At 37.8% G+C, this 139,441-nt stretch overlaps 5 protein-coding genes and 1 non-coding gene across 8 annotated transcripts; 2 read left to right on the top strand and 4 right to left on the bottom strand.

Moving 5' to 3' along the window:
• Positions 1-10,345: 10,345 nt before the first annotated feature.
• Positions 10,346-10,418, top strand: TRNAR-UCU (transfer RNA arginine (anticodon UCU)). Its single transcript has one exon. It is a non-coding gene; the product is annotated as a tRNA-Arg (tRNA).
• Positions 10,419-19,328: 8,910 nt separating this feature from the next.
• On the bottom strand, positions 19,329-22,077 carry PUR2 (Glycinamide ribonucleotide (GAR) synthetase). The gene is made up of 4 exons (XM_079009653.1): positions 21,872-22,077; positions 20,749-21,363; positions 19,942-20,472; positions 19,329-19,827 (listed from the first exon to the last, which is right to left on the bottom strand). Exons 2-4 carry the CDS (start codon positions 21,340-21,342, stop codon positions 19,414-19,416), a joined length of 1,539 nt encoding a protein of 512 aa, XP_078865779.1. The 5' UTR covers positions 21,343-21,363; positions 21,872-22,077; the 3' UTR covers positions 19,329-19,413.
• Positions 22,078-23,188: 1,111 nt separating this feature from the next.
• Positions 23,189-27,353, bottom strand: LOC145061584 (FAD/NAD(P)-binding oxidoreductase family protein). Of its 2 annotated transcripts, none has more exons than XM_079009111.1 (9): positions 27,016-27,353; positions 26,599-26,822; positions 26,324-26,434; positions 26,104-26,157; positions 25,675-25,962; positions 25,270-25,461; positions 25,040-25,198; positions 24,501-24,737; positions 23,189-23,741 (listed from the first exon to the last, which is right to left on the bottom strand). In XM_079009111.1, exons 1-9 carry the CDS (start codon positions 27,203-27,205, stop codon positions 23,427-23,429), a joined length of 1,770 nt encoding a protein of 589 aa, XP_078865237.1. In that variant the 5' UTR covers positions 27,206-27,353; the 3' UTR covers positions 23,189-23,426. The 2 variants fall into 2 exon arrangements, with proteins under 2 accessions (XP_078865237.1, XP_078865238.1); XM_079009112.1 differs by having other exon boundaries at positions 26,625-26,822; positions 27,016-27,154.
• A 1,016-nt stretch (positions 27,354-28,369) lies between these two features.
• On the bottom strand, positions 28,370-33,158 carry LOC145061854 (regulator of nonsense transcripts UPF3-like). 2 transcript variants are annotated; one of them, XM_079009431.1, is made up of 13 exons: positions 32,623-33,158; positions 31,727-31,833; positions 31,532-31,627; positions 31,350-31,448; positions 31,165-31,244; positions 30,964-31,083; positions 30,761-30,881; positions 30,544-30,617; positions 30,161-30,476; positions 29,963-30,034; positions 29,404-29,519; positions 29,273-29,324; positions 28,370-29,042 (listed from the first exon to the last, which is right to left on the bottom strand). In XM_079009431.1, exons 1-12 carry the CDS (start codon positions 32,760-32,762, stop codon positions 29,286-29,288), a joined length of 1,380 nt encoding a protein of 459 aa, XP_078865557.1. In that variant the 5' UTR covers positions 32,763-33,158; the 3' UTR covers positions 28,370-29,042; positions 29,273-29,285. The 2 variants fall into 2 exon arrangements, with proteins under 2 accessions (XP_078865557.1, XP_078865558.1); XM_079009432.1 differs by having other exon boundaries at positions 29,404-29,507.
• Positions 33,159-63,554: 30,396 nt separating this feature from the next.
• Positions 63,555-64,456, top strand: LOC145064365 (uncharacterized). Its single transcript, XM_079011830.1, has 4 exons — positions 63,555-63,864; positions 63,928-63,964; positions 64,030-64,141; positions 64,313-64,456. The coding sequence occupies exons 1-4, from the start codon at positions 63,555-63,557 to the stop codon at positions 64,454-64,456; spliced, it is 603 nt and encodes a 200-aa protein (XP_078867956.1).
• Positions 64,457-72,910: 8,454 nt separating this feature from the next.
• LOC145063673 (uncharacterized) lies at positions 72,911-74,613 on the bottom strand. Its single transcript, XM_079011266.1, has 3 exons — positions 74,406-74,613; positions 73,666-73,929; positions 72,911-73,225 (listed from the first exon to the last, which is right to left on the bottom strand). The coding sequence occupies exons 1-2, from the start codon at positions 74,479-74,481 to the stop codon at positions 73,685-73,687; spliced, it is 321 nt and encodes a 106-aa protein (XP_078867392.1). The 5' UTR covers positions 74,482-74,613; the 3' UTR covers positions 72,911-73,225; positions 73,666-73,684.
• Between the last annotated feature and the right edge of the window lie 64,828 nt (positions 74,614-139,441).

Genomic DNA, 139,441 nt, shown 5'->3' with positions numbered 1-139,441 from the left:
AAAATAACTTATAATAACAATAGTTAAAAGAACTCTATATAAATGATTACACTGTTACCTTTAAAATCAAAAAACAATGTCTGATGTTTTAAATAATTATAATGATAGAAATTAAAACGTTAAGAAAATAAATTTTAAAAAAAAAATAATTAACAATAACAAAAACTATAAATAACATTAAGTCATATATCATATTTAATTTTGTTCATGAGTAACTCGCGGGTAGAAGTCATTCAAACGGTTGAGATTATACAGTTATAATAGATGTATATATTATCATATAATTCAAAATAATCAATATATTATATCAATTTAGTATACGAATTGTTATATCAAATTTAACAACAACGTTATTGGTATATTTAAAAAAAACATATATTTTTAAAGATTTCAACTATATAAGTGTTTCTCCGCGACGCGCGGGCATTCGCCTAGTATATATATATATATATATATATATATATATATATATATATATATAATCAAATGAGAACTCCTAAAGGTTAACAACCATCTAAGAACCCTTTTCATTAAGGGTATTTTGGTCAACATACATTTTTCTTATATTTAACATTAGATTACAAAATCATATCTGAACATTCTTACAAGACATCATACTCATAATCTCTCACACTAATTTTGAAATCCTTTCAACTTTCAAAGACTCTTTTCTTCTACAACCACCACTACCTACCTCCGGCGACTGTACAACACCGTCACCGCCTACCTCCAACGACTATCCACCTCCGTCGGCCGCTTAACCTTAGTTGGAATGTCGAGCCGGTCTTGTTTTTTTGCTTCAGATTTGGAACCACAACAAAAAACGACATCACCGAGATGTTTCCGTTTCAGATCCACCGTCGACCTCCACACCAACGCCTGTCATCTCCGACGGCATAAATCTGACAACTTTTCTTTGTGTTTTTTTACTCAGATCTAACCAGATCTGAATGATTCTAGTGATTTTTCTCATATTCTATTGTGTTCCTAGTCTAGATCTTTCGAGATGTGGTCAGATCTAGAACCTCCACCTTCGGATCTAACACTTTTTGTCACCGAAACACTAGATCTGCCACCGAATCTTCCATACCGTTGTTTAGATCTGCAAGTTCCGGTCAAGATCTAAGATTTTCGCCACCACCGATGTTCAGATCTATGAGGTCCGACAAGATTGAAAGAGCTTCGACGAGATCTGGTGTCATGTTCTTCAAGTTGCACATCTAGTTTTGTGTTCTTCATCTCAGACCTCTGAAAATTGTTTATTGTTTTTACTCTGAAGATTCGGATCTATTCTTGTCGTCAAACCTTGCCGGAGAAACAAACATCATCTGACTTTAGAGATGATGAAAATCTTATATATTTGGCCGGATCTGATGTTTTATGGTGATTATGGATATGATATATGTGGTGCACACAAAGTGTTTGATTAAATGCCTCAACGAAATTTGGTAAGTCATTAAGCTGTGAATATGTGTTTTTTATGTATTAATTTGTCTAAGTTATTAAACTGTGGATGTGTATTTTTTTTTTTTTTTTGATGTATTAAGTGGTGAATTAGTGTCTAAAATGTTGAATTAAGCTGTGAAATAGTGTTTGAAATTTAGTATTAAACTATAAATTCTAATGTTGCATCCATATCTGATTTTTTAGGGAAGGATATTGGTTGTGTTGGCACCGGTGGTTGGTGGTGGCATATGGTAGTTTGTGGTGTTGATACTAGTGGTGGTGTTAGAGTAATGATATGTTTTATTTCTCACTCATCTTCTTCGTTGTTTTCATATAAGTTATTATCTTTTATCATTCATGTATATGTTTTTCTTTTGATATTTGCTTCAGAAATATGATATAAATTATGTATGTATTAAATTGTGAGTGAGTTGTTTAATACACTGAAATATGAGATTATACTTGTAAATGAGTTGTAAATATATTGTATAAAACTATGAATCTTGTGTATTACCTTGTGAATTTTATTGCTTGATATATTAAATTCACAATTTAATATATAGAAATGTCTCTATATATTAACATATAAATGTAAATTTTAATTTGAAAATACGGTTGTGAATATATAATTTGTTGTCTTAAATTGTGAATTTATTGTATTAAACTGTGAATCCTCCCTAATAAATAAAGATCTTTTTGTCACGTGTCACGCTCTCATTTATTTTGCCACATGTAATTTTGTGGTTATTTTAAATTAATTTTTATTCCACATGTTATTTTATGATTTTTTTTTTCATTTTATTAAATTCTAGATAGTATTTAAATGCAATAGTAAATACATATCAATTTCATTAATGAACTTTCTTTCTAATTTCAAAATTACTAAATTAAGATTCATTAATTTTTTTTATTTATTTATCTAAATTATTTATTTAAATTTAAAAAAAAACACTTTAATTTTTATAACTTAATATTTTCTCATTTTTCTTATAAATTCAAACTTCTCAAATGTTTAGAATTTTGTATTTAGTTTTTCTTTTAAATAAACTCATATAATACATGAGTCTCACACCTAGTTTTGTGTATTAAACTGTGAATTGACTGTATTAAGAGTTTCAAATTGATAATATGGTTTTGAATTTATATTTTTTGTATTAAACTGTAAATTTATTGTAATAAGCTATGATTTTTGTGTTTTAAACTTTGAATTAACTGCATTAAGCTGTGAATTTTTTTATTTAAATTGTGAATTGATTATATTAAATTTTGAATTTCTTGTATTAAACTGTGATTGTTGTGTTTAAAAATGTAAATTGACAGCATTAAACTATCAATTTTCTGTTTAAATTGTGAACTGACTGCATTTTGCAGTGAATTTTTTATAATTATATTGGAATTATTGTTACTAGAATTGTCATTACCATTTACAATGTAATTATCAAAACAGCTTTGGGACTGAAGATAACTATCAATGCAACTATTAATGTGATTATTCCAAGTATATTGAGTATCATCCATGTAACGATCGTGGTCGGGATTCTTACTCTTAGATCCATTATTCAGATCACTAGAATTCCGATAAAAAGAACTTTCTAGTTCACTACAAAAGGATGATCATTGGCAATCTCAAAAATATGATTTTCAATATCAAAATATATAGAATAATTGTCCCCATTACTATCTTTTACTAAAAAAGTATCATCAGAGAAAAAATTTCGAATGTCCTTGACGCCAAAAAAAAAACATCAACATTACTGTAATTGTCATGACCACCCCAACAGAGTGAATCGGTCCCTAAGGAACCCCCGAAAGGGTTTACGGTTTAGGGCTGCCGTCCGGTGGGTACACGAAAGTGACAAAGTTGAAAATATGAATGATTTGTATAAATTTTTGTGTTAATTTTCTTAGGAATATATTTATTTTTTATGTTTCATAAATTTGTAAGAATCCACTAGTTTTTATAATTGTATTGCATTAAATTCAAAACGAGTGAATTAATAGATTTTATTAGACTCTGAATGTAATATTTAAGTTGTTAATGCATGACTTTGTTTACAGATCTGATTTGGAAGAAATGATGGTTACGATGCTGATACAGATGGTTGGTGGATTTAGGTAGATACCATAGTATGTTCCTGTTATCCATGCTACTTGATTTATACTTGGATTTAGATAAATATAATATTCGGATCGGTATATTAGGTTGCATAATGCAATTATATCAAATGAAAGGAAAATGAGCTATAAGTTTAGCCGCTAACCCTTGTTAGATTAATAATTTACTTGTTTTAATACTATGTCAATAGATCTTATGGTTATAACATTATTATGAATGAATAATACGATAATTTATTGAAAGGGGCGGATTTATGGGGTTTTCAGGTGGCTGGTGTAACCTTTCAAAAAAATTTGCAGCACAGTGTTAATTTTTTGAGAAATTAATGTAAACTTTCCGATACACAACCTCTAAAATCATGTGTGTTACCCCTGATATTTTGTTCCGTATCCGCCAATGCTTACTAGTATATGAAAGATATGACATACCAAATCAATTAATATAAAAAACCGAACACATAGCATCTAAACCATGATTATGTCATTTTTAACAAATTTAAATAATTGGTTTTGAAAAGTTACTTCTTCATATACCCTCCACTCACCACTCCTAAAGAGAAAAGAACAACAACAAAGGAAGAATGAAAGGGTATTCAAAGATGCAGCTGATCGACGACAGTCCCACAAGCACCAGATCCACACCCCCAACAAGTTCAAATTCCCAATACGACGACTATAACAATCATCATGAACTGCAGCAAAAAGAAGAAGATAAGAGCTTCCCCAATGCAACAAGTTCTATTCCTGATACCAGGTTTAATCGAGAGAAAAAGATCAGTAGTAACCTGCAAACAACAGTGAAAAAGGCTTTCTCCATGAGAAGATCTTCATCTATTTCTGAAAAGTATTGCAGGATCCATGATCATTCTTTGAATCTTCAATCTGAATGCGAAGATGAAGAAGAATCGCAGGTAAAGGGATCTACAAACAAGAAGGGAAGTGTTGTTCTAAAAGCCTGTAAGCGCATTTTTCGAATTTGATTTCAGAGATCAAACAAATTAATAAATAATAACTTTGCATGTTAAAAATTACTTTTAAACACCAAACCTTCTAAAACTACATGTTTTAAATACATGACATGCCATTTTATTTTTGCAATGAAACTAATTAAAGCTTGTTATTATTGGAAGAGAATTCCAGCTAAGTTTTAAATGAATCACAATAAAAGTTTTATGTTATCATACAGTTTTTTATTCTATGCTGTAGTGATTATAAATTGTAAACTTTTTTTTGGGCTAAATGTAATGCTTCAGTTACCCGTATGCTAATTTCATTTCTGCTTCCCATGTTCATTTTGTAAATTCGAATGATTAATAGTTGATTGATCATCCATGAATATTATACATTGTAATTGTAAAGTTTTATACAATCATAGTGTTTTCATGTCTTTATTAAAATGAGTGGTGGAAACAAAATTGAATAAAATGACGCACATAAGTTTTTTACAATTGTATTAGATATTTAGAACCATATAATTGATAGATCAATAACTTGGATTAATAATTAAAAACAGTTATTACAATATTAAGTAAACAATAGTCAATTATCTTGTTTACAACGTTATTTGAACCTATGACAAAAGAAATGATTCAAACAACAAAAGAGAATGCTACAAAAGTCAAATTTGTTTCTTTCAACTACTTTTTCTGGCTTTAATTCAAACAAGAAGAATTAAAAATTAGTAATATATTTCAATTAAAACATATTTTAATTCAAACCAATCTGAATTAACTAAACTTTTTTTTCTTTCAATTAAACCACAAATTGAAATCAATAATAACCTTGTAAACGTAAATTAATATGTTAACTTATGATCATACTAGGCGAATTCCAGTCTTGATTCTTTTATCGGGTAGTCGGTGGTTAGAAATTGGTATCACCAAGTTAGTAAAATTCATCAACGTCCAGATTACTGGAGACCTCCGAGTTAAAATACAAAGTCTCTATCAAGTGGGTTGGTCCCATATTGATGTTTAATTAAGGATAGAGAACTTTTAACTCATTGGTAAAAATAAATGATTGAATTAAGTTAGTGACTATGGTAGTGTTTGTTTTTTATCTGCAGATCTGCGTGGCCTCTTCTGTCTGCGCCGCACAGACCACGCGCAGACATTAGCATTCGCAGACTGTTTGTTTTTTTGAAAATCGCAGACCTAAAAATGTATGTGTGCCCTCTTCTTGGCGCAGATACGAACTAAAGTCTTCTAACATCTTCAGACATCTTCTAGCCAAAAAAAACATATATAAACAATTTGAAAAAAAAAATTACAAAACTTAAAAAAAACGTTCGACGATACAAACATGATATTTTTATTTTTATACAATAATACATAAAAGTTAATCTAGATTCGTTAATTATTTATAACAAAGTCATAAAAGTATTAAAAAATCATTTTGAAGTTTAAAAAAAATCAGTTTATTTTAGTAGCCCGTAGATGTTACAAAAACAAACAGTCTTCTTTTTTCAGAGTGCAGACGTTTGGTCCACCTCTTCTACTAAAGAGGTCTACAGATGTGGTCCGCAGAGTCCAGACATTTTGCTTCAGAAAAAACAAACAGCACCTATGTGTGGTTAAGTAGTCGAAAGTTTAAGAGTTTGTGTAACTTTCAAATGAATTATGCATTAAGATAACATTTATTATAAAATAAAAACCTAATATTGGTGAATAATTGAAAAAACAAATATTCATTTTAACAATCTTGGTATTGATATTTCTTCTTAGGTGCTTGTTTTATAGTTTCGACATTTATTATCATTTTTATTATTAATTATTAACAATTTTTTATAGGTTTAAGTTGTGCAGGTAAGTTGTTCGAGTTGTGTGTTTCATCATAAAAGCTCAATTATTGTTTTATTGCAACTCATGTGTTTAATTCTTTTTTGTTAGTGTTTCTTTATTTGTTTGTGTTGATTTAAGAAAATCGTTGCATTCATAACTTTCAAGAATATGAAACGTGTAAATGAACAACAACAATAGAATCAAAAACCAAAAGATCCTAAAATGTAAAGTTTCTGGCATCATCTTTAAAAAAACGTCAACACATTTGAATATTTCATTAAAACGTCTTAGAATATATAATAAAAAACTTTCAATTTCCTCAAAAGACGATAAGCTCATCAGCTCATTAAAGTGAATTTCTACATCTCAATATGAATGTCGTCACAAAAACTTGCATATAATTCAAAAATGTGAGGTAATATTCAACCTAAATATTCATTCAATCTCAAAGTATTTATAAATCAGTTCAATGATTATACATATCGTATTTCAAATAGAGCTAGAATCGTAAAGCTTGAAGTTAAATCCTCACCCTTGATTGCTCCATTAACAAATTCAATTTTACCATTAATAATAAAAACTTATAAGAAATAGATGGTCTAGAGCTTTGTCTTTCAAAAAAATTGCTAGTACCTATATGCTCAATAAAACATTGCATGTGTTAATTTTTAAAATAGATACTAGCAAGTTCTCTACGTTTATTCATCATTATATATATATATATATATATATATATATATATATATATATATATATATATATATATATATATATATATATATATATAGGGTTAGGTTATTTTGTTTCTAGTAACTATTGTGTGCCAGAATGCACAGATCTGGACCATCGGATGGAATATAATCAAAGGTCATGATCTGAGGGTCTATAATAGTATAATAGAATAGCATGTACCATATAATCACACAAATTTGAGCATAAGGGCATTTTAGCCAATTAACCTATATTAAAAAAGGAAACTTTTGGATTTTTAGGGATAATTAATTCCTTTATTTTTAAAAATCTGAATATTTAAAATTAATTTAAAATTAAAAATCCGATTTTATTCTGTCAGAATGATAGAATTTTAACCATAAACCAGTAAATATATTTTTCGATTTTATTCTGTCAGAATGACAGAATGTCAACCATAAACTAGTAAATATATTCTGAAAGAATATACAAAATCGATTCTTGAACTAATAATATACCAAATAATTACATTGTATGATTGTGATTCATTGAATAATAACAAACATTCTAAAAGAATAACAAGTATAATTCTTAAAAAATAACAACATTCTTAAACAATGAGTGTGATCATTCTTTAATTCATTCTTCAAGCTTTTCCTATCAGGTCTTCAAGCCTTTCCCTGCCTTTTTTGGTTGTCTAGGTCTGATCAATTTGCAGGATTATATGTGAAGAATATTCCCCTTCTTCATTCTGAAAGTTCTTCATTCTGAAAGAATAGTAGCATTCTTCAAACTAAAGCCCTTTTTATTCTAAAAGAATATTGCCCTCATTCTGAAAGAATTTTTAGGTTAACATTCATTTGGTAAATCAAACAAGTTATATTCCTGTAGGTGAAAATCAAAAATTATAAAGTTTGAAACCATTTAAAGCTAATGTTTGCAAACCTTTAAGTATTACTTAATTAACTAAAATATTAAAAAAAAAAAAAAAAAAAAAAAGAGAGAGAGAGAGAGAGAGAGAGAGAGAGAGAGAGAAAAGAGAAAAAATAAGACAGCATGGAAGGGATTTGCTGCCATATCAGCCAAGCTAATGATGATATTTACATGCAAACAAACAATAAATCATCACAAATCAAGGAATGTAAATGGAATGGAATGGAAACATGGAATGTAGTCAGTCATTACCTTGAGAAGGTGCAGTAACATAATAAGCAAGACCACCAACTGGAACAGATTGCTCAGAGTATTAAGATTCCTTCCATTTTCCCAACATATTAACCAAGAAATCCCCACTGTACTTTCTGTGCAACAACTGAAAAGGAACAACAACAACAACAACAACAATATAAGTAATTATTCAATTCAACAATACAAGCAACATTCAAAAGAACTGATATCAGAAAAAAAAAATTGATTCATTTGGATATAAATCAGAACACTTTCATCCACAAGGAAAAAAAATAAACAGGTGTATATGACATACCTGTAATCATCAATAACTAGGATAAAATGATGAGGGCGAATAAGACCTTCAGTATTACATAAAATATGATTAATTTGTCTACACATTGTTCATCCATGGAAGCTATTTCAGACACCCTATTCATGTTATCGCTACTTTGGAGTAGAATCAATCAAAAGGGAAAATCCTAACAAGTTGAGTCGATGGTGGTATAGAGCTCGACCCCTAAATTTAAAACCTTAGGAAACCTAAAACAAAAGAAACTATTATAACGGCGTATTGTATCGATTGAGGAGCAATTGATTTGAGATTATGATCGATTTTGCTACAAACCAAAAAACAAACAGAAACTATTACCTGGACCATAACAAGGGTAGTCACCGGTTATTGGGTTGCACACGAAAATTTCTTAAGCCGCCAACATTGCTTAAAATACATGCTTACCTGGTGTTTATGGGAATATACCAAACTTCAATCGGTAGTTTACGGTGGCAAATTCGAAGTTTCGACATGTGATTGCCTTAATTTAGGGTTCGACGGAGGAGCGCTGGTGTTTCACAATGACAAAAACAAGAACGATCAGGGTGAAATCAAGCAGTCGACGGTGTGTGTTTGTTTGTACCGGTGGTGAGGAACAAAGTTGCAGACCTAGCCCCTTCTCATCTTCATCGCCATCGAGACTGAAAAAAAAAGTGAAGGATTACCAGAGAATATTGATTCAATGGTTACGTGTGTGTTTTTTTGTGTGTGTGAAGACCATTGATAAATATACGGTCTTTTTTTACCTTAAATTTAGGGTATATATTAATTGAATTATGATTTTACCATAATTAAATATACTAAGTTTACCATTATACCCTTTTTTAATTTATTTAATGATTTATTATTTCCTGAATTCTTATTGGTGCATACATGCACACAATAGTTGTTATAAACATTTGAACCTATATATATATATATATATATATATATATATATATATATATATATATATATATATATATATGAACAAACCAATAAAGAAACCAATCGTTTTGGTAAATATACATTAAAAAGTTTGGTTCTGTCCATTTTCAAAATCAAGTAATAAATTAGATAAAAATGCACATCGTGCTTTTTATAGATTATTGAACTTCAATATTATATTGATAATTGATGACTTGCATTTACATCCAAGAGCAAAAGACAATTAATTAGGCAAAAAAAATGATTTTCTTTTGGTTTAGGATATGGGTTGTTATAGGCTAACTATACTTGTTGAAGGGGAATTTTAAAAGCCAAATTAAATTGTATAAATTGAATAGTCTTGAAAGTTTAAAATGCATAAGGTTTAAGAAAAAAATGTTTGCTTTATAAGATATATAGATATAGGTGTTATAATTCTTTAAACATCTTTTTAGTCTAAGAGGAGTTGTGCACACCAATGAACTTCATCTCAACCTTCTCTACATCCACCTCATTTTGCTTAGGGAATTTCCCAAGCAGCTAGAGTAAGAGACAACAAACAAGAAGGAAAAAAGAAGAATAAATGATAAGAAAGAGTATGGGTGAGAGATTTGTGAGACTCGACATCAGCATTTCGAGATCTCGCATTTCCGAAACGAATGGTCGGTGTTTGCCGAGGTAAGTAAGCAATATTAAGCTCTTGCTAAAGTCACTCCCTGCAACCTTATGGCTCATGAACTTGTGTAAACGTATAATCTTTTATATATGTACCAATTTTATTAAATGAAATAATTTCATTTGGCTCTATTAAAATTGTTTTGCAAAAACAAGACGCAAAAAGCTTAATATATCTGTGAATTGAGTAAAGATAAGTTATATAAATATACTGGAGGAGAAAGAACAACAAGCGCCCATGGCCTAATGGATAAGGCGTCTGACTTCTAATCAGGCGATTGTGGGTTCGAGTCCCACTGGGCGTGCTACGTTTTCTTTTTCTCAAAAATAATTTTTCTTTTTTTTTAAAATAAATTATAAGACACCCAAAAAAAAAAAAAAAAAAAAAAAAACAGTTAATTGCGGCAACTCACCGGAGGCCATTTTGTATATATGAACAGTTATGAACTTATGAATCGTGAGTTCAAAATTCATACAACAACTACATGAACTTCGAAATCCAAGAACATCACTTCCGAATCTCTCATTTTTTTTGTGGATTTCACATTAATACCTTGAAATTATACAAAAATGTCGATCACAAACGTTAATGTCGAATCAGTATCGAGTTGCAGAGCGGGATCGGCGCCGGAGACTCCAAAAAACCGGGTGAAGTTTATGTGCAGTCATGGCGGCAAGTTCCTCCCTCGCCCCGCCGACGGCCGTATCAAGTACGTCGGCGGTGAAACCCGCCTCATCTGCGTTCCTCGCGACATTACGTTCCCCGGTACTATTTTCTTGAACCCTAACATTACAGAAACTCTATACATTTTAACGATCAAATTAGGGTTTCAGTTTTTCGTTGTTGCAGTTTGTAAGAACAGTTTATCATATCAATCGCTCGTACTCATATGTTTGTGAAACAAGTAGGAGATCATGAGATATCAACAGATGATCTGTAATTCTTTCCAATTCATCTAACGTCTAACTTTGAATTCAAATTGTAGAACTCATGAAGAAGCTTACTACCATGTTCAATGGTGATCGAATGATCTTCAAGTACCAGTTCATCCCAGAAGATCTTGATGTCTTGATAACAGTAAAATCCGATGAAGATATCCGCCACATGATTGAAGAATGTGATAAATTCTCATCACCAAGACTCCGAGCCTTCCTTTTCTCATCAAACCCCAACAAGATCCAATCCATGGATCACAACTCCTTTGAACGAAGCTACATAAATTCCATCAATGGCATCATCATCCACCCATCACCAACATACAATACTTACAACACCTTCAAACCACTCCCGGTTTACACAACCCACACAACCGTCACCATCTCCACCACCTGCTCCTCCTCAAGAGCACCACCGGAGACCACCGTCACCTGTTCCACCACTCACCCTGAAGTTACTGTTTACCATGGTAAACTTAGTGAACTGCCCAGAAACCATAGCTCCCCTAGCTTGTGTGATCTAAGCAACCATCAGAATCCGGTGAACCACCACCACCATCCCCGCCAACCTCCAAAACCGCCGCTTAATCGTCACCCTCATATGGCTTCTACCTCTGAGAATCTTGGTAGGATGAGGTCGGGATCGTCGAGCTTGGGACATTTGTGAAAACAAGATTTATGAACACAAAAATGGTTAGATATGTAAGCCTTGGTGTGAATACTATTGTTAGAAATTACGTACAAATGTAGATAGAATATATTGGTAACTATTTGTTGATATTTTTGTACTTAATTCGTTCGAAATCATGTGTGGTCCTTGTTGTGGGAAAAAAAATACTATAATATTACCAATTTTTGGAAAGAATATAAACAACCCATATACATCCTAGTTTGAAAGTCAAACTATTTTTTCTTAAAAAACACCCTATTTAATAGTTGTATTGGTACATAAAAAGCTCAAACATAAAAAGTTGTGTCTCACGTCTTGTAAATTGTATTTACGTCATGTAAATTGTATTTATTATAAAGAGATTACCTTAATATCAATTTACCTAATAACAACTTATGTTTTATTATAAAAAAGATAAGTTAACATTAATCTAACCATCTAATACAATTTAGGTAAAATTTTTAATTTTGTTTATTATTTCAGGATTTAAAATATTATTTTGGTTGTTAAAGTCCAACCACCGTCATCATCGCCGACGGCTAGCAGCACCGCCGCCGGAAAAATGTAAAACATCGAAAGAGAGAGAGAGAGATGGAGAAACAGAGACAGATCGATGGAGAAACAACACCGCTGCCGTGAACGAGTTATTGTAATCATGACCGACGGTAAGCATCACTGCCGCCGGAGGCATCGTCTCGATCTCCGGTGCCGGAAAAGAGAAAACGTGGAAAGAGACAGATCGATGGAGAAACAGATAGGGAGAGGTTCATGGTGGTGACGATGCTCTGGTTGCATGGACTCTTCGTTCGGAGGTCTGATGTCGGCGATTCTCCGGTGGCATCGAGTCGTCGGCGGCTGCTATGCTCCGGCAGATGGGGGACAGCGGGAACGACTGTTGCTCTTTCACAGCACTTAAAATATGTGGTTTTAGGGTTTTGTATTTTAATTGTAAAATGGGCTAAATGGGCTGAGCATCGGATAATTGGCCTAAAACATTCTAAGTGGGCTAACCTTTAAGTGGTTTGACCATTTAAAATATGATAAATCATTTTTTAAAATAAATCAGTTTTTTTTTATTTTTTAAATATCAGCTTTTTTTAAAAAAAAATATCCGTTTTTTAAACTAAATGGATTGTTGCTTTTTGTTTTTTTAAAATAAATTAGTTATTTAGACAAGTAGACATTAGACATTGCCGTTGATTTTGATTTTTAAAAGTTAATCAACTTTTAAAAACATATATGTTTATTTTTAATTAGTTATTTTATATTATTTTAGTTTTTTAACAATTTTTTTTGTTATGTTCATAGCTTTATTGAAAAGATGACGAATTTTTACGGGGAAAACTCAAATGAAGGCAACGAGTTTTTTATGGGGATGTCACCATTTTTTACCGAACGGGTATAATACTTATCATGATATTAATTTTTTAAATCATTGTAAAGTTCACTAGTTATTAACATATATTATTTGAATTTTAGGTGTTCGATTCTCTAAATGAGTTGATGGGATGGGTACAAAACAAAGCATTTTCTCTTGGTTATGTTATCGTTAGAAGAAGCTCAAAGAAAAATGAAAATGGTGTGGTGTCTTATGTCACACTTATTTGTGATTGTGGTGGTGAATACAAAATTAAAGCAACAAGTAAAAATCCCGGCACCAAAAAAATCAATTGTCCATTTAAATTGGTTGGTTCGTATATAAAACAATTTGATGGTTGGACATTAAGGGTGAAATGTGATCAACATAACCATCCACCTGCACAACATATGGAAGGACATGCTTATGCTAGGCGGTTGAAAGAAAACGAAAAAAAGTTGGTGACTGACTTGACAAGTCAGAATGTTGAACCACGCAACATACTCTCGATACTAAAAGAGCATGATGAGAATAATGTTTCTATACTCAAAACCATATACAATGCACAGTACAAGCTTCGCTCGTCCCAAAATGATGGAAAAACTCCGATGCAGGTATAATATTTCAACAAGTATATTTTACATATAATTTATATACCGAATTTTTATTAATTAACAATATATGTTTGTCTTGGGTATGGCGAGAATGATTGACTCTATGTTCGACGTCAACTACTAGACGAGTTATTGACTTCGTACGATGCATATGCTAGAGTTTTCACTGATGGAATCGGTAAACTATATACTTCGTTGAATTTCTTACAATCGCCGGCACCTAAAAGATACTGGTTACTTATGCATGAAACAGGTATCCTCATTGCCAACAGATTTGGTGTAGTCCTTACTTTTTTAACCAACAGATTTGGCTCTCTCACTTTCTTTCCTCTTTGGAAAGGCCCAGAAGAATTTTTGTACCATCGCGTTATTACGATTTCACTTGTATATGGTAATCATTATGTAATGGTACAATTAGGAGGAGATAGCCTGTTGCCTACTATTTCAGCTTTTTGGATCCGCCACAGAGCCCCATGTGCAGCTGGATGGGAAACTATGTTCATGTCACGTCTAGAACTCTATAGACAACTGAAACCTTACAATCCCGAAACACCTTTTATAACTATAGAGGATTGTTAGAGGGTATTAATTTTCTCTTGAATTATACATTTATGTATTCATGAAGGATTGCTAATGCTATTGTTTTTTGCATCATATTTTTGTTTTATGTATTCATTTATATTTAATTATTAAATAATATACAAATATATATACGTTATTAATCTATATTAATTAAAAATAAATAATTAATCATTTATAATTAAAAATAAATAATTAATCATTTATATATATATATATATATATATATATATATATATATTAATTACTCCAAAAAAATATTAATATTCAAGCATACAATGAAAAAGAAAATAAATAAAAAGTAAAGAAATTAAAGAAAAACAAAAAGTTGGGTATACAAACTTCAATGTAAAAAAGCATTGTTGACTTTTTTTTATTAGGGTGTTTTTTTAGTATATAGTAAATGGGGGTGTTTATTTAGCCATTCTCATTCAAATATGAGATAATCGGAATTTGACACGTTTTGATAGGCTAAAAAGGTAAAAATGGAATTGAATTCCTTCTACTACCTATAGGCTATAGGAACAGTGAAATCCGTCAAATGTGAAGGAATTCCGTTGTAATAAATTCCGTCTATAGGGAAGCAAACATGTGAAAAAATGGAATTGAATTCCTTCTACTACCTATAGGCTATAGGAACAGTGAAATCCGTCAAATGTGAAGGAATTCCGTTGTAATAAATTCCGTCTATAGGGAAGCAAACATGTGAATACGTGATGGAATGGAATCATCAATTTTAATTATGTCGAATTCCCACCGGAATTAACAAACCAGAAAAGTCGATGTTACACATATTAGTTTTGGTGAAGTCATAAATCAATGGCATTAGCGTTGTTGTAAACTTTTTTTCAACCGTTTATTTTTTTCAAAGAATATCAATAAACATTTCCCAATTCAAGAATTATGACTAAAGAAACATGAAAAAATATATAGTAATCAAAAGTAATTAAGATTAATCTATGATTACGTTTTTGCCCCCTTCAGGTATTAACTAATCATTTGATCACATCCACAAGATTAATTAATATATATAGCATGCTCAATAGATTTATTTCTTACATTGTATGTTCGTTGAGGCTATTCAACATGTAGATTCAAAACCTCATAAATTAAAAATATTGTTAATGCTTTATGATTTACCTTTCGTATATTTCTACTCGTAATGTGGCTAGATAAACAGGATAATCATGAACATGGTACAATATGGGGCTTTATATCACGAGATTACCATTTTTTTTCAAAAAGGATCAGTAAATAATCATTTATTTTGGAAAGTGATATTTGCATATTCCATTTACTTTTGTAAATTATTTTTCTGACCATAACAAAAACATTATCCATAATTTTTCATAATCACCTTTTGGATTTATATTTATTTCAAATTGATCCAAATTAGTGGTGGCAAATCGGGTCATCGTGTTGTGTTTTTATCTGACACGACACGACAAAGTTTATGTAACACGAACACGACACGATCTCGGGTTTTTGTTTAACTAACACGAAAATGAACCGATTAAAAAACAAGAAACACGATACGACGCGACAAAAATAACATGAAATAACAATTAATGCATTTAATTAATATTTATTCATACATAACACGAAAAACACAACAAAAAAATGTTAAATCGTGTCAAATTTTGAACACGGACACGACACAACGTCGTATTTTTTACACTTGACACGAACACGACACAACCACGAATTCGAATTTTAGTTTCGTTTCGTGTCGTGTATTTTTGCCGTGTCTTGTCATTAATTGTCACCCTGATCCAAATCATGCTTAAATGTTTTGAAATCACTTTTTTTAATTTATATTTTTCTGATTTTTTTTTCAAAGTCATTGGTTTCCAAATAAATTTATATCGGAAAATCACTCTTTGGCAAACTTATTTATATTTTCCAGGAAAGTTGCTCATATTTTGTAGAAATACGTGTTAATTTGCGAAATAATTAGCAAATGAAATGTTTTTCTTAGTAATGTCCATTCATAAAGAATTAAAGAAATTCTACAAAACAAAAACAAAAAAGAAAAAATTGTAAATACATAGTTATTTTATATGAGTCTCCCAAAAAATGGTTAAAAATGGTTATTTCGTTGTAGAGTTTGATAAACCCCAGATAGAATATTGCAAACGGCACTTTATTCATGAAATAAGAAAAGTAACAAAGTAAAATTCAAAATAAAACACCTAATCCTGACCAAAGTCCTACCCGTTTGAAAAGCCCGTTTTAGGCCTGCCTTGTTTTTCCGTCGTGGTGATTGCTAAAGGTGTGCACGATACGATTTAGTACGGTTTACAGTTAAACTTCCAAACACACTGTATGTACGGTTTGAGATTTTCAGAAACCACACTACAAAACTTCTAAATTGCATTATGTGGTGCGGTGCAGACGTTTTGGGTGCGGTTTTATAAACAACTAAAAATATTGTTTATCCTTGTAACGAAAAACAAGATTAGTCAAATATGTTTTACTTAATATTTAAAAAACAAATTATTTTTAATAGAAAATAACAGTAAAAGTTGTCTAGGGATTTGTAACGGGGTTGGGTAAGAATGCAAATGAGTATATGTGTCATGTGTGAGTGTGTTGGGTGTGGTTGGGTTTAGGGTGTGTTGGGTGTGGTTACATGGGGTACCGGATGGGTGTTAGATTGTGTATTTTAGAAACTTTTTGAATTGAGCAAACTAGATAATTATCAATTTTACAAGTTTTTTTTGTAATTCTAGAAAATCACCTTTTTCGTTTTTTCCAAATTATTTAGAAAAAATGTTGAACTAATGTTTTTTAAAATTTTTATTTTTCTAGAAAAAATTTCTGGAAACAAGCCATTTTCCATAAGACAAAATTGCAAGAATGGTCTTTGCGTTATGTCAAAACTAGTAACTTTGGTTCAAAATGGGTTTGGTTTGCAAGGATGGTCCAATAGTTTCATTTTGTTGCGAGTTTAGTCCAAAAATTTTAAAACTTTTTATAATAACGGATTTGTCCTTGGTATTTTCCCTTTTTCAATTTTTTTATTACAGAAATCAAAAAAAGAAAAAATCTCTCTCTCTCTCTCTCTCTCTCTCTCTCTCTCTCTCTCTCTCTCTCTCTCTCTCTCTCTCTCTCTCTCTCTCTCTCTCTCTCTCTCCCCCCCCCCCCCCCCTCGACCTCCCTTTCATCTCTAACTCGTCTATCTCCCTCGTTTCTCACTTCTCCGGCGAAGAGAGTCACCACAGTCGACTGTGGCAGCTCCTCCGCCTCCCCCTATCATGACCCACCACCATCCAACATCCCAAATCCAAATCCACAATGGGTGTTCTTCGTTCTTGACTTTAGATCTGAAATGAAACAAAAAGAAATTTAACATATGTCTGGAAGTGGATTTGCAAAACGAAGAACCTTCACTTTTATCGATTTTGTTCAATTTATTAGATTAAGTTTACAAATGCTCCAGACTCAAAACACACACATTCACAGTTACACATACATCAAGATTAATTTGATTTAAACAAGAGAAACAAAGCTCAATCTCATTAGTTGTGAAGTCGATTAGAACTAAAAACATACACACACAAATATGAATATGATCTCAAGAACACTCATTTTTCCTGAGTTCAAGAACAAGAACATCACATTCACAAACTCATAAATCATTCACAACCCCATAAATCATTTTTCCTGATCTGATGAACTGCCCTTCACCACCACCTGAATCGACATCAAGAAATATTTCAAACAAACCCAACAACTACAATCTAGATAGAAGAAGAAGAAGGAAAGAAACATAACAAACATAGCAATAACAAATCTCAACCCTAGATCACGATTTCAGTTGTTTTCTGCGGCACATTCACTCAAGATAGCCACTGGACGAACAAAGTTGGGGATTTCAGACCCTCTTAGAACGAGAAAGCTTAGGAGAGAGATGAACAGACAATGAAATCCATAAGGACAGTTATGGCTCTAGAAATCGCCGCCTGAAGCATAACCACCACCACCTGAAGTCGGTAGAGGGATTTGAAGAGACACAAGAGAAGACGAAAAGAGACAGAAACGTAGATCGGATATCGGAGCTACAACCCTTCATAAACGTAGATCGAACAAATATGGCACCATCAGAAAACCCTTCGTCGGAGAAGGCAGAGGGACGTCTCTAGTGGTGGACAGCGCCATCGTCTTCGTCGGATGAACAAATCTGGATTTCACCTTGATCGTTTAGGAAAGCTTCGATAAAGATGACAAATTTGAGGGTAATGAGTGTTTGGTGGTCAACTGAGAAGACGGAGATGGTAGATTTGAGGGTAAGAGACCTGTCTCCGGTGGATGTGCAATTTTTCGGTGAATAAAGATTGAGCACATCTGAAAGAAAACGGAAGTGTGGGAAGAAGATGAATAGGTCGATTCTTGGAGAGAGAGAGAGAGAGAGAGAGTGTGTGTGTGGTATTTTATTTTTGTTATATTTTTAATTGTTTTTTAATTACATGTAATAAAACAAAATTGAAAAATTAAACAATAAGGGCAAAATCGTTTTTACAAAAAAATTCAAACCAAATTGGACCAAACTTGCAAGGAAATGAAACTATTGGACCATCCTTACGAGCCAAACTTATTTTGGACCAAAATTGCTAGTTTTGACATACCACATGGACCATTCTTGCAATTTTGTCTTTCCATAACTAAACACCTCGGCATTTTTCTACTTTTAATTTTTAGAAAAATGCTTCTCAGACATCAAAAGGGGTGAAGACAGGTCTTGAGGTTACACCTCCAAAATTTTGTATGAACAAACTTAAGAAATAATGGATGGAAACAACAATTTTACACAAAATTTTGTATCAAAATCAGTTTTTTGCAAGCGTATTTATTTTTTAGCTTGTTCCAGAATCCAGACAATATTCAGGGAGGAGTGCTAGAAATGGGATACGATCCATTTCCAACTTATTTGTATTTTTCTGTTTGGTTTGTAATTTTGTTGAAGAGATTGAATAATACATACATACATACCACAAAATTTAAATAATATATATTTCAAATTTAATAATAAATTAACCTTCTACTTGTGGAACTTCACTAACGAGAAAAATCATAGGAATTAAATTCAAAGGGTTTCAGGAAGCAATGTTGAAACAAATCATCCATAAAAATACTTTCAAAACTTATTTTGAAGAAAGTTGTTTCAAAGGAAGTGCTCTCCACCCAATATCTTTTCTATAAAACCCTCCTTCCCATTTAATCTCTTCAACAGCTCGATAAGCTCTCTCTCTTGCTTCTTCAAGATCTTTCCCTTTCGCAGTCACACCCAAAACCCTGCCACCTGTCGCCACGTAATCCCCCTCCGCATCGACACCTGTCCCCGCATGAAATATCTTAACGCCAGGAGCCGCCACCTCAGCATCTTCAAGATTCTGAATCTTGGTCCCCTTCACATAGCTTCCAGGGTATCCATTGCTGGCCATCACCACCACCATGGCTGACCCGTGGGCCCACTCCAAACTCACTGTGTTTAGTTCCCCTTTACACGCTGCCAGCAAAACTTGCGCTAAATCCGACTCCAAACGAACCATCAACACCTGCCAACATGTACATTAAAAAAAAAAAGTTTATATTCAAGATACAGTCTGATAGTTGTTGATTGAGTCAGATCAGGTCAGGGTAATATCAAACAGTCTGAATCTGAATCTGACCTGGCATTCAGGATCTCCAAATCGGACATTATACTCGATCAATTTCGGTAATCCGGATTTTTTTTCAATCATGAGTCCCGCATAAAGAACACCAACAAACTTACAACCTTCTTTTGACATCCCTTTAACAGTAGGAAGAATGATGGAGTCCATAACCAAAGATTGGAGTTCTTGAGTCAAAACGGGTGCAGGACAATACGCGCCCATGCCACCCGTGTTTGGACCCGTGTCCGCATCACCAACCCGTTTATGATCTTGGGCGGATTCTAAAGGTAAGGCGTTTTCACCATCAACAATGGCAAAAAAAGAAGCTTCCTCACCTTCTAGAAACTCTTCCACAATTATGGAAGAACCAGCTTCCCCAAATGAACCTGAAACAAGAATGGAGTCCACTGCTTCAAATGCTTCGTGTAGTGTCATGGCTACAATCACTCCTTTCCCTGCTGCTAGCCCATCTGCTTTCACTACAATTGGAGCTCCTTGTTCTTTTATGTATGTTTTTGCAGCTACTGGGTCCTTAAATGTTGCATACTGCAATATCATCAATAAACAATGATTAGATAATTCTAAAATGGTTTATTCGTAATGGAAACCAAACAGATTCAGGGTTCAAGGTTCAAGGCCCCTAAATCCTAAATAATCCTAAATTGTGAAACCCTAAAACCCTGAACTTTGAAACCCTAAATCCTAAAAATAACCCTAAACCCTAAATTGTGAAACCCTAAAACCTTAAACCCTACACTCTTTAACCCAAAAACTCTGAACCCCTAAACCCTAAACTCTAAGAAAAGAATGAAAAGTAGAAACCTTGGCAGTTGGAATTTCGTATTTATCACATAAAGTCTTCATGAAATTTTTGGAGCCTTCCAAAGCAGCGGCTTCTGATGAAGGGCCAAAAGCGTGTATGCCAGCTTTAAGAAGGTCATTGGTAAGACCTGCAACTAAAGGAGCTTCGGGACCCACTACCACAAGTCCAACACCCCATTTTCTACAAAAAGCTATTACAGCTTCACTATCGAAGATATCAAGATCTTCAATACACGTGGCATCCCCTGAGTTTGAAATGCCAGCGTTTCCAGGAGCACAGAAGACAGCATCACAGGATTGAGAGCGTTTCAAGGCGTAACAAAGTGAGTGTTCTCTTCCTCCACCACCAATCACCAATACAGTCACTCTTTCTTGTAGATGATCTGAAGAAATGCTGTTGAAAATGGTGGTGTAGGATTTGAAGCGGTTTAAACGGTGGGAATTGTTTTGGGATTTAAAAGTTTTTGAAGATTTCAAATTGTTGGTTTGTAGGAAGAAGAGTTGGGAAATTTTGTTTGGAAACTGTCTTTGATTTGATACAGGAAGATGACCTAACTTCATTGAAGCTCCGAGATTATGTGAAATGCAGGCCATTTTTAGTGTTGCAAGGAGAATCTGTAGCAAAAAATGAAAAATATTAGTGTCAAACATAAAAGGACAGATTGTGTTACAAAGTAACAAGCTTTACTATTTCTTTACCAAAATAGGGAATACACTTACTCCAGACGTTATTTATACGTAGAGGCCTTTGTTCATTCAGCACTTAACCAGAAAATAAAAAGGAATCTTTTAATTTTTCGTTTGAGAAGTAGTAAGTTTGCAATCAGAATTCAGATTAGTGCTTTTTGTATGTAATATGAAATAAAACTGAAACAGTTTTACAGCAAAATGTGTTACAGACCCAAACTTATAAAGCAAAACCTTGGATCTTTTTGAGGATGTAAACATGTTTAACAGCAAACACATGGTATGAACTAACAAGCACTCGACTATAACAATTAAAAACACATGGTAGCATTTTGCCACAAGATAAACATCTAAATTTTCATTTGGGCAAATCATCGAACACTTGGCATGCGATACGAAACAATTATAACTTAATAACAAAAAGAGATTTTTTTACCTTATTAGCAGCAAAGTTCTTCAATGGAATTGAAATTGTGTTGCATTCGAAGAGGAAGCGCTTGTAGTATAGACGAAATCTTGATCTTCGAGAGAATGCACAGTTATATATATCTATCTATGGGCCAGCCCACCGGAGAGAGATGATACCATGTCCTGACTCGTATTCGCACTCACCGAGGTTATGGTAAAGATTGTACGTTGTGCTTATATGTTAGTATTTTAGCAGTAGATTCGATTTTGAAGGCCTAGGGGAAGACAAACGTTTGCAAAGTACTCCTTTTAGTTTCTATAAATTTCTGAAGTTTTAATATTTACAATTTCAGTCCTTTATATGAAATATTGTAACATTATCATATTTTATCTTTCAAAATAATGCTTTTAGGTGTAATTCCAAGAAATATTATACTTATAATCTTATTTAACAACCTTCTTCAAATTTTGCAACTGTAATGTTTTTTAAGTAAACATGTTATATATGGTTTTCTTTTTTGGGTATTCAACTTTAATGGTCTTTTGTATAAGAAATCTCATGTTAAACATCATATTTTGTGTTAATATTTATTTTAGAATTTTTTTTTTTATAAATCAATGATTAATGACTTATGTAATGAAACTATGATTAGTAAAAATATCATAATAGATTAATAGCGAAAGCCAAATCATATTTTAGATAAATAAATCTTTTCTTTATTATAACTTATAACATTTATCTTGTTAATTTTGAAAGTACTTATTACAAATGTTTCACAAAATTCAAACACGATACTTACAAAATAGAAGTAAAAACAAGGGGGAAAACGTAAAATCAATTTGGATATTTTGTGGTTTAACCAGTAGTAAAACTCAAGTTTGACAATTTTTGTAAATTTTAGATACTTTTATTAACAAAATAAACTAACAAAACTAAATATAAATATATAATGGCCACAAAATTATAAAAATATATGCGCATATCTTGCCCTAAAACACATGCTTTGGCTATTATTTTTCTGGGATACCGTTTCTTTTTTAGATATCTTATGTTTCATATAATATATAGTTGATAAAACTGTATTTATTTATCAGGTATTAATGTGTTTCCTTAGTATATACATATGAAACAACCATATAATAGACGCCATAGTTAATGTCATAATTTTTTTTATAATTAATACTAATGCATAGATAATATTACCATGAAAAGCCTTTGAAATATTCTACAAAAATTGTTACGTTTATTTTTAACTAGTTGAGATAATATTTGGACATTGAGAACTTGAGATCATATTTGTAAATTTGTATTTAAATACTATCTATTCTACTTAAAAGTCTAAAATTTATGCAATTTATTCTGAATTTCTTCACATAACACTACACCAAACGAAGGATAAAATTCAATAGTGACAGTATTTGATTCTATACAGAATTTGATATACATTTTGTTCGCTATAAATGTCAAACTCCATACATGACACGGAATGGAATCTCAAATTCCAATTCCGCCATGGAATGGAATCTCCAATTCCAATTCCATTCAAGAAGAATCCCAAGTGAGATAAGTCGCCTTAGTCCTACTATATCCCTACAGCATCAAGAAGTTGGGAGTGTTGAGAAACAGAAACTAGTGAATTAGCAACAATGGCACCACTAGCAGCAACAGCAGGGACTCCGATTCCAGGGAATGTGGAATCCCCACAGCAATAAAGCTGCGGAATCGGAGTCGGGTGTCCAGGGAAAGAGTCTTTCCCAGCTTCTATTGCTGGCCCATATGTTCCTCTGTTCCTTCTAAGAAATCTTTGGTGTGTTAATGGAGTTCCAACTAACTTCACCTCACATTTATCCCTACTAAAACCTGGACCAAGTGACCGCTCCACAGCTTTCCACATTACCTGCCATCAAAATTCCAATATTGCCCTTTTAATATATTTCACTTAAACCTCAATAATATTGTTAAATGTCTTTGGAATGGATGAAATCTACCAAAGGAATTGTAATCCGTCACGCATTTGGTTGGCAGGAAATGGCATGGAATTCGATTACATTTATTTGCTTGGTTTATATGGGGGGTATTTTGGTCTTTTAACAGATAAGAGAAGGAATGAAATATTATTTCTTTCGATCCACCCCTAGGAACGATGAAATCCATCAAACATGGAATTCAAAGGAATCTGAAGAAATTGAATTCCGTCCATTTGGCAACCAAACACAACATGGAACGGAATCTCGAATTCCACTTCTAGAGGATTCCGTATACCAAAAACACACCCTAAGGGGAGTGTTTGGTTTGCGGATTCCAACGGAATCTGACGGAATTGAAATTCGCGATTCCATTCCATGGTATGTTTGGTTGTCAAACGGACGGAATTCCATATCTTCATATTCCTTTGAATTCCACGTTTGATGTATTTTACCATTTCTAGTGGCTCATGAAAGAAACTCCATTCCATTCTTCCTTCTTTATTAAAAGACCATAATACCCTCATGACACATATTGAAATAGTGAAAAATTACTAGATTACTCAATTTTTATTATTGAATTGTATTCCATTTCCTGCCAACCAAACGCGTGAAAATTTCCAATTCCTTAGACAGATTCCATTCATCCGCTTATCATTTTATGATAATAGAGTCGGAATTAGTGATTCCACCTCGGATCGCTCGGCTTTAAGTTGCTTGTATTCGTTGCTTCTACGGTCAAGACCTTCCCAAAGTTGAAACGGTTCGGTTCCCGGGGTGTAGGCATGTAAAACATGCTTTCCTTGAGGGGCTAAATCCGGACTAAGTACACTTGGCACAGATATCAACACCACATTTTGATCCGCATCAACTCCACGATTCCAATCATTCACAACTATATGATGAATTCCTAAATCTTCCCGTATTCCCTAATATTTATAATATAATTATGTAAATACACCCTTTTAGATATCAAAAAAGGACTATAGTCTATAGCATACTACCTACATAAACATACATTTCTATCTAGTTTCTACTACAACATTATACTTTGAAAAATCTAAAAATTGTTGTATATTTCTATGTTGTTGTTATAATTGGATAGAATTTTCAAAGTAGAATGTCATAATAGGAAGAAATGCAAGCATGTGTGAAAGAGCATTGATATGTCTTGCATATAATCCTAGAAAGAATTAAATATAAACTGGAATTGCCCATGTTAAATGCTCACCTCTGCATCAAATCCCAAATGAAGATGCATAAACGACTCACATTGCTTTGTATTTTGAATCCTTTCTTCATATGATTTTGGAACTGCTTCTTTAGGTAATAACTTTATGGTGTCCCACATGGATGCATTGCTTACAACAGCCTTCTTTGCACGCACAAACTATAAAAAATTGCAAAAATAATTTATTATAAGTAAACCATATGGATAAAGTATGAGTCCCTTTGACTCACTTGACCACTTCTTAGCTTGACACCTATAGCTCGACCATTTTCAATGACTATATTCTCCACATGGCTTCTTAGAGAGATTCTTCCACCAAATTTCTCTAATCCTCTAACAAGAGCCTCAACAAGTGCTCCAGTTCCACCAACAGGGTATTCTAAACTACAACCTGGTTTATACCATTCTGCAAACATGTAAATCTGCAAATATGTGGATATATATACAGGCAAAAGATTAGACATTTAGAGAACTATAAAATATGAAGGAATAGAATGGATTCTGTTTGGTTGGAATGGAATGGATGAGGACATGTGGTAATGGAATAGCCCATTCCATTCCTCCCTCAATTCCATCATACCAAAAAGTAAAACTACCTTAAAAGAAACTTTTTAATGTATGATATGATTATGTACCATTTCTGCTGAAAGAACACCATCGGATTTCACTCCAGCAAGTAAGAAAGACAAAAGATCCACCCAATTTCTAATGAAAGGATCTTTGAGTCCCAATGAATCAACTATTTCTGAAAAAGGGCGTAAAAGCTTTGTGGCACCAAGAACACCTTGAGGTCCCATTTTTGCAAATGATTTTAGGAGTGGATATGCATATCTAACTCCAGCAGTAGAAACAACTCCCAAATCACCTCGAATAGATAAAGGTGGCAAAGCCATGGCAGCTGCAGATAATGGAAGTATTGCATCCTGTTTAAAAGGAAGTATTACTATTACCTTTCCATTTTTGGTTATTTTTGTGATTAGTCCTTTTTTAACCACTCAAGCAAAGTATAATGGTTTAATCCCTTCAAAAGAATGTATAAAGAAAAGAAAGTGAATGTCACTCACAAGAAGCTTTCTCCATTCCAAAACAGCATTTGGACCAGCATATGTCTCTAAGTCCTGAAATGGATTCCAAAAAGGAGTTTCTTGAATAAGAACATGTTTCCCACTATTCATACTACACTTGAGTAACATAATTGTAAAGATACTAAAGTTAGTTTATCTGAAGTCTTTTTGTTGTGTGAAAATTACAGTGTTACAACAACATGAACAAATACTAGTTTACCTTGAAAAATTCTGTAGGACCAATGCGTGATAGAAATTCTCCTTCGGGTACATAAACCATCCATGAGTCATATTTGACACAGGGAATGGACTCTCCCAAAGCATCCAAAACCTGTAAAACCATCAACAGCTTTAAAAAAAAACAAAAACAAACATTGCTACAAATACATATCATATCATGAATCATGAGTAGTATCATTTGTTGCATAAAGAAGATCTGTGCATGTTTTGTGGTTTTGGAGATGGTATGAAGAGTATGAAAGATATAATAAATACTTGTGCAAGAGGATTCGCCTGGAGACCTCTAGATTGAAATCCGGAAAACAGAGAAGGCCCGGAATCGAATTTGTAATCTTTGATTTCAAACGAATGTGCAGCACCACCTGGTTGATCATGGCTTTCGAGAACTATAACATCTTTCCCGTATCTAGCTAGAAGTCCTGCACAGCATAGTCCACCAAGACCACTCCCTATAACAACAACATCTGCTTCTGGCTTCCCTGCATAGATCATACTCATATCATATGATTTCTGATTGTTTTTACATCTGTTGCATACCAGTAGCTATGGCGGAAGGTAAATTATTCAATTTGGTAAAACGACTCGTTAAAATTAAGGATTCATGTACTGTTACGAACAGAAAGATTGCCCCCAAATAGAAATTAGAAATGTAGAATGTTAATTCAGTCGGACCTGGGAAGGGTTTCGGTTGTGTAATTGTAGAAGAGGAGGAAGATGAAGCCGCCTCATCAGTAACATTGGAAGATGTTCGCGCGAAAATGGTTGAACTACGGTGTTTGGTGTTGTATACGAATTTGGGTTTGTTGAAAGAAGGAGATGGTTTGTTGTAGATGGTTCCTAAAGTAGCTGTCAAAGCCGCCATTAACAGAAAGAAAAGATTAGCACAGAGATGAAGATGAAAAGGGTCTTGGAGATTATTGAATTGATGGAGCTCATTTTCAATCCACTGTGGGTGATTTTTTGTAGTTTGAAAAAGGACACGAAGCACTCACTACAGTCTGCACCTGTAGCCACTCAACTGTCAAGTTCCACTGAGGTTTACATTTTTAGAACTAGGGGATGTTTAGCAAAATAATAATAATAATAATAATACTAATAATAATATAATAATAAATAAATAAATAAATAAATAAAATAAAATAAAATAAAAAATTGTTGTTTTATTAGTTTTATTAGCTTATAAGCTAATAAATAAGTGTGAAATAACTTATGAAAAAATGACTTATTAAAATTTTTCCATCAAAATAAATTATTTTTCATCCAAACATTTTTTTATTATAACGGATGAACCTCTCGTAAACTAAACTAATAAGTTGTTTTAACAAACTTAGTCAAACACCTTTTAAATTGAAAAGTGTTTCACTTTAGGAAAACAAAAAATAAACTTTTTCATACATTTATTTATGGATCCTTCTAAACAGATTAAATACTATTATAATTATAAAAAGTATGAATAAGTCAGTAAGGTCCGGTTCAACTGAACAGAAACACATTTTAGTTTTCCCCTTTAAGGGTTTCTTTCTGGAAAATGATTCCCCGGTTCAACTGAACAGGAACACACTTTAGTTTTCCAAAGGGGTTTCTTTCTAGTAAAATGATAACGAGTTTTATCCGTATCCAAAGCAATAAAATCTCTTAATGGAAAACTAGGTTGCTAAAGAACGTTGTTATCCCTTCGGAGATATGGCATATAAGCAAATTAAAACGTTTTGAGGCGAAAAATCTCGCATAGCAATTTTTTATACTTTTACAAACTTATTTCATCCAAAACTCATATTATGTATGCTCTAAATGTTGCATTATACTTGTATAAATCACAAACATAAATTATATTACAAAAAAATGACTTTTTTACATGTGTTGAAGTTGTGGATGATGAAGAAACCGTTAAGTCTTTATTATTACCAATACACCACATCTGACCGATTTAAAGCCACCCTAATCTCTCAATGGAACCATTACGATTACAATGTGAACAAGAAAAAGCCACTAATGATGTAATAGAATTATAGCATAAGCAAAGTACTACACAAACCCATTTATATTACCAAATCATGATTATCAAATAAAGATCAAACAGAACACAGACATCATTTCCTTTGATGAAACAAAACCAAAACCAAAACCAAACCCAAACCAGAAAGGCTTGTTGGCATCATGGCCTAATCACAAACCAGAGTTACAAGAACACCAGAATAAAATCATGCTCATATCTCCCCATCACCATCTCTCTATTTGCAAATGCAACATAACATAACATAACATATCACACCCACCATTTTGAGGTTAGTATTTACAAACAATCAGCCTTCAATTTCATTTCACCTATTTTATATTAAAGGTAAACCACCCAACCCAACATCTCTTATATTTTAGGATAATCATAACCATAATCATAAGAATCCCCCTTACTCACTCACTCACTCACCTTTTTTTTTGTTTTTTGTTCAACAAAAAAACACATCCCGTTCCTCTTTCCTTTTTCCTTTTTTCCTTTTTCATGTTTCCATTTGTAACTTGTAAGTAGGGGGGGTAGAATCGTAATCTCACCCGTTCACAGGGTCCCACAGAAAAAAAGCCTTCTTTGCTTAACCATCTTTTTTTGCTTCCTAGCAAAAAACAAAACTTTCTTGGATGCAATCAATCACGTTTATGCTCCCAACTCCCAATACTGTAAAAAATCCAATCTCTCAACTCAACTGCAATAAATAAAAAAACTGGGTTGGAGAAGTTGACAAGATAAGGGCAAAATGGTCCTTTTCATAAATTTAACAGCATGATTGATAACCCAACTTCCAAGAGCATTAATGAAACAGTGACTAATATTATTTTTTGGACCTAACTTAAGACTACCAAAGTCAAACATTGCATTTGCATCAAATATTATAAAAAAAATAATAATAATAAAAAGAATGAGAGAAAATGTTACCTTACTAACAAGACTAAGAACCAGAGCTTGACTTCTGAACCCAGACCTGTTTCTGCATATTAACATCACATATTAATGTTAATATTAATATTAATAAATTAATAATGATAATCTAGAAATTAATTTTATACCTCATGAGAACCATAGCCACTAGAAACTCCTTTTTTTGAACCATCTGCATCCTTAGTGTTGTTATATGATGATGGCCCACGCCTTCCACCATGTTTATGGGAGCCTGCATATTTATCTACATAAAGTAATTCCTTTCTCATTTTCCTTGTCATAATTCATAAACTAAAATTAATTAATTAATTAAGGTCATATATATATAAAGGAATGGAATGAGCTATGAGCCATTACAATCCATGATCATGTTTGGTTTGAATATAGAAATAGAAATATCTATACATTATAACTAACCAAAACAAAAAGATTAAACATACTAAAAACTCATCAAATCTCAAATATGTTATTATAACAAATAATATTTTTTTGGGAAAAAAGCGGTTTCAATAATAAAAATACATGATGGAATGGAACAAAAACACGTCCTAATGAAGGAATGAAAATCAACAAACAGGGTTTTTTTCATTCCATTCCTGATTCCATCACATTTATACTATGCACACATGTGTGTATCATAAAATGAAATAGCATTTTAAATTTTCACCAAAAAAAAAAAAAACTAACCATTATCAGGTGAGAAATGACCACCACGTCCACTTCCACCCCTCGTGTCATACTTTCCCTCCCCATGAGTTCCTATGAAACCATGTCTATTTTCAGCACAATTATATGGTAAAAGCCAAATGTATATATAGATATAGATATAAATAACATTAGGAGTCTTTTTGGTTGGATGGAATGGAATGAAGCATTCCATGATACCTTCTGAAGAATCTGGTTTGGATTGAGAAAGTGAAGATGAAAGAGATTCATCATCAGAATGCCTAAGTGGGGTCCACACACCACGATCAGGTCTATCCTTGTTCCTAGTACTACGTTTCTCCATGTCATCTTGCAAGCCATTATATGGTGGAGGAGGTCTAGGGGGTTTTCTGTCAATTTCCCGATTTATATTTTGTTGTGAATCTTTGTTAATAAGTATGCTTCTAATCACCCTTCCACTACTACCCTGACCCTCCCTTTGTTTTGGAGCACCAGACCCATGGGATATTTTCACAGATGACAAACCACTGCTTATCTGAAAAATCGTAGTTATTACTATTCTTTTTTTCTTTTTTTAATTAATAAAAAAATTCAAAACTTACAAGGGGTATTTCCTTTTCTTTTCCCTTCAACAGCAGAATTTTCTTTTTCCCAATATCAGGAGTTCCAGAAGAACCTTCACAAATTTATAAATATGTTAACAAATTAATTTTGGAAGAAAAAAAAAAGAAAGAGTGATGAGTAATAATTAATATATATATATATATATATATATATATATATATATATATATATATATATATATATATATATATATACCCCGTCCTTCCTCCAGTACAACGCTTCCAGAAACAGGCTGTTGATCATTAGGTTTATGGACCTGAACATATGTTGACTTTTCTTTACCACTTCTACCCTTCCCAGTATCCCTTGGGACATACTGTTTTAATAACAAAAAGACATTAATACCCATTGAAAGATGTTAGATTTTTAATCTTTATTATGTAAAAAGATTCAGATACCATGGTCGTTGAAGTCCTTCTTCTTTCAGAACCACGTTTTAATGCAGGAGAATTTGATGTTGAAGATGATGATGATGCACCACTACCCCTTCTCATTAACTTCCCATTAGGCAATGACCTCTGGAGTTATTAAAATATAAATTGAGATTTGAGAATATATATATATTTTATTCTGAAGGGGTATAAGTGTAAATATCCTACCCGAGATCCACCCTTGGCTGCTCTTTTTTGGCGAATAAAATCCATTAATGGAGTAACTATAGGTGCCTCCTTAGCATTACCTTCAAAATCAAAGTTTTAACTCAAATTAAATGTTAATTTAAATCTTATTATTATTATTATTATTATTATTATTTATTATTATTATTTCAAGATTTAAAACTAACCAGCTCGTTCGGCTTCCTTTCTTTCCAATTGTATCTCTGCACTAGGAAGATTCTCGACAGGCTTTGAAATTAACTCGAGGAATTCAAGATATTCAGGATCTATATGTTCATTAAAAAGTTAATTATAAATTTATAATTATAAAAAATAGAAAAGGGTAAGTGGGGAATCATCTTAATAATACCTTTGTCTATGGTGCCTTCACGTCCATCTTTCTTAGACCATTGTTTTGGAACGCGTTGTGAAGGTGCATACTCGACAATAGTTTTGAATTGGGTGCCTGAAAATTGGAAAAAAAGAAATCCCTAATTTTCAATTTGGGAATCCAATTTGAAACCCTAGAATTGCCTATATGTAGATTTTCAATTTTAATTATTACCCTTTTCATTAACAAACACGTGTCCATCAAAGAACTCTGCAAACTCAATGACATCATCTGGATGCTTAAAGTCAATGTAGGCTCTGGAATAGGATTGACACTTCAGACTGAAAACACATTCAATGGAAATTGTTACAACAACTACAAGTATGTCAAAAAGAAGCGATTTCAATTTCAACACATGTAAGCACCAAATTTACCACTTTTTCTACATTTTTAGATAAGAGTCTCTAAACATCAGTTCCAATCAAGTTCCATAAACAATTATGATAAGTTTGATTACAAGTGAAATCACTTTAAGATCTAAGGATTGACTTTTAACTATGCCGTTTGACATCATTTTACCAAAAATGAACACCAAGATAATTAACAGACACTAATTTCACAGTTAAGTGCTATGAATCCATTTTTCACCACCAGTCAAATGCCCAAATAGTAGCAAATAATAAACAGGAAGCAAAACACATATAAAAGAACAGAATGATGAGTTCTTATGTCACAAACTAACAAGCCACCTTGCTTAATGTTTGTCAACTGTGATTAATACTACATCTACCATTCTTTCTGACTATTGTCTAGCATGTCTTTAGTTCTCTACATAAGCTTCTTTGGATTCCTTCTGACAGCAACAAAACGTTGTCTTACTTCAATTCTAATCTCAGCTAAAAACCAAAATACCCTGAAACCTCCAAGGTTTATAAAGGCGTGAAAGGCAAGCAATTCGAACAAAAAGAATCTACATGGTCCAAAAACCAAACTCTAAACGCCTAGAACTTACTTTTTTCTTTCAAAATATGTGAGTAGATTATAACCCAAACCCCAAAATCACTTAAAAATTAACTTCAAGGTAGTAGCACTAAGCTGAAGCTCAAAGAAAAGGCACGTAAAACCCTAACCTGTTCTTCCCGGAACGGAAACAGAACCAGTTGTAACGACCGGAAAAACGGGCATCAATTTGCTCCATGAGCGCTGACTGAGAAATGTTGTGTGGCAAGTGCCGAAGCACAACCTTCGTTCGATCCAACGAACCCTTCATTCGCGCTTAGAACTTTTTTTCCACAAATAGAAAAGACAAACACTATAAAAAATATATTTTACCGGCGAGCTTGGAACCCCAGAAAAATGTTATTCGTCGAATATTTCTTGAATTACATCTTCCCCGAGGCTTCGATCGAAGATTGTTTTGTGCCCTAATTTTTCAATTTTTAGCCGAAACAAGTGCCATGGAGGGCATGCAAATAAACACCAGGAAAGAGAAAGTCAGAAAGCAGAGAGGGATTGAAGGAAATACAGGTTTTGGGTGTGGATTGTGAATATGGAGATGAAGTCTGTATGAGTGTTTCGTATGGTTTTGGGGTGCATATTGAATATTGATTGTATTTGCAGAAACGAAAATTCCCAAATACGACTTGAAACCTTTTAATAGGTTTTGTTTGGGTGTTCAAGATTGGGGGTTAATCACATAAAAACAAGGTTAGACAAAGACAGCCAATGTATTTTGTTTTCCTTTTTTTGTGTTAATAAGATACCTTGTTGATTTGTAACGTTTTTATATATTTTTCATTATTTATTATTTATATGTGATGATAACCATGACATATCTTGCTAATGTGGTAAAATTTGATTTAAAGATCTTTGTTATATAAAACATTTTGAGATTTCACTTTTCTTATAAAGGATTTTTTTTCCCTTTTAGAGTTTTGTTTCCTTAAACCGGTTATGTCAAAAAAAAATTCAAGAATGTGACGATACAATAAAAATTCAACGACAATGATGCTTGTTGCCTAAGACCATCTGTTATGGTCTTCACGACCACCACCGTCTTCCACCTCCATGTCACCACCACAACTATTCATCAATCTAACGGGATGGTCACTTCCTCGTGATTTGCAAGAAAGAAGATAGGAAGAGAGAAGAAGAGAGGAGAAGAGACCTGATTGGTCGTCCGCCTCCGTCGTCCCCAACACGAACCGCCACGACCACGAGCCACCACGAGGCAGTGCGATGGTGTGCACGAACGTGGTTCGTGGCCAGCTAGACCACGGAGGCCTTCGTTCCGGGTATACCGGTAAGGTACGAGGAAGTGAGAAGTGGTCAGTTTTGAAAATAATGATTTCAAAACAATTATGTAATCATATATATAACGGAAGCAACTTAGTCATAGATTGGTTAGAATAAAAAAATCAACTATAAATAACCATAAGAGGTTTAAAAATTATCACAATAGTTGTTGGTGTTCATTAATGTTGGAAAACAATTGCAAATAGTAAGTAATCTCTACAAATGTCAATCGAACATAGGAACAACATTATTAGACAAGACATATCAAAACTAGTCTCTCTTGTATTTTCATTGGTTTTGAGGTCGATAGGAGAGATGGCAAGTGTTGGAATCTTTCACGTGTAAAGAAATGATCAAACGAAGATTTTGACTATTTAATATTTTTGTGCAACTATAACATAAACAACTCTCTTAAATATTTATAGGGAAAATGACTTGAAAGGGTAAGTTATTTTTTGAAATGTACACATTTCGTCCTTATTCTTTTTTTTCTTTTTTGTAAATTAAGCCCTTATATTTTATTAATATGTACACAATAGATCCTTTTGACCGGCTTATATCGGTTTTGCTGATGTGGAAGCACACGTGGCCCTAACAACAACCGAATAAAAATTAATTAGCTTAGTCACTCCTTATAAACGAATGTTAACATCCAAATTCAGGAAGCTTCAAACTCGAACACATAGAAGTGGGGATTTTGTAGAAGAAGAAAGAAGATGTCAAGTGGCTCAAGAATCTCCACAGGTTCAAGCAATCAGAGAGTAGATAAGGACGTCCTCTGTGATTGTGAACTCCCTTCAAGAATTCGTACCTCCAAGACCAAAGATAACCCTGGAAAGAAATTCCGAGTGTGCCCTAACTCATTGGTAAATACCTAAATTGATTTTATTTGTCAAATCGAATCAATTTGCTTCTTCTTTCCTGCTATGTTGTTGATTTTATTACTACAGAAACCAGGGAAAAAGTGTAAATTTTGGGAATGGATTGATGAAGAACCTGAGAATATGAAGGCCATTGCAGAAGATACTCTTTCAGATTTTGCAGATTATCTTAAACAAGTTTTAGAGGATGTGGCATCTGTTAGAGAAGAAGTGAAACAGTTGAAGGTTATGATTCAGATACTGATTTTGCTGGTCATTGTTAAGGTTATGTTTTGGGGTTGAAGATATGCTTCTGGTGGTTTTTATGGGATTTTGATGTAATAGACTTGTTGTGTAATTCTTGTTTATGTAATGGATGTTGATGTACTTTATGTTTATGTGATGGTTGTTGATGTACTTTATGTTTATGTAATGGTAAAGTTTATTGTTATTATATATAGATGTTGATGTAATTAACTCAGTCAAATGGAGGTAAAATGTAACATCCCAAAATTCAAGACTACAAATTTTCTTTTAATAAAACATTACTTAAAGCAAAATCATCAATCCAAATATAATCAGAGTATTAATTTCCAAAACACATGTTCATTATCAGAGTAAAACATTCCCAGACTGTCTAATCTATGGTGTGTGCCATGCGATCACCCCGAGCTCTTCCCTCCGCTACCGGAAGTACCTGAAACCAAAACTGAAAACCGTAAGCACGAAGCTTAGTGATTTCCCCACCCTACCACATACCATGCATAACCACATACTGAACATATTGGGCCACGCCCACTAACATGGGCCTCGCCCGCTACAATGGCCCCGCCGCTCCAGGCCCCGCCTGGCTTCGAGCCCCACTCGGATACAGATCTGTTTCACTTAGGCCTCGCCTGTCACAGGGCCTCGTCCACTAACATATAATAGCACGTAAACATATCACATCACATCACATAAGCTAAACACATACTAACGGATCTTGTCCTAAGGCCTCGCCTATCTCTGGGCCCCACCCTTGTCCTGCTACTGATGAGTCATGGAACCCCGTCCATACTCCTGCTGATAATGAGGTACGGGCCCATCCCACCCTCACTCCTTCCCTAACTTGGGCCTCGCCCCTGATCTGCTGCTACTGAGATGTGGAACACCATCCACACTCTGCTATTGGTGAGATACGGGACCTCGCCCACACTCACCTCCCTACCAGGCACATACAAGTATCACACAGACAACAAGTATAAACTGTAACATAAACCATTCCTTGGGCACCCGCCCTCTATCATTGGACCTCGTCCCAAATATCATACTAGCATACTGTGCCTAGGGCTAACCCCCGGGTCTTCTACTCAATACTACATGGGCCGACATTGTGGTCGTAGACCCATCCATACAAAGGGAAACTCACCTGCACTGGCTGAACTGGCTGATGAACCCACTAGCTGCTGCCCGGCAACTCTCTGAACTTCTGCTCCACTCGCTCCCCTAGCTACCAATATCAATGCAACACTGAGTCTAACTGACCCCCGAAAAACAACCAAGTCAACTCGGGTCAAAGTCAACCTTCCAGGTCAACCCTACTCGCCGAGTCACCCTAGTGACTCGCCGAGTTCATATGTTCAGAGTCCTTCTCTTTGCGACTCGACTCGCCGAGTCAGTCCATGACTCGCCGAGTCTACCGATTTCCGAGTCCTGACCTGTCCAACTCACCGAGTCTCCACTCGACTCACTGATTCGAGTCTCAACTCGAAGGGTTTGGGGTTTCGCGACCTGACTCGCCGAGTCCAAGAACAGACTCGCCGAGTCCAAGGCAATCTTCAACCAACTCGTCGAGTTCCAGCCCAACTTCATCCGACTCGACGAGCTGTTCATCCCACTCGTCGAGTTCCTCCTAACCTTCATGCTACTCGCCGAGTCCACTCAAAGGACTCGCCGAGTCCATTCAGATCTACATACATGCAGAGGACTTTTGAGTCATGCATGGACTCCAAACTGTAGATCTACCCTTCCCAAGCCTATTCCTCACGTAAAGTTGCAAACTTTACGTGTAGAGAAGGAGATCTAGGCAAAATACACCATAAACTAGGGTTTAAGGCAAAGAGGCTCCATAATCAACCCAATGGCTGAAACTTTATGCTTTCCAAGACCAAAATATACTTAGATCTGAAGTAGCAACTCCAGATCCGGCTTCTAACTCAAATGGATCACTACTCATGGCTAAAAGCCCCAAAACTCACAACCAAAATAGATCTAAAGGAAGGGAAACGACTTAATACCTTCAGATGTTCAGAAATATCTTCCCAATATCAGATCTATAGCCCCCTCCTTGCACCTTCAAGGTCCTTCTTCCTTGTCTAAGCTTTAATGCACTCCTCAAGACAACAATTGGCTCAATCAATGGATATGGCGGCTAGGGTTTGGCATTCTGGGTTAAAGAGGCAGTAAAGGAACCCTAGGGAAGAGAATGAGGCGCTTAAATAGGCCCCAAGTCCCGAATTTAGGGTTTTCCTCGAACAGACCTGACTCGCCGAGTCTCCTTGGCCGACTCGTCGAGTCGGTCACTTACTCCTCGACCCGGATCCCGCTTGGACTCGTCGAGTTCCTCCTTGGACTCGCCGAGTCCCCCCTTAAAGTTAGGGTTTTATTTCCTTTCTTGGCCTTCAAAACTTTGGGTGTTACAACTCTCCCCCACTTAAACTAAACTTCATCCTCGAAGTTTGCTATGGCCCACCGCCTGCGATCTGCCTCCAATATCCCACCAATTATTCCAACACCAACTGCCTACCTTCGCTGTCCTTCCGACTAACACTAATCCTTGCAGATAATAGACCCGGGTCACCCTGACCCTGAATATCCTGGAAACACAACTTACTCATCGACAATCCTTCTGGTACTCACCGAGTACTACACTGAACCTATAGGGGTTCACCCCTTCTTTCCTTGCGCAAATTCCTTGCCTTCCCAAGGCAAAGCTCCATAACCAACTATTTCCTATGTCACTGTGAAGGTCCTATCCATCACCAACTCCATCACCCCCGCTATTTCCAGTACGGGTCATCACCGCCAGTAACCACTGACACTCCTCTCTGTCAAAAATTGGTGTCGAGCACCCCTCGATTCAACTAACTGAATTCCACCATACACTGCTTACCCGCAATACTACTGACTAAAATTTCTGCTATTCCTTGTCTGCCTTCCGGATGAACTGAGACCACCCTGGTCCCTACCAACCTATCAATGTCTGGATTACCGGCTCCCCATGGTAGCTAGTCCCAACACCACCACTAGTCGCTCCCAGCGACTTCCGAAGAAACTTCGACCACCTATAACTGCTCAATCTATTCTGCCATTCAGGCACTACAAACCTGGGATCCCAGATCCCCTAGCTTGACACTAAGGTCCCTACCAGGTCCCACCTGCGCTGCTAAAATTCATGGGCCTCGCCCATGGGTCCCACCCGCCTCTATCTTTCTAGTCCCACTAGTCTAATCACTCTCGCTCGGGCCTCGCCCACGGGTCTCACCCAACCATACTATTGAGCCACCCCGCTCTCAGGTCTCATCTACACTGCTAATCTCATACAGGCCTCGTCCACGGGTCTCACCCAACTATATCCTGGAGCGGCCTCTCCCAAGGTCTCACCTCTCTAGGGCTATATAGGCAAACTCCCTATCATTCTCATCCACTACCCATTCCTGATCCCCGACCGATCACTAGGCGGTAAGGGCCTCGCCCCAACTCCGCTATCGAAGCTACTAAGGAATGCTACGACTTACCCATAATCTTACATCACCATCCATTGTTGACTGCTAGTGAATGCTACGGATGCCCCGTAGTCTTGCAACACTTCCACCACTAACTGCTAATGAATGTTACGGCTACCCCGTAGTCTCACATCACTTTCTACCACTGACTGCTAATGCGAAGGCACCCATGTGCCATTAGCTCTCAAGATCCTCATTTCGACTCCCTCGAGTCCTACGGGCGATCCACAACCTGAATTCCCAACCACGTACTAACCATTACCATCACACTCACTAGCTGATGGGGAGTTTCTCAAACTCCCAACCCTGAAATCCTCAATCCATCAAACGTTGAACCACTTTTTTTCCTTCTCGGAGGTCGGACACTCATTCTGGATCTGCGTGCTCCTACCTTTGCACACTCGGAGGATTCTCCCCCACTTCGATCCTGCTTACCCCTTGTTGCTCAATACTCAAAAGAAATCCTTGCTACCATTCGAATATCCAAGGTATGCAGATGGCATATAAATCGATCACAATCAACCGCTCAAAAAAAATACTCATACCGATAATGATGCAGAACCATAACAATATAATCATGCACAAATAAAAGAACTGAAAACAGAAATCGCATACCTGCAACGTACGGTGTTGATCGCGCCTCTAAGGTAGTCATCTGAAGAGCTCTGCTTCCTACTGCAGGCGTCTCTGCACAGCCCTGACGGCCGTCTGTGATCCTCAAAGTTGCAGGGGCAGGTGCCATCACCCGTCCTGCTGAAAACAAACTGGGACATTGGGCCTTCTTGTGGCCCCGCTGATTGCAGTGAAAATATAACAAGTCTGATCCCTGCGAGGTGGTAACAGTACAATCCCTGCTGAAATGACCAGTCCGACCGCACTTGAAACAGCCAGACTCACCACCGTTACCACTCTTGCACGCGCCCCCGTGCGCCCTGCCACACTTCCCGCACCGACTGCAGTCCTGATAATCCCTCGATCTCGAATCCGATCCCTTGGGCCTTTTGCCTGAACCTGCAGCTACCTGAACCTCATCCGGCTTCCTCTTCCGGATCTGCTCCAAATCAATTTCCCTCTCTCTAGCCCGAGAAATCATATCTTCCAGCGTCTTACAGCTGGATCTGCTCACGAACTCCCTGATGTCATCCCTCAACATCTCATGGTATTGGGCCTTCTTCATCTCCTCATCCGTGACATACTGCGGTACAAGAAGAGCCCTCTCCTTGAACCTGGCGGTGATCTTCTCCACAGTCTCAGTGGTCTGCGTCAAATCCTGAAACTCCCGTGCCAACTGCTGCACCTCAATAATCAGCGAAAACTCCTCCCTGAACCTGGCGAGAAATCGCTCCAAGTCATCGCGTCCAACGCGGCATCATCCCCCAAAGCATGACCAATCTCCTCCCACCAATCCCTCGCTCTGTCCTTCAGAATACAGGAAGCGAGTCTGACCTTGTCCCCCTCAGGACACCGGCTCGTACGAAATGCGTTGGCAACATCAGCCAACCATCTGCTGCTAGCGATGAGATCCCTAGCCCCATGATAATCTGGTGCCCCGCAAGCCCTGAACTCTCGAAATGTCAAGGTATGTGCTCCCATCAATGCCATTATCTCAATACGGAAGGCGCCCAACCTCTCATCTAAAATCTCCAATATACCCTCCTTGACTGTGCCAAAGATCACAGGAGTCCGATCTAGAATACTGCGCGTAACCTCGGCGGATATCAACTCCCTCATTCGCTCCTCGAGCTGCTCGGCCCCTGCACCCGAGCCTGATCCCTCCCTGGCACCTGATCCACCCGTTGGTCTCTCTCTCAATGTCACCATGCTGAAAATATACCACAACCACTATCAGAATACTCATCACTGATGCGAGACCAAACACACCCTACCAGGTTCCCGGTCTTGTCTCGGCCTTTCCCGAATCGAGTACGGATCCTCTGCTTTCAGTAGTACGGGCCCATACTACCTTCCACATCTATCCGTACTTTCCTCAGGAATTGCTTTGACTCCACCAGGTCCCTTATCCACTACTACTGCTCCCAGCACTATCTCATCCTAGGCTTACCCTGGGAAAACCTCTGACTCAACTCAAACTAGTCCTCAGCTGCTGAAGGCCTCCTTGTGATGCCAATTAGCCATCACCTGGATACCATCACATGTGATGAGGCTCAGATAATCCTTCAAGTAAAAGACTCGTCCCTACAACGGTTGGACTCAAACGAGAGCTGCAAAATAGGGCCAAATCCAGCACTCTGAGATTATTCAACCCTGATCACATGTGACGTGACGTATCCACCTAATGGCTAACTCCCATCACTCGGAATCCCATATTGCACAAAGCAAGCAGCATTCAGACAAGGGGAAAATCTAACCACAACATACGCAAGCTATCATATCCAAATAGCAAGAATCTAAACTAGCATGCAACACAAACTCATAGACCCACACAAACTCATAAACTCAGGCATAACCTAAACAGGCTATCCTACTACTGTCTAATCAGCACTATCATGCAGCTCAAAACACATATAATAGGCACATAAGGCATCATCCCTAGATCCTTTGTCCTAATCTAGCATGCTGTTCTATCAACTGATAATCATAACATAAACTTGTATGGGTATTTTGGGGTACTTACTTGAGATCGGTTGATTGCATGCACCACACCCTTTTTCTCTTTTCAAAGTTCTTTTCTTTCTGAATTATTTTTGCTTTTCTAAAACTGTTTTCTTTCCCAAAACTCTCTTTTTACAAAACTGTCTTTTCATTTTGAAATCTTCCATACCAATTCCTCAGTTTGAGTTCAAACACACCCGAGAGCATGTCCGAATCCCTCAAACCATGGCTCTGATACCAACTTGTAACATCCCAAAATTCAAGACTAAAAATTTTCTTTTAATAAAACATTACTTAAAGCAAAATCATCAATCCAAATATAATCAGATTATTAATTTCCAAAACACATGTTCATTATCAGAGTAAAACATTCCTAGGCTGTCTAATCTATGGTGTGTGCCATGCGATCACCCCGAGCTCTTCCCTCCGCTACCGGAAGTACCTGAAACCAAAACTGAAAACCGTAAGCACGAAGCTTAGTGATTTCCCCACCCTACCACATACCATGCATAACCACATACTGAACATATTGGGCCACGCCCACTAACATGGGCCTCGCCCGCTACAATGGCCCCGCCGCTCCAGGCCCCGCCTGGCTTCGAGCCCCACTCGGATACAGATCTGTTTCACTTAGGCCTCGCCTGTCACAGGGCCTCGTCCACTAACATATAATAGCACGTAAACATATCACATCACATCACATAAGCTAAACACATACTAACGGATCTTGTCCTAAGGCCTCGCCTATCTCTGGGCCCCACCCTTGTCCTGCTACTGATGAGTCATGGAACCCCGTCCATACTCCTGCTGATAATGAGGTACGGGCCCATCCCACCCTCACTCCTTCCCTAACTTGGGCCTCGCCCCTGATCTGCTGCTACTGAGATGTGGAACACCATCCACACTCTGCTATTGGTGAGATACGGGACCTCGCCCACACTCACCTCCCTACCAGGCACATACAAGTATCACACAGACAACAAGTATAAACTGTAACATAAACCATTCCTTGGGCACCCGCCCTCTATCATTGGACCTCGTCCCAAATATCATACTAGCATACTGTGCCTAGGGCTAACCCCCGGGTCTTCTACTCAATACTACATGGGCCGACATTGTGGTCGTAGACCCATCCATACAAAGGGAAACTCACCTGCACTGGCTGAACTGGCTGATGAACCCACTAGCTGCTGCCCGGCAACTCTCTGAACTTCTGCTCCACTCGCTCCCCTAGCTACCAATATCAATGCAACACTGAGTCTAACTGACCCCCGAAAAACAACCAAGTCAACTCGGGTCAAAGTCAACCTTCCAGGTCAACCCTACTCGCCGAGTCACCCTAGTGACTCGCCGAGTTCATATGTTCAGAGTCCTTCTCTTTGCGACTCGACTCGCCGAGTCAGTCCATGACTCGCCGAGTCTACCGATTTCCGAGTCCTGACCTGTCCAACTCACCGAGTCTCCACTCGACTCACTGATTCGAGTCTCAACTCGAAGGGTTTGGGGTTTCGCGACCTGAATCGCCGAGTCCAAGAACAGACTCGCCGAGTCCAAGGCAATCTTCAACCAACTCGTCGAGTTCCAGCCCAACTTCATCCGACTCGACGAGCTGTTCATCCCACTCGTCGAGTTCCTCCTAACCTTCATGCTACTCGCCGAGTCCACTCAAAGGACTCGCCGAGTCCATTCAGATCTACATACATGCAGAGGACTTTTGAGTCATGCATGGACTCCAAACTGTAGATCTACCCTTCCCAAGCCTATTCCTCACGTAAAGTTGCAAACTTTACGTGTAGAGAAGGAGATCTAGGCAAAATACACCATAAACTAGGGTTTAAGGCAAAGAGGCTCCATAATCAACCCAATGGCTGAAACTTTATGCTTTCCAAGACCAAAATATACTTAGATCTGAAGTAGCAACTCCAGATCCGGCTTCTAACTCAAATGGATCACTACTCATGGCTAAGAGCCCCAAAACTCACAACCAAAATAGATCTAAAGGAAGGGAAACGACTTAATACCTTCAGATGTTCAGAAATATCTTCCCAATATCAGATCTATAGCCCCCTCCTTGCACCTTCAAGGTCCTTCTTCCTTGTCTAAGCTTTAATGCACTCCTCAAGACAACAATTGGCTCAATCAATGGATATGGCGGCTAGGGTTTGGCATTCTGGGTTAAAGAGGCAGTAAAGGAACCCTAGGGAAGAGAATGAGGCGCTTAAATAGGCCCCAAGTCCCGAATTTAGGGTTTTCCTCGAACAGACCTGACTCGCCGAGTCTCCTTGGCCGACTCGCCGAGTCGGTCACTTACTCCTCGACCCGGATCCCGCTTGGACTCGCCGAGTCCCCCCTTAAAGTTAGGGTTTTCTTTCCTTTCTTGGCCTTCAAAACTTTGGGTGTTACATAAAACCAAGACAAATTACAGGAAAGATTCTTTTATAGAGAATTGGATGTAAAGACAAATAAAAGTGGATGACAAAAGGCATCAAGCCATTTAATAATTACAAAAGATAAGCCCACCAGCAGGGGTAATACAGTAATTTAGTTCAAAAGATTTGACAAGTACATCAAAAGTAAACAACTAGTAGGGGTAATATAGTAATTAAGTTCAAAAGATTACCCCACACTACATCAAAATATATATGTCACATGCATTACCCCACTACATCAAAACCTAATTACTCTAAGGTCACAGGTTTGTCTTGGCTGCATCCAGTTCCATCCTTGACTTTAACATTTTTTTGAATACCAATTTCTGTGATTCTTCCTGAAAACTTTCTCACCCTACCAGCATCATTCAAAGGAACCTTCTTCATAGGACTTCTCTTCACAGGACCCTTCTTCACAAGAACCTTCTTCATAGGAGCCTTCTTCACATGAACCTTCTTCACAGGAGCCTTCTTCACATGACTTGGCCCTGTTGTGCTTGAATCTGGAGTTGAATGACTTGGACATGATGTGGTTGGAGCTGGAGTTGGCTTACTTGGGCATGTGGCTTTGTTGTGGCCAGTTTGGTGGCAAATGGTACATCTTAGAGGAATGCCTGCCCTTGACACAGTATGCCTTGTGTGCCCACTTAGCTCTCTTTCTGCCTGATCTTTTTTCCTTTTGACACATGGCCTGCCAGGTAACCTCCTCTTTAATGGAGGCAAAATAGTATGAAGTCCTTCAACATGTGGCCACTCATAACTGTCATTGAGTGGATGGATGTTATACTCATAGCTACTAAGGAAAGAGGCTTTAGTATAAGAGTTGGATACAAAGCCTCCACATCTAGGTTCAATGATGAAATTGCTGATATGGCATGTACACATGGAATGCCTGTGAGTTGCCAGCTTCTGCATCCACATGCCTTCTGATTCAGATCAACAACATACCTCTCATTTCCTGAGAACACTTCAAATTCTTTGTAGCCACTCACGTAAGGTACCCAAAATCTGTCAATATACAAGAAGATAGTCAGTTACCATTATAAAACCTATGTATAAATAATGAAATAGTTACTAACCTTTGCAATTCTTTCAAATCCTCTATTTCCCCTCTGATACTTGGGCATATGTCCAAATCCCAACTCAAACCATTTTGCTTCTGCATCCATAACCTCTGCATTGCCCAACATCTTATGTCCTCCAACATTGTTATCAATGGTTTCCTTCTAGCATCAAGTACAACAGAATTGAAACTTTCAGAAACTCCATTCTCTATTGCATCACAATCCATACCCTCTCTAAAAAAAGCCTTTGACCAACACCTTGGATCCCTTTCTATGAGATAGTCATAAGCCCTACTTTCCAAGGACTTAATCTCATTTATTGCTGCTTCAAACTTAGGTACAGTTGTTGCATTCACAGCCCTCCAAAATGGTTTAAAGTATTGTTCTCCTTTAAATTTTTTGTGGAAATTAGCTAGAATATGTCTAACACATAATCTATGCTCCACATCAGGAAGTCTTTCCTTCACAGCTTCAAATAATCCCTGATTCAAACAATAAAATGATTAGTTAATTAAATGACCAAAACAATTAAAGTTAATTGAACAAAATAGAATGATTACCTTGTGGCCATTTGAGAGGATTGTAATGCCATGACCATTCCCCCCTCCAATGTCTTCCATCAGGTTGTCCAAAAACCATTTCCATGTCCTTTTGTTCTCAACATTGACTACTGCCCAAGCTAAGGGATAGATGTTATTATTAGCATCTCTACCCACTGCTGATAGGAGCTCCCCTCTACAAACACCCTTAAGAAAGCAACCATCAACCCCAATTACCTTTCTGCATCCATCTAACCACCCATCTACAACACCTTTAAAGCTAACATAAAACCTATCAAACACCACAGTATTATCAGGTTGTGGCTCCAAGAACACCTCAACATGTGAACCTGGATTAGCCCTTTTGATTTCAGCTGCATAATCCCATAATTTGGCATAATGTTCTTTCAAAATTCCCTCAACTTCAGACAATGCTAACTTTTTTGCATTCCTACACTGCCCAACACTCACATTAATGTTGTATCTCTTAGATACCAGTGCTTTCATTTTCCTCAAACTTAGTTTAGGACTCTCCAAAACATCATTCACAAATTGTTTTCCTATCCACTTATATGTTACAATTGAACCAAGTTTGAATGCCCTGGAACACTTGTGCTCTGTTATAAGAGACTTAATCTAAAAAGTGTGTTCCTCTTTCATCCAGGAAGCATACAATCTAAAAGGGCATGTGGGATGCTTTCCTTTACAACACCTAACTAGCAACCTAGTCTTGTCATTTTTTTCATACCACAGATCATAACCATTTGCTACTGCATAGCAACTAAGAGAGTATTTAAGTTCAGCAGTAGAAGAGTATTTCATACCTAATCGAGGCTTCATCTGATTCCATTCTTGAGTATGATCATGTCTTGGGTAAATAGGTCGTATTGCATTATGATCTTCTTCAACCAAGTCATCATTCTGTATTGGACAAAGTTTGTTGAGGAATGGATCATTGAAATTTCTTTTGAGAGATATAACTTCATCGTCCTCTACATGTTGAGCTTTCAGACCATCTTCTAAAATGGAGTCGACATCATCAATAGAAACCAAATCTTCATCTTCAAGTTCTGCTTCTTCCTCCTGAATCCAATCAAACAAAGGTTCATGATGATGATCCACATACACATCTAATCTCTTCTTTTCATTCATATCTTCAAGAAACTCGTTAAAATCGCAGTCATTCTGAATAGCATGTAATCCCTCTGACAACCTCACTTCATGTGGACAGTAATACACATCTCTACATCTACCGTTAGTAAGCTTTTCAAGAAAGGGGATGAAATCACCGAAGTTCATCTTCTTCACAACCGTCTGAGGTACCGAGGCTTTTACTCCATCAAAATAAATCAATGGGGTAGGTGTAAATAGCCCTTGATAGTGTACATCAACGATCGTATCCGCATCTTCTGCCATTGTTGATTTTAATTGTGAATCAAGAACTTTGAGGGATTATCGACTGAGTGAATGGAGGAATGACTTATTAAATGAGCCCTAATTGTCGTTTTACCACGTATGATGACACATATTCAATTCATTTCAAGAAAACAAAATCAAAATGTTATATGACCGGTATACCGGCTATACCAGGTCAAAAGGATTGAACAATTACAAAAAAATTGAATATAAGGGCTTAATTTAAAAAAAAAATAATAATAATGACGAAATATGTACATTTCAAAAAGTAACTTACCCTCTCAAGTCATTTTCCCATATTTATACGGTGGATTTGCCAAGCCTTTTACTTACCTTCCGAATAAAAACTCAAACTCGCAGTTAGTTAATTTGGAGAAAATGATATAAAATCCTTAACATTTATGTATTTTCATGGTTTTATCCTAACATCAAAAATTTTACTGTTAAAACCCAAAACTTGTTATGCCTTTTTTTTTTTCAAATATGACATTTTGCATGTTACATCTTTTATACAATTAAAGCTCAAAACTTTTTATAGTGGTTTGGTTCTATACTAAGCGTTTAACCCATTTTGATGGGAAACTCGTTGTTGGTTCATCCATTTAAAACTATGAAGTCACTGAAGCTATACTCAAAACTATATATGTACAGTTTTTGGAAACTCAAAATTTTTAAACTCCCTTATAATAAAATATATTGATCAATACGCAAAGCACTTAAACGCTTAAATAAAGTAATAATCTTTGATGAATTTACATCATCAAGATATAAATTGAACCAAGTAACTAGAGTACGGTAAAACTCTCTTGATCAAAGATACATGAACTTGAGCCAAAACCATATGGCTCGGTTGACCAACTCAATCAACATAGTATGTAATGTCTCTTCGGCAGGGAAAATTACAAAATCATTTTTTTCATATTTTTGGTTGTTTTTACATGAAAATGGTTATTTTTAACTTACAAAACAAGATATTTGTTTAAATAACAACTCAAAATAAATTGACCTAATTTTTATAAACCCTTTTATTTTAAAGAAATAAGTTTCAGTTCTTTAAAATGATATTTTTGAAACATAAAATATTTTTGAAAGAATATTATTACATTTATTATTATATTTTTAAGAATTCAATTTTCAAAATGTCTTAGGATAAATTAGACATTTTGTGTATTTTTATTTTAGGAAACAAAATAATGAATTCCATATTGTTAGCAAAGGAATTTAATATTTTTATTTACATTAAAGAAAATTTAATTTTACAAGAATCATTTTGTAATAATATAAAAATTAAAATTGTAAATTTATGAATCTTGTGAAAATGTAAACATTCTTTGAAGAAGTAATTACAATTCCAAATCTATAACTATTATTAGAATGGTTATTAAATACATATACAAATCTATAATTCTTTTAAGAATCAATTAATTATAATTCTTTTAAGAATCAATTAATTATAAGAGAAAATTAATAGAGTGCAATCACAATTCTAACATTCTCATGATAATGAAAAAATTCTAACAATGAAGAATCTATAAATTCTAATTATTTCACTACTATGCCACAAAGTCCTCTTTTATCATATATTCCTTTTTGCATTGTAATGTATCCATTTCTCCCGATTATACTCTTAACTAGAACTTGGTTAGAATGACATTTATAGAGTAAGGATAAATTTATTAGTTTATTATATGATTAATAAATTATAATAAACATCTAATAAATTAACAAAACATATATTTCTAATTAATATATTAATCATATAATATATTAACAATCATTTATTATAATTTATTAATCATTGTATATTGACATTCCAATATTTGGTTCTATCTAGAGTTGTCTCGTATCCCATGGCTACCACCCTTTGATTCAAATTTGTTCCATACTTTCCAATAAAAACTCCTTGTTACACCACAAAAAAAAAATTACTTTTAATTTTAAGTTTATTAGTTGATTTATGGATAAATTTTTGAATTAAAAGCAAAGTTTTTTTGGGGTTGTCTTCATAACTAGAACTTGGTTAGAATGACATTTATAGAGTGAGGATAAATTTATTAGTTTATTATATGATTAATAAATTATAATAAATGATTGTTAATATATTATATGATTAATATATTAATTAGAAATAGATGTTTTGTTAATTTATTAGATGTTTTGTTAATTTATTATGTGATTAGTAAATTAATATAAGATCAATTGTCAAATAATTGATTTGGTAATTTATATTATTAATAAATTAATGTGAAATCAATAAGAATTGACTATTATTATTAATCAGAATTAATTTGGAATTAATTCATGATTAATTGGAATTAATTAAAGGTGTAATAACTGAGTTATAGTTGTTTAATAGTTGAACAAATGAGAGGATTTGTAACATCCCAAAATTTTCAACAAATTTAAACATTTCAAAACAACTCATTTACTAATAAAAGTGTTTACAAAATCATTGTTTCCAAAACATTATTTAAAATCAAAGTCCCCTAAGATCCAATCAGTAGTAAAACCAAGGATGTGTACGGTCATGCCTTCGCCTCGCCACGGTCCTCTGAATAACCTAAAACTGTAAGCATGAAGCTTAGCGAGTTCTCCCAAAGTACCAACACACAAATAGATAGCATATACGAATAACAACATGTCGGGTCCAATCAACCATCGTGTTAGAATACCCCAAGCCCAATCAACTATCAGGTTGGAATGTCAATATACAATGAGTTCAGTCAACCATCGGGTTAGAATACCAATATACTATGGGTTCAGTCAACCATCAGGTTGGAATACCAATATACTATGGGTCCAGTCAATCATCAGATTGGAATACCAATATACATATTTATAGGTGTTACACGAATTGAATCATGAAATAACATATTGTCAAGGCAAATGTGAGTACATAGATTTCTTAGCACACATCCCTAATTAAAACTATGTTGTTTTATGTGTATAATATTCTATTATATGTGGTGTCTACATGATTATGTGATTCCATACATAGTGTTGTATTATTGTGTCTTGTTTATTATTCGAATCAGGAGTATAAATGTAAAAAGAGGAAACAAGGGTAACCGGTGTGATGAATCTTGAGCGGTCTAGACCATACAAGTGTTAGGTGTCAAGTATAATAGGAGTATACATGTTGTTAGGCGTGATCTTTTAAACATTCTTTCGATTATTACTCATGCTAGCAACATGTTGTGATGGGAAAAGCTTTGTACTTGGACCCGTACATGATATTAGAGATATGTTATGTACTTGGACCCATATAAGATACATTTAGGGACACGTTTTGTACTTACAACCTGTCACACCACCGAACCAGACGGCGGAAACGTCAGGGGGCGGGAGACTTCATCTTGTAATATCATCACAGTGAATATAAATGAATCAAAGACAACATCATCATCAGACATTCAATAATATAACATACAAGGTTTACATCATTGTATTTTTTTACAAATTACATTCCAAAATATTAAATGTATGATGAAACAAAAATACAGCAAAAGTCCACATTTTCCTGATGACCGACCTGTTTATCGTGTCCCTAAGAATACAAGTTATTTTGAAAATGTCAACATATATAACGTTGGTGAGTTAATAAGCATGTTTGTATGAAAAAATTTGTAACATTTTGTAAACACCAGAGAATCCGATATTTTCTGTAGAAATGTTTTGAGAGTTTTGTTTCAAATCTTGTATTAAAGCATGTGTGTTTCGATTTTGACAGTGTATGAAAAGAGAGTTCCAGAAAATCCTATATTTTCTGTTGTTTGTAACTGCGGTGTATAGAATGTGGTTTCTAGAAAATCCGATATTTTCTGTTTGTAAAAGGGTTGTAGTCTTAAACCATAAGGACCGAATAATATAGTAAATGTATAGTTCGTACAATGTATCAATAGTATAGTATGTGTATTCCGTAAATTTATTGTGATGTTAATATCTATGTGAGTCGTTATAACCATGTTTGATGTGACTGATATGCCTGTCATGACGTTCTTCAGGCGTCGCTTGTTTAAGGTAAGATATTTGTCACCCTAGACTGGCCTAGTCTAACTGTAGCGAACAACTCAAGTGTAGGGTGTCAACCTCGTATAGATCTATACACAAACTCTCGCTCTCCCTCCAGGAGACTCTGGTTATAACTACATGACTTACGATGTACACTAGGTAGGTTCAAATGAAAGAACGTCTCACAAGAGCCTTAACTAAACTTACGTGAACAGTGTATCACATTATTTAATATTTTAAATAATGCTTCGAGTATGTATCTGAAACGACCCAAAAAATCACGACTAAAAATTTCTTTTAAAACATTACTAAAACCATATTTACAAAACTGTATCATAAGTCATAACATAATTTTTAGAGTATTAATTCAAAACATAATCTCATTATCAGAGTCAAACATCCCCAGGCTAAGTGACTATGGTGTGTGCACTGAAATCTTCCCGAGCTCCTCTTTTGAAAACCGAGTACCTGAAACCAAAACTGAAAACCGTAAGCACGAAGCTTACTGAGCTCCCTCAATCTACCACATACCCCACAATAACATATAAAGCACATACTGGGCCTTGCCCACTGCATCGGACCGAAGTCCGGGCTAACTGGGGCCTTGCCCCCTGCATCAGACCGAAGTCCGGACTAACTGGGACCTTGTCCCCTACATCGGACCGAAGTCCGAAGCTGACTGGGACCCCCGTCCCCTACATTGGACCGAAGTCTGAAGCTGACTGGGACCCCCGTCCCCTACATCGGACCGAAGTCCGAAGCTGACTGGGACCCCCGTCCCCTACATCGGACTGAAGTCCGAAGATGACTGAACATAGCATAAACATATCCACTAGCATGAACACACATATACTACATCAAGCCGAAGCCCGGATCACATAACACATAAATCCTGTCTGAGCCACGAAGGCATCAAACATGCTAACTACTGCATCGGATCAAATCTGGAAACTACTACTAGCTAAACGGGCCGGCATTGTGGCCTTAGACCCGTTTCTACTAGAAGGAAACTCACCTGAGACTGCTGAACTGATGCTGCTAATCCTTTGACTGCTACTTGACCTCTGACTCCGAACTGCTGCTCCACTAGCTCCTCGAGCTACCAATGCCAAAATAACACTTAGTCCAACTGACCTCCAAAGGTCAACTAGGTCAACTCTAGTCAAGGTCAAAATCCTGGTCAAAGTCAACCTTCCAGGTCAACCCTACTCGCCGAGTTCATATGCTCAGGGTCCTTCTATTCGCGACTCGACTCGCCGAGTCAGTCCATGACTCGCCGAGTCAACTATTCCTGAGTCCTGACCTGTCCAACTCATTGAGTCCTTGCTCGACTCGCCGACTCGAGTCTTAACTCGAAGGGTTTGGGACTACGCGACCTGACTCGCCGAGTCTAAGAACAGACTCGCCGAGCACAAGGCAATCTTCAACCAACTCGCCGAGTTGTTCATCCAACTCGTCGAGTTCATGCCCATCTTCAACCGACTCGACGAGCTGTTCATCCCACTCGTCGAGTTCCTCCTCATCTTCAAGCTACTCGCCGAGTCCACTCGAAGGACTCGCCGAGTCTATTCAGATCTTCATACATGCAGAGGACTTTTGAGTCATGCATGGACTCCATACTGCAGATCTACCCTTCCCAAGCCTATTCCCCACGTAAAGTTGCAAACTTTACGTGTAGAGAAGGAGATCTAGGCACCATACACCATAAACTAGGGTTTAAGACCAAGGGGCTACAAAATCCACTCAATGGCTGATACTTTACGGGGTTCTAAACCAAAACAAGCATGGATCTGAGGTAGCAACCCCAGATCTGGACCTCAAGCTCGAGATTGATTTTAGACATGGCTTAAAAGCCCCAAAACTCATAACCAAAGAAGATCTAAAGGAGAGAAACGACTTAATACCTTCAAATTCTTAGAAATGTTCCCCAAACCTCGGATCCAAGGCCACACCTTGATGCTTCAAAGATTCCCACTTCTTCTTCTTCCTTTAAATCACTCAAGGAAATGGCCAAAAGCTTGAATGAGCACAATGGAGGCTTAGGGTTTCCGGTTCTGGACTATAGGGCCGCAAATGAGCCCTAGGGAAGAGATTAAGATGCTTAAATAGGGTACCAAGTCCCGAAATTAGGGTTTCCCAACCCAGACCTGACTCGCCGAGTCCGCTTGCCGACTCGCCGAGTCGGTCACTCACTTTACACCCGGATCCCACTCCGACTCGCCGAGTTCCTCCCTGGACTCGACGAGTCAACCCTCTTTAACTTAGGGTTTTTCCTTTCCTTTCTTGACCTTTCTAATTTCGGGTGTTACAACTCTCCCCCACTTAAACTAAACTTCGTCCTCGAAGTTTGCTATGGCCAACTGTCCTGCAAACTGCCTCCAACTCTCTGCCTGGAAAAACTAACACCCTTTTGTCCATCACTCTAGCCACTCACAGAGCTGGTCACTACCGTTGGTACATACTGAATCCTTCTCTTTTCCATAATTTCCTCAATGTTACTTCCTCCGACTGAAAATCCTGTTGCCCCTCATTCGCCTACCGGAGGCACTGAGACCTCCCTGGTCCAACTATTCTGCCAATATCTGAGTTACCGGACTCCCACCGGTCACTACACTCCATCGCAATCTCCTAGTCGCTCTCAGCGACTCCGGAAGATACTTCGACCATCTATAACTGTTCAATTCATTCTGCCATCCATACTGAATCGATGCGGCTGGAACCAGCCTGCTTATCTCTCACCTGATTACTCAACTCCTACTAACTCGAGCCTTTCATCCCGAAAGAAAAGATACCTACCTAGCTATCCTTACATATCACTTATACTTGGCAGAAGGGCTCAACTGATCCTGCTGAGAGGGATTTGTCGTTTCCAAACCAACCAACTATACCGTCAGCACTTGCATTCCAACACAAATACTAACACTGTCCAAAACTCTGAAACTATCCAAACACTGAACTGCCTGCAATACTGAACATGCCTGAAACTCTGAACTAACTGAAACACTGAGCTGCCTGAATCACCGAACTGACTGAAACACTGAGCTGCCTGAATCATTGAACTGACTGAATCACTGAGCTGCCTGAAACACTGAACTGCCTGAAACACTGAACTGACTGAAACACTGAGTTCCAACTCAACTGTGGAGTCAAAGGACTCCTCACTTAGTCGCTCCCACGACTTCTGGACGAAATCTTTCTCTGGAACTAGTTTCCACTAGTTATCCTGTCACTGTGGCTCTAACAACCTTCCGATCCAACCGATCGGGTCCATACGTCACATCCTGACATCATCAATTCCACGATTAACAACACGATGGCTCCCAGACTAACGGTAGCCCTTAACATACCCGAACCCCAACGATCCACTGCTACTCTGATCTCATAACTGATGTGACGATCTATAGCCAAATTGCTGACTTAGCCATAACTGAACCATTTGGGAAATCCGAAATCTAACCCGTGGATTCCCATATCCCCACTGCTGCACCCGAACGGGTGGGAACTACTGCTTTCCCGCGTCCAACAACGCGCTCATGCTGCCTACCAATCTGATAAAGGCCACGGCTACACCCGCGGACTTACAACTCTCTAATACTATCTGGCTGCTAGTGAATGCTACGGCTACCCCCGCAGACTTACAACACCACTACTACTACCTGACTGCTAGTGAATGCTACGGCTACCCCCGCAGACTTACAACACTACTACTACTATCTGACTGCTAGTGAATGCTACGGCTACCCCTGCAGACTTACAACACTACTACTACTATCTGACTGCTAGTGAATGCTACGGCTACCCCCGCAGACTTACAACACTACTACTACTATCTGACTGCTAGTGAATGCTACGGCTACCCCCGCAGACTTACAACACTACTACTACTATCCCGAGGATATCCTGACTATCCCTAGTCTCGCTAGTGATTCCTCATCCTGATTTCTCAAAACCAGCCCTCAGTCTTTGAATACTGCATCATCTTCGACATCTTATATCCTTGATATGCTTAGCGCTTCGTCGAGGAACTCTTCGGCTTGGTTCCCAAACCAACCGTCTACTAATCCGGATACAAGAAGCTATTGTTGGGAAGTTTCCAAACTCCCAACTCCTGAATCTACACAATCCTGCATGCTGGCTTTGACACTGGCTACTAATACGAAAACATCTCTTGCTAACCGTTCTCAGAATCCTCATTCCGATTCACTTGAGCCCCTTCAGGTGGTCCTCCAATCCTAGATTCTCAACCAGCTCCTATCCATCTCGATTACATGAACTAACTGCTGGGAAGGTCCTCGAACTCCCAGTTCTGAACTCCTCGATCCATCGATCACTGTGCTACTATCATTTCCTCTCAGAGGCCGCGCACTCATTCTGAGTCTACGTGGCTCTTATCCTTGTGTATTCGGAGGGTTCTCCCCCACTTGGATTCGGCTAATTCCTTACTGCTCACAGGTCGAAAGGATTCCCCACCTTCCTTCCATTAAAAGGGCGATATGCTATCTGCCAACGTTTACCCTTGCCAGCGCTCCAACTAACTCTTACTAGATCCGCACCCTTCGATCCTTAACTGCATTTGCTTTAGGGACTATATCCCGAGAACCTGCGTTTGGGGTGCACCTCCCCAACCCACTTCCTTACTGACCGCTAGCTACTCCACTAAAAACTCTGGGTTATCACTACTGAAAATATAACTGATCATTACCCGACTAATGCCTTCCGCAAGTAGTAAGGCACTACTGCATCTTACACATACATGCTACAGTTACTGTATCCAAAGTAACCTGATCTAGAGGGGACGACCTCCAATTCACCATTCAATTCCAAGGTATGCAGATGGCATAAAACTCAACCACAAGCAGGTAATACAATACCCCAACACTTAAGCTTATTGATAACAATGCAGCAACATAACAATAATATCACAATAATAGATGACAGAAAAGAAAAAGATACATACCTCCATCACTCAGTGCTGCTCGAATCCCTGCTGAAATCTACCAGAAAACTCGGCTCCGAGCCGAAGGCGCCCTTGCCCGGCCCTGATGTCCGTTGGCGGCTCTCGAAGTCCCAGGGGCAGGAGCTGGCACCTGCCCTGTTGAATACAAACTCGGACAGTGGGCCTTCTTGTGGCCCCTCTAACTGCAATGGAAACATAACGGATCAAGTCCCTAGGTGATGGTAACAACACAGTCTCTGCTAAAATGACCAATCTGGCCGCACTTGAAACATCCAGCATCGCCACCACTTCTGCGCCTGCACACCCCCATGTGCGTCCTTCCGCACTTCCCGCATCGACTGCGGTTCTGATAGTTCCTCGTCCTCAAATCCGAACCCTTGAGCCTCTTACCCGAACCTGAGGCTACCTAAGTCTCATCCGTTTTCCTCTTCCTTTCCGACTCCCTGCCCGCCGACTGAACAACAGCTGTCTGATCCTGGAGCCTCTCGATCAATCTCAGTGATCCTCATGACCATACCGGGCAGATCCTCGCGAATGGCTCGCGAAACTTCCTCAACTATCCAATCATGCAAAGGTCTCTCTTGGAGACAGGATGCCCCACTCACTCCTGTCCCCTGATGGCAAAAACTAGAAATGGGATCTCCCTCCCTGGTGGATCCCCGAACTCCATAAGAATCGGGATCTAGACGAGCCCCAATCTGTCCTGAAACTATCTCGGCCTTAAAGGCCTCAAGATGACTGTCTATGAGCTCCACAATGGCCTCTCTAACCGAACCGAAAATCACTGGAGTCTAATCAATGATGTTGCGCATGATCTCTGCGAAAATGAAATCCTTCATCTAATCATCAAGCTGTCCGGCTCCAAAGTCCGAGCCAGATCCCTCCTCAACGCCTGAACTGCTAACTGGTAGCTCGCGCAATGTCACCATACTGAAAATATAACAATCCCTGATCAATTACACACTATTGCTGCGGAATCTCTCACATACTCTACTAGTTCCCTGGTTTTTGTCTTGGCCCCTCTTGAATCGAGTATGGATCCTCTGCTTTCAGTAGTACGGGCCCATACTACCTTCCACATCTATCCGTACTTTCCTCAAGAGTTACCTCAACTCCACCAAGTCCCCTTTACTCTTCTACTGATCTCTACTACTCTCATCCTAGGCTTGCCCTAGGGAACCTCTGACTCTACCCAAACAGTCCTCAGCTGCTGAAGGCCTCCTTGTAATGCCAATTAGCCACCACCTGAATACCATCACATGTGACGAGGCTCAGATAATCCTTCAAGAAAAAGACTCGTCCCTACAATGGTTGGACTCAGACAAGAGCTGCGCAATAGGGCCAAATCCAGCACTCTGAGATTATTCAACCCTGATCACATGTGGTGTGACGTATTCACCTAATGGCTAACTCCCATCACTCAGAGTCCCACAAAGCACAAAGCAAACAACATTCGGATAAAGGAAACATACTCATGCAAAACTATTCTCATAACGAGAAACTGCACTAGCATACAATGCTAAGCTCATACTATCAGGCATAACCTACACAGGCTATCCTACTACTGTCTACTCATTACTAGCATGAAACTCTTATCAAGCTGAAACACATAAAGCAGGCACATAAGGCATCATCCTAGATCCTTAGTCCTATTCTAGCATGCTGTTCTACTGAAGCTGAAACTGAAACTGATACTGATAATCATTACATAACTTGTATGGGTAAATTGGGAGTACTTACTTGAGCTTGGCTGTTTGCATGCACCACACCCTTTTCTCTTTTCAAAACTCTTTTTGCTATTTCTAAAACTCTTTTCCTTGTATTTTTCTAAAATTGTTTTCTTTTCTCAAAATCCTTTTGTAACTATGGTTTTTCTTTTGAAAACTCTATACCACTTCCTTAGTTTGAGTTCAGACACACTCGGAAGAGCGTCCGAATCCCTCAAACCAAGGCTCTGATACCAACTTGAAACGACCCAAAAAATCACGATTAAAAATTTCTTTTAAAACATTACTAAAACCATATTTACAAAACTGTATCATAAGTCATAACATAATTTTTAGAGTATTAATTCAAAACATAATCTCATTATCAGAGTCAAACATCCCCAGGCTAACTGACTATGGTGTGTGCACTGCAATCTTCCCGAGCTCCTCTTTTGAAAACCGAGTACCTGAAACCAAAACTGAAAACCGTAAGCACGAAGCCTACTGAGCTCCCCCAATCTACCACATACCCAACAATAACATATAAAGCACATATTGGGCCTTGCCCACTTCATCGGACCGAAGTCCGGGCTAACTGGGGCCTTGCCCCCTGCATCGGACCGAAGTCCGGACTAACTGGGACCTTGTCCCCTACATCGGACCGAAGTCCGAAGCTGACTGGGACCCCCGTCCCCTACGTCGGACCGAAGTCCGAAGCTGACTGGGACCCCCGTCCCCTACATCGGACCGAAGTCCGAAGCTGACTGGGACCTCCGTCCCCTACATCGGACCGAAGTCCGACTGGGACCCCCGTCCCCTACATCGGACCGAAGTCCGAAGCTGACTGGGACCCCCGTCCCCTACATCGGACCGAAGTCCGAAGATGACTGAACATAGCATAAACATATCCACTAGCATGAACACACATATACTACATCGAGCCGAAGCCCGGATCACATAACACATAAATCCTGTCTGAGCCACGAAGGCATCAAACATGCTAACTACTGCATCGGATCAAATCTGGAAACTACTACTAGCTAAACGGGCCGGCATTGTGGCCTTAGACCCGTTTCTACTGGAAGGAAACTCACCTGAGACTGCTGAACTGATGCTGCTAATCCTTTGACTGCTACTTGACCTCTGACTCCGAACTGCTGCTCCACTAGCTCCTCGAGCTACCAATGCCAAAATAACACTTAGTCCAACTGACCTCCAAAGGTCAACTAGGTCAACTCTAGTCAAGGTCAAAATCCTGGTCAAAGTCAACCTTCCAGGTCAACCCTACTCGCCGAGTCCACCTAATAACTCGCCGAGTTCATATGCTCAGGGTCCTTCTATTCGCGACTCGACTCGCCGAGTCAGTCCATGACTCGCCGAGTCAACTATTCCTGAGTCCTGACCTGTCCAACTCATTGAGTCCTTGCTCGACTCGCCGACTCGAGTCTTAACTCGAAGGGTTTGGGACTACGCGACCTGACTCGCCGAGTCTAAGAACAGACTCGCCGAGCACAAGGCAATCTTCAACCAACTCGCCGAGTTGTTCATCCAACTCGTCGAGTTCATGCCCATCTTCAACCGACTCGACGAGCTGTTCATCCCACTCGTCGAGTTCCTCCTCATCTTCAAGCTACTCGCCGAGTCCACTCGAAGGACTCGCCGAGTCTATTCAGATCTTCATACATGCAGAGGACTTTTGAGTCATGCATGGACTCCATACTACAGATCTACCCTTCCCAAGCCTATTCCCCACGTAAAGTTGCAAACTTTACGTGTAGAGAAGGAGATCTAGGCACCATACACCATAAACTAGGGTTTAAGACCAAGGGGCTACAAAATCCACTCAATGGCTGATACTTTACGGGGTTCTAAACCAAAACAAGCATGGATCTGAGGTAGCAACCCCAGATCTGGACCTCAAGCTCGAGATTGATCTTAGACATGGCTTAAAAGCCCCAAAACTCATAACCAAAGAAGATCTAAAGGAGAGAAACGACTTAATACCTTCAAATGCTGAGAAATGTTCCCCAAACCTCGGATCCAAGGCCACACCTTGATGCTTCAAAGATTCCCACTTCTTCTTCTTCCTTTAAATCACTCAAGGAAATGGCCAAAAGCTTGAATGAGCACAATGGAGGCTTAGGGTTTCCGGTTCTGGACTATAGGGCCGCAAATGAGCCCTAGGGAAGAGATTAAGATGCTTAAATAGGGTACCAAGTCCCGAAATTAGGGTTTCCCAACCCAGACCTGACTCGCCGAGTCCGCTTGCCGACTCGCCGAGTCGGTCACTCGCTTTACACCCGGATCCCGCTCCGACTCGCCAAGTTCCTCCCTGGACTCGACGAGTCAACCCTCTTTAACTTAGGGTTTTTCCTTTCCTTTCTTGACCTTTCTGATTTCGGGTGTTACAGTATCTGATTACGAAACATTAGTGATAAAAATAAAATTTGCTTTCATCGAAATGTCAAGTGTTTATTTGTTGTAGGCCTGATTAACGTAAAGTGTGTCGTAAGGCCCAATAAACTTGTAAATGAGTATAACATACCCATTTAGGGCAAAAATGTTGTAAGGAGTCCAATTGTAATCAAAATGAACGTTTTAGTCCAATTAGTGCTAAAATGACATAAAAAGCCCACTTTTATTAAAAATGACCATTTTGATCCAACAAAACCAAATTTGACAATGAAGGCCCATAATTTGCCAAAAATTGATATTTTGGCCCAATAAAGCCGATAGTTTGCAACTAATGCCCATTATTGTTAAAAATAACAGTTTAGGCCCATTAAAGTCGAAAGTTTACACTTAAGGCCCTTTTTTGTGAAAAATGGCATTTTAGGCTCATTTTTAGTAAAAATGACATTGTTTACTCGTTATGACGAAAATTTACAATTAAAGGCCCATTTTGATAAAAATGACATTATTGGCCCATTAGAACTACGATTTGTCATTTGAGGCCCATTTTTATGAAAATTGACATTTTTAACACATAAAAACCGATAAGGCCCAATAAGAAGCCCGTTTTGGCAAAAGTGACATTTTGAATCTTATAAAACCGTTAATGTCATAATAGGCCCTTATTATCCAAAAATGACTCTTTTGACCCCTCAAAACCGTGAGTATCATAAAAGGCTCACTTTTGTTCATTTGATAATTTTGTCCCGTTTTTAAGTTTTCTTTAGTTTTATAGTGTCCTTTAACATGCTTAATCCTTTCAATCTTCATAATGAGTTACATAAAGTAACTTGTTTTTCCTAAGACCTTCAAGTCTTGGAAAATATGTCGAGTTTTTGAAGGTCTAACATAGATTCATAACATATTTACACAACATATCATGTAAATACACACAAGCATACATAAATACTTAGATTTAACACAAAACCAACTTGTATTCTCCCCCAAAAGTTAGTAAATCACGAAAAAGGAGGGGTATGAAGCTCACCTTGGGTGATGGATCGGTTTTATGAAGAAATGAAAGGAAATGAAGGTGTTTTCGGCCTTGGATGCTTCTTTGAGATGAGTTTTCGAATCCTAGAGAGTTCTAGGAGTATGATCACAAATACAAAGTGTTTATGAGGAATGATCTAGCACAAAATGGAATAAATCACCTTGAGTTTAGTTAAAGACTTACCAAGATGATAATACTTGATGCAAAGCTCTTAAAGTCCCACACCAAAGTCATGATTTTAAGGAGGAAAAAGGGAAGGATTTTCCTTGTGTTCTTAAGAGAATTTTTAGTGTATTTGAAGTGGAAAAGAAAAATGAGGGTGATGGTGGGGGTGCTTCTCAGCCGAGAATAAGAAGAGAAGAGAGAAGAAATTAGTTTGGTTATTACATGGAGGATTAGAAGCTTTATACTTAGAAATATGTGATACAACTAGCATGGATAACCTCTAAACAATAATGAGGTGTCAATATTTTGAATCAAATAAACTTTTTTCTTTAAACAAGGCCGAGAATTTGATTATCAACCGAGATTATAAAGCCCAACAAGAAATTTTTCGGCCCATTGGGCCCACATACAAGTTTACAGCCCAAAAGAGTAAAATAAATGGGTTTTCGGCCCAATGTGATTGAATAGATGGGTTTTCGGCCCATGAAAACAAATGCATGGTCTTCGGCACAATTAAGGCCCATGAAGAGTTTTATGGCCCAAAATACTATAGCTTAATGATATGGGTCCAACTAGGTCCCAAATGAGGATTCTTGGCCCAAAAGAACCAAGTTGAGGGGTTACTGGCCCATTAGGACCAATGAGTGACTCATGGTCTAATAAGAGGTTTGAACCGGGAAGTTAGGGTTACAAGCCCAAAGTCGAGTGAATGTAGTGTATTGAATTAGGTCTAGAGCTTGCACAAATGAATTTTGATTCGAATTGTCATTTGTGAATGAATAACATGTATAACATCATACTTAGGGTTACAAGATACACCAAAAGTAATTATACATGGACATGATTTTCCTAGCCATAAAATAGCAGTTGTGACACAACCCCATACGACACATATTAGACAATTGACAGATTGATATGTCCATCCTAGGTCACATCTCTGTCACAAATCTAGTTATAGGTGTTTCCCCCATGTGGCTTCGAAGCGATGAGTTCGTGTAATGAACTGAACAAGACGGGAAAAGGTGTAAAAAAGTTTATTTGATGTTATATGATTAAATGTTGAACCATCTTTTGTGTGTTCAATGTTGACCCACCTTTTGTGTGTTCAGTTGCTTGAAACCTATATACATTTATATGTGTCAAATCTTCGACATACCCTATTTTCCAAAACCGAAAAAAAAACTTTTTCTTTACGCTTTGAAAAACCATAACATCTTTGTTTGCGCAAAGTCCCAGTATAATAAAACATTTGCAGAATCTGTTTCGTTTTATTGAATATTTGAATAAAGATATTGTATCAAATTACAAAACTCCAAGGATGTCATAATCAACACACAAAATAGTTACGACGTAAAGGCCTACGATCCTGATCTCTATTGCAGGTCTTCTCTTTAATCACCTAGTATCTTATTCAAATCTCCAAAAATCTTAATATAGCTGCCTGTGATGCATATAAATGGAGTGGGTCAGGTTTGGAAACCTGGTGAGACACATAGGGTTTTCAATAACACGATATTATTTTTATAATAATTTATAATTATCAAACCTACAAATTCAATTACTACCAAACAATGTCATATAACCTAGATCCTATATGGCAATCCATCCTTAGTTACCCGTCCCATCGATGCTTACATAGTAACCCTACACTACGACCTCATGAGATTTATAAAAAGGATCATTGTGAACAACAAGCTGCTTCAGGGATTCTTGGAAGCATACGAGGATAAAAAAGACAACAAATGAGAGACATCGAATAAGTCACACCATGAACTTTTGTTCATAAATACCACGAGACAATTAAGTCAGGGGTGGTCATCTAACTATGCCTAGCAGTGGTCTGATCCCAAGTGTTATTAAACGTAGTTCCACTCTCAGAACCACCCTATTTGGCAAGATAACTTCATACATACCTAGTATTGGTCTATTACAGGTACACTCTATTTGGCAGTCTACAAAGTTCCATTAATTACTTCATGAATGGAAATGCTGACACACGAAGTTCATCAAAAGAAAAGGAGGGAGAATACTAATATAGTACATCGGTATGCTCTCGTACCCTGACACGTGATAGTGTCGAAGAAGGACTTTTTACATAATAGTACTTTTGGCACATAATAGTACCCCCGACGCAAGTAGCACCTGAGAAACGGAGGTTTAGTCTTTATTTCAATCTTACACATATCCCAATATAAAACTACTCAATTTCAAAAAATAGGTTGCGGTTTATAAGGAGGAATCTAGAGTTTCTAGTAACCGTCTCTTATCTAGATTGGTTGATATTGATAAGATCTTTGATGATGGTGGCTCGTGTGATGATTTGGCTTGGGAGAGAAGGGTTATTCTCGGTGATCTGGCTTCCTTGGAAAAGTCTCGGTCTCTGGATTCAGCTTAAAAATCTCGATTTAAATGGGCTATCGAGGGGGACGAGAACTCAACTTTTATTTTTTCATGCCATCTTGAAGCTGCGAAGACGTCAGGGACTTATTAGAGGCATCTCTATTGACGAGGAGTGGGTTGCGGACCTCCCTCTACTTAAAAAAGCATTTTATGATTTTCATGCTTTTAAATTCCAACCTTTTAAGGGAGTTCCGATGAGCCGTAAGAGTGATAGATTCGGATCTCTTGATCCGGGCACGACTAATTCTCTGGATTCAATGTTCTTTAGTGAATAGACCGATAATCTCTTGATAAATCGGCCTATTAGTCTCTTGATCCTGCATGATGTTATTGGGTTGTAGCAATCTGCTTTTCTCAACTACAGGCAAATTCTAGATGGTCCTCTTTATGTGAATAAGATGGTTCGGTGGTTCAAGCACAAGAAGAAGGAATTGATGATTTTTAAAGTTGACTTTGAAAGAGCATATGATTTAGTTAGTTGGGATTATATTGACAGTATTATGATGTTTCTTGCTTTTGGGGAAAGATGGAGGGCTTGGATTAGGGGGATATTTTCTAATGTTCGTTCCTCAGTACTTTTGAATGGTTGTCCTACGGATGAGTTTCAGTTGTTTCGAGGGTTGAGACAAGGTGAACCTTTGCCGCCTTTTCTCTTCATTATTGCTATGGAGGTCCTTCATATTGCTATGGAGGATGCGATGTTGGAAGGTATGTTTAGGGGGGCCCAACTCGATTCACATGATTTAGCTATCTCTCATTTGTTTTATGCAGATGATGCTATTTTTCTAGAGAGTGGAATGAGAATAATGTCCGAAATTTGAATCGGGTGTTGAGATGTTTTTATTTAAATCTCAACCTTTTTAAATCTATTAGATATGGTGTGGGGGTTGGTAGGTCTAAAATCACCAATCTCACTTCTTTTACAGGCTACTCGACTGGATCTTTTCTGTTTATGTATCTTGGTGTTCCGGTTGGCAAATCTATGGTGCGTGTTAAAGGTTGGCAAATAGTTATAGATCGCTTCAAGAAGAGATTGGCGTCTTGGAAAGCTAGATTGTTATCTATTGGTGGTCGTTTAACTCTTGTTAAGTCGGTCATGAGTAGCCTTGGTATTTATTACTTATCTATTTTTAGGCCTCCTGTTGCTATCTTGTAGGCTTTGGAGAATATGAGGGCTCGTTTTTTTGGGGGTATGGAAGAGGGTCAAAAACGTATTCATTGGGTTAAGTGGAATTTGGCGTTAAACTCTTTTGACCAGGGTGGTTTGGGTATTGGTAGTTTAGATGCTTTTAACCTGTGATTTTTATATAAATGGAAATGGAGATTCTTTAATGAGTCTGAAGCCTTATGGGTGAAATGTGACAACCCGAAATTTCCATTATGAACAAACCATTTGAAGCCAATAGAAGTAGAACAGTTACAGTGAAAACTCAGATTTCGAGTATAAGTTTGGCAGTTTTTAGGATCTTACACTTAAGGAGATATTAGGAGAGTGGATGCACTAGGGTTTTGTGCAACACTGTTATTCCAATGCACTAGGACATTAGAGTTCGTTCCAGGAATAAAAATATTTTCTGCCAAAAATATCTCAGGACTATAAATAGAATTCTAAACCAAATTGGTTCATTTGTTGAATTCCATTTAGAGAAAAGTCAAAATTCTCTCTCACGGATCTTCGGGTTTTTATCCCAAATTATGAGTACCTCGATCTAGTTATGTTATATAGCTTAGATTGTGTTTAGAAACACCAATTACATATTAAATCTGTGAGATTCAGGAGTTTACCGCCCAAGAACGTTCTTGGAGAGTAAACTCCGATAAGTGGCTTAAATGCTACCTAGTCCTTTCCCCGTGAATTGTAACTACCTTAGACTTGTATGCTAGTGAGTTTATGACAAGAAAACATCAAAAACGAATTAAGACCCCAAGATTTGGGAGTTTACCGCCCAAGAACACTTGGGGAGTAAACTCCATTTTAAGGTCCTAAAGTGTTCCAATGACCCTCAAAGCTTTAGAACTCGAACTAGAACCCACCATTGCATGCTTAGGACACCAAATCTATTAGAATCATTGATGAAAGTGAGTTCACGGCCAAGGAGCTTCTTGGGCCGTGAACTCCATGTTTAAGGGTCAAAATGCCTTGAAAACCTTCCTTAAGCCAAGAGACAAATTAGGACAAGTACCCTAGTGTGTTTGGGGCTAGCAAACACCAATAAAACACCAAGAAAAGGGAGTTTACGGCCCAAGGTATTTTAGGGCCGTGAACTCCAATATATGGTGCCAAATGGTGCCATAATTCCTCCTAAAGCCTTGAACAATTGCCTAGAACATATCCTATGTGAGTATGGGACTTGAAAGCATCATAAACACCCTCCCAAGGGAGTTTACGGCCGTAAACTCCAAGGGAATATGGTCCCAGGGCCGTAAACTCCTCAAAGGAGTTATTAGGAAGCCCAAACACTTGTTTAAGCCTTGAAGCAATTCACCACATGAGTTGTATAATTGTTAGACTTCATTTAGGGACTTGGTTGAGAGTTTACGGCCAGGAGTTTACTCCCCTGGGCCGTAAACTCCAAAACATATGGCCATTAGACCATAAACTCCCATTAGGGGCATTGCACTCATTTGTTGCAACCCATTAGCCTCCTAGCACTTGACCAAAAGTGTTTTCCTCGCGTTTAAATGTTTATACTTGTATAATTAGTGTTTTAATCACTAATTATTTATATACATATGTCTTCATATGTAATTAGGATCATTGTGTGTGTCTAAAGTCTTCACTTGACACCGAGCACTTGCCCGATCGTTCCTTACGATAACAGTCCGTTCAATTCCAGTCACTTACTGCAGGTGAGTTAATACCCCTTAAATAATGTTTTAAACTATTTTTAAATGTTTTATGGAGGGGGGTGATACAAGTAGAATTATGCTAGTTATTATATCAATCACATGTGATTAATAAGTACAATTATGCTAGTTATTATATCAATCACATGTGATTAATATGCATCATTCAAATGATTTACTACACATTAGCCGTTTTACCAAAAAGTTTCCTTCAAATGATTTTTATAAACATTTTATATGTTTTAAACTCCTTTTTACACTGTACATTTTACTCTGGATATCACATTTCAAACTTATTTACAATTGTGTTTCAAACAAATGTTCTTTATACTAAACTGTTTTATCAAACCCATGCCTTCAAAACCATTTTATAGATCGACATCAAGTCGATCTTTTCTTAGAAAATATTTATGTTCAAAGGTTTTACAAATCTTATTTTATGCTTTTATATTATAAATTGCATGCCTCTATATGTATAGTTATATAAGAAATGTTTAAAAGACTTAGGAAGGCTATCCACCCTATTTCCTTTTCGCGCTTGAGATGTGGTCTGGTGGGATATCAGGTATTCGTCCGAAATTCGTTTAAATATTAGTTATATATCATGTGTACATATATAGTCATAAAAGGTCCTTCCAGTTCATCCCATGCCCTTGAGTAGCAAGGGTATACATCCATGTCCATACGTACCAGTTAGATTACTAGTAAACTACCATATGGGTAGTTTAGGGAGATACTAGAACTATTACTAGAACGCAATATCATACAATGAGTCAGTTCATTCATGAGTCAATACTTTCTAGAACATTACAGTACATTACTATACTTGCTAGATAGAGAGAACACACATTACAGCTAGCACACGTAGAACATTTCCATACATTACACTTACATTAATACGTTAATAAAATTGTGATCCACTGTATGGGAGCATGCCTTAATTGTCATGACCCGAGTTGTAGCCAGAGTCTCTTGAAGGGAGAGCGTGAGTTTGCGTATAGATCTATATTGGATTGATTATCCTACACCTTGCTGCTAGCTACAGCAGGACCGGCAGGTCTGCGGGTGCCAAACGTCATACCTTATTTTCGACTATACGTTGTCGTTGTTACCAGTCTATAGTATGGTGCAATTTATCACATGATGCCTTAATATAAATCCGGTTTAAGGTAGTTAGTACAGCAGTAGTTCTTATAGCGCTACATTTTAGTACTACATTAATTTTCCCTGTACATATATTTAGTGATCCTTTCACTTAAACTATAGATGTAAAACTATATTTTGTTAATAATAGTTACACTTAGGAAAATTACACACTTTTACATGACACGAACATTGAGAACAGTTAGGTCTTGGTAGAAGACACCCTTATATAATAGTAGGAATCATAGGGATTTCTAGAGTTTTTCAAACGTTTACAGTTGTTTTACAAACATTTTCATACTTACAGTTCATATACATTTCCATACTTACAATTCATTTACTTACAAATTCTTACATACAAATTAAGACACTAAATACTTATGATCTCACCAGCTTCAAAGCTGATACTCGCTTTCAAAATTACTTGTATCCTCAGGTCATCATAGACAGGTACCGATGCAAGGAGAAAGGAAGATGGAGCTTGTTCAAGACTCATCTTTCATTTTGATTTATGCTTTAGTGTTTATCAAAATTTGATAGAACATACTTGTATAATAATTCTATTATTAATGCAATGGATGATGTTGTTGCTTGTTTACTACTTTTCATTGTTGTGATACTGTACATGACGTCCTCCGCCCCAGAACGTTTCCGCCGTTCTTGGTTTTGGGGTGTGACATGAAAGTTTAAAAAAAATTTATGGTGAATGGGAAGGTTTTTCTAGGGGCTCGAGAATACAAAGTGGTGGTGGTGTTTGGCAAAAAATTGTTAGGTCTATGAATCATCTTCACGAGAGTGGTTTACTGCCTTCGAATGCCATGGCTAGAGTGACCGGGAATGGAGCTACTATTCGGTTTTGGCACGATGTTAGGTGCTTGGATGTTCCTATTATGGTGCAATTCGGAAGATTGTTTACACTAGCTTCTAATCAAAATTCTTTTGTTAGAGACTATTGGTCTTTGACAAGTTGGGTTTTTGCTTGGCGTCATGACATTAGAGGAGGGGTTGAATAGGAGCAGCTTGCGAGTTTGATGTCTATGTTGGATGGCTTTCATCTTGGCACAGAGTCAGACAAATGGGTTTGGAATCTTGATAATTTGAGGTACTTTTCGGTTAAATCGACTAGGAATTGGATCGATGATTCGAGACTTCCATCAGGTTCCTTGCCCACTCAATGGAATCGCTCAGTTCCTATTAAAATAAATGTTTTTATTTGGCGTTTATTGATGGATAGGCTCCCTGTTAGGTCGAAGTTGATGGAGAGAGGAGTGGATCTTGACTCGTTTTTGTGTCCATTGTGTCACGATACTACTGAAGACGTGTTGCACTTGTTTATTCAATGCACAACTGCAACTCAAATTTGGAGGCGGGTTAGTCTTTGGCTTGATTTGGATATCCCTAGGGATGAGCATATGGACCGGGGAACCGGCCGGAACCGGTACCGGAACCGGAACCCGATGGAACCGGTCGGGCCGGGACCGGGACGTTATTTTTATGGATTTTTGGAACCGGGAACCGGTAGGAACCGGAACAGATATAACCGGAACAAACCGGCAAAAACCGGAACCTTATGATGCTATTTTTCGAGGTCCGGTTCTAACATTTGAAGACACGAAAAGAATTGGTAGGAACCGGGAACCGGTAGAACCGCCGGGCCGGTTTGGTTCTTGATTTTGGCCAAAGTCGGTTCCCGAGCCGGGTCCGGTTCGGGCCGGTTCCGGCCAGTTCAGTCCTTTTGCTCATCCCTAGATATCCCTATTTTTCTCACTATGAGAGACATGATGGACTGGATTGATGCGAGGCCTAATGTTAGGCAACAACGGGCGATTGTTGACTCGGTATTTTATGTGGTCATTTGGGTGCTTTGGACGTTCCGTAATGGTATTTTGTTTGGTAGTAATAAGCCTATAAAAGATAGGATTTTTGATTCCATTGTTGATATTTCGTTTCGTTGGTTCTTGTCTCGTAAATCTAAGGCTAGGATTAATTGGAGTTTGTGGCTTCAAAATCCTACTCAGTCTTAATGGTCTGTATTTCTAGCGTCTTGCTAGTTTTGTTTTAATATATTTGTTTGCTGCCGTTTAAAAAAAACTTAATTGACCTAAACATCCCTTTTATCCCAAAATTCCTGCCAATTTGATATCTTTACAATACAAGGTAAATCTATCACTCTTCCAACTTAACTCGATCTAAACATCCTTTATAAATATTGCTCCCTCCGTCCCACAATTATTGTCCACGTTTGACTTTTTAAGTTTATTTTGTTCAACTTTAGCCTTAAATAATTTACTTTTTGTTATATAATTTTTTATGCAAGATATATGAATATATTGTTTTTTAAATGTATTTTCATTGTTATAAGTTTCATCAAAAATTATATAACACGAATAAAGTTATTTATGGTTAAAGTCGACATGGAAAAACTTCAAAAGTCAAACGTGGACAATAATTTTTGGACGAAAGGAGTATTTTATTACTAGGTAAGACTATAATGCTTATAATGGATTTCCAAACCATTTTCTTGTTTATTTTATACCATATTATCACAATACAATATACAACTATTACTTTATCTAACGTAACGGGATCTGCAAATCCTTTATACGTCTTTGTTTAAACTAGACGAGACTATAATCCATGTAATCAGACTTTCAATACTAACCTTTTTCAGACAACATTTTCATAATTCAGGGTATATGTCTAACGCAAAACATCAAATATTTAATACACATTAATCTTTTTAAGTAATAATACTCTTCATAAGATTTTCATGTAATAATACCATATAATCACTTAACACGTAATTAACCATATCTGGTTCACACAATATATATTATCAAATATACATTTAACAAATATTTCAGATAATCATTAATTAATTCACCAACGAACTTTCAACAAATAATTAATACTTTTAATTAAATACTTTGTATTAAGATTATTTTCTTGAAAGTAATTATGCACTCACTTGATATAGGTAGAAGACTCGCAGGAAAGTCAGATCTTTGACTGACACTTCAGATTCCCTTTTAAAACGACCTAAACACAAACATTACTAACCCTTAGTATTTGTTTGTATTTATAAAGTTTAATCATTATAAGTTTTTATCAGCTTTATCAATACTTTCAAATGAAATACTAACATATAGCTGATAAGAAACAACCATGTAAGATCGTATCGGATGTATGATCCATTTGGTATATAAAGATATACTGTTTGGAAAATCGACTTTCAACACCTCACTGATCTTGCATTGTCATCTTTCTCGTAAGTAGATTGGTCAGTATAAAAATTAGTATTACTGATAGATCTTATTTATAATTTCATAATAACGATTATAAATATAAATATAAGTTGTATTTAAAGCATGATAAACATAACTCAACTTACAAGTTATTTGACGAAAATCTTGACATTACGCGGGCAAAACTTCGAAACCGAAAGCTCCATTTCTTGCAGCTCTCTGGCACTTTAGAGCTTTGCTACTAACACATAAGAGTCACTAGGTTCAAGCACCGGAGTCTCGGGAAAGTTTGAGAGAGTTTGGAAGAGAATTGAACAAGAAATATGCAGTAATTCGGTCATATATATATATATATATATATATATATATATATATATATATATATATATATATATATATATATATATATATATATATATATGCGCGTGTCGCCATCTTATTGATTGGGTTGGGAAAGAAGGGTGATGCCTGATTGTGACACGTGTCACACTCCGGGTGGTGCCACGTGCCATGCTCTCGTTGGCCGGAATTCAAATTTCTTTTAAAATTCATAACTTTCGTATACATACTTCGTTTTCTATGGTTTTTATATCCACACGTAGTTATTGAAGAGTACTACAAAATTCATCTGACTTTGTTGGCTAATTTTCAATTTATTTTTCATTTTAGAGTCCAATAAGGCTTCGATTATAGATAACATTGCGAAAATCATAACTTCTTCATACGAGTTCCATGTTCGATGTTCTTTATATTGTCAATCTCATATTGAAGAGTACTTCAACTTTCATTCAGATTGTTTCGGCTAAAAATCAACCGATTTTGATTTTGATTTATGTGTCGCACACTATTGTACTGTGTCGCACTCGAAACTTTGAAAAATCATAACTTCGTAATACAAAGTCAGATTTTGGCGTTCTTTATATCGACGAGTTCCTATTAACGAGCACTACAACTTTCATTTACATCACTTTGGTTAAAAAACAACATGTATTCGGTTCACTTTTTATGACACATTTTACTGTATCAGTTTGAACACGAAACTTGGAAAAATTATAATTTCCTCATACGAAGTCATATTTTGGTGTTCTTTATATCCACATAAGCATCGTTACAACTACTACAAATTTCATTAAGATTAGTTGATAGTGGCTACTTAAGCTTCTTTGAACAAAATATGACGTGAGATATTGGTCTAAAATATTACATGAGATATTGGTCTAAAATATCATTGTTACAACTACTACAACTTTATGCTTAGTTAATGACGTTATAAAGTTATTAGTCTAAAATATTACATGAGATAAAATTTGATAGGCTTATGAACTCTGATAGATAGAAACATGTGAAATTATTGAGTTAATTGTTTAAAAGTATCACGTGACATCACTCTTTTTCATAATTGGTCTAACACCTTGTTCCCGATTTTTAGCATGGAAAGGGAAAAAAAATAGAAAGAGAAGAATGGAAATAAAGACGAAAAAGGAAAGAGAAAACAAATTGCATTTTGTGTTTCGGAGTTGGAGACTAAAGAAAAGAAAATAAACATTTTCTTCATTTCTTTCCAAATCCTTCCACATTAAAAAAGAAAAAAAAGGAGGGGAAGTTACCATTCCACTTCCTTTTATTAAAAAAACTCATAAGCACCATTTTTTTTCTCACTTTCATCTATTCCCATTCCCTTCCTTCGTTAAGTTGAACTCGGGAGCATAGCGTAAAGATATTTGTACGTAATCGGTTAAATGTTCACTACTTTTTGTTTGGGGATCTTTCGGTGATAGGTATTTAATATATCACATGAAAACACTTGATGCCATGATATAAATTGATGTGAACACACAACTTTTAGGCATACTTAAAAAAAAACTCTCATGCTGTGTTTGGTGTCTGGTTAAAAAGATAACTTATAAGCTTACTTATCAATAAGCTATCTCAAGTAGCCTATAAAAAACTAGATTTAAAGCTAGTTTATAATCAAAATTAAGTTATTTATAGGATTTCACCAAACATCAAATTGCAATAAGCTAAAAAAATAAGCTACCTTATATATGCATGACATTTTTGTAAACGGCATGACAAATCATAAAATATTGTCGGTAATTTATTATAAACAGCTAGACAACCAATTTAATTAAGATTTGATAATTTGAATACAAGGGCAGGGTTGGGCAAAAAAGGTTGTCTTTGCATGTTGACAAATTCTTTGAGGTTTGAGTGATGTCTATTTCATGTGAAATATAAAGTGTTTGCACATTAATATGTTATCAAAATCCTTTACAAGATTCCATATAGGTAAGGTTATCAAAATCCCTAAACAAATGAAACACATAAGGAACTTCTTTTATAAGCTTTATTGTATTCTGTGTGTTTTTTTAGTGGTCTCTCTCTCTCTCTCTCTCTCTCTCTCTCTCTCTCTCTCTCTCTCTCTCAAACACACACACAAATACACATATAGGGATAAATCCAAGGATCCTTACAAGAAGCATCAACCAAATGGATTTAACTAAATCTTTAGTAGCTAGTTTAAAAATTGGGTGACAATATGTATATACATAATCACCCATTTGTTTCAATAGTACATTTCAATCTCATGAATTAAATTTACAAACTTTAACTACTTCAAAACATTGCAATGTTGCAGTACTTCACACAAAATAACAATCTTTTTTCTATAAAACAAACAAGATAGAGAAAGAATATGTAAAAGAAGAGGAAGAAGAAAGTAAGAAGAGAAGTTTTGTGTCTTGGTCATATCAATACAAATTTTAACTACATTCACATTCACATCTTCTACTCTTTTTCTACTTTTGGCTACCCGAAAGAATCGCCTTTTACACCTACACCCCAGTCAAATAGTAGTATAAATCATTTCATAATCATGGAATTAAAAAAAAACAAATACAAAAACCCTAAATCATTTCTTTTATGACTTAATCTCAACATAATGACTTAATGGGTTAAGCAAAACACCTGGCTTCATGGATTAAGACACTTCTTTTTTCCTCTCACTTTAAAATCTTGAGGAGTATTGTGACATTTGTTTTTTGGAATGTAAGGGCAAAATGGTCATTTAGTCTCATTTAGACGGTTTATTCAGTCCAGAAGAGAAAAATAAACAATAAGACCTTAATGGGGGAAAAAGAACAACCTCCAAGACTTAACGGGTAAAACGGTCATTTAGTCTCATTCAGAGGTGCGATCATCATGATACCAGTTATAAAATACCTAATCATTGAAAAAAAAATTGGAAATTTTGAAATATGAGAAAAGAAGCTACCTCGATTGTATGGAGCAGATCAGTCCCGAAGACCAAGTTCAACCTCAAGCTCATCGTCTTCTTCAAAGAGCTTTAATAAACGAGCATACTGTTCTTCACGTTTCTTCTTTTGCCATAGCCTGAAAAGGAAAAAAGACAAGCCCACAGCTGCTGCAACTGCTATGCATAGCATCAGTATTGTAGATCCTTTCATGCTACTTGAAGAAGAAGAAGAATTATCATCAGTTTTAGTCTCGTTTTTGGACTTTGAATCATCTGAAAAGCCTGTTATAACATAAAAGAAAGATATTGTTCCTTAGTTAGTATCAACAGATGAACAACTCATACATAGATCATATCATAGTCTTCTCCATATCTGCTATTACTACATTCTTAAAGCCATGAAACAAATACAGAATGGATCATCAAATTCGTTCCTAATACCTCACCTAATGCATTATGAAACCATATATTCAGATACAACTCAACTGCTCTTAACACATACACAGAGAAATGTAGAAATCAGCATAAACCCTAGAACACGTACCAGATCACAATTTAGAACAACAGACATAGATAAAACAAATTCGATCTTTAGGGCATCAAAACATCCCTAAAAGCTTCTAAAAACTCGAGTGTTTACCGATTAACAAGCGTTAACATAAGAGTGACATCACAGAACGTTATTTTGACATAAATCGAAATGATTTACGAAAAAATGTAAAAATGAGAAGAGTTATAAATGGATATGAGAAACAAACCTGAGAGAAATTGTACAGAAATTAAGGACAATAACAATAAGAACCGCAGCGATCTCCGATGTGAGATCTCAGTCATCTTTCTATCTCTCTTGTCCTTCCTCTCTGTATCTCTCTTCCCCTCCTTCCTTCCTTCCTTTCTCTCTGTTTCTCTCTCTTGCTTTCCTCCGTCTCCTGCGTGTGAAAATATCGATGCAAAATTACGCCATTCTTTTTAACAAAATGGCAAATAACCCCCTTTTGTTTCTACATATTACAAAACCACGCCTTCCATGAGTTCTTGTTAAGTAAAGTACCTTCATACTAATTTGTTTTAGTTTATATAAGTAACTTCATAATTATTTGTTTTCGTTTATAAAGAGTCCTGAGACTCATGTATTATATGAGTCAATTTTAATATATATATATATATATATATATATATATATATATATATATATATATATATATATATACACTTATATATAGGGGAGAGTTCATGTGAAAATGCAAATAATTTACGAAAACAAGAAAAAACTATGAAATTGTGTCACCTTAACCTTATATTTTGGACAATAATCCATCCAAACTTCGAACTACATGATGATAAACGATGATAAATGAGAAACTGTTTCGTATTAGCAAAACATGATTTTTGACATTTTTATTATGAAAACATGAATTTAAAAGTGTTTAAGGATGTGAAAAAAATAGTTGTTAAAACAGTTTTTAAATCTATATTATCATAACACAATTTAATGTAAACTTATTATCTTTAATTTATTGCAAATAAATTTAATTTTTATAGTCAATGTGTTTGACTTTTTTAAGATAAAATATGCTTTCGTATTTTCACGCAATATTTATGTTTTCACATGAATTTACTTATATATATATATATATATATATATATATATATATATATATATATATATATATATATATATATATATATATATATAAGTCAAAATATTTAAAAACTTTGAATTTTTAAGAAAATAAAAAATAATAAATTATTATAATGGAAATGTTTTTTGTCTTTTGAATTTAAATAAATTAACAAAAAAAACTAATAAGCATTAATTTTAAGAATTTTAAAATTTAAAGATAAGTTTATTAATGAAATTAATACCTATTTATTATTACATTTATGATAATTATTACATTAAAATATTATGTGGAATTTAATAAAATAGAAAAACTCATTAAATGACATGTAGAAAAAAAATTAATTCAAAATAACCACAAAATAATATTTGGCAAATTGAATGAAAGTGTGACAAGTGGCAAAAAAACATTCATTTATTAGAGTAGATAATAAATATATGATCGTTAGGAGTCTTCCCAATATTACTTCGTTTAATTCAAAATGTTCCATCAGGCATCGTTGGTGAACTTAAGAGATAAGAAGATTTTTATTGGGCGGCTCGTTGGATACGATGCAAAATCAATTGTATTTTATGAGACAAAATGTGAAAGACGGTTGAAAGGCGAGGCGTTTAAAACACAAAATATTGTACTATCACTAAAATGACTGTGGTGAATTAGAGCTGAAAAACAATCTTTGAGATGTAAAGTTATACATGGATTACACAATTTTGAAAGAAAGTCATGGAGATCCAGCGAAAAAACATTGACCGGAGTTTGACAAAATACAAACAAGGTTCTAATCGACCTTGATAGCCTTGGAATACCCTTTTGTTGGGTTTAGAGTGTTGCGTCATATGGGCTTAATGTTGATATTTTGATTACCCGGTTTGGGCCTGTCCAACCGTGGTTTAAGCATTAGGGTTAGATTATATATTATGAATGCATGTATAGCTTAATAGTGATCGTTCTCATTAATAACTTTTATATTGTAACCCTAAACACACCTATACATTCGAAGTTCTTCATCGAGCTCTTCCGAGGTGTGAGATATTAATCATTTGACATCTTTTGATCCATCCTTGTGTTCTTTGATTGCTTCATTCTTGCTTATCTGTTTTGAATCTATCGATCTATTAACTAAATAATCTCTTCAATTGGTATCAAAGTAGGAGACTGTGTAATATATACGCATCTCTTTTGTTTGAAGAATCCACTAGGGTTTCCGCTTTTATTGAATATATAGAAGCTATCTTCTTCTTGTCGACAGTGTATCTGGTGCTCGATAAAACCATAGTTTCAACCTTACAAGTCTGATTCAAGCAGATTAAAAGAAGAATTTTTTCATCATGTCTCACGACGATTCACAAGTCAATCCAATCAACATCTCCAATAGTATAGGATCCACTACGAGGGTTCCCATTCTCTATACTCAAGACTATGAAGTATGGGTGCATCACTTTGAAGACTACGACGTTGGATCTGAAGACAATGGATATCTTATCAGGGAAGCAATTACATTGGGTCCATTTGTTCTCTCTGGAACGAACAGAACAATTAAGACTCAAAAAGAGTAAAACCAACTCTTGGTAGATGTTGAGAAGATCCCTCAAGACGAAAAAGACAAGGTGTTATGCAACGTTAAATCCATAAGAATGATCAGATTCGCTTTGCAATCCGATACTTTCCGTTTAGTAAGTTCATGCACTACAGCTAAAGAAATATGGGATATGTTGAAAGAATTATATTCAACTGATGAGGATCTAGAGCACTCGATCCAAACCCTATTGCTCTCTGAGTTCGGTGCTTTTGAACAAGAACCTGAAGAGAAACTCATTCAGACATTCAATCGTTTCAATCATCTGCTTGGCAAGATGATGAAGCATGGTATTGAAAGGAAGGTGATCGAACAAAAGGTCACATTCATGAATGGATTACGAATGGAGGGCAGTGGTCTCGACTAAGAAGGCACGTGAGCAATTTAAATCATACTCGCTGGCAAAACTAATGGGAATACTTAAATCTCATGAAAGCGTGGTGACTAAGGAAGCGAAAGTAGTTTTGGGTGTGGGTTCTCTGGCCCTTGTTTCTAGAAGTAAGAGTGTGGCAGACGATGAGGAAGAATCTGATATGTCAGAGTGCGATCTGACTAATGAAGAATATGCATTGATGGTTACGAACCCAAAGAAGTTTGCTCGTAAGAAGTTCCCTGTCAACAAGAATCGAAACTGACAGGGAAGCTATAGCTCTGAAAAGACGAAAGAGGAGAACAAGAATATTACTCAGAAGGATGATGAGAAGAAAGAGAGCAAGCTTGTGGGAGATTCAAGTTATGACTGCAACTACTGTCACGACAAGAACCACTTTGCTAAGTATTGCATGCTGAGAAAGATGTCTGAGAAAAAGGATGATGAGGATGACGAATCTTACCACATGCGAAAGTTGGAGGAGATAAAGAAGAAGAGAGCAACTAACGTTTCTATGAATGCTTTAATTGTGTAGGAACATGTTATTGATGATGAGTTTGGTGGAGTAGAAGTCTGGTCTACAGACTCTGAAGATGAAGAGGTATGCAGACCCTCGCATGGAAGAGCTTATGTGGCGAGAGAAGGAGGTACTGAGTCGGCTGAGAGATGCTTAATGGTGACAACCGAAAGTAAGCATGAGGAAGCGAAACTTAAGGAAGACAAATGCTTCGCTGCCAAGCACGTGAGTGAAAAGATCAGCGATTGCGATCAATTGATCAAGAAGGTACAAACTATCCTAGAATCACTCAAAATACCAGTAACAAACTACGAAAAAGAATTAAATGAATTAAAATTCAAGTTTTCTAACTTAAGTGGCAGTCTTGTGCAAACACGCTTAGCAAATTCTAACCTAACTGACCAACTCAGCAGGGAGTCTTCCAAGAGCGAAGAGAGAAGGATTTGGATACAACAGAAGGAGTGAGAGTTAGTTAGGGCTAGGGATGAACTTATTTATGTGCAACAAGACAATTTGAAGTTTTTGAAACAAAGAAATATTTTTTTTAATTGCTAAACGCTTATATACAAATATCACCCAGTTGCATCTAGATTGTGAGATAGGTAAAAAGATTCATAAGATGATTCTGCCTTTCCTTGAATTTAAGGAGGACGAAGTCATCGCTGAATGCGAATCTATAATGTCCTCAGATGAGCTGTCAGTGACCTACAAATATGGACTGGACAAAATTGAATCTTTTATTGAGTCCAAAGAACATAAATGTATGTTAAAGAATTTGCTGGACGAAAATGATAAATTAAAAATCAAAACAGAGACCATACAGAAGTTTGACTCATCCAATGCCAAATTAAGTTCAGAAAATAAAATGAATTTAGAAACCACTTCTGAATTTGATGAGGAAAGTGAAATGAGCGAAATTTCAGTAGAGGACGAGATTGACTGTTCCGAAATTCTCAAGAGCGAATCCGAAGCAGCAAAATCACTTGTATCTGAAAATTTCGTGGAGTTCGCTCGAATTTCCAAAGATAAGTCCGAAGTCCTAAAAAAGGCGGTAGTTTATCAAAAGGCGCAAACAGTGCCGAACCAAGTATATGTTGTTAAAGGAATAACTAAGAAACAAACGGCAGAGTTGACCTCCTTGGTTAACAAAGATAATGTTGAAGGTTGTGATAACTACTTCTGGTCTGCACCCATAGACAATGCAGACAAAACAGTTGGACTATCGGAGTGAACCTCATGGAGAGTCAAGGGTAGGTACGTGGCTGAACCCATCAACAAACCTTCAAGTTTTGATAAGCCAGGTTCAAGCGACACTAAAGAGATACCAAACAAACCAATAACAGCATCAAGCATGTCTTCAATAACAACCGAAGAACATGAGGAGAAATAAAAACCAAGAGAGAACATTCATAAATCTCAAGAGCAACTCGCTGAACAGAAACGCCAGAGGAACAAAAGATACATGAAGAACCTCAATGAGAGAAAACAGTTTTGGCAATCCCAAAACCCTAATTATGTTCCCTCTAAAAAGGCATCCAATCCCAAAGCAAATAACAGCTCAAGGTACAAATCTCCTTCATATAATCATTGCCACACAAGTAGTCAGACAAACCGAAAAGGAAGTTTCAGTCCCAACTCTTACTACGCCAAGAACCGAAAATCAAGGTTCGGTCCAAAATCCCATCCTCCTCACTCGCAAACAAAACCAAACCCGGTGAAGGATATCAAAGGAAAGGGAAAACTCGTCTCTGATAATGAAGCACAAGTAAAGAAAAAGTCAACTAACCTTAGAACTCCAAAGAAAAACTCAACCGGAAAACCAACTAGCAATAAAACACCCCAATTTAAGCAAGACAAAAATAAAAACAAAGTTTACATCATCAAACGAAAAGATGAAACCACATTGATAAAAATAACATATTTGGTTGATCTTTTGGTTGCAATTCCCTATTCTGTAAAAGACTCACCAGGGCCCAAGAGACTCTGGGTTCCTAAATCTGCTTAATTTTGCAGGTTATAAGTGACGAGCAGTTTGACGGCGAATGGTATATTGACAGTGGCTGCTCTCGTCGCATGACATGAAGGAGGGAAGAGCTTAGGGAGTTTTGGTCCCTTAGGGATGGTGGATGTGTAAAATATGGAAAAAATTCATATGGCACGATCAAAGGATATGGGATGATTACAAATGGCGAATTTTCGATTTGTAAAGTAGCTTACGTGGAAGGATTACAACATAATCTAGTCAGTGTCTCTCAACTTGTTGTGGGAACTGTATTAAAGGTTTCGTTCGATGACGAAGGTTTAGAGATCATCGGGAAGGAAACTAAGAAAGTCCTGTTGAAATCTATGCGTAAAGGTGAGATGTATCCTCTAAATGTCAACCCAATCAGAGGAAAGCCAGCAGTATGCCTGCTGACAAAGGCGAACTCAGATGAAAGTTGGTTGTGGCACCGAAGACTCTCGCACCTGAACTTCAAAGACATTAATAAGTTGGTGCTTGGAGATCACGTGTGTGGACTTCCTGTTCTCTAATTTGACAAGGAACATTTGTGCGCAACATGCGAGATGGGCAAGCAAAGTCGAAAAAGTCATCCTTCTCGTATCAATACAAAAATCATCAAACCACTTGAACTGCTGCCCATCGACTTATGTGGTCCTTCGGCTATTGAAGTATCAGTGATAGTAAGTTCATACTTGTTATTGTAGATGATTTTTCTCGCTTCACCTGGGTTTTCTTTCTTAAATAGAAATCAGAGACCACTCCCAAGCTGAAGGTATTTCTCAAGAAAGTGGAACTACAGCTGCGAAAGGTGTTAAGGAACATAAGAAGCGACAATGGTCTTGATTTCAAAAACAAAGACTTTGAAGAGTTTCTGGCTGAAAAGGGAGTAACTCACAACTTCTCTGCTCCATATACTCCACAACAGAATGGGATCGTTGAAAGGCGAAACCGTTCTTTATGTGAAGCCGCCCGAACTATACTGAGTTTTGCTTATCTTCCATTATACTTCTAGGCAGATGCTATAGTTACTGCCTGTTACACACAAAATCTGTCCTTCCTCAACAAGCGATTTTCCATCACACCATACGAGCTTTTGAATAATCGCAAGCCAAATGTAAAGTTTTTCCACATGTTTGGTTCATGATGCTTCATTTTCAACTCCAAAGAGAACCGAAACAAATTTGATGTTAAGGTAAATGAAGGAATCTTTCTTGGTTATTCGCTTAGTTCAAAAGCTTATTGGGTTCTGAACAAACGCTCGAAGAAAATTGAAGAAACCTACTATGTAACTTTTGATGATAATTACATGAAGAAGATTCAAGCAAGCAAAGGTCCAACAGAAGAAATCTTTCCGGCATCAGGTCAAGTCTCAATTCCCATTTCCAATCTGTTTAAAGAGTACATGCTGCTCTTTAATGAACCAGAGCAGGCAATCAACTCAGAAGTGAAAGCAGCTGATAACAAGATCGATTCCTTGAAGAAAATTATGGATGAAGCTGCTAAAGCCATGGAAAGCGAACCTCAACAACCAACTGAGAAGCCAACTCAAAGCGAACCTACTGCATTAGATAATCATCCAACTACCAATGGCCCTCCAAGAGAAAGCTCAATACAACAGGGGGAGGGTTCGTCAACAACAAAAACAACCGAATTGCCTTATCAGGGGGTGAATCCATCACAGGACCCAACCCATGAAGGTCCATTCGAGGGGGAGAATCCAGATTCTGACATAGGATACACTTCGCTATTTAAGGGGGAGAATGAGAATACAAATGACGAAGGAGATCTATCAGAAGTTGAAGTAGAAGTAAATGTTGAGTTGGATCCTGCCTATGATCCAAATTACCCTCCTCTCATAAATGGACAAAGGATCATCCTAAAACTCAAATCATTGGTAAAACATTTGAGGGAGTTCTCACACGTTCTCAACTGAAGGCGAAGCAAGCTGCTTTATTCTCTCAAGTAGAATTCTGCATGTTTAATTCGTTTGTCTCTAAAATTGAACCGAAAATGGTAAATGCTGCTCTTGATCACGTTGATTGGGTGCAAGTTATGCAAGACGAACTCCATGAGTTTGAATGAAATTGTGTTTGGAGGCTGATTCCCACACCAAAGGATGCATCTGTAGTCGGTTTAAAATGGGTTTTTAGAAATAAGTTAGATAAAGAAGGCAACGTAATTCGCAACAAAGTGAGGCTCATAGTGAAAGGATATTGTCAGGAAGAAGGAATGGACTGTGAAGAGACCTTCGCTCCTGTAGCAAGGTTGGAATCAATGAGAATCTTTCTGGCATACAATGCACATAAAAACTTCGAAGTTTTCCAAATGGATGTAAAATGTGCTTTCTTGAATGGAGAACTAGAAGAAACGGTATACGTTGAACAATCACCTAGATTTGTGAATGAGAAGCATCCTGATCACTGCTACATACTGGATAAAGCAGTTTATGGTCTGAAACAAGCCCCGAGAGCCTGGTATGAAACTCTAACACGTTTTCTCAAAATGTCAAAATTCAAACAAGGTTCGGTTGACCCAACCTTTTTTCGCAAGAAAGAGGGCGAACACTTAATGATAGTTCAGATTTATGTCGATGACATCATTTGCAGCTCCACGAATCCTAGCTTAACAGCTGAATTCAGGAAGCTGATGGAGACGAAATTTGAGATGAGCGCAATGGGTCCGATTAACTTTTTCCTTGGATTGAATATAAGACAGGGACCAGAAGGCATCTTCATTAATCAGGAAGCGTACACGAAGAATCTGCTGGCAAAGTTCGAGATGACGAGAGATTCCAAAGTAAAGGTTCCAATGGCATTTGGCATGAAGCTGACTCCATCTCTTGAGAAACCGGCTGTTGATGAGACTCTCAATCGTCAGATGATAGAATCTCTAATGTATCTAACAGCTAGTAGACCGAACATAATGTTTTATGTCTGTTATTGTGCAAGGTTTCAAGCAAATCCAAGAGAAACTCATATGGTTGCAATGAAAAATATCTTCCGGTATTTGAAGCAAACCTCGTCTCTCGGTCTTTGGTATTCTACAAAATCCGACTTCTTTGTTCAAGATTTCTCTGACGATGATCTTGGTGGATGTGGATTGGACCAAAAGAGCACAACCGGAGGATGCCAGTTCCTTGATGGCAAACTTGTTAGCTGACAGTCAAAGAAACAAACTTGTGTGTCTCTTTCCACAGCCGAAGCTGAGTACATCGTTGTAGCATCCTATACATCACAAGTCATATGGATATAAAGCCAACTTAGAGATTATGGATTAAGCATGAAGAAGATCCCTCTCTACTGTGAATCATAAAGTGCGATTTGAATATGTCATAATCCAGTGCAACACTCGAAGACTAAACATATTGCACTAAGATACCACTTCATAAAGGATCATGTGGAAGATGGTAACGTTGAAGTTCACTTCGTTCGGTCCTCAGACCAACTGGTTGACATCTTCACTAAGGCCCTACCAGAAGCAAGCTTTAATAGAATTCTACAAGGTTTGGGAATGATGGAAGCTGAGTCGGTACCGAAACCCCTTTTGTTTCACTAAAACTTAGAGAAGCGAAATAGAGCGATCGCTCGGTCTTTTTCGGTTCCAGAATTTTTGGGAACCAAAATGAACCGAACGCTCGGTCAATTTCGGCTCTAGAATTTTCGGGAACCGAAATGAATCGAACGCTCGTTCTATTTCGGCTCTAGAATTTTTGGGAACCGAAATGAACCGATTGCTCGGCCCATTTCGCTTCATCTTTTCTAAGGTATGGTTTCGGTTGTATATTTTTGTAAAGCTTTCTTATTCTTTCGCATGTTTATATTTAGTATTTATTTTCTTCTCTGTTTTTATCATTTTTCAGAAATTACAAAAATCCAAAAATATTTTTATTTTCTGTTTTTATTCTTTTTCAGAAATATTCAAAAACTCCAAAAATATTTTTATTTTCTATTTTTATTCTTTTTCGGAAATATTTAAACCTACAAAAATATTTTTTTTGTTTCGTTTCGTTTTTTTTTGTTTGACGATCACAGATGCTATCTCGATTACTATTGGAGCTGGGGCAGGTATAATACTCTTATATTTGTACTAGTTAAGTGTCCCTAGAAGCATATTGTTGCATGTAGACTGAAGCCTCCTAGACTCTGAGTGAGGCCTTAATGATTCAATCGACACCTATCGTTTCTTCCCAATTAGGCTGCTAGATTCACTTAAGTCATGAGCTACCTTACTCTTCTCACAGCGAGTTAATAGTTTTTTTCTTTGTCATCCGTAATTAGCAGAGGTACTTTCGGCACTTTATCCACCTCATTTTTCTCCATCACGTTTCGCTCCACAATCGTAACCCTTGAGACTCTTAGCAATTACCATTGAGGTTTATGGTTACACAACATCTGTGTTGATGATCTTAGTCACGTTCACCATGTGCCGAGTGAGACCCAAAATCTGACACCTTGAATGAATTGACGGTGAACGCTAATATGTTCAAGCTATAAATCGTACCACAAGAAATCTCCTTTTTAATTTTTGCGTGATCTTTATGATATCGTCTATCACCAAGACGTTTATTCCCATAAGATCCAATTTCAATTTTGTTTTTGAGATTTCTTATTATTATCCAGTCACAAAATAAATTCTCCATCCTACTTGTTCAACAGACTATATCGGTCTCACAAGTACTTAATCCTACTTCCGGTCTTATTTTATGTACCGAAGTTCGATTGTAGCTCAACCACCCACTAAAACCTATACTTGAAAAGATGCCTTTCAATGTCTCTTAACATACATTTGATAGTATTTCACGGGAAACCATACTGACACTTCTCAGTCTCTCTTGACTTTGAAGGAAGAGACTCGTGCCCGGGATCATTCGTTTCATGTCTTCATAGACATCACTTATATCCAATACACATCTTGCTTTATCTCTTTTTCTTTGGCACACTCTTGCACGAAGATCTTTATGATTTTCAAAACTCTTGATTGTGGTATTAATGGCACTTTTCAGATTTGTGCTTTCGGTTCTAACAGATATGGTGGTTCATGGAGGAGCGAAGGTGGCTTAACATGAAGCAAACGAATCTCGTTTGTGGCTGCTTATACTTGAATTTGAAGCATTTTCAAAATTAAAGAGACGGTAATTGGATAAGGATATGAATTCGTTTTGGGCGCGTGAATTTGAAATGGTTTCTACACCCACGCCTGCTGACGTATTTCTAGGGAAATCAAGCTGTCAAATCCTGCTTTTTCAGGCGACGTTTCCGAGATTGTATCATCATCACAACCGATATTTTCTCTTTCCTGGAAATGGTATAAAAGGAAGTACTCACGCCTATTGTACCTCCTTACCTTCTTCAACTTCTCTCTAGAATACACCATGCAATATACAACTGTTCATCTTCTTATGTGCTACAAAAATGGTGGAATCATCCTCTATTCGAGATCAAACAACTTCATCATCTTTGCTTACGATAAAACCGAATCGGAATCTCATCATTCAAGTGGATCCTTTTCTTTATGATTCGTACATGCTACAGGTCGTAGAGTGTCTCAAGTATTCTCCATTGGTGATTGCTTTAACACAAGTCAAATCCGTTCCAATGTCCCTTCTATCACAGGTCTATTTCACTACTTCCTATGACAAACGCAAGGAACGAATCTTCTTCGAAATCTTTAATCACAAGACGTCTGTATCCAAAGCATGCTTTTGTTCATTGCTAGGGATTGCTGCTGATGCTTCTGTCATCTCTCTGGATTTCATAACAACAACTCAGCTATTTTCGATGTTCTATGATATGGGATACACGGACGTTCTAACTACAGTGACGAAATTCAAGAAGTCATGTTTACCACCTCAATGGAATGGTCTGCTCATACTTCGCTACAAGGGGTTAGCAGAACGGGTTGTAGGGTCGGATGGGGCAAGTAAATGTTTCATGACCATTCTTTATGGTCTATACAATGTAATCAATTTGGATTATGGATCACTAATCTGGTCACAACTGGTGCAGAGCCTCAACTCCTCATCCAAACATTCTGAGATTTCATGTGCTCGTTTCTGGACGTTAGTCACTCGCAGAGTCATTGAAACCTTTCAAATTCTTGTTATGGCAGATGCTTTGAAGTCTTCTGTTGCTACTTTTCACACGGTCAAAATTATTGTAGCTGATCCTACAAAATTCGTATACATCGGTTCTATTCCTGAATCAATGAGCCGATGTGTCTCTAGTGAAAGTAAAGTCATGGCTGATTACAGGAAATTGACTCCTTCGGATCCACGACAACTCACCCCTGAGATGCAGAGTGGTTTGGATGCTGTTGACAAACCTACCAAGAGAGGGAAGAACTCAGAGTCTAAGAAAGTTGATACTGATGGTCCCTCATCTCCTAAAAAGGGTAAGGCTGATAAAGTTGCACCTTCGGCTCCTAAAGAGAAAAAGGTCAAGAAGATGGCAAAGCGACCAAAGACACCGACGTCTTCTTCTTATAATGAAGAGGAGCAATCCGCTGATGAAGAAGAGGAGGTTCAACATAAAGGCTCACCTAGGGGAAACACTCCTCCCCGATATCCAACTCCCGAGGTATAGATTCATGTTCCTACTCCTCCTCCTTCTCCAAAACAAACCACTATACCAATCTTGGTTCCTCCCATTCCACCACCTGTCTCTTCTCAACCTACTACTACTGCTCCACTACCACCACCAATCTTTTTTAAAGCTACAACAACCACAACAACTGGACCTTCGGTGAGTATCAATGTATCTGATACGGGGGCACATACTGTTGGCATTGATACACCTGTTACCACTAAACCTCTCTCACCATCACCTTCAATAGACTCTGAGCCTATTCTGGGAGGTGAAAACTTTGATTCTGACTCCATTTATTATAGTCCTTATCGCATTCCAAGGGAAGATGATGATGATGCTCCGATAACAAAGCTACATTTAAAAGATATTCATGATAAGCTTGATAAGTTGCTTGGTTCCTCAGCAACTTATTCTGATGTTGTTTTAAAAGCTTTTCTTGACACTGCTCTTCAGCAATATATAACCTCAATCGACAACTCTACAAAGGCTATGGATGCCTCCACATCTACCTGCAAGAAAGCAGCAACCGAAGTAACTGATCTAGTTAAAGATTCGAAGATCTTCTTGGAATCGTTTAAAGGCCATGCCGACTTCCAATGCTGCGAAGATTAATGCTTCAGTTGATTCTCTAACAAAGTCCCTTCAAGAAGAGACGACAAAGTTCGATTCTGTTCGAACTGCGCTCCAAGCTGATCACCCTTCTCTTCTCACTTTGGTCAATTCTCACCTTGATAAGCTTCAGGCTGACCTAGCCATAGAAAATAGGATTATGGACGAACTTGCTCGAAAGACCACACAAGTTGAAGTCCGAAATGCTCATCTTGCTCAAGCTCAGAAGGAGATTGCTTCACTCAAGACTGAGCGGGCAGTTCTTAAACGCAGTGCTGGGGATGTTCTTTTGATTCTGAGTAATCTTGTTAATGCTCATGATCCTGTTCTCACCCTCACTATCCGGAATCACTTGAAGCTAAACTTCTTCCTGCTATTCAGATTTTAAGTCAGATTTAGGGTGTTACGGAGCCTGTGGTCACTCCATAACAAGGGGGAGAAGCTGATCAAAATCCTCCAATTTTCAAAATTAAACCGAAGGTTAATGCAGCTTCAGGTTATGGTGGACAGGAAAAACCAAAGGGTGTTGTGGAAGATAGTGATGATGAAGTAGAAGAAACTATTGTTGATGCTTTAAAGCGAAAGAAAAGGGAAAAAGAGGCTGATGAAAATTTGAGAACAGCCAGAGAGAAAGAAGAAAAAGAGCGAAAGCAGAAAACAGCTCAAGATGATATGGTTTGCAAGCAGGCTATCTTTCCCACTTGGACACGGGAAAGATTACTCAAAGAAGCAATTGAGTCTCCCTGCACTTACTGGTTGGAACATGTTACCTCATTTGAACACGAAAACACGAGGGATTCTCAATTTGATATGCCCATCACCTGTAGGGCATTCGTGTTCCATTGTTTTGATTCAACAGTTGAAGTCCCTTCTCCTCATCCACAGGTTGATCGAGATCTGGTCGATTATTATCTTAAATTTGCTCAACCCCAATACTTGACATGGAGTGCTTAGAAAATAACATCTGTCAAGGTATTGAAATCGTATGCTGCTGGGAAATTTATCAACGTGAAGTTCAGGGTGACCCAAGGTTCTGATAACTCGGTTCATATGATTTCGTTAGTTGATCTTCCAAACCTGAACCCACACGATTGGATTCTATTGTTTAATATTTTTCTTACCAATCAAGAGCAGTATGGGCCGATCCTCGATCACATTAAGAGAATGTTGGCTTCCTACATCCATAAAGTTGCTAAGATGTATTAGGAGATTGCAAACGTTCTGAGAAAGAAGCCAATTTTGAAGAATATCGGGAAGCCAAGTGATTTAAATAAGATGAAATTGGGCAAGATAGATCCAGTCCATCACACTGTCATGTTCACTAGAAGCGAATGTGAAAAATTCCTTTTCGCTCTTGTTGACAAACACCTGTTCTCCACTTCCTGCTTGGAGCACGTGCTTGACATAACTCATAGTTGTAAACAAAATGGTGATTTGGATAAGAAGAACTTCTCTGAGATGCTTCGGTGGTATATATCCTTTTGTCACACCCTTTTGGCCATTATACCAAAAGTGTTCAAGACAGTTAAGAAGTCTGCTCTTTCTCAACCGATCTGATCTCTCACCTCTATTGACACAAAGGAGGAGATTGTTGGGTTTAGAGTGTTGCGTCATATGGGCTTAATGTTGATATTTTGTTTACCTGGTTTGGGCCTGTCTAACCATGGTTTAAGCATTAGGGTTAGATTATATATTATGAATGCATGTATAGCTTAATAGTGATCGTTCTCATTAATAGCTTTTATATTGTAACCCTAAACACACCTCTACAGTCGAAGTTCTTCATCGAGCTCTTCTGAGGTGTGAGATATTAATCATTCGACATCTTTTGATCCATCCTTGTCTTCTTTGATTGCTTCATTCTTGCTTATCTGTTTTGAATCTATCGATCTATTAGCTCAATAATCTCTTCACCTTTGATGATACATTTTCTGTAACGATCGAGTTTTAGGTACTATTCAACATTGAAATTGGTTTTAGAAATTTTTTCATTTTTGGTCCCTGAGTATGTTGGGTGTAACATGGGGTACGTTGGGCGTACTCCCTTAAGTGGGTCGCGGGTGTTGAAGGCGTACGTTGGGTGTACCCATGCGTACATCAGACGTATGTAAGCAGACCACAAACCCTAATTTTTAGGGTTTGGCCCCTATTTAAATGCCATTATGGACCTTCAGGCTGCCACCTCATCAACATCCTTCCCTCTAAAGACTCCCCATGAAACCCTAACATTTCCTTGTGTGTTCTTGAGCCTTGGAAGTAAACTTTTGGTGTTTTTGTGCATTGTGAAGAAGTAGGAGCTTGGTGATCAAGTATTGGTTGGAGTGGAGCTTGAAGATCCAAAATCCTCATAATCTTGGCAAGTCTTAGAAGGTATAAAGTTGCAACCTTGTTGATTCATCTCCTAGATCTAAATAACTTGGAGTCCTTGGCATATTTTGGCCCCTTGAGTGGTTCTTGTGAGTATAAGCTACTCCAGAAGATTAGGATGTTAGATCTTAGTGTTTATGAGGTCCCTTATGCATAAAAATGGTAGCTTTATGGGTTTAACTCAACCATGCAAGGGTTGATGTTCATTTCATGAGGTTAGAGTGTTAAAGTTGGGTTTTGGGGCTTATTAAGCCATGCATAAGCTTAAAGCTTTCAACTTTATGGACTAAGACCTTTTTTAGAGTAGATCTGAAGTTTGGACGAAAAAATCTTAAGGGATTAAGCCATCCAAAGAAGTATTGGCTCATTGTAACATCCTGTTTAAATAGAATAATTAAATAATAACCCCGAAACCCCGAGAAGTAATTTTATTATTATCTTAGATTATTATAGCCCAAAAACAAATAATAATTATCAGGATGTTAGTTTCCGGGGTTAAAGGGTAATCTCGGGATTTATTTTACAAGGATTTTAGAAGTCAGGGGGTGTTTGGTATTATTTGGACTTTATATGTAAGGATCATGGAAGCAGGGGCTGCTTGGAAAATATTTCAGACTTGATTGTAAGCATTTTCCGAAGGAAGGGTTGGAATGGTAAAATTTGGATCGAAATTGAAAGAAAAGGGAGAAGGAGGGACCAAAAGTGTTATTATGAAATGAAGTTTATGGGATCAGGGTATATAAACCCGTCACCCACTAAACCCTAACCCTAAGTTTGTTGCAGTTGTCACCTTCAACATCTGGCCTCCCTCCGACCGCCACTACCCCGCTTTTCACTCCTATTTCCGATCAGCAGGCGACGACGGTGACCATCAGGCGTCTTTTGTTCTTCTCCTTCGCCTTCTTCACCCGAAAACAATGAAAAGCCTTACGTTGAGGTTGAATCTGTGGGCCACTACCTTGCCGCTGAACGCCAACGCCATAGTGCTGCTATCGAAGACGATGTGAGCAGCTCGAATGACCGCTAAGTCCGATGAGCCAACGTCACGACAGTAAGAAGTTGGAAGGACAGAGCTCATAGCCGTTGTCCGCCGCTGTTGTCCGCCTCCTTGTGTCGCCACCGTCACCGTATGCCACCAGGTGGGTGGTTGGGTTTATTTCGGAACATAAGACGTGTTAATGTGTGTGTGTGGCTAGTTGGCTGGAACTCGCAAAGAGGGCCACCACCACCACCGTAAGGTGGTGGCTAGCACCTCTGACCACCGTCTGCCGCCATAGAGCGGTTGTGTGTGTGTATTGATGTGTGTGTGAAGTATATTATAAGTGTAATATTATATGTATTATTTTGGATGGATAAATCAAGGAAACAACCCACCACCACCGTGAGGTGGTGGCTGCCGCCTTCTGCCACCACTAACTGCCAAGTTGGGTGGCGGTATGCATTGTATGATTGAATTTCTAGTTAGATGATTGATCATGTTTTGATTAAGAATAGTAACCACCACCGTGAGGTGGCTGCCGCCGCCGTTGACCACCATTATCCGAGGTGGTAGTGGGTGGTGCCCGACTAACGAAACCCTAATGGGCCCAATAAAGCCCTAATTGACCTAAAAGCCCAACCATATGATTAATGGGCTAGTATTTGGGTTGAAAACCCTAACTAGGGTTTGGAAAACCCTAATGTCATGAAACCCTAATTTTTGGAATTTGATCGGGACCCGCATTGGAATTATTTATTAGACTGAAAATTTTAATTATTAATCAATTGCAAATTAACCTAAGGCAATATTGGACTTAATGGATTAAGTCCTTAATGGGTTAAGTAGGAACACTTAACCTTAATCGTCATTTCATGTGAAAACCCTAATTTCACTTGGGCCTTGAGTTGGGCCTTTCTATTGGGCTTTGGTGATTGGGCTACTGATGGGCTATCCAAGAACAAGTAATGGACTAAAATATTTGGATGGGCTTTAGGGTAAGGCCCATGTGAGGGTTGATGGGTTTTCGTATACTACAACATCCTATGGTGCACATACAACCCTAAATACCTTGGATCTATGTTTTCACTAATTATACATGCAAATGGTTTCCAAGGCATTAAGCCTATAACTAACATGCAATTGACATAAACAATACAAGATACTAGTTAGGATAACATACCACTTTGTTGTAGCTTGATTCCATGGAGCTTAAGAGCCTAGTGCCCCAAGTGTGACACCTCAAATGGTTCACACAACACCACCGGCAACTTGGAATAACTCGAGAGAAAAGTTCTTATGCTCAAAATCGGCTATCCCTCTCATATCAATCCTTACAAACGATTCCTTGAGCTATGGGGTCTTTATATATTATGGCTATTCCATATTCTTCATGCTCCATGGGTTAACACCTCCATGGAGTATCCATGGGTTACTCCATGGGTTTAGCCCAACATGAAGAACTATGGATCATAAGCCCACATATATAAGAATGAATGATTTACACAATAAATCCTCATATATTTAATTAGTGTATTTTGATCACAAAATTAATTCAAAATTAATTCTTGATCAATACTAATTAAATAATATGATTTCAAATTAATATATTAGAAATTATAATATATTAATAAATCATAAATATCCTTTTCTCACAAAAGTCTATCCAAATTGTTCCGATGCCATGCAACCTAAATGGACCATGCCAAATCGGGTCAAGTATATACCAATTATAGTTATGGACTTAGACACTAATCCAATAGTCTCCCACTTAGATAAGTCTAATAACTATTATTGCAAGTATGACTTTGCAACCTGACTAGCAATCGTATCTCTTAAAAGCTGCTGTCGTACTCTGAACAAATCAATGACACGTCCATAAGATAAGGTATCATATATTCCTCCATTCTAGATATCATATGGACTGATACATGGATTTTAATCATTCTCTCTGTCCATCTGTTGTTTCCCGATTTTCGATTTGTGATGACCGACTAATTGAACAAATCAAATCAGTTCAGGCCCAGCCGAGCACTTACGTTTGTCATCACTAAATCATCGAGGGGCCCACATATATCGCTTTTATTCTTCCAAGGGTAAAAGGAATGGATAAACTTCAACTCATATGCTTGCTCTATATACTTATCAAATCACACACAAAAGTGTGTTTTGTAACACCAAGTTACTGGTGCATTTTCACATAATCAATGTGTAACTGACTTATAGACTGCAACTCATATCTCTTGGTTTTAAGAATATAAAATATTATCGTCTCATGATCACTCGTGATAAAATCCATGAAGTGAGTCAAATGAGCGTGGGTTTAATCCAATACTCGAATCTCATTCCAGGAGTACTCATGAACACTACAGCTATGTCTAGGCCACCTAGACAAACTACAAACCCATTCATGACAGTCTTGCCTCATACCTACTTCCAAAGTATGATTGATTGTGGAGAGTTTGAATAACCTAGTTATTCGGGAAGTCAAAACATCCAAAGTGAAACACAAGAATCATACTAATCCTATATGGCGCCAAGCACGTTTGAGAGTAAATAAAACAACTTTTATTTAAACACCATATTGATTAATCATTATTCATTGTATAATGTTTTGAATAATCAACTTTATACTTGAATCAAAACAATAGTCATGCCATGCTCCAAGCATGCACACTATGTTTGTCCAAACAATAGTAATGCCATACTCCAAGTATGCACACTATGTTTGACTATGATCCTTACTTTGTGGAATAGATCAATTGAACATAATTCCAATGATCCTTATTTCACAATCCCAAATCCTTATTGCAAATGTAAGAATTCCAAATTCTTGCCATCTACTGAAATTTGTTAGATTCTAAACTTATATGCATTGATCCTCTTGTAATGATTATACACAAAAGTTACAAAGACTTGGCAACAGACATTACAAAGTATTCCAATGGAGAGAAATTCCATGGAAACAAAGTCTCACATTCAAAGTACATTCCTTTGAACATCCTTCCTGCATTAGGTTTTCTAATCTTAAACAAATTTAATGAATAACTTCCACCTATGGAAATGTTTCCAAATTCCCATTTTGACTATCACTTCTGAACAAGAGTTGCCTCCTTTCAGACTTTGTCAATATGGTCCGTCCAAAATTAACACTATACTTCCAATTGCCCATGAGCAACCAATCTTTGGTAAACCTCAGATTGTCCTCGACAACTGCTTAATCATTTTACTCATATCCAGTTCTAGTACTTTTTCCCTCTTAATGCCCTAGGCATTAGGAAAAATTTAGAAAGGATAAATATTATAGCACATGTAATTGATACTATATCTGAAGCATATGGGACACGATTCATGGTGTCTCACATAAATACATGATCCTAGACTAGTCTTTTGCTACAATATTTTTTTTTATTTGCCATGTTTTCATAATTTGACTATGAAGAAGGATGTCGTAATCATAATCGAATTTTGAGAACGCAATATATATAGAATTTCCTTATGTTGAACCATTCCAACATAAAATTCACATATATATCCTTGACTAAAGATGATTAAAATCTCAATCTAGGCTTTTAGAATTGACATGAAGTATAATTTCCTCTCTCTTAATTATAGCAAAACAACTTTTCAACCCTTGCAACTTTGCAAATTGAAACTTTTGTTTTCTATAAATAACATTGCAAAACTCAACATAATTATCATGCTTCCACTAACATGATAATTATTAGCATAACACTTATGTTCCCACTATCTTTGACATGTATCTAGAAATCAACTAGACTTCTAGAAATCAATACGTTATTGACTTTCTTACCAAAGTTCATATTTATGATACAAGATGTTTTGATAAGACTTTATCAAAATCATACACCTTTCCTTAGATAGCTCACATGTGTGTCTAAACAATTTTTAGAACTATGAAAAGATATTTCGTAATCATAGTCCCAATTGTTTCGACCTTTGCCATTTCTCACAAGTCCATGTTAGTGTGCCGGTTAACCACACACGCTCCAATAACGAATTTGAGAATGCAAATATCACAATCGATATCTACTTAAAATCTACTTAGTGAAAGCGTTCCCTCACCATCATTTTCATGAATCGAAGAGAAACCTTATGACACTTAGATTTCTATGGTGTATATGTTCCTATCCATGTGAATTTGTCATAACCGCAAGAGGAGGTTAATGACAAATCCAAACTCATATGGACTGAACTTGTTTCAATCTTAACTTCTTGCCACCTGGCAGCACAAGGGCTTACCATTGCTTCCAAGTAGTTATGCAAACAACTGAGAACTCACAGAACTCACATGCATAGTCAACTTTTAACTGGAATGGGCACAGAAATAAGAATATGTTAACGCGATAGGTTGCAAGCCGCAAGTCGTGTGCTAGTGATATACAATACCCTTGGTTAGTTCTTGAAACTTTTCAAGATCTTTAAGACTCCCACTGACCTCTTGACATATAAGATTCTTTTGTCAAGAACCATTCCTTGACAAAACAAATATTCAAGAGTTAGTGCAGATTCTTATCAAGATAAACACTTTATTCAATTGATCTTAGTTGTTCTTTGTTTTATCCAAAACATCACAACTTACCAATTTCAAATGTACAAGAGTAAGAAAACATTTTACTCTACATTTGACAAGTGTTATAAACCTTCTAAGGATTATGTCACTCTAGTTACAATCTTGGGGTATGACTCTAAGACTCAATTTTGGAACGAAGTATGACTTATCTTTTTGATTTAACCAATTCAACAATTCACGATTCCTCTTCTTAGTCAAACAAATCCACTAAGATGTCCTTAGAGAATCAATTATGATATAGTTTCATAACCAGTAAGATAATCATAAAACAAGATACTCAAGTACTCTCCCATCTTTTCAGATTGGAGAAACTTTTGTCTTTCTGCCCAATTTGATTCTTCTTATTCGTTCTGCTACACATTGAAATATTTTCCAAAGTTTCACAATTACTGTAACGACCCAAATTTTACGTCCAAAAATTTTGTTTTTAAATAAATACTTTAGAAAACATTTGAAAATAAAACATTGTCTGATCAAACCCATTAATAACATACATCGTGTCTGAAAACAAAAACATGCAAACAATCAAATATCAGAGTACAAAATCTCAGAATGACTCATGGTGCGGAAATCAATGTGCGTGTATGATGTGCCGCTACCGCACCAGCTCCTTCCCCTTCGGTGAAGAGGTACCTGAAAACAAAATTGTAAACCGTAAGCACGAAGCTTAGTGACTTCCCCCACCGTACCACATACCATCTAACCACATAACATATATATATTGTCAGACATATCTGGGTGTCCGACCTACCCCTTCGGTCCTCTCGACCGAATACTGACTAGCATATCTTGGTGCTGGTCTCCCTTTCGGTGCTCTCAACTGGACGCTGACTAGCATAACTGGGTACCGGTCTCCCCTTCGGTCCTCTCGACCGGATGCTGACTAGCATATCTGGGTGCTGGTCTCCCCTTCGGTCCTCTCGACCGGATGCTGGGGACTATTTCAGCCCTACTACTACCACATAACACGTATCACATAATCTATCTAGCATGGCTGGGCATGACCGCCCCTTCGGCCCTATCGACCGGTAATCTGGGGACTATCTCCCCTACTGTCACTAGCACATAGCATCATATCATACTAGCACATAAACATATCACAGGTAGTAGCAACCCTAGATGAATATCACAGAGACAATCATCTAATCATACAACTCATACTAGTGGGCCATTGACCCACTGCTACTGGAAGGTAACTCACCTCGAAAAGTAGCTGCTGAAATTCTGCTTGCTAAGCGCCTGACTGCTGAACCGGTAATCCTCCGTCTATAAATCATAAACATAGATTAGCCACTCATAAACACCCTTAGGTCAGATGACTGACCCACCCCAGGTCCAAGGTCAACTCCTTGGTCAAAGTCAACTTCCAGTTGACTGGACTCGCTGAGTCATGGCACAGACTCGCCGAGTCCTTCTCCTACTAACCCGGTCCTACTCGACAAGTCCCTCTTCTCACTCACTGAGTCACCCTTAACTCACTACTTGGGACGAAAGAACCGACTCGCGATCCGACTCGCCGAGTCCAAGAACAACTCGCTGAGTCCCCACGAGCAGATCTCCTACTCGCTTCCAAATCCTCACCAGAGCATCCTTTATGAGGATTTGGGTTTCTGGGACTATTGCTACACGTTAAATTGCTAATTCCGCGTGTAGATACGAAGGGTTGGACCTTCAACGCCTAAACCCCTCTTACTCAGTAACAGTTCATATGACTAGCCGAGTTTAAAGAACAACTCGTCGAGTTCCAGGCAATCTTCATAGGACTCGCCGAGTTGTTCATCCAACTCGCCGAGTCTAAGACCATCTTCATAGAACTCGTCGAGTTCCACTTTGGGACTAGCCGAGTCCCTTCAACCAACTTCCCATACAGACCAAATCTAAGACATGCAACCTTTCCAAACCATAGATCTATGTTCCTAGGGCATTCTTATCATGTAAAGTTGCAAAGTTTACGTGCATGCATGGCCCTATAAGCTCCAATAGGCAAATCCAAGCTCTTTATAAGGTCATACAATCAATAGGGACCTTAATCACTTCAACCATAAAGAATTTATACTTCTAATACATCCATAAGGTCTAGATCTGAAGTCCTTTTGAATCATAGAGCACAAACACATGGAGTTTGGTGTTTTTATGGCTTGAAAACCACCAATTAGGGATAAAAGGGGGATCTAATGAACTAGTGATCAAGGTATGGAATTTTCTACCTGAATGGAAGCCTCTTGCAGGGTAGATGTCGGATCTACTTCCCCTCCTTGCACTCTTCCACCTCCTTCTTCCTCTCTTAACCTTCAAACTTCCTTCACAAGGCCAAAATCACTCACAAGGACAAAAGGGGGCTAGGGTTTCGCTCTACAGCTCTTCTGGAAGTGTTAGGGACAGGGGAGGCCAAGTTAGAGTGTTTAAATAGGGTGCAAACACCCGGGTTAGGGTTTTTGCCAAAATAGGGCCTACTCGCCGAGTCCAAAGCGTAGACCCCGTGGCTCATCTTGCTTCTACTCGGCGAGTTGGTCCTTCAACTCGCTGAGTCCAAGGCAAAATGCATTATTTAAGAAATATTAATTAAGAGGAATACGTACCAGGAACCAGGTGCTATAAATCTCCCCCACTTATTTTAGACTTTGTCCTTAAAGTCTGCTGCTCGATCCTGAAACAGCTCGGAGTAGTGCTCGATCATTTCTTCCACCGGCTCCCAAGTCCACTCTGATCCCTTCCGGTGCTACCATTGCACCTTCACAAGTTCCACCCTCTTGTTCCTCAGGTCCTTTGACTTCCTGTCAAGGATTGCCACATGCCGCTCGATGTAATTCAGGCTGTCATCGACCTGAATATCCTCCAAAGGCACCACTACCGAGTCGTCCACCAAACACTTCCGCAACTGAGAGACGTGGAAAGTGTTGTGGATCTGGCTGAGTTCGGCTGGAAGATCCAACCTATACGCCACCCTACCCACCCGGGCTACAACCTTGAATGGCCCGATGTACCTTGGGCCCAACTTGCCTCGTTTTCTGAATTGGATGACGCCTTTCCATGGCGACACCTTCAAAAGAACCATATCCCCGACTTGGAATTCCAAGTCTGAACGACGCTTGTCGGCATAACTTTTCTGCCGACTCTGTGCAGTCTGAAGCCTGCTCCGAACTTGCTGAATCTTCTCGGTCGTCTTGAGCACCACTTCGGTGCTCCCCATGATCCTCTGGCCAACTTCACCCCAACATATCGGGGTCCTGCATCTCCGCCCGTACAACATCTCGAAGGGAGGACGGTCAAAACTCGCGTGGTAGCTATTGTTGTATGAGAACTCAGCTAGAGGAAGATAGGTATCCCAACTACCACCGAAATCTAGCACACATGCCCGCAACATATCCTCAAGAGTCTGTATGGTCCTCTCACTCTGACCATCTGTCTGCGGGTGAAAGGCGGTGCTAAAATGCAGACGAGTGCCCAACTCATCATGAAACTTCTTCCAAAACTTGGAAGTAAAACGCACATCTCTATCCGAAATCACTGATACTGGCACCCCGTGCCGCGCCAATATCTCCCTGATATAGATGTCGACCAACTTTTCGGCCGATATGCTCTCCTGAATTGGAATAAAATGGGCGCTCTTGGTCAATCGATCCACGATGAACCATGTCGAATCCACTCCTCGCGCGGTCCTGGGAATCTCCGTGATAAAATCCATCGTAATATCTTCCCATTTCCACAACGGGATGTCCAACGGCTTCATCTTACCGTGCGGTCTCTGATGCTCAGCCTTGACCTTCCTGCAGGTCAAACACCGCTCAATGTACCAAGCCACGTCCCGCTTCATGTAGGGCCACCAATAGTCTAGACGAAGATCCCTATACATCTTCGTTGCCCCGAGATGAATGGAGAATCGAGATTTGTGTGCCTCCCCCATCAAGACCTGGCACACGCCTCCATGATATGGCACCCACACCCTACGGTGTAGTGTCAATAATCCTCGACTATCATAATCGAAGGAGGTAACTTGACCCACTATCCGCTCGCTCTTCCGATGCTCTTCCTTCATAGCCTCCTGCTGAGCTTCCCGAATCTGCTCTAATAGGGGAGTCACCACCGTCATCCTCATGCACACGCCTTTGATTGGCGCTGCCTTGCGACTAAGCGCATCGGCCACCACATTGGCCTTCCTTGGGTGATAAAGGATCTCGCAATCATAATCCTTTACCACATCCAACCACTGACGCTGCCTCATGTTTAGATTTGGCTGATCCATTAGGTACCTCAAACTCTTATGGTCCGTGTAAATGGTACAGCGAACCCCATAGAGGTAATGACGCCAAATCTTGAGGGCGAACACAACAGACCCCAGCTCCAAGTCATGCATCGGGTAATTCGCCTCGTGAGGCTTCAGCTGCCTCGATGTGTAGGCGATGACATGCCCTTTCTGCATCAATACCGCGTCCAAACCTGAGATAGACGCATCGTAGTACACAACAAAATCCTCCATGCCCTCCGGCAGGGCTAAGGTTGGCGCCTCGCACAATCTTTATCTCAGTGTCTCGAACGCTGCCTGCTGCTCAGGCCCCCAATGAAAGACCACATCCTTCCTTGTTATCCTGGTCAATGGTACGGCTATCTTGGAGAAATCCTGGATGAATCTCCGATAATATCCCACTAAACCCAGGAAACTTCGAATCTCGGATGGAGACTTCAGAACCTCCCATCTCATCATGGCCTCCACCTTGGCCGGGTCTACCGAAATCCCGTCCTGGTTGACAAGGTGCCCAAGAAACTGCACCTCGCGCAACCAGAACTTACACTTGGAGAACTTTGCATATAATCTCTCGCTCCTCAGGGTCTCCAACACCTCTCGGAGATGCCCCTCGTGCTCCTCCTGCGTCTTGGAATAAACCAAGATGTCATCAATGAAAACTATAACAGACCGATCCAACATCGGTCTGCACACGCGGTTCATGAGGTCCATGAACGCGGCAGGAGCATTGGTGACCCAAACGGCATCACCACGAACTCATAATGGCCATAGCGTGTCTGAAATGTGGTCTTCTACACATCCTCATCTCTGACCCTCATCTGATGATAACCTGAACACAAATCGATCTTGGAGAACCAAGATGGTCCCTGTAACTGGTCAAAGAGATCATCAATCCTCGGGAGTGGGTAACGGTTCTTCACTATAATCTATACACATCCGATGCAACCCGTCCTTCTTCTTCACATACATAATCGGGGCTCCCCAGGGTGAACTGCTCGGTCTAATGAATCCGTTGTCTAACAGCTCATGCAACTGTGTAGACAACTCCTGCATCTCGGGAGGAGCCAAACGGTATGGTGCCTTGGCTATCGGAGCCGCACCAGGGACTAGGTCGATCCTGAACTCTACCTGTCGCTTCGGAGGTATTCCAGGAAGCTCCTATGGGGACACATCAGCATAGTCTCGAACCACCGGAACCTCGCTCACCATCGCCTTACCCGCCTCCCGGGTATCCATAACAAACACGACATATCCCGCGCAACCCTGCTGAAGGGAGCGCCTAGCTCTCGCTGCTGAACATACTGTGGGTCCATGCTGTGGCCTCTCGCCGTGGATCACCAACTCTCCCCCACTTGGGGTCCTGATCCGCACCAGCTGCTGTGCGCAATCTATCACCGCCCTATTGGGGCTCAACCAATCCATGCCTATAATCACCTTGTTCCCACGTAACAGAATGGGAACCAAATCCACCAAGTAGCGCTCCTCAAACAACCTTAGAACACAATCTCTGAACACTGCTGATGCTCGCACCGATCGATCATCGGCAATGTCTACCTCTAAAGGGCAATCCAACATGCCCGAAGACTTAGTAAACCTCTTGCTAAGCGCAAGAGAAACAAACGATCGGGTGGCACCCGAGTCAAACAACACCTGAACTGGGATACCGTTCACATGTAATGATCCTAATGCATATTCACAGAGCACATATCAATATCATAACATCATAAAATAAAATAGAGAGAAAGAATCATACCCGTCACCACATCGGGTGCGGTGCGTGCCTCCTCGGTAGTCAGCTGAAATGCCCGACTCCTCACCACTGGAGCCTCTACCTTGACCTGCCGGCCATCAGTAATCCGGAGGGTCGCTGGAGCTGGCGCCTTCACTGGCGCTGCTGCTGTCAACTGGGGGCAGTTGGCCTTCTTGTGGCCCCTCTGGTTGCAATGGAAACATAGCAACTTAGATGTCTGCATCACAGGTGCAGGGGCGGTACAATCCCTGCTGAAATGCCCCAACTTTCCACACTTATAGCAGCCTGACGATCCCAGCTTTCACGCTCCCTCGTGCGTCTTGCCGCATTTCTTGCAGCGGCCTCGCCCCTGTTGGCCTTTCGGCCCAACATCTGATCCCTTGGGCTTCTTCCCCGAAGCCCCTGTAACCTGTCCCTCCTCTGCCTTCCTTTTCCGGATATGCTCCAGATCAATCTCCCTCTCCCTAGCCCTGGCAATCATGGAATCCAGGGTAGGGCAAGCTGAAAAACTAACATGCTCCCGAATGTCAGCTCGTAGCATGTCATGATAGCGGGTCCTCCTCATATCCTCATTTCCCGCATACTGGGGCACCAACAATTCCCTCTCCCGAAACTTGGCGGTGATCTCTGCCATAGTCTTCGTAGTCTGTCTCATGTCCAAAAACTCCATGGCCAGCTGCTGAAGCTCTACCACTGGCGCAAACTCTGCTTGGAACCGGGTCACAAAATCCGACCATGTCATAGCCTCAACAGCTGGGGCTCTCAATGAGTCACCAACAAACTCCCACCAGTCTCTAGCTATGTCTCTCAAACACCCTGCTGCGTATCTCACCTTCGACCCCTCGGGGCAGAAGCTGGTCAGTTGTACGGACTCAATGTCCACAATCCATCGTCTGGCAGCAATGGGGTCCTTCCCCCCATGGAAATCCGGTGCACCACTGCCCCTGAAATCCTTGAAGGACAGTGTGCGAGATCCTGACTGGCTAGATGCCATGTCACTCTTGAACGCCCTGAGGCGGTCCTCAATCAGCTCAACTATCCCTTCCTTGATCGACTCGAAAATGATGGGAGTCGACTCAAGGATGCCTCTGGTGATCTCTGACGCGATGAACTCGCGTAGCCTCTCATCTACTGGCTCGGAACCTGATCCCAAACCCAATCCCTCTCCAGAACTGCCACCTACTGGCCTCTGACGTAGTACCACCATTTTGCAATACACATAGGCAACCATTAGTGATACTGATACCTCTAAGGGATCACATCTATTACAAGTTCTCCGGTCTTGTCTTATCCTTCCTCAATTCGGGTACGGATCCTCTGCTTTCAGTAGTACGGGCCCATACTACCTTCCACATCTATTCGTACCTTCCTCAAGGACTGCCTCGACTCCACCAAATCCCTTTTACCACTGCTGATCTCTGCTACTCTTATCCTAGGCATAGATTTTCAATATTCAATTCCCAATATGGAAAACTTTCCATACTTACCATATGAAAACTCATTCTCAATAGAATCTTATATATTTATAATAATGTTGATATGTTCCATCCAATACTATGCTTCCAACTACTCACAAGCGACCAATCCTCGACGAACTTTGGATTGTCCTTTGATAGTTGTTTAATTATCTTAGTCAAAACCAATTCTTGTCCTTTTCCCTCTAAATGCGCTAGACATTTGGAAAATTTTAGAATGGTCAATTATTATAGCATTTGCAATCGATTCTCTATCCGAAGCGTATGGGACACGATGCATAATGTCTTACATAAAGATTTGATACTTTATCAATCTTCTGCCATAATATTTTATGTGCTACGTTCTCAAAATTCGAACTATGAAAAGGAATGCCGTAATCATAATATTTTATTGCAAAGTATAACTCTTGTTTTCTATAATTAATATTGCTAACTTGCAATACTTTCCATAATAATCATACAATCATAACATTTATGCTCCCACTAGCTTTGACATGTATTCAGAAACCAGCTTAACTTCCAGAAAAACAATACTCAATGAATTTCTTAAGTTCATGTTTCTACTACCTAATGCTTTGATTATCCTTTATCTAAGCTGATACACCTTTCCCTTAGATAGCTCATATGTGTGTCTAAACAATTCAGACTAATTGCCAAATCTCACAATTCGAATCATGGAAAGGGATATCGTAACCATAATCGAATTCGAGAATTCAATTTCATAATCACTATCTTCTTAAAATCTTTCTTAGTGAAAGTATTTCCTCACAGTCACTTTCATGAAGGAGGGAATCTTATGACACTTAGATTTTAATGGTGTATGTGTTCCTATCCATGTGAATTTGTCAAAACCAAAGTTTACGACAAATTCAAACTCATATGGACCGAACTTTCTTAATCTTGATTTCTTGCCTTATGGTAGCACGGCTGCCCACCATGTCTTCCAAGTAGTTAAGCAGCTCACCTTTTCCTATCAATGTACTTTTCATTGATCAAGGTCCTTGACTTTTATGCATTCAAATGAGAACTCATAGGGCTCACATGCATAATTAACTCAATTGGAACGGCACAGAAACAATATAGTGTCAACACGATAGGTTGTAAACCTCAACTCGTGTGCTAGTGATGATCGGTAAGGTTTATTTTGATTTGTTCTTGAAACCTTTCAAGACCATTAATACTCCCACTGACTCCTTGACATATAAGCTTCTCTTGTGAATAAACATTTCTTGACAAACAAATATTCAAGAGTTAGGGTAGTTTTTATCAAAACACTTCATAAATTGGTCCTAGTTGGTCTTTGTCTTATCCAAGACATCACAACTTTCCACATTTGATGAATGTTATAAACCTTCTTAATACTTTTCACTCAATTTCACAATCTTAACTTTAAGACTTGTTTTGGAATGAAGTATGATTGACTTCTTGATTTTAACCATTTCTTCAATTCTTGATTCCTCTTCTTAGACATACAATTGTACTAAGACTCACTTAGAGGATCAATTGAGATATGGTTCTTAATCATTAAGACCTATCATAAAGCATAAAAGGTACTCTCCTTCTTCTTAGAATGGAGAAACTTTTATCTTTCTGCCTACTTGATTCTTCTTATTCGTTCTGCTATTGATTTAAACTTTTTCAATCAATTCAGAATTACACTTAATCTTATAAGTATAATCATATTTACTAAACCATTAGTAAATCATGATGAATATCTTTGTTACTCTTATGGTGGACTTGATCAACACGCAACTTTGAGTACTCGATCTCCTAGTTCTTCACTTGACACTTTGTCAATGAATTAGTCTAATTTCCAAATATGAAATTTCTCATTCATCGTGCAACCAAGTTGCATGATTCCAAGTTTCTGTCCAATTGAAACTTGGGCGATGAGAAACTCTCCCTATTTGGTAAATTCTCGACATTTCCACAAACAACATAATTAAGAATCAAATCCATTATTTCTAATATTAGAAACCTTCAAACATCAATTTTCATGCATGCCATTGCAAGGATAAATAAATAATATAAAATCAAAATTTATTTTATTGCTGAAGAAAAAAAAATTTGTCCTTACAATGCAGTTCATTGAAAAACTATGCTAATACATATTTCTTAGCAATCTAATTCTAACTCTAAGTAGTAGCTCAAGAATCTAATCTTCAAGTAATGCGATCGAAATCCATTTCTTCACGGTTAGATTCTGCTCACTTCTTCCGTTAAGATTCCTCTTTTTTTTTTTCCTACAAAACATCAATTGTAATCTTATCACATTATGTATTAAGAATCTAGAATAGGAGCTTAAAAGAGTTAGTCAATGGATTTTACCTAAAGCAGAGCCATACGTTTTGACTCTCCCATCTCTTAGATCTCTTAGGTAAATAGGGCAGCTTCGTCTCCAATGCCCCTTCTCTTGGCAATAAAAGCAAATTGACTCTTTTAGAATAGGACATGGAACTACTTCAGACATTGCCTTTCTCTTATGATCAAACTTTTCGATCATAGCATGTCTTTCGTTGCCATTGTCTATATCCATAGAGGTCTTGAAGACAGATTCACCAATCAACTTTGCTTTTCTATTACGCCAAACCATTGCTGATTCAGCAGCAATAAGCATATAGGTGAGATCTATAAGGGTCACGTCGTAGTTCATCATATAGTACTCTCTTACGAACTCACTATACGAGTTAGGAAGTGACTGAAGAACCCAATCAACAGCCATCTCCTCACAGACAACGGATCCCAACATTCTTAACCTATCAATGTGTGACTTCATCCCTAGGACGTGTGCACACACCGGTTTTCCCTCTTCATGTTTATTTGCCAAAAGGGCTTGAGTGAGCTTGAACTTTTCAAGCCTTCGAACTTGTGGGTTAGGGAGAATAATTGGAGGAGGTGGAGGAAGTGAAGTATGATTTCTTGTTCCTCGATCGAATCGTGGAATATCATCTTCATGTGGAATGCTTGTTCCACGGGATTTGGGAAGACCATAGTTGTCGCACTTTGACATCTACAAAACGGGAGAAACAAATTCAAGTTAGTTGATTGATTGAGTCCTTAGTAAATCACCCAAATGAGATACTAAGGCTAGGACCCAACACAATATGCTACAACCTAGAAAAGGGATGCCGTAATCTAGTTGCAGAATATTTGAAGGTAAGTGAATGATGATTCACTAATTTCCACCATGAAAAACGAAAATGAAATTTAAGTTTTAAATCTATGAAAACTCCTAGATCCTTTGAGATCCATTGAACTTTTCAATGGCATGTTTAAATCTCAATATGCCCCTCTAGTTTGTGACTGTGATGCCGAGGATCACAAAGCGGGTGTGAATAACCATGCAAACTTACATGGTGCCCTCACATGTTACAGTCACCTATTCGATGTGCTGGTAAACCACACACGCTCCACCGAACTATGACTAACATTGAGTCACCCTTTGCTACCTTTGCTTAGAACCATTTAGTGTGCCGGTTAACCACACACGCTCCACTAACGTCTTCGCAAGGGCACAAAGTGTAATTTCATGGAATTGCATCAATTCACTTTTGCCTAAAGTAACTAAGATTGGGAATTTTTTTAAAACATTTAGTTACTTTTGTACTTCATTATACTTATAATGGAAGGTTTGTGTCCTATCCTACCTGTTCGGCTAACGACCCTCCACTAGTCAAGAGTGGGGTGGGTAAGAGTGGATACCCATTCAATCGCCATTTTATAGGAAATTTCCTTAAACATCCCTAATAGACCAGCTTCGTGAATGAGGCCTACTAACAGTAAGACTGACTTTTACTCATACATATATATAATGTTAGACTTTTAATGTTATATATAGTATAGGGTGTATTTTACACTTTTAAAATACTAGGTGGATTAATTTAACAATTACACTTTTAATTCAATTACATTGTAAACCAAAAACTTTATGGATTTATTAAACCTCTTTTAATTATACACCTTAATTAATTAATAAAACCATAAGGGTGTGATTTGAACTTTTCAAAACAATATTAGGGTTTTAGAATTTAACATTCCTAATTAAACCTTTTAATCAACTTTTAAATTCCAAAACTTGAGGGCAAGTTTTGAAACATTTCAAAACATTAGGTTTAGAATTTAAATATATATCAAAATTAAACTTTTAATCAAAATTTAAATTTCAAAACTTGAGGGCAAGTTTTGAAACCTTTTCAAAACATTTGGGTTTCAACTATTTAAATTTCAAAACTAAACTTTTGAGTTCAAATTTAAACTATAAAACCTAAAGGGAAGATTGAAACTTTTCATAACACAAGGATCACATAACAAATAATATAAATTAAACAATTAATTTCATCATTATCTATATTTGACCTAATTTCAATTTCTTGCAAAATAAGTTACCCAATTAATAAAAATAATCCAATCTTTATCATATAAGGAAGTTATTATCTAATCAATTGGTAATTATCTTTTGTTTAATCAAGGATATACTCAAAAATATGAATAAAATCGGATTTTAATGATCTAAAACAGATAAGGCAATTATCCATGAGAAAAACAGCAAGAAATCCCGAAATCCCCTCTTTCTGACGCTTGAACTCGCTGAGTCCACAATGGGACTCGCCGAGTTCATCAGGCAGGCTCACAAAAATCGAATTTTTTAAGCATGAACAAATTAACAAGACATCAATACAATAGAAACCAATCAAGGCTCTGATACCACTGATGGGTTTTAGTCATAAGAACATCCTATGTGCTCATACAAACCCTAATGCTTGGATCTAGGTTTCTCTATTGTACATGTAATTTATCCAAGACTATAAACCCTAGATCTAGCATATGATAATCAATATAACATATAATTAGGGTTTAGATCATACCTTGATTGTTATGTAGCAATAACAATCTCAATCCTCCTTGTATTGACTTTAGAAAGCTTAGAGTCACAAATGTCACTCCTCTAATGGTTCACAAACACCAAGAGCAAGAGGATGAAGAAGAGAAGAGAAGGAGGCTCTCAAAACGTGTGGAAACCCTAGAAGGAAGCTTTTCCACGTTTTTGGGGCATAAGGGCTCTATATATAGTGAGGCTATTAGGGCTATCTAACAAGGAAACCCTAATTTGGATGCTTAAGCCATAAGCAACCCATGGACTCCTTTCCTTAAAGGCGTTTGACGATTTCTAATGGGTTTCCCCATAGAATTCGTCCAACCTTATAATATAAGGCAATCCATGGCCCAATTGCAATTATTTTATAATTACAATTCCACCCCTTTAATATGGAGTCCATTAGCTCAATATTCAACTATCATACAATTGACAGTTCTAGTCATTTAAGCTTAATTAATGTCTTTTCGTCACAAACTTAATTCTTATTAATTCTTGACTAATATTAATTAAACAATATGATTTCTCCTTTAATATATTATTCTCATAATATATCAACAAATCATATTTAATCCTTTCTCTCCATAATTCATCCTATCAAGTTGCTTTGGTGAAGGCAACCCAAAAGGACCATGCACCATCGGGTCAAGTACATACCAAAATAGTTATGGACTTAGACACTAATCCAACAAATTTTACGTCCAAAAATTTTGTTTTTAAATCAATACTTTAGAAAACATTTGAAAATAAAACATTATCTGATCAAACCCATTCATAACATACATCGTGTCTGAAAACCGAAACATGCAAACAATCAAATATCAGAGTATAAAATCCTAGAATGACTCATGGTGCGGAAATCAAAGTGCGTATATGATGTGCCGCTACCGTGCCAGCTCTTTCCCTTTCAGTGAAGAGGTACCTGAAAACAAAAATGTAAACCGTAAGCACGAAGCTTAGTGAGTTCCTCCACCGTACCACATACCATCTAACCACATAACATACATATATTGTCAGACATATCTGGGTGTCCGACCTACCCCTTCGGTCCTCTCGACCGAATACTGACTAGCATATCTTGGTGCTGGTCTCCCCTTCGGTCCTCTCGATCATACGCTGACTAGCATAACTGGGTACCGGTCTCCCTTTCGGTCCTCTCGACCGGATGCTGACTAGCATATTTGGGTGTTAGTCTCCCCTTCGGTCCTCTCGACCGGATGCTGGGGACTATTTCACCCCCTACTACTACCACATAACACGTATCACATAATCTATCTAGCATGGCTGGGCATGACAGCCCCTTCGGCCCTATCGACCGGTAATCTGGGGACTATCTCCCCTACTATCACTAGCACATAGCATCATATCATACTAGCACATAAACATATCACAGGTAGTAGCAACCCTAGATGAATATCACAGAGACAATCATCTAATCATACAACTCTTACTAGTGGGCCATTGACCCACTGCTACTGGAAGGTAACTCACCTCGAAAAGTAGCTGCTGAAATTCTGCTTGCTAAGCGCCTGACTGCTGAACCGGTAATCCTCCGTCTATAAATCATAAACATAGATTAGCCACTCATAAACACCCTTAGGTCAGATGACTGACCCACCCCAGGTCCAAGGTCAACTCCTTGGTCAAAGTCAACTTCCAGTTGACTGGACTCGCCGAGTCCTTCTCCTACTAAACCGGTCCTACTCGACAAGTCCCTCTTCTCACTCACTGAGTCACCCTTAACTAACTACTTGGGACGAAAGAACCGACTTGCGATCCGACTCGCCGAGTCCAAGAACAACTCGCCGAGTCCCCACGAGCAGATCTCCTACTCGCTTCCAAATCCTCACCAGAGCATCCTTTATGAGGATTTGGGTTTCTGGGACTATTGCTACACGTTAAATTGCTAATTCCGCGTGTAGATACGAAGGGTTGGACCTTCAACACCTAAACCCCTCTTACTCAGTAACAGTTCATATGAATCGCCGAGTTTGAAGAACAACTCGTCGAGTTCTAGGAAATCTTCATAGGATTCGCCGAGTTGTTCATCCAACTCGCTGAGTCTAAGACCATCTTCATAGAACTCGCCGAGTTCCACTTTGGGACTAGCCGAGTCCCTTCAACCAACTTCCCATACAGACCAAATCTGAGACATGCAGCGCTTCCAAACCATAGATCTATGTTCCTAAGGCATGCTTATCACGTAAAGTTGCAAACTTTATGTGCATGCATGGCCCTATAAGCTCCAATAGGCAAATCCAAGCTCTTATAAGGTCATACAATCAATAGGGACCTCAATCACTTCAACCACAGAGAATTTATACTTCTAATACGTCCATAAGGTCTAGATCTGAAGTCCTTTTGGATCATAGAGCACAAACACATGGAGTTTGGTGTTTTTAGGGATTGAAAACCACCAATTAGGGACAAAAGGGGGATCTAATGAACTAGTGATCAAGGTAGGGACTTTTCTACTTGAATGGAAGCCTCTTGCAGGGTAGATGTCGGATCTACTTCCCCTCCTTGCACTTTTCCACCTCCGTCTTCCTCTCTTAACCTTCAAACTTCCTTCACAAAGTCAAAATCACTCACAAGGACAAAAGGGGGCTAGGGTTTCGCTCTACAGCTCTTCTGGAAGTGTTAGGGACAGGGGAGGCCAAGTTAGAGTGTTTAAATAGGGTGCAAACACCCGGGTTAGGGTTTTTGCCCAAACAGGGCCTACTCGCCGAGTCCAAAGCTTAGACCCCGTGTCTCATCTTGCTTCTACTCGGCGAGTTGGTCCTTCAAATCGCCGAGTCCAAGGCAAAATGCATTATTTAAGAAATATTAATTAAGAGGACGTACCAGGAACCAGGTGCTACAATTACACTTAAACTTGTAAGGATAACCATATTTAATGAACTTTAGTAAATCATAGCGAATAGTCTTATTGATCTTTGTGGTGGACCTGACCAACGCACAACCTAGTGTACCTGATTCCCTAGTCCTTCACTTGACTCACATATACATGTGAACAAGGAATTAGTCTTAATTTCCCAAAGATGAAAAATTCTCATTCATTATACAATACCAGTTGCATGATTCCAAGTTTCAATCCAACTGGAACTTGGGTGATGAGAATCTTTCCTTATTTGGTAAATTATGACACTACCACAACCGAAAGAATCAAATCCATTTTCCAATATTGCTATCAATGGAATCATATAAACAACAATTTTTCACAAATGTCATTGTAAGGATATTTAAAATAAATAAGGTTAAAACTTTTCTTTTATTTTAAAACTTGCGGGAAAAAAAACTTATCCTTACAATTCAAATGCATATGAAAACAATGTTGTTATTTATTCCTAGGCAATCTATCACAACTCTTAAGCAACAGCTCAAAATTCTGATCATCAAACCATGCGATCGAAATCCATCTTCGCGATCAGAATCTGCATATTCTTCCTTTAAGCTTCCTATCTTTTCTTTAATTCTTAAAACATAAAAATGCGACCTAGTCACATGATATAATAAGAATATCAAAATAGGAACTTAATAGAGTTAGATAGTGGACTTTACCTGAAGTAGAGTCAAAATTTGACTTTTACCATCCTAGTGAACTTTCAGGTAAATAGGGCAGCTTCGCAACCAATGCCCCGTCTTTTGGCAATAGAAACTTATGGACTCTTTAGTAATGGTACACGAGACTATCTCAGACTTAGCATTTCTCTTTACCATTTGGTCAACCGGGTTGACTATGACCGATCCCTTTTCACTGGGAAGAGAAAGCTTTTATGGATCTCCAATGTTACCATTGTCAATGTCCATGGAAGTTTGGGAAGTCGATCTTCCAATCAAATTTGCTTTACCAGTGCTCCAAATCAATGTTGATTCAACAGCATCAAGCAAATAGGTAAGATAATTATGGGTCATGTCATAGTCTGTTACACAGTAATCCTTAAAGAACTCACTATATGACTTAGGAAGTGACTGAAGAACCCAGTCAACAACCAACTTCATTGAGATTTTGACACCCAACTCTCCCAGCCTGTCAATATGTGACTTTATCTCCAAGATGTGAGTGCACATAGACTTGCCAATAGGGATTGAGTGACCTTGAACTATTCAAGTCTTTAAACTTGTGGGTTTGGGAGAATTATTGGAGGAGGTGGAGGAAGAGAAGTATGATTTCCATGATCCAAACACAGGACATCATCTTCATTAGGAAAGCTTGTTTCAAGAGATTTGGTAAGATCATAGTTATCTGAACCAGACATCTACAATGGGAGAAATTCAAGTTAGTTTATTTAAGTCCTTAATATTACACCCAATATGAAATATTAAGGCTAGGGTCCAACACAATACTTTATAACTTGGAAGAGGGATGTCGTAATCCAAGCTATAAAATATTTGAAGGTAGGTAAATGACAATTTACCAATTTCCACCATGAAAAATGAAAAATAATTTTAGGTCTTAAGTGAATTGAAACTCCTAGATCCTTTGAGATTCATTGAACTTTTCAATGGCATGTTTAAATCTTGATTGTGCCCTCTCAAGTTTGTGACTGGGATGCCGAGGATCACAAACAAGGTGTGAATAACCATGCAAATTAACTTGGTACCCTTAATTTTTATCACCTAATCGATGTGCCGGTTACACACATGCGCTCCACCAATGTATGATAAACATTAAGTTACCCTTTTCCACTCTTACTAGTCCATGCTAGTGTATCGGTTACCCACACACGCTCCACTAACGACTTGGTAAGGTACAAAGTGCAATTTCATGGGTTAGCACCAAATTCATATTTTCCTAAGTAACTAAGATTGGGAATTTATAGGTGTTTAGTTACTTAGTATTTATCATTATACTTTTAACGAAGGGAGAATTAATGCCCTGTCAAACCTGTTTGGCTAACGACCCTCCACCAGTCAAGGAAGTAGTGGGTGAGAGTGGACACCCATCAAACTGCCATTTTATAGGCAGTAACCTTATACACCCCTTATAAACCGGCTTTGTGAATGAGGCCTACTAATGGTAAGACTGACTTTGTTCTTATATATATATATATATATATATATATATATATATATATATATATATATATATATATATATATATATATAACTATTAACTATTAATATTATAGTAGTATAAAGGTTGAATTTTAACTTTTAAAATTCTAAGTGTTTAACTTGGAATTAAAGTATTCATGGGGGGAAACTTTACAAATTCCAAAACTTGAGGGAAAGTTTTGAACAATTCAAAAAACTTGTCAATTCCATAACTTATGAGTTTAAAGTAGTTTTAATGAAAAAACTCTTCAAGTTCCATAACTTGAGGACAAGTTATGGAAGACTTTAAAGCATTTAAAAAAATGAGACTCTTCATTTTCATAACTTATGAAAATCTAATGAGTTTTAAAATCATAAATGAGACTTTTCATATAACTTGAGGACAAATTACAAAAACACGTTTTATGAACAACTCTTAGATCAATTTGGATCGAAAACAAATTATCACATAAAATTTTCTATTAATCAAAACTAACTCATAAGAACAAGATAATTCAAATCAAACAATATTTCATGTAATTAGCCTAACCATTAAACTAATACAAAACATGAATCTATTGACAGTTATCTTTTGAATTAGATTAGAATGATCATTACCACATCAAAAACAAGTTTATCTGTTCAAAAACAGCTTAGTGTAATGCTTCTAGTCCAATTCCAGCCTTAAAAGTCAAAAATGTGTTGTTAGGGGCTCTTAGTCTTACTCGTTGAGTGTATGAACCTACTCGACGAGTAGGATAAATTTCTTCTTGGACTCGACGAGTCCATCAGTGGACTCGGTGAGTCCACAGCCCAGATAGCCAGAAAATTGATTTTTTCAGCTTTTTTCAGCAATTTGCATCAAGTATAATTGAAAACCAGTCTTGGCTCTGATACCATTGATGGGTTTTCGTATACTACAACATCCTATGGTGCACATACAACCCTAAATACCTTGGATATATGTTTTCACTAATTATACATGCAAATGATTTCCAAGGCATTAAACCTATAACTAGCATGCAATTGACATAAACAATACAAGATACTAGTTAGGATAACATACCTCCTTGTTGTAGCTTGATTCCATGGTGCTTAAGAGCCTAGTGCGCCAAGTGTGACACCTCAAATGGTTCACACAACACCACCGACAACTTGGAATAACTTGAGAGAAAAGTTCTTATGCTCAAAATCGGCTAGCCCTCTCATATCAATCCTTAGAGACGATTCATTGAGCTATGGGGTCTTTATATATTGTGGCTATTAGGGTTACACCATGTAACTCATGACTTTCCATATTCTTCATGCTCCATGGGTTAAAACCTCCATGGATTATCCATGGGTTACTCCATGGGTTTAGCCCAACATGAAGAACTATAGATCATAAGCCCACATATATAAGAATGAAGGATTTACACAATCAATCCCCATATATTTCATTAGTTTCTTTTGATCACAGAATTAATTCCAAATTAATTCTTGATCAATACTAATTAAATAATATGATTTCATATTAATATATTAGAAATTATAATATACTAATAAATCATAAATATCCTTTTCTCACAAAAGTCTATCCAAATTGTTCCGATGCCTTGCAACCCAAATGGACCATGCCAAATCGGGTCAAGTACATACCAATTATAGTTATGGACTTAAACACTAATTCAACAAGTGTATGGGCCCAATTTGGAAAATTGGGCCATAGATGGGCCATAACTGGGCCTGAGGATTATGAGAGGATGGACCAATTTAAATGCCAAATGTTTGGACTGGACTAAGTGGTTGGGCCTTAGGGTAAGACCATGTAGAGGTTTGGGCCTAATTTGGAAAACCGGGCCATATGTTGGGCTTTGGCCCATTACTTGACTTTTGGGCCTTTGGAGTGTGAGTTGGACCTTGGGCTTGGAACTCAATTATTAATTGGGTATTGTTTGATGTTGACAGTTCGGGAATCTGTCAACCAACAGCTAGAGTTTTATCCACAGGACTTCAACAGTGCCAGGTGAGTTGTCCTCACTATACTAAGGGGTCTAAGGCACCAAGGTCGGCCCATTGGATTGATATCCTAGCAGTTATTGATATGCTGAGTATGAGTTAGATATGCATGTTAGTTTGATATGCTAGTCTGGTAGATCTGTAGGACTATCTGTGTCACTGTTTGATTATCTGTTTCTGCAATTAGTTGTGTTATATGTCGACATATTATGTGGATTGGGTTGAGGTTGTACTGCTCCGTTCGGTAGCCAACAAACCCTAGAGTATTCCAGATATGAGCTGAGGGTTGGGCGGGGCATGCCAGACTCATACTGAGGACTCGAGAGTATTCCATATATGAGCTGAGGGCCGGGCAGGGCATGCCGGACTCATACTGAGGACTCGAGAGCATTCCAGATACGAGCTGAGGGTCGGGTAGGGCATGCCAGACTCGTACTATGGGCTCGGGAGCATTTCGGATACGAGCTGAGGGCCGGGTAGGGCATACCAGACTCGTATTGTGGGCTCGGTGGCAATCCAGATGTGAGCTATGGGCCCACAAGGCAAGCCAGACTCACACTGTGGGCCCAGGGGTAATCCAGTCTGTAAAGTTGTTGACCCAGTACATGCTGTTATTTGTATATGTGTTATTTGTAGTGTATCGGTATTTTTGGGGGAACTTACTAAGCATTGGGCTTACAGTTTCAGTTTTGGTTTCAGGTACCTTGGATGATTGCGGGAAGGCAAAGGCGTGATCGTACAGCTGCTCACATTTTATGACTATGTTTCTGGGATACTCTGATATAGAACTATTTTGAAAATAAATTGGTAATAACTGTTGGTTTCTAAATGTTTTAAAAAGTTTAAATTTGGCCTGATTTTTATGGATGTTACAAGTTGGTATCAGAGCCCTAGTTTGAGTGAGTTGGATAATCACTTGTGTGAATCCATTCTCAAACTAGGATCTGAGAGTTTTTGCAACATGCTTTTGAAAAAGAAATTGTAAAAAAAAGAGTTGGGTTAAGGGCATGGGCTCGATCTCTTGTCATGTTCTTGTTTGATTGTTGGTTTGGGATCGGGAACGTGGACCTTGACTTAACTTTTATTTTTAAAAGGAGGATGCAAAGTGTCCGACCAGCCGGAGCCAGTAAGTAGACCCCAAAATACCATACGGTTATTTGATATTGTGATATGTTAGAATAGCATGCTAGTACTAGGCTAGGGATCTTTAGGAATTGCATGATAGAATTGTTGGATTAATGTCTAAGTCCATAACTATATTTGGTATGTACTTGACCCGACCCGACATGGTCCATTTGGGTTGCACTTCACCGACACAATTTATATGGATAATCTTTTGAGAATAGTATGTTTATGATTAATATTAATATATTATAAGTTCTAATATATTATTATGGAATCATATTATTTAATTAGTATTGATCAAGAATTAATTTATAATTAATTAAGTGATCAAAAGGAACTAATTAAATATGGACTCTTATATATATGGAATGGGCCAAGTTCATTTAGGTTGGGCTAAGCTTTCATGGATAGTCCATGGAGTGTTTAACCCATGGATCCTATGAAATGAATGGTCATGGGTATTAGGGTTTAACCCTAATCCTCCACACTATATAAAGATGCCCTTGGTGGTGAAATCGGCACTAGTGTGGTACACTAAGAAGGGCTAGCCAATTTCACTAGAGAGAACCAAGTATCCATATTCTCTAAAGTCTTCCAAGGTGTCTTGGTGATTTGTGATTCCACTTGTGGCTTCCACACTATTGGGGCTAAGCTCTTAAAACTTGAAGACATCAAGCTACATCAAAAGAGGTATGTATTCTATCTTGCTAAGTCATTGTTTTTGTATGCTAGATTAGGATAATACCTTGGAAGTTCTTATTTGCATGTATAATAGAGAAAACATAGATCCAAGGTATTTAGGGTTGCATGTACACTTAGGAGTGTTAGAATGCTCAAAACCCAACAGTGGTATCAGAGCCTAGGCTTGTTTTCTTGTTATACTTGCAAAACTGCTTAAAAAATCGAATTTCTTGTTGTCTGATCATCAGACTCGGCGAGTCCATCAGGAGACTCGGTGAGTCCATGCCTAAAAAGTGATGAAATCGATCCAACTCGCCGAGTTGGTTCATGCACTCGACGAGTTGAACCCCCAGACAGCATAAACTCGACTTTTTTGGCTGAAATTGGACTAGGAACATTACCCAAAGATGTTTTGGACTTGTAAACTTGTTTTTTGATGTGGTAATGTTCATGCTAATCCAATTTTAAAGATAATTGTCAATAGATTCATGTTTTGTATTAGTTTAAAGTGTTACTCTAATTACATGGAAAAGTTTGATTTGAATTATCTTGTTTATATGAGTTGCTTAGATTAATAGAAGTTATGTGAAATTGTTGTTTTCAATCCAAATTAATCTAAGAGTTGATTCTAAAATGTGTTTTTGTAACTTGTCCTCAAGTTATATGAAAAGTCACATTTAAGTTTCATAAAACTCATAAAAGTTGGCAATGGTTTCAAAAGATGAAGAGTCTTGTCCTTAAGTTATGGAGGTTCAAGAGTCACTTCATTAATAAATAAATAAATAAAGTGTAACCTTAATTAATTTCATAAGTTATAAAATAAAGAAAAGTTAATTCTTTTATTAGTTTAAAGTCTTCCATAACTTGTCCTCAAGTTATGGAACTTGAAGAGTTTTTGGATTAAAACTACTTTAAACACATAAGTTATGGAATTAATTAGTTTGGAATAGTTTCAAAACTTGCCCTCAAGTTTTGGAATTTGAAAAGTTTTCACTTATGAATACTTTAATTCCAAGTTAGCCCTTAGAATTTTAAAGAGTTAAAATTCAACCCTTATACTTTATAATATTATAAGTTAATAATATATATATATATATATATATATATATATATGTATATGTATGTATGTATAAGAGTAAAGTCAGTCTTACCGCTAGTACGCCTCATTCACGAAGCCGGTCTATAAGGTGGGTATAAGGTTGTTGCCTATAAAATGGCAACTTAATGGGTGACCACTCTCACCCACCGCTTGCTTGACCGGTGGAGGGTCGTTAGCCGAACGGGTTTGACAAGACTATAATTCACCCTTCATTAAAAGTATTAATGATAAATACTAAGTAACTAAACTCTTAATAATACCCAATCTTAGTTACTTAGGAAAATGTGAATAAGGTGCTAATCCATGAAATTACACTTTACACTTTGTCTAAGTCGTTAGTGGAGCGTGTGTGGTTAACCGGCACACTAACCTGGACTTAACAAGGTAGGTAAAGGGTGACTTAATATTTATCATAGTATCGATGGAGCGTTTGTGGTTTACCGGCACATCGATTGAGGGGTAAACACTTAAGGGTACCAAGTAATTTGCATGGTTACTTCACACCTTGTTTTGTGATCCTCGGCATTCCAGTCACAAAACCTGAAGGGCACACTCGAGATTGAAACATGCCTTTGAACAGTTCAATGAATCTCAAAGATCTAGGAGTTTCAAAACCAATTAAAACCTAATAATCATTTCGTTTATCTTGGTGGAAATTGGTGAATCGTCATTCACCTACCTTCAAATATTTTATAGCTTGGATTATGACATCCCTCTTCTAAGTTATAAAATAGTTTGTTGGGTCCTAGCCTTAATATTTCATATTGGGTGTCATATTAAGGACTTAAGATCAACTATCTTGAATATCTCCCAAAACATGTCTGGTTTAGACATTTATGATCTTCCCAAATCTCTTGAAACAAGCTTTCCTAAATGAAGATGATGTCCCTTGGAAATCATACTTCTTTCACCTCCTCCAATTATTCTCCCTAACCCACAAGTTCTTGAAAAGGTTTAAGGTCACTCAAGCCCTATTGGCAAGGCAAGGTCTAGGTGTGATCACATCTTGGAGATGTAGTCACATATTTACAAGCCGAGAGAGTTGGGTGTCAAAGTCTTGAGAAAGTTGGTGGTTCAACTACTTTCTAAGTCACATAGTGAGTTCTTTTGGAACACCTATGAAACAGACTATGACAAGACCCTTAATGATCTTATCTATTTGCTAAGATCAACTTCCTTAAAACTTGATGAACATTGACAATAGTGACACAAGAAATCTAGAAAAGCATTCTGTTCCCAAAGGAAAGGGATCGACCATAGTCAACCCCGTTGACCAAATGGTAAAGAGAAAAGCTAAGTCCGTGATAGTCCCGTGTACCATTATCAAAGGGTCCATATGTTTATATTGCCAAAGAAAGGGGCATTGGTTGCGAAGCTGCCAAATTTACCTAAGGAAGTTAAAGTCAATAAGTTTGACTCTACTTCAGGTAAAGTCCACTATCTAACTCTGCTAAGTTTCGATTATGAGATTCCTGATACATGATGTGACTGGGTCACATGGTGATGTGTTAAGAATCAAGAAAGGTGAAGAAACTTAAAGAAAGAATATGCTGAATCTCATGGCGTAGATGAATTTCTATCACATAGTTTGAAGATCGGATTCTTGAGCTGCTTCTTAGGAGTTATGAGATATTGCTTAGGAGTAGATAACAACAAGTTTTCATATGGATTGTAAGGATAAGTTTTTCCGCAAAGTTTTAAAATAAAAGAAAATTTTTGATTTTATTTATTTTAAAATATCCTTACAATGGCATTTGAGGAAAAATTGTTGCTTATGTGATTCCATTAATAGCAAGAGTGGAAATATGAAATTGATTCTTTCATTTGTGGTAATGTCTAAATTTACCAAATAAGGAAAGATTCTCATCACCCAAGTCTCAATTGGACCGGAACTTGGAATCATGCAAGTTGTATAGCATGATGAATGAGAACTTTCAAGTTTTGGAAAATTAAGACTAATTAATTGTTCACATGGATGTGTGAGTCAAGTAAAGGACTAAGGGATCGAGTACACATTCTTGTGCACTGATTAAGTCCACTACAAAAGTTTGATAAGACTATTCGTCATAGTTTACTAAAGCTCAGTAAATATGATTATACTTACAAGCTTAAGTGTAACTCTGAGACATTGGAAAAAGGTTCCAATGTAAGGCAGAGCGAATAAGAAGAATCAAATTAGGCAGAAGGATAAAAGTTTCTCAAATCTGAAAAGATGGGAGAGTACTTTAGTATCAGTTTTTGTGATCGTCTTAATGATTAAGAAACCAAAGCACAATTAGTTCTCTAAGGAAATCTTAGTGCATTCTTATGACTAAGAAGAGGAACTTGAATTGTTGAAATGGTTAAATCATGAAGATGAGTCATACTTCGTTCCAAAAAAAATTTTGAGAGTCATACTCCAAGATTGTAACTTGAGTGACATGTCTTAAAGAATGTTTAAAACACTTGTCAAATGTAAGAGTAAAAGTTTTCTACTCTTGTACATTTGAAATTGGTAAGTTGTGATGTTTTGGATAAAAACAAAGACCAACTTAGGCCAATTGTGTGAAGTGTTTGTCTTGATTAGAATCCGCACTATCTCTTGGATGTTTGACAAGGGAGTCTTATATGTCAAGAGGACAGTGGGAGTCTTTAAAGTCTTGAAAGTCTCAAGAACTAATCAAGAATAAAACCTGAAGTTCTTCACTAGCACACGACTTAAGGTTTATAACCTATCGTGCTGACATATTCTGTGCCCATTCCAGTTAAAGTTGGCTTTGCATATGAGTTCTTAGAGTTCTCAATTTGTTGCACAACAACTTGGAAGCAATGGCAGGCCCTTGAGCTGCTAGGTGGCAAGAAATTCAGATTGAGTTCAATCCATATGAGTTTGGATTTGTCATTATCCTAGTCCTGTGACTATGGTTTTGACAATTCACATGGATAAGAACACATACACCATTAAAAATCTAAGTGTCATAAGGTTACTCTCCGATTCATGAAAATGATGGTGAGGAAACACCTTCACTAAGTAGATTTTAGCTAGATAGCAATTGTGATATTTTCATTCTCAAAGTCGTTAGTGGAGCGTGTGTGGTTAACCGGCACACTAACCTGGACTTGTGAGAAGTGGCAAAAAGGTCTAACCATTATGATTACGGCATCCCTCTTCATAATTGTTTAGACACACAAGTGTGCTATCTAAGGGAAAGTGTATGATTTTGATAAAGTCTTATCAAAACAATCTAGTATCAGAAATCTGAACTTTGGTAAGAAAGTCAGCTGATTTCTGAGTACATGTCAAAGCTAGTGGGAGCATAAGTGTTATGCTAATAATCATCATGTTAGTGGGAGCATGATAAATATGATAAGTATTGCAAGTTAGCAATGTTAATTATAGAAAACAAAAGTTTCAATTGGGAAAGAGTTGTTTTGCTATAATTAAGGGAGAGGAAATTATACTTCATCTCAAATCTATAAGCTTAGATCGTGAGGTTTTAATCATTTAGTCAAGGATATATATGAATTTCATGTTGGAATGGCTCAACATAAGGAAATTCTGTATACGGGTCCATTATTTGCGTTCTAAAATTCGATTATGATTACGGCATCCCTTTTCATAATCTGAATTATGAGAACTTGGCAAATTGAAATGGAAATGTTATAGCAAAAGACTGGTTTAGTCTTTATGTGAGACATCATGAATCGTGTCCCATATGTGAGACATCATGAATCGTGTCCCATATGCTTCGGATATAGGATCGATTACATGTCCTATATTCATCCTTTCTAAAATTTTCCAAATGCCTGGGGCATTAAGAAGGGAAAAGGTTTAGAACTGGATATGACTAAAAGGATTAAACAATTGTCGAGAACAATCTAAGGTTTACCAAAGATTGGTTGCTCAAGGATAGTTGGAGGTGTAGTGATAATTCTGGAAGGACCATATTGACATAGTCTGTAAGGAGGCAACTCCTGTTCAGAAGGGATATGTCACACCCCCAAACCAGACGGCGGAAACGTCCGGGGGTGGAGGACTTCATTTGTAGTATCACAACACATGCATCATAGTAATCAAAGTACAAACAACCATTGTATTTAAAAGTGTAATATTTACATGTGTTCAATCATTGTATATTGAAACCAAAACAGTTATACAAAGGAAGAAGATAAGACTCCTAATGGCTTCATCTTCTCAAAAAGCTCGGGGAGTACCTGTTATTATTTCCCTGATAATACAAGTAATTTGAAAAGAGAGTATCAACAATAAGTTGAGTGAGTACATAAGTCTTTATGTTTTGAATGGGTGTATTTGTATTTTGAATATGAAAACACTTCTAGAAAATCCCATATTTTCTGTGGTATGTGAAAAGTAGTTTTATTCCTATAAAACCGTCTTATTTGTAAACCATTGTATTTGTAAAACTTGTATTTGAGAGTGTGCCTGGCTTCACCAGCTGTTATTGAAAACTATAGTATAGCATTGTACTTTGCATTTTGTAAACTGGTACTTTGAAGATATACTTACGTTTAGTTGTTTATACACTAACGTGTTGTTAATATCTTTTTAATGAGTTATTATAACCATACTAAGACATGAACGCCTGAAACAAACGCCTGATGAGCGCTTAAACTGTTGATAACAATTGCCACTCATTGGCATGTATGCCTGACTGTAGCTAGCAGCCTGAGTGCGGGGTTGTCAATCCCGATATAGATCTACACACAACTTGTTTCGATCCCCGGACTGGAGATTCTGGTTATAATGTCAGGGCTTTACCTTGGTTGTCTAGATTGAATCTAAACAACCTGAATTGAATGTCTAATAAAAAGCATATAAACGTTACATGTATATTAGTTATGAAAACCCAATCATTCTGAGATAAATGATTGACATTATGTTCTTGACTTAGTATCCCGAACATGTATTTGATAAGTGTAAACCCTTGATTTGTTTTGAGTTAAAACCCTTGTTGCATGTAAAACATTGTATTCATATGAATTATTGCTCTATGTATCATAAACTATACCTATTATAATTTATATGTACTTTATGAATTGGTAAATAACTATTTTTGCATGTAATCCTTTGCTCAACATGTTACAAAGGGTGATTAAACTGATGAAATAACTTTTAATTTTATATACATATACAATTTTATAAATAAGTAAAATTTGAACGACCTTCGGATAAATAACTGGTACTATAAGTCCACATCCAAACAAGGAAAAGGACCTAGAATGAATTATTAGTCCTAAGCCTTTTAAATCTTATTTATATTAAATTATATATACAAATATGTATATTTGGGAAAAATATAAGTGTATAAAAGAGTTCAAAATTTGAAGTATTTTCGATGCTTTAAAATCATTTTATCGTGATTTGAAATCATTTATTTATAACACAAAGTTGTTGTGTTATACTTGTATTTCCCCCCTTAAAACAGTAGAAATTATGAAAATACGGGGGTATGAACTCACTTGGTAGGTGGTAATTCGGACAGGGTTTCGTTTCACGAAAAGGAGTTTATTTGTCGAGAAACCGGCTCAAATCGGGCAGAGTTTCGACAGGAGAGAGGATGAATTCTCGAGAATTTCGGGGCTTCACGGCTTACTTCGGGCTCGAGTCTTGATATCGGGGCTTTAATGGTAGTATATAAGCTTAAGGGTGTGGAAAAAGTGAAAGAGAGTAAAATTTGGGGTGAAAAGTGTAAAAAATCCGGAAACCCTCGCATGCCTTATATAGGCCGAAGCCTCGGATCCGAAGCTTGTGCGAGGCTATGCGAGGCTGACATTCTGCGAAGGGAAGCAGCTTCGGTTCGGAGGTGGTAGGCTCGGATTGGTCTAGCCCTCGGTCCAATGCAAAGAAGCTACGTGCGAAGGGGTGTGCGAGGCGTGTGCGAGGAGCATCCCCGATGTGTCTCCTTGCGAGGCTGTCCGAGTGGGATTGGACCGCAGAGGTGGCCGAATCAGGAGGTGACACGCGAGACTTCGGTCCACTCAGCAGCCGACACGTGGAGGCTCGCATGCGAGGGGTGAGGTGGCGCTACTGTTCATGCGAATTTTCCCGGGTATTTCTATTTTTCTTTATTTTTTTGCCAAAACTTGTAAAATTCATAACTTTTGCATACGAACTCCGTTTTTGACGTTCTTTATATGCACGCGTAGCTAAAATTATACTCTACGACTTTCGTTTTGACTTCGTCGGCTAATTTTGAATTTATTTTTAATATTATTATTTTAAACAGACCGGGATGTGAATCCGTTATAAATTCATAACTTCTTCATACGACGTCCGTTTTTGTCTGTCTTTTTACCGTTGTACTACTAATGACGAGACCTTCAATTCTCGTTTAGGCCGTGTCGGGTAAAAACCACTCGATCTTTATTTCGAGTTTTTAGCTGTACACTGCTATACTGAAACTTCGAAAAATCATAACTTCCTCATACGAAGTCAGATTTTGGCGTTCTTTTTAAGAAAGTTCTCGGTTTAACATAAACTATAACTTTCATTTAGATTGTTAAGGCTAGAAAGCCTTTTATCAAAAATTCAGTTTTTACACTGAACAATGTTTTGCCGGTTTTGTCGCGGATTTTCGATTGGTCATAACTTCTTCGTTATAACTCGGATTTTAGTGTTCCTTATATTTTTGGAAACCTTGTTACAATCTCTATCACTTGGTTCAACCCAATTGAGATTATTTAATAATTTATTTTGAGGGTCAATTATGTAAATATACATAGTATGCCAAAATTTCTCTTTATTTAATTAAAAAGAAGAACAATTTGACCTACACTATTACATAAGTTTGAAATAACGGTTTGTTACAGGATAAGTCAAAATGGAATCTGGAAATGTTTCAAAGTTAGAATTTTCAATCTGTGTAAGATTAAGGAAACTTAATGCAAGAAGGATGTTTCCAAGGAGCTGATCTCCTTTGAAATACTCTGTAATGATTGTTGTCAAGTCTTTCTGACTTTGTGCATAATCATTACAAGGGGATCAATGCATATAAGTTTAGAATCTAACAGATTTCAGTAAATGGCATGAATTTGGAATTCTTGTATTTGCAGTAAGGATTTGGGAGTGTGAAAAGAGAATCATTGAAGTTATGTTCAATTGATCTAGTTCACAAAGTAAAGATCATAGACAAACATAGTATGCATACTTGGTGTATGGCATGACTAGTGTTTAGAAAACATAGTGTACATGCTTGGAGCATGAGACAACTATTATTTTAAATTCAAGAATAAAGTTGATAGCTGAAACAGTATACAATGAATAATGTGTAATCATATGGTGATAAATAAAAGGTGTTTTATTTATGTTCATAAGGTTTGATACCATATTGGATTCAATTATTATTGTGTTTCACTTTGCATGTTTTGACTTCCCGAATAAACTAGGTTATTCTTCCGGAATGACTAAGTTATTCAAACCATCCACAGTCGGTCATATGTAGGAAGTAGATATGAATTAAGATTGTCATGGGTTGGCTTGTAGAGGTCTAAGGTGTTGGACAAAAGGCTACAACACTCATGAGTGCTCATAAGTTCTGAGTATTGGATTCAACCCGCGCTCATTGGATTCACTTCATGGATTTTATCACGAGTGATCATGAGACGATAATATCTTATATTCTTCAAACCTAGAGATATGAGTTATTACTATGAGTTGGTTGTACATTGATTGCACGAAAACGCATTTGGTAACTCGGTGCTATAAAACGTGCCTTTGTGTATGATTCAACAAGTAGTAGAACAAGCCATATGAGTCGAAGTTTATCCGTTCCTTTTACCTTCAGGATAAAAGCGATATCTGTGGGCCCCTCGATGATTTGATGATGACAAATGGAAGTGCTCGGCCGGTCCAGGACTGATTTGATTTGTTCAATTAGTCAGTCGTCATAAATCGGAAATCGGGAAACAACAAATGGACAGAGAGAATGATTAGATGATGCCTAATAGCCTAGAGTTTTCTTTACGTGAAATTGACATCATTATTGTAGTTGCTTGTGTATGCATCACGGTTTTACATAATTAAGATCTTATAGCCTGAGAATGGTTGGTTTGGCCTTATTTTCTGATCTTGTGTTGATGGAGGGCTTAGGGTAGGATCAGGTATTCGAAAGTCTATTGGGTCAAGTATTTTGTACGACTAGCATACACGGGTGTTGCAGGGTTGGTGGAAGTTTCATGGGAGGGTTGTGTGGGGCTGGTAGGACGGTTATGAGATATTTAGAATTCCTCTAGGAGTGAGGATTGAGCTCTCGCCATGTTATGTATACAGTTAGGGCATTGTGATGATACTTGAGACAAATATGGATATGTGTGGAAGGTAGTATGGGCCCGTACTACTGAAAGCACAGGACCCATACATGTAGTAAGGAAGTCAAAACCTTTAGGGTTTAGTTGGGAGTTGGATCCCCGTTATTTATGTGGGTTATCAAAGATCTTTTTGGTGTATTATCAGAATGATGGTTACGGGACGTCTAGAGACTGGGTCCAGGTCAGTATCGAGAGTTGGCAGCCAGGATATGCCAGTATTGTCAGAGGATCGTGTCAGTGAGATCATCCGGGAGGAGGTGATCGAGATTGTCCGGGGACAACTGCCGGAGATGTTTGGGTCTATTAAGACCGCCATGGTTGAGTATTTCAATGAGCGCTATGCAGACCTTGTTGAGATGGCTGCCGCAACAGCTGTAACGACGACAGGGGAGGATTTGGTTAAGCTTTCCAGTACCGGGAAGTGTTATTGGGACATATTCTGATGAAAATAGGGCTGCAGTTACTTGGGATCAGGGAGATGTTCTGTACTCTTTACGTTCTGCAGCTTGATCGGGAGAGGCTTGCACAGGAGTTTCTAGATTTGAGGCTTCGAGGGTTTTTCTCGAGGCCGGGATGCGAGTCGCGGGACTTAGGAAGGGAGTGATGATTATGATCAGCTCGAGTTTTGCAGATGGGAGTAGAAGGTTTGATTGTACAATTTATTGCACTTCTGGGATTAGGGACTATGTCTTAGGAGTAGTTTTAGTTGGTTTAGGGCAGATGTTGCTTCAGCTACTGCAGTTCAGTTGTGGACGACTAAGCTGGTGAGTGAGTTAGGGTGCGAGACCCTGAATGATATGATTTCTAGAGCCCGAGAGCGAGAGATTTTTTTGGAGCACTTTGGGAAGATGGGTATTATGTGGTGTGACATCCCCAAATTTCTCAGCTAGAAAAGATGATTTAGTTTATGCTTTTAAAATAAAATCAGAGTAATCTCCCAAAAGATGTTGTGGATTTGTTCCCAAAACAAAATATAATAAAAATTTATCAAAAAGTTTCTCAAAGAAATATATTTTCATTATATAACAAAACCTCGAGATGTCATGTTCCGATATAGACCAAAAACCTAAACAGTACATTATAAGCCTTACAACAGTTATTTACAACTACTGCCTATAATCAAAAAGTCTCTCGTTGTCATCAAACTATGCTTTGGGTCCACAAATAATAAATTTATTAATTTTCATCAAGCAACAATAAATTTATTAATTTCATCAAACAACAATAGCCCTGATTACCCGTTCCCGTTATCCTCACTTTACGTTCCTAAACACCTTTCATAAGGGACCTAGCCTATGGATTTTCATCGGGGTGACAACACTGCTTTAGAGATTCCTCAGCAATTTATATCAAATAAGGCAACCATGTGGGGGATGGAGTATACCATTGAACACTAAGTTCACAAACACCTACAGGTTGCGAGCCTGCTAGCGTTCCACCGGACTGTCTTAAAGGTTCGTGGTCGTCATATATACTCCACTAGATGACTGAAACAATGACAATATCGAGACCTCTCATCATTTTAGCACACAACAACTATTTCATCTACCCATGTTTTACCCAACATATTTGTAAATAAAAATACATATACAGTTTAAAACTTGTATAAAACATCTATTCAACACCCATCTCAATTAAACAATCAATATAGTTACACACAGCACGTATTTTATAGAAAATACTTCATATCTATGTGTAAGAAGAAAGTGACTATACACTCACTTGATAAGATGGTAATTGGGCAGCACCTCGTCTCTTAAAATGATCATTTCCGATAAAACCGAGATGTTTTCTCAAAAATCGGGCTTCATGTGGACAGAGTTTTGGCTCGAAAACTCTTTTTCTCGGGATCTTCGGGGATTTGCAACTTGCTTTGGGTGCTAGGATGATACACTAGGCTTCGGGGATATTTATTAGAATTTAGGAGAGAGTATAAGGGTGAGAGATGTAAAGAAAGTAAACAAAAATCAGGCAGCCTTGAGTTCTATTTATAGTGGTCCGAAGCTGGTGACTACGTTGAGCGTAAGTCGTCGGTACGTTGGGCGTACTGCGAGGCGGCTCAGTACGCTGGGCGTATGGGTGGATCGTCTTGTACGCATCAGAGCTACGTACACGTGTCGACCATGTGATGGAGTAGGCTACGTGGCCCAACTCAGACCATGAACACGAGTACCCTGGGCGTACTCCCTTACGTTGGGCATACTCCAAACTTCCAAACTTCTAAAATTCGTATCTTTCACATACGTGCTCCGTTTCTGACGTTCTTTATATCCACACGTAGGTGAGACTATGCTCTACAACTTTCGTTTAGACTCCTTCGGCTAATTTTAATTTCATTTTTAATATTATATTTTTAACAGGCCGGGACAGGAAAGGTCCGTTAGAAATTCATAACTTCTTAATCCGACGTCCGTTTTCGTTTGTCTTTTTATCGTTAAACTAATAACGACGAGATCTTCGATTCTCGTTTAGATTCTTTCAGCTAAAAATTACTCGATCTAAAATTCGAGTTTCGGGCTGCATACTGTTATGCTAAAACTTAGAAAAATCATAACTTCCTCATACAAAGTCAGATTTGGGCGTTCTTTTTATACACGCTCTCGGTGTAACAAATACTACGACTTTCATTTAGATCACTAAGGCTAAAAATTGTTCTATCATAAATTCACTATTTACGTCACACAGTGTCATACCGGTTCGGTCGCGAAACTTCGACGGGTCATAACTTCTCCGTTATAACTCGAATTTCGGTATTCTTTATATCTCCGGAATTCTTGTTTCAACCACTACAACTTCCTTCATAGATATCGGCTTTATTTAACATTTATTTTCGACGCTTATTTTTATCCTTAATTCATTAAATTATAATAATCAAGTAAATAATCATAATTCCTCTTTATTATTTTAAAACGAGTTACAAATGTTAACCTAGACTATTACATCATCATTAATGCCTAACCTAGAAACATGGACGTTACAATTCTATCCCCCTTAAGATGATTCCGTCCCCGAAATCACGCATCAACAAACAAATGGGGATACAACTCATCATGTCACTCTCTGTTTCCCAGGTGAGATTTGGCCCATTTGCATGTTTCCATCGCACAAGCACTAATTCGACCATCTTGCATCGCAACTTGTTAGTATTATGGTAAATGATTGCCTCAGGTTCTTCAATTAACCTCTTGCTTTCATCCAACCTTAATTCAGAAATTGGAATGATGTCGGGAACTTCTCCCGTGAACTTCCTCAAATAACACACATGGAAGGTGTTGTGAATACCTACTAGTTCTTTTGGTAGTTCTAGTTTGTAAGCTTGGTTCCCAATCCTGTGAAGAACTTTAGACGGTCCAATAAGCCTTGGACTTAGTTTTTCCCTTTTACCAAATCTTATAAGTCCCTTCCACGGCGAGACTTTAAGTAAAGCCGAATCACCAACTTCGAATTTTATCGGTTTTCTTTTCTTGTCAGCATAACTCTTTTGATGATCTTGAGCAACTAACATCCTTTCTCTAATCACTTACAACTTTTCAGCAGTCGGATGGACTATTTCAGGTCCCGTAAACTACTTTTCTCCTGCTTCAAGCCAACACGACGACGTTCGACACTTTTCTCCATACAAAGCTTGGTAAGGTGCCATCTTGATGATTGAGTGGAAACTATTATTATAGGAAAATTCTACTAGAGGTAAATGTTCATCCCAATTACCTTGGAACTCCAAGGTACATGCTCGTAGCATATCCTCCAACGTTTGAATTGTTCGTTCACTCTGACAATCAGTTTGCGGATGGTAAGCTGTACTTATACATAATTTCGTACCCAATTCCTCTTGTAGACTTCTCCAAAACCTTGACTTGAAACGACTATCACGGTCTGACACAATCATCATGGGAACACCATGAAATTTCATTATTTCTTTCATGTAAATCTTTGCAAGCTTTTCCATAGACCACTTCTCATTAGCGGCTATGAAATATGCACTTTTTGTGAACTAATCAACGACCACCCAAATCATGTCGTGACCGTTCTTTGTTATGGGAAGTTTAGTTACAAAATCCATAGTGATGTCTTCCCATTTACCCATAGGTACAAGTAAAGGTTCTAAACTCCCATACGGTTTCTGATGTTGTGCTTTAACCCTCACACATATCACACACTCGGCCACATACTTAGCAGCATCAAGCTTCATCATCGGTCACCAGTAGTAGGGTTTTAGATCCTTATACATCTTTGTGCTGTCGGGATGAATCGAGTACATGGTGTTGTGAGATTCCTCCATCAGAAGATTTTTCATTCCTCCTGTCTTAGGTACCCAAATCCTATCTTGGAATACCTTCAACCCTTGGTTGTTTGTACCGAACACTAACGTTTTGCCCAAAAGTTCTTCCTTTCGATCATTTTTCTTTGAAGCTTCCTCTTGAGCTTTCTTTATAATTTCAACAACTGTTGAAACAACTTCAATTCTCAACGCTCTTGGCCTTTTCTTTTCAAGTTTTACCTTCCAACTAAGAGCATCAGCGACGACATTTGCTTTATCAGGGTGGTAAAGTATCTCACAGTCGTAGTCCTTGAGTAACTCTAGCCAGCGTCGTTGCCTCATGTTCGATTCCTTCCGATTAAAGAGATATTGAAGACTCTTATGATCAGTGAAAAGTTTGCACTTTGTGCCATAAAGATAATGCCTCCATATCTTTAGGGCAAATACAACTGCTGCCAACTCCAAATCATGAGTGGGTTAGTTCTTTTCATGCTCTTTCAATTGTCGAGATGCATATGCTATCACCTTTTCTCTTTGAGTTAGAACACATCCCAACCCGACTCCCGACGCATGGCTATACACTTCGAAGTCTTCAACTCCATCGAGTAGAGAAAAAATCGGTGCTTCATATAATTTCTTATTTAGCTTCTCGAATGCTTCCTTATGCTTCTCACTCCAAGCATAAATAGCTCCCTTATGGGTCAAAGCTGTCAATGGAGCAGCTATCGAAGAAAATTGTTGGATAAATCTTCGATAATATCTAGCTAATTCTAGAAAGCTTTGGATCTCCATAGGACTCTTTAGTTGTTCCCACTTTGTTATAACTTCATTCTTAGCTGGGTCAACCATAATTCCTTCTTGGTTAACCACACGACCCAAAAATTGGACTTCTTGAATCCAGAAATCACATTTGGAGAACTTCGCATATAACTTCTCCTTCTTTAGTACTTTTAACACTTCTCACAAGTGTCTTCCATGCTCCTCCTGGCTTTTTGAGTAAATCAGAATGTCATCTATGAACACTATCACGGATTTATCTAGGAATGGTTTACAAACCATGTTCATTAAATCCATGAAGGCTTCTGGAGCATTGGTTAGTCCAAATGACATAACCAAAAACTCGTAGTGTCCATATCTTGTTCTGAATGCAGTCTTCTCAATATCCTTCTCTCTTACCTTTAGCTAATGATATCCTGACCTAAGATCAATCTTCGAGAAATAGCTCGAACCTTGCAACCGATCAAATAGGTCATCAATTCTTGGCAACAGGTACTTGTTCTTTATTGTTTCTTTGTTCAGTTCCCTGTAATCTATACATATTCTCATGCTCCAATCTTTCTTCTTCACGAATAACACCAGAGCACCCCAGGGTGATAAACTAGGTCTAATAAAACTGTTGTCCAACAAATCCTGAAGTTGCGTCATAAGCTCCTTCATCTCTGTCGGTGCTAATCGATATGGGGATTTTGCTATTGGTGTTGTTCCTGGTAACAAGTCTATTCTAACTTCACTTGTCTATCAGGGGGCAATCCAGGAAGATTCTCAGGAAAAACATCCGGATAGTCACACACCACTAGTATACTTTGCATATCCTTTTTCTCTTTCTTAGCATCGATCACGAATGCCAAGTATGAAGTGCATCCTTTAGATAAACATTTTCTGGCTTTCATTAGAGAAATGATTCCAGAATTTACTCTACGCTTATCTCCGTATACCATAAATGACTCCTTTCCAGGTGGGTTTACCCTTACTATCTTTTTCTTGCACAATATTTTGGCACCATTGGCACTAATCCAATGCATCCCCAGAACGATGTCGAAACCATTTAACTCGATGGGTAATAGCTTTTCTTGGAATTTGTTTCCATTCAGGTCGATGACGATATTCCTAATATAAACTCTAACAGGTATGAATTTGCCACTAGCAACTCCTACAATTAGGGCATCATCTAGCTTTTCTATAGGCAATGCTAGTCTTTCACCAAATTTATGTGATATAAAGGAGTAATTCGCTCCGGAATCAAACAATAAATTGGCAGGCAATCCATTTACTAGAAAAGTACCTGAAGCGACATCCGTTTCATCCTTTGCAGCTTCCAATGTCATTTGGAAAGCTCTAGCTTTTGGATTTGGTGGGAGATTGGGCTTCACTGCCTCTATCTTCTTCGAGCAATCCTTTAAAATGTGCCCTTCTTCATGGAATCCATAGCACAACCTTTTGTTGGTTGTGCACTTGCTGGCATAGTGCCTTGGCTTTCTACATTTACAACAAGTGACCTCCTCGTCACATTTCCCAACATGTTTCTTCTTACATTTATCACACCATTTTGCTTCGGCACCTCCTCCGAATTTTCTCGAACCGGACTTCGAGAACTTACTTTTCTTGTTGGAACCTGAAGTTCCTTCAAACTTTCTCTTTTCGCCAACTTCTGTCCTCTCCCGATTCCTTTCTTTTAACTGGGTTTCCACATTTTTATTTGCTTGGACTGCTGTATTCAGAGTAGCTGCCATCTTGACCATTGGGCCAAAGTCGGCTGGCAGTCCGTTTGTGAACCTCTCAAATTTTGAGAGTTCAGTTGCCACTAAGTATGGAAATAACTTCATCTTTTCGGTAAATGCAGTAGCATAGTTGTCTATGCTCATTTTTCCTTTCTTCAAGTTCTGAATTCATTGTTTAGATCTATCAGATCTATCTCTGAGCAGTATTGCATCTTTAACTGCTCTAAAAACATTCCCCAAGAAATTTTAGGGCTTCTCCAGGTGGCATCATGTCTACCAATAACTTCCACCAACTTAAAACTCCGGTCTTCAGTTTTCTGACCGCAGAAACAGTTTCTGCTTATCGCTACAGTTGTAGCTTTCAAATACCATCTCCATTTCGGAGATCCAGTCCATAATTTCTACAGGCTTTGGGCTTCCAGAAAGACTTGGTGGTTTGGCACCCAAGAAATTATTATACATACACCCATCTCTATGGATTTCCCTCTCCGTGTTATTCCTTTCTGCCACTGTAGGTTCCGCTTGATTGACAGTATGATTGTAATTTCCATCCTCTGACCGCCCGTCATTTAATTCAGGTTGTTTAACAGGCATTGAAGGTTCAATCATGTTGTTTAGCAATATTTGCCTCATTTCCTCCCTTTGTATAGCCATCATTGCCTGAATCATGGCTTGTACTCCAGCCATGGTGATGGGTTCTGGTGCAGCTCCTGCTATCGACACCTGTTCCACCACTTGGGGTTGAGGTTGCTGGTTTCTATTTGCATTTCTTGCTCCACTTCGGGTTCTCTCCATTTGATCTATACACCAAATTAGGCAAATTTAGATCTTTATTCACGATAGACGTTTAAATTCTCCTTATTACTCCGAAACATTTACATGCTAGTTCTAATATTGTAGTCATATGCTTAGAATCCTAAACACATAAGGTTTCCAGATCTGGTGGGAAACAGACCATAGATCCGAACAAATAATGGCATATATGACAAAAATATAGCATTTAGCACATAAAAGTATTTTAGGCATCTTTCCTAAAATATACTAGTGCTCAAGTCTAAAATATGGTAGACACTCATCTCAAGATCATCACTTAGCATTCTAAGTTTAAGTCTAGAAATCATACAAATTCCTAGTTCGCTTAAACTAATTCTCTGATACCAACTGTGACATCCCCAAATTTCTCGGCCAGAAAAGACTGATTTAGTTTATGCTTTTAAAATAAAACCAGAGTAATCTCCCAAAAGATGTTGAGGAATTTGTTCCCAAAACAAAATATAATAAAAATTTATCAAAACATTTCTCAAAGAAATATATTTTCATTATATAACAAAACCTCAGGATGTCATGTTCCGATACAAACCAAATGCATAAACAGTACATTATAAGCCTTACAACAGTTATTTACAACTACTTGCCTATAATCGTAAAGTCTCTCGTTGTCATCCAACTATGCTCTAGGCCCACTACCTGTAATATAAAAAGCTGAGTGGTTCAGGCTTGGGAGCCTGGTGAGCATATAGGGTTTTCAACCCACTAATAATAAATTTATTAATTTTCATCAAGCCATAATAAATTTATTAATTTCATCAAACAACAATAGCCCTGATTACCCATTCCCGTTATCCTCACTTTACGTCCCTAAACACATTTCATAAGGGACCTAGCCTAAAGATTTTCATCGGGGTGACAACACTACTTTAGGGATTCCTCAGCAATTTATGTCAAATAAGGCAACCATGTGGGGGATGGAGTATACCATTGAACACTAAGTTCAAAAACACCTACAGGGTGCGAGCCTGCTAGCATTCCACTCGACTGTCTAGAAAGGTCCTTGGTCGTCATCTATACTCCACTAGATCACTGAAACAATAACAATATTGAGGCCTCTCATCATTTTAACACACATCAACTATTTCATCTACCCATGTTTTACCCAACATATTTGTAGATAAAAATACATATATAGTTTAAAACTTGTATAAAACATCTATTCAACACCCATCTCAATTAAACAAACAATATAGTTACACATAGCACGTATTTTATAGAAAATACTTCATATCTATGTGTAAGAAGAAAGTGAATATACACTCACTTGATAAGATGGTAATCGGGCAGCACCTCGTCTCTTAAAATGATCTTTGCCAATAAAACCATGATGTTTTCTAAAAAACCGGGCTTCACGTGGACAGATTTTTGGCTCAAAAGCTCTTTTTCTCGGGATCTTTGGGGCTTTGGAACTTGCTTCGGGTGCTAGGACGATACACTAGGCTTCGGGGGTATTTCTTGCAATTTAGGAGAGAGTATAAGGGTGAGAGATGTAAAGAAAGTAAACAAAAATCGGGCAGCCTTGATTTCTATTTATACTGGTCCGAAGCTGCTGACTACGCTGAACGTAAGTCCTCGGTACGTTAGGCGTACTGCGAGGCGGCTCAATACGCTAGACGTACGAGTGGATCACCCGGGACACATCGGAGCTATGTACACATGTCGACCATGCGATGGAGTAGGCTACGTGGCCCAACTCAGACCATGAACACGAGTACGTTGGGCGTACTCCCTTATGCTGGGCGTACTCCGAATTTCCAAACTTCTAAGATTCGTATCTTTTGTATACGAGCTCCATTTTTAATGTTCTTTATATCCACGCATAGGTGAGACTATGCTCTACAACTTTCGTTTAGACTCCTTCGACTAATTTTGATTTCATTTTTAATATTATATTTTAACAGGTCGGGACTGGAAATGTCCGTTAAAAATTCATAACTTCTTCATCCGACGTCCGTTTTCATTTGTCTTTTTATCATTAACTACTAACAATGAGATCTTTGATTCTCATTTAGTTTGTTTAAACTAAAACCACTCGATCTAAAATTCGAGTTTCGGGCTGCATACTGTTATGCTGAAACTTAGAAAAATCATAACTTCTTCATACGAAGTCAGTTTTGGGTGTTCTTTTTATGCACGCTCTCGGTTTAACGAATACTACAACTTTCGTTTAGATCACGAAGGCTAAAAATCGTTCTATTTTATATTCACTATTTACGTCGCGTAGTGTCATACCGGTTCTCCCGCGAAACCTTGGCAGGTCATAATTTCTTCGTTATAAGTCGGATTTCAGTATTCTTTATATCTTCGGAATTCTTGTTTCAACCACTACAACTTCCTTCATAGATATCGACTTTATTTAAAATTTATCTTCGACGCTTATTTTTATCCTAAATTCATTAAATTATAACAATTAAGTAAATAAGCACATAATTCACATAATATTCACATAATTCCTCTTTATTATTTTAAAACGAGTTACAAATGTTAGCCTAGACTATTACATCATCATTAATGCCTAGCCTAGAAACACGGACGTTACATGTGGGAGGTCTGCGGACAGGGCCCCACAGGATGGTTATTCAGCATTGTATGGATTCAACAGTTTTTGTAATCATTATTGATTAGCAGATGAAAGCGCTAAGGGAAATAGCTTGTTGTTGAATTATTAGTTGGAGCATCTATCTTTTGTTCTTCAAGATTTGAGTGTGGGATCATTCAAGCATCAGGGACTGTCGGCTAAGTTATGTTGGGTTTCACACCAGTGGGTGGTGGATAGTGTTCTAAGTGGGGGAGAATTGGAAATTCTCAAGTTGAGAGTCAGCCATTGAAGGTTTTGTTTTTTGTTGTTCAAATTATGGTTTCCATAATGGTCGGATAGGTGTTAATCGGTGAACCTCTTAGGGAGCGGGAATTCTCCGAAGGAATTCAAAAGGCGACAGTTGAGAAGTTAGGAACACGTAACCAATTCGCTTATGCAGTGTGTTTATGTTTTCTAAGTCTTTGGGGTATGTTTCCCCTCGATGATGGAATAGAATTTTGATTCGTTTCGAACTCGGATTTCAGTAACCTTCGGGGTAATCGTGGAAGTCTTCTCGGACTAGTTTTGTATTAGTAGAATCAGATTAGTCTCGGTCAAGTATGGGCTTTGTGGCGAGTGAATATGGAGTTAGGGATTCCCAAATATTTGCATGGTAGTGATTCTTCGTGTGTATATGTGGGTATTCAAGGTGGCAATAGGGTTGGTTCGGCTTACGTGTGATCAGGCCTGGGTTATAGTTTGCAAATTGGATCTAGAGTTCGACTATCATTCTATTCTGGGGTCATGTGTGACCAAGGTTTGTAGAATTTTGCTTGGATAGCAACTTGTTTTATAGGTGAATCGTGCATGGTGGGATTTCAGCATCATAGCACTGGTTCATGTTGTGAAGGACGTTGGTTAGGCCTTTTCTTTTGGGCAATGTTGATAGTTTATCAGGAGCATTCTAGTCATCAGTTGAGGGCTAAGTAGGGCATACCAGACTCATGTTGTGTGTTCAGAGGCAATCCAGACCTATGTTGAGGACCTTGTAGGGGTATTCCAGTCATAGGTTGTGGGCCTAGTGATCTTAGTAGTCCATTTCTTCTGTTGGAGCACTTTTGGAATGGATAGATTGTTGAGGTTCACGGGATCCGTAATCGGCCGCGAGGAATCAGAAGATTTTGTGCGAAATACAAGGGTAGGTCCTTGAACCTCAAGATATAAGTTTAGAACCAAGTTTCGTATATAGTGGTATTCTGATCTAGGGTATTCCATCCCGAGGATGACTGGACCCTATGATTGATTGGACCTGATGTGTTGGTATTCCAACCTAAGGGTTGATTGGGCCAATCATGTGCAGGATACGAGGGTATTCCATCCCGAGGGTGACTAGACTCATCGTAGGCATGCCTGGTATTCCAACCCGAGGCTGCTTGGTCCAGGTATGAGTGTTCGTGATTATGAGCCGATTATTATATGTATGTGGTCCTGGGGATAAAGGAAGCATTGTCTTGTCAATCTAAAAAAGGGTTCATCTCCCAGTTTACATCTCGTTGTTCATTATATCCCTGGGAATTGGTTACCAAAGCGAGTTTCTCTTGAAGAAGTACCTAATCTCTTGTCAAGAAAAGAATTATAGGTGGCAGTGTGTGATTTATGATTATGTTTTCTAGTGGGAACCTCAGGTTATCAGAAGCTGAGTAGCCAATTGGGAGTTAAGTACAATGAACTCGGTAGTGATCCAATGTGGACGGTCTTTCAGGGAGCCCGACCATCTCGACACTTCAGATTTTGGATTGAGTAAGTGTGATCATATTGTAAGGGATTCGTTTACCTTCAGGTTTTTGAACCTTGCGAGGGTTGCTTACGGTTTCCTTGGAAAGGCTGGGGTTATGCTCGTAGTTGTGGCCGTGTTGCTCAAGTTGTCTGGCGTGTAAGGGATGATAAGAAACGATTTCGAGGACGAAATCAAATTTAAGTGGGGGAGAGTTGTAACATCTTGTTTAAAATAGAATAATTAAATAATAAACCTGAAACCCTGAGAAGTAATTTTAATATTATTTTAGATTATTATAGCCCAAAACAAATAATAATTATCGAGATGTTAGTTTCGGGGGATAAAGGGTAATCTCAGGATTTATTTTGCAAGGATTTTAGAAGTCAGGGGGTGTTTGGTATTATTTGGACTTTATATGTAAGGATTTATGGAAGCAAGGGCTGCTTGGAAAATATTTTGGACTTCATTGTAAGCATTTTCAGAAGGAAGGGTTGGAATGGTAAAATTTGGATTGAAATTGAAAGAAAAGGGAGAAGGAGGGACCAAAAGTATTATTATAAAACGAAATTTATGGGATCAAGGTATATAAACTCGTCACCCACTAAACCCTAACCCTAAGTTAGTTGCAGTCGTCACCTTCAACATTTGGCCTCCCTCTGGCCACCACTACCCCACTTTTCACTCCCATTTCCGATCAGCAGGCGACGACGGTGACCACCAGACGTCTGTCGTTCTTCTCCTTCTCTTTCTTCATCCGACAACAATGAAAAGCCTCACGTCGAGGTTGAATATGTGGGCCGCTGCCTTGCCACCGAACGCCGCCGGCATAGTGCTGCTACCGAAGACGATATGAGCATCTCGAATGACCACTGAGACTGATGAGCTAACGTCACGATAATAAGAAGTCGTAAGGGTAGAGCTCATAGCCGTCGTCCGCCGCTGCTGTCCGCCTCCTTGTGTCGCCACCGTCGCCACATGCCACCAGGTGGGTGGCTGGGTTTATTTCGAAATAGAAGACGTGTTAATGCGTGTGTGTGTGGCTAGTTGGCTGGAACTCGCAAAGAGGGCCACCGCCACCACTGTGAGGTGGTGGCTAGCACCTCTGACCACCGCCTGTCGCCATAGAGCGGTTGTGGGTGTGTGTCTTGATGTGTGTGCGTGAAGTATATTATAAGTGTACTATTGTATTTATTCTTTTGGATGGATAAATAAAAGAAACAACCCACCACCACCAGCCGCCAAGTTGGGTGGCGGTATGCATTATATGATTGGATTGCTAGTTAGATGCTTGATCGTGTTTTGATTAAGAATAGTAACCACCACCGTGAGGTGGTGGCCGCTGCCGTGGGCCGTCGTTGACCACCACTATCCGAGGTGGTAGTGGGTGGTGCCCGACTAGTGAAACCCTAATGGGTCCAATGAAGACCTAAGTGACCTAAAAGCCCAACCATGTGATTAATGGGCTAGTATTTGGGTTGAAAACCCTAATTAGGGTTTGGAAAACCCTAATGTCATGAAACCCTAATTTTGGGAATTTAATCGGGACCCGCACTGGAATTATTTATTAGACTGAAAATGTTAATTAATAATCAATTGCAAATTAACCTAAGGAAATATTGGACTTAATTGATTATGTCCTTAATGGGTTAAGTAGGAACATTTAACCTTAATCGTCATTTCATGTGAAAACCCTAATTTCACTTGGGCCTTGAGTTGGGCCTTTCTATTCCACCCCCTACTACTACTAGCATACAATAACAAGGTATAAGCATACAATCCCTATCATAGTCAGGGAAAAACTATCCCTATCATACACATAACATATCATACAGAAATATCTCGTAACCAAACACGTATCCATACCAAGATAATTATCACGAAGACAATCTTCTTCTAAAATACTCCTACTTGGTGGGCCGGCATTGTGGCCTTAGACCCACCCTTATTGGGAGGTAACTCACCTCAAAAGGCTGACTACTGAAAAGCTGATCTGCAAATGTCTGACAGCTGCTCCGGTGATCCCCCGGCTATATTCCCATAAAACACTTAATCAGACACTGATACTAATCCCAGGGTAAAATGACGATTTTACCCCTGACTGATTCCA

The sequence above is a fragment of the Lactuca serriola genome, chromosome 7 (assembly GCF_051521515.1).
Source record: "Lactuca serriola cultivar US96UC23 chromosome 7, Lser_US96UC23_V15, whole genome shotgun sequence".
Lineage (NCBI taxonomy): Eukaryota > Viridiplantae > Streptophyta > Magnoliopsida > Asterales > Asteraceae > Lactuca > Lactuca serriola.
The sequence above is the reverse complement of the archived record's forward strand: the minus strand, read 5'-3'. Positions and strand labels throughout refer to the sequence as shown.

What these genes read in the sequence shown, in the direction of transcription:
- LOC145061854 (XM_079009431.1), bottom strand. Translation starts at nt 32,762, where the DNA reads ATGAAGGGTTCGTTGGATCGAACGAAGGTTGTGCTTCGGCACTTGCCA. An exon ending in TGAAGGCACCATAGACAAAG is followed by an intron (nt 31,449 to 31,531) that starts GTATTATTAAGA and finishes ATGAACATATAG; the next exon opens with ATCCTGAATATCTTGAATTC. An exon ending in AAGAAAAGGAAATACCCCTT is followed by an intron (nt 30,477 to 30,543) that starts GTAAGTTTTGAA and finishes ACGATTTTTCAG; the next exon opens with ATAAGCAGTGGTTTGTCATC.
- LOC145064365 (XM_079011830.1), top strand. Translation starts at nt 63,555, where the DNA reads ATGGTTCGGTGGTTCAAGCACAAGAAGAAGGAATTGATGATTTTTAAA. An exon ending in GGAGGATGCGATGTTGGAAG is followed by an intron (nt 63,865 to 63,927) that starts GTATGTTTAGGG and finishes TGTTTTATGCAG; the next exon opens with ATGATGCTATTTTTCTAGAG. An exon ending in TTCCGGTTGGCAAATCTATG is followed by an intron (nt 64,142 to 64,312) that starts GTGCGTGTTAAA and finishes GCTATCTTGTAG; the next exon opens with GCTTTGGAGAATATGAGGGC.
- LOC145061584 (XM_079009111.1), bottom strand. Translation starts at nt 27,205, where the DNA reads ATGGCGGCTTTGACAGCTACTTTAGGAACCATCTACAACAAACCATCT. An exon ending in GTCCTACAGAATTTTTCAAG is followed by an intron (nt 26,158 to 26,323) that starts GTAAACTAGTAT and finishes AATCCATTTCAG; the next exon opens with GACTTAGAGACATATGCTGG. An exon ending in ATTTGGGATTTGATGCAGAG is followed by an intron (nt 24,738 to 25,039) that starts GTGAGCATTTAA and finishes TATAAATATTAG; the next exon opens with GGAATACGGGAAGATTTAGG.
- LOC145063673 (XM_079011266.1), bottom strand. Translation starts at nt 74,481, where the DNA reads ATGACTGAGATCTCACATCGGAGATCGCTGCGGTTCTTATTGTTATTG. An exon ending in TTCTGTACAATTTCTCTCAG is followed by an intron (nt 73,930 to 74,405) that starts GTTTGTTTCTCA and finishes ATGTTATAACAG; the next exon opens with GCTTTTCAGATGATTCAAAG.
- PUR2 (XM_079009653.1), bottom strand. Translation starts at nt 21,342, where the DNA reads ATGGCCTGCATTTCACATAATCTCGGAGCTTCAATGAAGTTAGGTCAT. An exon ending in ACGAAATTCCAACTGCCAAG is followed by an intron (nt 20,473 to 20,748) that starts GTTTCTACTTTT and finishes ATGATATTGCAG; the next exon opens with TATGCAACATTTAAGGACCC. An exon ending in TTGGAGATCCTGAATGCCAG is followed by an intron (nt 19,828 to 19,941) that starts GTCAGATTCAGA and finishes ACATGTTGGCAG; the next exon opens with GTGTTGATGGTTCGTTTGGA.